We start from the raw sequence: 113,031 nt of genomic DNA, 5'->3' as shown, positions 1-113,031 counted from the left end.
GATGGATGGGATTTTCAGTAGAGCGCAGGCGATAGCTATCCTCTGTTTCTGGCCCCCAGACACGGTAACTCCTCTCTCCCCCAGAATGGTACTGTAGCCATCAGGGAACTGTCGGATAAAACTGTCAGCATTGGCCAGCCCAGCAGCCTCGTACACCTGTGACAAAGATTAATTAAATTAGTAATACCAAACTAGTGACAGGTAATACAAACAAAGTAACATAGAATCAAACCAGCTACCTTCTGATTACAAGGCGAGTACAGCAGTACTATAATCACTCAACCACCAAGCTGACATAAAAACTTTTACTCATACCAGTACTCATAACGTTTTTAATGTGTTACATTTTAACAAGTTACCTTTAAGCATGTTACATTTTAAAAGGTTACAATTTTACATGTTACATTTTTACATGTTACATTTTAATATGTTACATTTTAACACGTTACATTTAAGCATGTTACATTTTAAAATGTTACATTTTAACACGTTACATTTTAACATGTTACATTTTAACTTCTTATATTTCCACATGTTACATTTTTACATGTTACATTTTAACATGTTTTACAATCAAGTCATTCCCTTGCAACTAACCTGGTAGCCTCGTCTAGTATGAGGATGGATGGGATTTTCAGTAGAGCGCGGGCGATAGCTATCCTCTGTTTCTGGCCCCCAGACACGGTAACTCCTCTCTCCCCCAGAATGGTACTGTAGCCATCAGGGAACTGTCGGATAAAACTGTCAGCATTGGCCAGCCCAGCAGCCTCGTACACCTGTGACAAAGATTAATTAAATTAGTAATACCAAACTAGTGACAGGTAATACAAACAAAGTAACATAGAATCAAACCAGCTACCTTCTGATTACAAGGCGAGTACAGCAGTACTATAATCACTCAACCACCAAGCTGACATAAAAACTTTTACTCATACCAGTACGGTACTCATAACGTTTTTAATGTGTTACATTTTAACAAGTTACCTTTAAGCATGTTACATTTTAAAAGGTTACAATTTTACATGTTACATTTTTACATGTTACATTTTAATATGTTACATTTTAACACGTTACATTTAAGCATGTTACATTTTAAAATGTTACATTTTAACACGTTACATTTTAACATGTTACATTTTAACTTCTTATATTTCCACATGTTACATTTTTACATGTTACATTTTAACATGTTTTACAATCAAGTCATTCCCTTGCAACTAACCTGGTAGCCTCGTCTAGTATGAGGATGGATGGGATTTTCAGTAGAGCGCAGGCGATAGCTATCCTCTGTTTCTGGCCCCCAGACACGGTAACTCCTCTCTCCCCCAGAATGGTACTGTAGCCATCAGGGAACTGTCGGATAAAACTGTCAGCATTGGCCAGCCCAGCAGCCTCGTACACCTGTGACAAAGATTAATTAAATTAGTAATACCAAACTAGTGACAGGTAATACAAACAAAGTAACATAGAATCAAACCAGCTACCTTCTGATTACAAGGCGAGTACAGCAGTACTATAATCACTCAACCACCAAGCTGACATAAAAACTTTTACTCATACCAGTACTCATAACGTTTTTAATGTGTTACATTTTAACAAGTTACCTTTAAGCATGTTACATTTTAAAAGGTTACAATTTTACATGTTACATTTTTACATGTTACATTTTAATATGTTACATTTTAACACGTTACATTTAAGCATGTTACATTTTAAAATGTTACATTTTAACACGTTACATTTTAACATGTTACATTTTAACTTCTTATATTTCCACATGTTACATTTTTACATGTTACATTTTAACATGTTTTACAATCAAGTCATTCCCTTGCAACTAACCTGGTAGCCTCGTCTAGTATGAGGATGGATGGGATTTTCAGTAGAGCGCGGGCGATAGCTATCCTCTGTTTCTGGCCCCCAGACACGGTAACTCCTCTCTCCCCCAGAATGGTACTGTAGCCATCAGGGAACTGTCGGATAAAACTGTCAGCATTGGCCAGCCCAGCAGCCTCGTACACCTGTGACAAAGATTAATTAAATTAGTAATACCAAACTAGTGACAGGTAATACAAACAAAGTAACATAGAATCAAACCAGCTACCTTCTGATTACAAGGCGAGTACAGCAGTACTATAATCACTCAACCACCAAGCTGACATAAAAACTTTTACTCATACCAGTACTCATAACGTTTTAATGTGTTACATTTTAACAAGTTACCTTTAAGCATGTTACATTTTAAAAGGTTACAATTTTACATGTTACATTTTTACATGTTACATTTTAATATGTTACATTTTAACACGTTACATTTAAGCATGTTACATTTTAAAATGTTACATTTTAACACGTTACATTTTAACATGTTACATTTTAACTTCTTATATTTCCACATGTTACATTTTTACATGTTACATTTTAACATGTTTTACAATCAAGTCATTCCCTTGCAACTAACCTGGTAGCCTCGTCTAGTATGAGGATGGATGGGATTTTCAGTAGAGCGCAGGCGATAGCTATCCTCTGTTTCTGGCCCCCAGACACGGTAACTCCTCTCTCCCCCAGAATGGTACTGTAGCCATCAGGGAACTGTCGGATAAAACTGTCAGCATTGGCCAGCCCAGCAGCCTCGTACACCTGTGACAAAGATTAATTAAATTAGTAATACCAAACTAGTGACAGGTAATACAAACAAAGTAACATAGAATCAAACCAGCTACCTTCTGATTACAAGGCGAGTACAGCAGTACTATAATCACTCAACCACCAAGCTGACATAAAAACTTTTACTCATACCAGTACTCATAACGTTTTTAATGTGTTACATTTTAACAAGTTACCTTTAAGCATGTTACATTTTAAAAGGTTACAATTTTACATGTTACATTTTTACATGTTACATTTTAATATGTTACATTTTAACACGTTACATTTAAGCATGTTACATTTTAAAATGTTACATTTTAACACGTTACATTTTAACATGTTACATTTTAACTTCTTATATATTTTAAAAGGTTACAATTTTACATGTTACATTTTTACATGTTACATTTTAATATGTTACATTTTAACACGTTACATTTAAGCATGTTACATTTTAAAATGTTACATTTTAACACGTTACATTTTAACATGTTACATTTTAACTTCTTATATTTCCACATGTTACATTTTTACATGTTACATTTTAACATGTTTTACAATCAAGTCATTCCCTTGCAACTAACCTGGTAGCCTCGTCTAGTATGAGGATGGATGGGATTTTCAGTAGAGCGCAGGCGATAGCTATCCTCTGTTTCTGGCCCCCAGACACGGTAACTCCTCTCTCCCCCAGAATGGTACTGTAGCCATCAGGGAACTGTCGGATAAAACTGTCAGCATTGGCCAGCCCAGCAGCCTCGTACACCTGTGACAAAGATTAATTAAATTAGTAATACCAAACTAGTGACAGGTAATACAAACAAAGTAACATAGAATCAAACCAGCTACCTTCTGATTACAAGGCGAGTACAGCAGTACTATAATCACTCAACCACCAAGCTGACATAAAAACTTTTACTCATACCAGTACTCATAACGTTTTTAATGTGTTACATTTTAACAAGTTACCTTTAAGCATGTTACATTTTAAAAGGTTACAATTTTACATGTTACATTTTTACATGTTACATTTTAATATGTTTCATTTTAACACGTTACATTTAAGCATGTTACATTTTAAAATGTTACATTTTAACACGTTACATTTTAACATGTTACATTTTAACTTCTTATATTTCCACATGTTACATTTTTACATGTTACATTTTAACATGTTTTACAATCAAGTCATTCCCTTGCAACTAACCTGGTAGCCTCGTCTAGTATGAGGATGGATGGGATTTTCAGTAGAGCGCGGGCGATAGCTATCCTCTGTTTCTGGCCCCCAGACACGGTAACTCCTCTCTCCCCCAGAATGGTACTGTAGCCATCAGGGAACTGTCGGATAAAACTGTCAGCATTGGCCAGCCCAGCAGCCTCGTACACCTGTGACAAAGATTAATTAAATTAGTAATACCAAACTAGTGACAGGTAATACAAACAAAGTAACATAGAATCAAACCAGCTACCTTCTGATTACAAGGCGAGTACAGCAGTACTATAATCACTCAACCACCAAGCTGACATAAAAACTTTTACTCATACCAGTACTCATAACGTTTTTAATGTGTTACATTTTAACAAGTTACCTTTAAGCATGTTACATTTTAAAAGGTTACAATTTTACATGTTACATTTTTACATGTTACATTTTAATATGTTACATTTTAACACGTTACATTTAAGCATGTTACATTTTAAAATGTTACATTTTAACACGTTACATTTTAACATGTTACATTTTAACTTCTTATATTTCCACATGTTACATTTTTACATGTTACATTTTAACATGTTTTACAATCAAGTCATTCCCTTGCAACTAACCTGGTAGCCTCGTCTAGTATGAGGATGGATGGGATTTTCAGTAGAGCGCAGGCGATAGCTATCCTCTGTTTCTGGCCCCCAGACACGGTAACTCCTCTCTCCCCAGAATGGTACTGTAGCCATCAGGGAACTGTCGGATAAAACTGTCAGCATTGGCCAGCCCAGCAGCCTCGTACACCTGTGACAAAGATTAATTACATTAGTAATACCAAACTAGTGACAGGTAATACAAACAAAGTAACATAGAATCAAACCAGCTACCTTCTGATTACAAGGCGAGTACAGCAGTACTATAATCACTCAACCACCAAGCTGACATAAAAACTTTTACTCATACCAGTACTCATAACGTTTTTAATGTGTTACATTTTAACAAGTTACCTTTAAGCATGTTACATTTTAAAAGGTTACAATTTTACATGTTACATTTTTACATGTTACATTTTAATATGTTACATTTTAACACGTTACATTTAAGCATGTTACATTTTAAAATGTTACATTTTAACACGTTACATTTTAACATGTTACATTTTAACTTCTTATATATTTTAAAAGGTTACAATTTTACATGTTACATTTTTACATGTTACATTTTAATATGTTACATTTTAACACGTTACATTTAAGCATGTTACATTTTAAAATGTTACATTTTAACACGTTACATTTTAACATGTTACATTTTAACTTCTTATATTTCCACATGTTACATTTTTACATGTTACATTTTAACATGTTTTACAATCAAGTCATTCCCTTGCAACTAACCTGGTAGCCTCGTCTAGTATGAGGATGGATGGGATTTTCAGTAGAGCGCAGGCGATAGCTATCCTCTGTTTCTGGCCCCCAGACACGGTAACTCCTCTCTCCCCCAGAATGGTACTGTAGCCATCAGGGAACTGTCGGATAAAACTGTCAGCATTGGCCAGCCCAGCAGCCTCGTACACCTGTGACAAAGATTAATTAAATTAGTAATACCAAACTAGTGACAGGTAATACAAACAAAGTAACATAGAATCAAACCAGCTACCTTCTGATTACAAGGCGAGTACAGCAGTACTATAATCACTCAACCACCAAGCTGACATAAAAACTTTTACTCATACCAGTACTCATAACGTTTTTAATGTGTTACATTTTAACAAGTTACCTTTAAGCATGTTACATTTTAAAAGGTTACAATTTTACATGTTACATTTTTACATGTTACATTTTAATATGTTACATTTTAACACGTTACATTTAAGCATGTTACATTTTAAAATGTTACATTTTAACACGTTACATTTTAACATGTTACATTTTAACTTCTTATATTTCCACATGTTACATTTTTACATGTTACATTTTAACATGTTTTACAATCAAGTCATTCCCTTGCAACTAACCTGGTAGCCTCGTCTAGTATGAGGATGGATGGGATTTTCAGTAGAGCGCGGGCGATAGCTATCCTCTGTTTCTGGCCCCCAGACACGGTAACTCCTCTCTCCCCCAGAATGGTACTGTAGCCATCAGGGAACTGTCGGATAAAACTGTCAGCATTGGCCAGCCCAGCAGCCTCGTACACCTGTGACAAAGATTAATTAAATTAGTAATACCAAACTAGTGACAGGTAATACAAACAAAGTAACATAGAATCAAACCAGCTACCTTCTGATTACAAGGCGAGTACAGCAGTACTATAATCACTCAACCACCAAGCTGACATAAAAACTTTTACTCATACCAGTACTCATAACGTTTTTAATGTGTTACATTTTAACAAGTTACCTTTAAGCATGTTACATTTTAAAAGGTTACAATTTTACATGTTACATTTTTACATGTTACATTTTAATATGTTACATTTTAACACGTTACATTTAAGCATGTTACATTTTAAAATGTTACATTTTAACACGTTACATTTTAACATGTTACATTTTAACTTCTTATATTTCCACATGTTACATTTTTACATGTTACATTTTAACATGTTTTACAATCAAGTCATTCCCTTGCAACTAACCTGGTAGCCTCGTCTAGTATGAGGATGGATGGGATTTTCAGTAGAGCGCAGGCGATAGCTATCCTCTGTTTCTGGCCCCCAGACACGGTAACTCCTCTCTCCCCCAGAATGGTACTGTAGCCATCAGGGAACTGTCGGATAAAACTGTCAGCATTGGCCAGCCCAGCAGCCTCGTACACCTGTGACAAAGATTAATTACATTAGTAATACCAAACTAGTGACAGGTAATACAAACAAAGTAACATAGAATCAAACCAGCTACCTTCTGATTACAAGGCGAGTACAGCAGTACTATAATCACTCAACCACCAAGCTGACATAAAAACTTTTACTCATACCAGTACTCATAACGTTTTTAATGTGTTACATTTTAACAAGTTACCTTTAAGCATGTTACATTTTAAAAGGTTACAATTTTACATGTTACATTTTTACATGTTACATTTTAATATGTTACATTTTAACACGTTACATTTAAGCATGTTACATTTTAAAATGTTACATTTTAACACGTTACATTTTAACATGTTACATTTTAACTTCTTATATTTCCACATGTTACATTTTTACATGTTACATTTTAACATGTTTTACAATCAAGTCATTCCCTTGCAACTAACCTGGTAGCCTCGTCTAGTATGAGGATGGATGGGATTTTCAGTAGAGCGCGGGCGATAGCTATCCTCTGTTTCTGGCCCCCAGACACGGTAACTCCTCTCTCCCCCAGAATGGTACTGTAGCCATCAGGGAACTGTCGGATAAAACTGTCAGCATTGGCCAGCCCAGCAGCCTCGTACACCTGTGACAAAGATTAATTAAATTAGTAATACCAAACTAGTGACAGGTAATACAAACAAAGTAACATAGAATCAAACCAGCTACCTTCTGATTACAAGGCGAGTACAGCAGTACTATAATCACTCAACCACCAAGCTGACATAAAAACTTTTACTCATACCAGTACTCATAACGTTTTTAATGTGTTACATTTTAACAAGTTACCTTTAAGCATGTTACATTTTAAAAGGTTACAATTTTACATGTTACATTTTTACATGTTACATTTTAATATGTTACATTTTAACACGTTACATTTAAGCATGTTACATTTTAAAATGTTACATTTTAACACGTTACATTTTAACATGTTACATTTTAACTTCTTATATTTCCACATGTTACATTTTTACATGTTACATTTTAACATGTTTTACAATCAAGTCATTCCCTTGCAACTAACCTGGTAGCCTCGTCTAGTATGAGGATGGATGGGATTTTCAGTAGAGCGCAGGCGATAGCTATCCTCTGTTTCTGGCCCCCAGACACGGTAACTCCTCTCTCCCCCAGAATGGTACTGTAGCCATCAGGGAACTGTCGGATAAAACTGTCAGCATTGGCCAGCCCAGCAGCCTCGTACACCTGTGACAAAGATTAATTAAATTAGTAATACCAAACTAGTGACAGGTAATACAAACAAAGTAACATAGAATCAAACCAGCTACCTTCTGATTACAAGGCGAGTACAGCAGTACTATAATCACTCAACCACCAAGCTGACATAAAAACTTTTACTCATACCAGTACTCATAACGTTTTTAATGTGTTACATTTTAACAAGTTACCTTTAAGCATGTTACATTTTAAAAGGTTACAATTTTACATGTTACATTTTTACATGTTACATTTTAATATGTTACATTTTAACACGTTACATTTAAGCATGTTACATTTTAAAATGTTACATTTTAACACGTTACATTTTAACATGTTACATTTTAACTTCTTATATTTCCACATGTTACATTTTTACATGTTACATTTTAACATGTTTTACAATCAAGTCATTCCCTTGCAACTAACCTGGTAGCCTCGTCTAGTATGAGGATGGATGGGATTTTCAGTAGAGCGCGGGCGATAGCTATCCTCTGTTTCTGGCCCCCAGACACGGTAACTCCTCTCTCCCCCAGAATGGTACTGTAGCCATCAGGGAACTGTCGGATAAAACTGTCAGCATTGGCCAGCCCAGCAGCCTCGTACACCTGTGACAAAGATTAATTAAATTAGTAATACCAAACTAGTGACAGGTAATACAAACAAAGTAACATAGAATCAAACCAGCTACCTTCTGATTACAAGGCGAGTACAGCAGTACTATAATCACTCAACCACCAAGCTGACATAAAAACTTTTACTCATACCAGTACGGTACTCATAACGTTTTTAATGTGTTACATTTTAACAAGTTACCTTTAAGCATGTTACATTTTAAAAGGTTACAATTTTACATGTTACATTTTTACATGTTACATTTTAATATGTTACATTTTAACACGTTACATTTAAGCATGTTACATTTTAAAATGTTACATTTTAACACGTTACATTTTAACATGTTACATTTTAACTTCTTATATTTCCACATGTTACATTTTTACATGTTACATTTTAACATGTTTTACAATCAAGTCATTCCCTTGCAACTAACCTGGTAGCCTCGTCTAGTATGAGGATGGATGGGATTTTCAGTAGAGCGCAGGCGATAGCTATCCTCTGTTTCTGGCCCCCAGACACGGTAACTCCTCTCTCCCCCAGAATGGTACTGTAGCCATCAGGGAACTGTCGGATAAAACTGTCAGCATTGGCCAGCCCAGCAGCCTCGTACACCTGTGACAAAGATTAATTAAATTAGTAATACCAAACTAGTGACAGGTAATACAAACAAAGTAACATAGAATCAAACCAGCTACCTTCTGATTACAAGGCGAGTACAGCAGTACTATAATCACTCAACCACCAAGCTGACATAAAAACTTTTACTCATACCAGTACTCATAACGTTTTTAATGTGTTACATTTTAACAAGTTACCTTTAAGCATGTTACATTTTAAAAGGTTACAATTTTACATGTTACATTTTTACATGTTACATTTTAATATGTTACATTTTAACACGTTACATTTAAGCATGTTACATTTTAAAATGTTACATTTTAACACGTTACATTTTAACATGTTACATTTTAACTTCTTATATTTCCACATGTTACATTTTTACATGTTACATTTTAACATGTTTTACAATCAAGTCATTCCCTTGCAACTAACCTGGTAGCCTCGTCTAGTATGAGGATGGATGGGATTTTCAGTAGAGCGCGGGCGATAGCTATCCTCTGTTTCTGGCCCCCAGACACGGTAACTCCTCTCTCCCCCAGAATGGTACTGTAGCCATCAGGGAACTGTCGGATAAAACTGTCAGCATTGGCCAGCCCAGCAGCCTCGTACACCTGTGACAAAGATTAATTAAATTAGTAATACCAAACTAGTGACAGGTAATACAAACAAAGTAACATAGAATCAAACCAGCTACCTTCTGATTACAAGGCGAGTACAGCAGTACTATAATCACTCAACCACCAAGCTGACATAAAAACTTTTACTCATACCAGTACTCATAACGTTTTTAATGTGTTACATTTTAACAAGTTACCTTTAAGCATGTTACATTTTAAAAGGTTACAATTTTACATGTTACATTTTTACATGTTACATTTTAATATGTTACATTTTAACACGTTACATTTAAGCATGTTACATTTTAAAATGTTACATTTTAACACGTTACATTTTAACATGTTACATTTTAACTTCTTATATTTCCACATGTTACATTTTTACATGTTACATTTTAACATGTTTTACAATCAAGTCATTCCCTTGCAACTAACCTGGTAGCCTCGTCTAGTATGAGGATGGATGGGATTTTCAGTAGAGCGCAGGCGATAGCTATCCTCTGTTTCTGGCCCCCAGACACGGTAACTCCTCTCTCCCCCAGAATGGTACTGTAGCCATCAGGGAACTGTCGGATAAAACTGTCAGCATTGGCCAGCCCAGCAGCCTCGTACACCTGTGACAAAGATTAATTAAATTAGTAATACCAAACTAGTGACAGGTAATACAAACAAAGTAACATAGAATCAAACCAGCTACCTTCTGATTACAAGGCGAGTACAGCAGTACTATAATCACTCAACCACCAAGCTGACATAAAAACTTTTACTCATACCAGTACTCATAACGTTTTTAATGTGTTACATTTTAACAAGTTACCTTTAAGCATGTTACATTTTAAAAGGTTACAATTTTACATGTTACATTTTTACATGTTACATTTTAATATGTTACATTTTAACACGTTACATTTAAGCATGTTACATTTTAAAATGTTACATTTTAACACGTTACATTTTAACATGTTACATTTTAACTTCTTATATATTTTAAAAGGTTACAATTTTACATGTTACATTTTTACATGTTACATTTTAATATGTTACATTTTAACACGTTACATTTAAGCATGTTACATTTTAAAATGTTACATTTTAACACGTTACATTTTAACATGTTACATTTTAACTTCTTATATTTCCACATGTTACATTTTTACATGTTACATTTTAACATGTTTTACAATCAAGTCATTCCCTTGCAACTAACCTGGTAGCCTCGTCTAGTATGAGGATGGATGGGATTTTCAGTAGAGCGCAGGCGATAGCTATCCTCTGTTTCTGGCCCCCAGACACGGTAACTCCTCTCTCCCCCAGAATGGTACTGTAGCCATCAGGGAACTGTCGGATAAAACTGTCAGCATTGGCCAGCCCAGCAGCCTCGTACACCTGTGACAAAGATTAATTAAATTAGTAATACCAAACTAGTGACAGGTAATACAAACAAAGTAACATAGAATCAAACCAGCTACCTTCTGATTACAAGGCGAGTACAGCAGTACTATAATCACTCAACCACCAAGCTGACATAAAAACTTTTACTCATACCAGTACTCATAACGTTTTTAATGTGTTACATTTTAACAAGTTACCTTTAAGCATGTTACATTTTAAAAGGTTACAATTTTACATGTTACATTTTTACATGTTACATTTTAATATGTTACATTTTAACACGTTACATTTAAGCATGTTACATTTTAAAATGTTACATTTTAACACGTTACATTTTAACATGTTACATTTTAACTTCTTATATTTCCACATGTTACATTTTTACATGTTACATTTTAACATGTTTTACAATCAAGTCATTCCCTTGCAACTAACCTGGTAGCCTCGTCTAGTATGAGGATGGATGGGATTTTCAGTAGAGCGCGGGCGATAGCTATCCTCTGTTTCTGGCCCCCAGACACGGTAACTCCTCTCTCCCCCAGAATGGTACTGTAGCCATCAGGGAACTGTCGGATAAAACTGTCAGCATTGGCCAGCCCAGCAGCCTCGTACACCTGTGACAAAGATTAATTAAATTAGTAATACCAAACTAGTGACAGGTAATACAAACAAAGTAACATAGAATCAAACCAGCTACCTTCTGATTACAAGGCGAGTACAGCAGTACTATAATCACTCAACCACCAAGCTGACATAAAAACTTTTACTCATACCAGTACTCATAACGTTTTTAATGTGTTACATTTTAACAAGTTACCTTTAAGCATGTTACATTTTAAAAGGTTACAATTTTACATGTTACATTTTTACATGTTACATTTTAATATGTTACATTTTAACACGTTACATTTAAGCATGTTACATTTTAAAATGTTACATTTTAACACGTTACATTTTAACATGTTACATTTTAACTTCTTATATTTCCACATGTTACATTTTTACATGTTACATTTTAACATGTTTTACAATCAAGTCATTCCCTTGCAACTAACCTGGTAGCCTCGTCTAGTATGAGGATGGATGGGATTTTCAGTAGAGCGCAGGCGATAGCTATCCTCTGTTTCTGGCCCCCAGACACGGTAACTCCTCTCTCCCCCAGAATGGTACTGTAGCCATCAGGGAACTGTCGGATAAAACTGTCAGCATTGGCCAGCCCAGCAGCCTCGTACACCTGTGACAAAGATTAATTACATTAGTAATACCAAACTAGTGACAGGTAATACAAACAAAGTAACATATAATCAAACCAGCTACCTTCTGATTACAAGGCGAGTACAGCAGTACTATAATCACTCAACCACCAAGCTGACATAAAAACTTTTACTCATACCAGTACTCATAACGTTTTTAATGTGTTACATTTTAACAAGTTACCTTTAAGCATGTTACATTTTAAAAGGTTACAATTTTACATGTTACATTTTTACATGTTACATTTTAATATGTTACATTTTAACACGTTACATTTAAGCATGTTACATTTTAAAATGTTACATTTTAACACGTTACATTTTAACATGTTACATTTTAACTTCTTATATTTCCACATGTTACATTTTTACATGTTACATTTTAACATGTTTTACAATCAAGTCATTCCCTTGCAACTAACCTGGTAGCCTCGTCTAGTATGAGGATGGATGGGATTTTCAGTAGAGCGCGGGCGATAGCTATCCTCTGTTTCTGGCCCCCAGACACGGTAACTCCTCTCTCCCCCAGAATGGTACTGTAGCCATCAGGGAACTGTCGGATAAAACTGTCAGCATTGGCCAGCCCAGCAGCCTCGTACACCTGTGACAAAGATTAATTAAATTAGTAATACCAAACTAGTGACAGGTAATACAAACAAAGTAACATAGAATCAAACCAGCTACCTTCTGATTACAAGGCGAGTACAGCAGTACTATAATCACTCAACCACCAAGCTGACATAAAAACTTTTACTCATACCAGTACTCATAACGTTTTTAATGTGTTACATTTTAACAAGTTACCTTTAAGCATGTTACATTTTAAAAGGTTACAATTTTACATGTTACATTTTTACATGTTACATTTTAATATGTTACATTTTAACACGTTACATTTAAGCATGTTACATTTTAAAATGTTACATTTTAACACGTTACATTTTAACATGTTACATTTTAACTTCTTATATTTCCACATGTTACATTTTTACATGTTACATTTTAACATGTTTTACAATCAAGTCATTCCCTTGCAACTAACCTGGTAGCCTCGTCTAGTATGAGGATGGATGGGATTTTCAGTAGAGCGCAGGCGATAGCTATCCTCTGTTTCTGGCCCCCAGACACGGTAACTCCTCTCTCCCCCAGAATGGTACTGTAGCCATCAGGGAACTGTCGGATAAAACTGTCAGCATTGGCCAGCCCAGCAGCCTCGTACACCTGTGACAAAGATTAATTAAATTAGTAATACCAAACTAGTGACAGGTAATACAAACAAAGTAACATAGAATCAAACCAGCTACCTTCTGATTACAAGGCGAGTACAGCAGTACTATAATCACTCAACCACCAAGCTGACATAAAAACTTTTACTCATACCAGTACTCATAACGTTTTTAATGTGTTACATTTTAACAAGTTACCTTTAAGCATGTTACATTTTAAAAGGTTACAATTTTACATGTTACATTTTTACATGTTACATTTTAATATGTTACATTTTAACACGTTACATTTAAGCATGTTACATTTTAAAATGTTACATTTTAACACGTTACATTTTAACATGTTACATTTTAACTTCTTATATTTCCACATGTTACATTTTTACATGTTACATTTTAACATGTTTTACAATCAAGTCATTCCCTTGCAACTAACCTGGTAGCCTCGTCTAGTATGAGGATGGATGGGATTTTCAGTAGAGCGCGGGCGATAGCTATCCTCTGTTTCTGGCCCCCAGACACGGTAACTCCTCTCTCCCCCAGAATGGTACTGTAGCCATCAGGGAACTGTCGGATAAAACTGTCAGCATTGGCCAGCCCAGCAGCCTCGTACACCTGTGACAAAGATTAATTAAATTAGTAATACCAAACTAGTGACAGGTAATACAAACAAAGTAACATAGAATCAAACCAGCTACCTTCTGATTACAAGGCGAGTACAGCAGTACTATAATCACTCAACCACCAAGCTGACATAAAAACTTTTACTCATACCAGTACGGTACTCATAACGTTTTTAATGTGTTACATTTTAACAAGTTACCTTTAAGCATGTTACATTTTAAAAGGTTACAATTTTACATGTTACATTTTTACATGTTACATTTTAATATGTTACATTTTAACACGTTACATTTAAGCATGTTACATTTTAAAATGTTACATTTTAACACGTTACATTTTAACATGTTACATTTTAACTTCTTATATTTCCACATGTTACATTTTTACATGTTACATTTTAACATGTTTTACAATCAAGTCATTCCCTTGCAACTAACCTGGTAGCCTCGTCTAGTATGAGGATGGATGGGATTTTCAGTAGAGCGCAGGCGATAGCTATCCTCTGTTTCTGGCCCCCAGACACGGTAACTCCTCTCTCCCCCAGAATGGTACTGTAGCCATCAGGGAACTGTCGGATAAAACTGTCAGCATTGGCCAGCCCAGCAGCCTCGTACACCTGTGACAAAGATTAATTAAATTAGTAATACCAAACTAGTGACAGGTAATACAAACAAAGTAACATAGAATCAAACCAGCTACCTTCTGATTACAAGGCGAGTACAGCAGTACTATAATCACTCAACCACCAAGCTGACATAAAAACTTTTACTCATACCAGTACTCATAACGTTTTTAATGTGTTACATTTTAACAAGTTACCTTTAAGCATGTTACATTTTAAAAGGTTACAATTTTACATGTTACATTTTTACATGTTACATTTTAATATGTTACATTTTAACACGTTACATTTAAGCATGTTACATTTTAAAATGTTACATTTTAACACGTTACATTTTAACATGTTACATTTTAACTTCTTATATTTCCACATGTTACATTTTTACATGTTACATTTTAACATGTTTTACAATCAAGTCATTCCCTTGCAACTAACCTGGTAGCCTCGTCTAGTATGAGGATGGATGGGATTTTCAGTAGAGCGCGGGCGATAGCTATCCTCTGTTTCTGGCCCCCAGACACGGTAACTCCTCTCTCCCCCAGAATGGTACTGTAGCCATCAGGGAACTGTCGGATAAAACTGTCAGCATTGGCCAGCCCAGCAGCCTCGTACACCTGTGACAAAGATTAATTAAATTAGTAATACCAAACTAGTGACAGGTAATACAAACAAAGTAACATAGAATCAAACCAGCTACCTTCTGATTACAAGGCGAGTACAGCAGTACTATAATCACTCAACCACCAAGCTGACATAAAAACTTTTACTCATACCAGTACGGTACTCATAACGTTTTTAATGTGTTACATTTTAACAAGTTACCTTTAAGCATGTTACATTTTAAAAGGTTACAATTTTACATGTTACATTTTTACATGTTACATTTTAATATGTTACATTTTAACACGTTACATTTAAGCATGTTACATTTTAAAATGTTACATTTTAACACGTTACATTTTAACATGTTACATTTTAACTTCTTATATTTCCACATGTTACATTTTTACATGTTACATTTTAACATGTTTTACAATCAAGTCATTCCCTTGCAACTAACCTGGTAGCCTCGTCTAGTATGAGGATGGATGGGATTTTCAGTAGAGCGCAGGCGATAGCTATCCTCTGTTTCTGGCCCCCAGACACGGTAACTCCTCTCTCCCCCAGAATGGTACTGTAGCCATCAGGGAACTGTCGGATAAAACTGTCAGCATTGGCCAGCCCAGCAGCCTCGTACACCTGTGACAAAGATTAATTAAATTAGTAATACCAAACTAGTGACAGGTAATACAAACAAAGTAACATAGAATCAAACCAGCTACCTTCTGATTACAAGGCGAGTACAGCAGTACTATAATCACTCAACCACCAAGCTGACATAAAAACTTTTACTCATACCAGTACTCATAACGTTTTTAATGTGTTACATTTTAACAAGTTACCTTTAAGCATGTTACATTTTAAAAGGTTACAATTTTACATGTTACATTTTTACATGTTACATTTTAATATGTTACATTTTAACACGTTACATTTAAGCATGTTACATTTTAAAATGTTACATTTTAACACGTTACATTTTAACATGTTACATTTTAACTTCTTATATTTCCACATGTTACATTTTTACATGTTACATTTTAACATGTTTTACAATCAAGTCATTCCCTTGCAACTAACCTGGTAGCCTCGTCTAGTATGAGGATGGATGGGATTTTCAGTAGAGCGCGGGCGATAGCTATCCTCTGTTTCTGGCCCCCAGACACGGTAACTCCTCTCTCCCCCAGAATGGTACTGTAGCCATCAGGGAACTGTCGGATAAAACTGTCAGCATTGGCCAGCCCAGCAGCCTCGTACACCTGTGACAAAGATTAATTAAATTAGTAATACCAAACTAGTGACAGGTAATACAAACAAAGTAACATAGAATCAAACCAGCTACCTTCTGATTACAAGGCGAGTACAGCAGTACTATAATCACTCAACCACCAAGCTGACATAAAAACTTTTACTCATACCAGTACTCATAACGTTTTTAATGTGTTACATTTTAACAAGTTACCTTTAAGCATGTTACATTTTAAAAGGTTACAATTTTACATGTTACATTTTTACATGTTACATTTTAATATGTTACATTTTAACACGTTACATTTAAGCATGTTACATTTTAAAATGTTACATTTTAACACGTTACATTTTAACATGTTACATTTTAACTTCTTATATTTCCACATGTTACATTTTTACATGTTACATTTTAACATGTTTTACAATCAAGTCATTCCCTTGCAACTAACCTGGTAGCCTCGTCTAGTATGAGGATGGATGGGATTTTCAGTAGAGCGCAGGCGATAGCTATCCTCTGTTTCTGGCCCCCAGACACGGTAACTCCTCTCTCCCCCAGAATGGTACTGTAGCCATCAGGGAACTGTCGGATAAAACTGTCAGCATTGGCCAGCCCAGCAGCCTCGTACACCTGTGACAAAGATTAATTAAATTAGTAATACCAAACTAGTGACAGGTAATACAAACAAAGTAACATAGAATCAAACCAGCTACCTTCTGATTACAAGGCGAGTACAGCAGTACTATAATCACTCAACCACCAAGCTGACATAAAAACTTTTACTCATACCAGTACTCATAACGTTTTTAATGTGTTACATTTTAACAAGTTACCTTTAAGCATGTTACATTTTAAAAGGTTACAATTTTACATGTTACATTTTTACATGTTACATTTTAATATGTTACATTTTAACACGTTACATTTAAGCATGTTACATTTTAAAATGTTACATTTTAACACGTTACATTTTAACATGTTACATTTTAACTTCTTATATTTCCACATGTTACATTTTTACATGTTACATTTTAACATGTTTTACAATCAAGTCATTCCCTTGCAACTAACCTGGTAGCCTCGTCTAGTATGAGGATGGATGGGATTTTCAGTAGAGCGCGGGCGATAGCTATCCTCTGTTTCTGGCCCCCAGACACGGTAACTCCTCTCTCCCCCAGAATGGTACTGTAGCCATCAGGGAACTGTCGGATAAAACTGTCAGCATTGGCCAGCCCAGCAGCCTCGTACACCTGTGACAAAGATTAATTAAATTAGTAATACCAAACTAGTGACAGGTAATACAAACAAAGTAACATAGAATCAAACCAGCTACCTTCTGATTACAAGGCGAGTACAGCAGTACTATAATCACTCAACCACCAAGCTGACATAAAAACTTTTACTCATACCAGTACGGTACTCATAACGTTTTTAATGTGTTACATTTTAACAAGTTACCTTTAAGCATGTTACATTTTAAAAGGTTACAATTTTACATGTTACATTTTTACATGTTACATTTTAATATGTTACATTTTAACACGTTACATTTAAGCATGTTACATTTTAAAATGTTACATTTTAACACGTTACATTTTAACATGTTACATTTTAACTTCTTATATTTCCACATGTTACATTTTTACATGTTACATTTTAACATGTTTTACAATCAAGTCATTCCCTTGCAACTAACCTGGTAGCCTCGTCTAGTATGAGGATGGATGGGATTTTCAGTAGAGCGCAGGCGATAGCTATCCTCTGTTTCTGGCCCCCAGACACGGTAACTCCTCTCTCCCCCAGAATGGTACTGTAGCCATCAGGGAACTGTCGGATAAAACTGTCAGCATTGGCCAGCCCAGCAGCCTCGTACACCTGTGACAAAGATTAATTAAATTAGTAATACCAAACTAGTGACAGGTAATACAAACAAAGTAACATAGAATCAAACCAGCTACCTTCTGATTACAAGGCGAGTACAGCAGTACTATAATCACTCAACCACCAAGCTGACATAAAAACTTTTACTCATACCAGTACTCATAACGTTTTTAATGTGTTACATTTTAACAAGTTACCTTTAAGCATGTTACATTTTAAAAGGTTACAATTTTACATGTTACATTTTTACATGTTACATTTTAATATGTTACATTTTAACACGTTACATTTAAGCATGTTACATTTTAAAATGTTACATTTTAACACGTTACATTTTAACATGTTACATTTTAACTTCTTATATTTCCACATGTTACATTTTTACATGTTACATTTTAACATGTTTTACAATCAAGTCATTCCCTTGCAACTAACCTGGTAGCCTCGTCTAGTATGAGGATGGATGGGATTTTCAGTAGAGCGCGGGCGATAGCTATCCTCTGTTTCTGGCCCCCAGACACGGTAACTCCTCTCTCCCCCAGAATGGTACTGTAGCCATCAGGGAACTGTCGGATAAAACTGTCAGCATTGGCCAGCCCAGCAGCCTCGTACACCTGTGACAAAGATTAATTAAATTAGTAATACCAAACTAGTGACAGGTAATACAAACAAAGTAACATAGAATCAAACCAGCTACCTTCTGATTACAAGGCGAGTACAGCAGTACTATAATCACTCAACCACCAAGCTGACATAAAAACTTTTACTCATACCAGTACTCATAACGTTTTTAATGTGTTACATTTTAACAAGTTACCTTTAAGCATGTTACATTTTAAAAGGTTACAATTTTACATGTTACATTTTTACATGTTACATTTTAATATGTTACATTTTAACACGTTACATTTAAGCATGTTACATTTTAAAATGTTACATTTTAACACGTTACATTTTAACATGTTACATTTTAACTTCTTATATTTCCACATGTTACATTTTTACATGTTACATTTTAACATGTTTTACAATCAAGTCATTCCCTTGCAACTAACCTGGTAGCCTCGTCTAGTATGAGGATGGATGGGATTTTCAGTAGAGCGCAGGCGATAGCTATCCTCTGTTTCTGGCCCCCAGACACGGTAACTCCTCTCTCCCCCAGAATGGTACTGTAGCCATCAGGGAACTGTCGGATAAAACTGTCAGCATTGGCCAGCCCAGCAGCCTCGTACACCTGTGACAAAGATTAATTAAATTAGTAATACCAAACTAGTGACAGGTAATACAAACAAAGTAACATAGAATCAAACCAGCTACCTTCTGATTACAAGGCGAGTACAGCAGTACTATAATCACTCAACCACCAAGCTGACATAAAAACTTTTACTCATACCAGTACTCATAACGTTTTTAATGTGTTACATTTTAACAAGTTACCTTTAAGCATGTTACATTTTAAAAGGTTACAATTTTACATGTTACATTTTTACATGTTACATTTTAATATGTTACATTTTAACACGTTACATTTAAGCATGTTACATTTTAAAATGTTACATTTTAACACGTTACATTTTAACATGTTACATTTTAACTTCTTATATTTCCACATGTTACATTTTTACATGTTACATTTTAACATGTTTTACAATCAAGTCATTCCCTTGCAACTAACCTGGTAGCCTCGTCTAGTATGAGGATGGATGGGATTTTCAGTAGAGCGCGGGCGATAGCTATCCTCTGTTTCTGGCCCCCAGACACGGTAACTCCTCTCTCCCCCAGAATGGTACTGTAGCCATCAGGGAACTGTCGGATAAAACTGTCAGCATTGGCCAGCCCAGCAGCCTCGTACACCTGTGACAAAGATTAATTAAATTAGTAATACCAAACTAGTGACAGGTAATACAAACAAAGTAACATAGAATCAAACCAGCTACCTTCTGATTACAAGGCGAGTACAGCAGTACTATAATCACTCAACCACCAAGCTGACATAAAAACTTTTACTCATACCAGTACTCATAACGTTTTTAATGTGTTACATTTTAACAAGTTACCTTTAAGCATGTTACATTTTAAAAGGTTACAATTTTACATGTTACATTTTTACATGTTACATTTTAATATGTTACATTTTAACACGTTACATTTAAGCATGTTACATTTTAAAATGTTACATTTTAACACGTTACATTTTAACATGTTACATTTTAACTTCTTATATTTCCACATGTTACATTTTTACATGTTACATTTTAACATGTTTTACAATCAAGTCATTCCCTTGCAACTAACCTGGTAGCCTCGTCTAGTATGAGGATGGATGGGATTTTCAGTAGAGCGCAGGCGATAGCTATCCTCTGTTTCTGGCCCCCAGACACGGTAACTCCTCTCTCCCCCAGAATGGTACTGTAGCCATCAGGGAACTGTCGGATAAAACTGTCAGCATTGGCCAGCCCAGCAGCCTCGTACACCTGTGACAAAGATTAATTAAATTAGTAATACCAAACTAGTGACAGGTAATACAAACAAAGTAACATAGAATCAAACCAGCTACCTTCTGATTACAAGGCGAGTACAGCAGTACTATAATCACTCAACCACCAAGCTGACATAAAAACTTTTACTCATACCAGTACTCATAACGTTTTTAATGTGTTACATTTTAACAAGTTACCTTTAAGCATGTTACATTTTAAAAGGTTACAATTTTACATGTTACATTTTTACATGTTACATTTTAATATGTTACATTTTAACACGTTACATTTAAGCATGTTACATTTTAAAATGTTACATTTTAACACGTTACATTTTAACATGTTACATTTTAACTTCTTATATTTCCACATGTTACATTTTTACATGTTACATTTTAACATGTTTTACAATCAAGTCATTCCCTTGCAACTAACCTGGTAGCCTCGTCTAGTATGAGGATGGATGGGATTTTCAGTAGAGCGCGGGCGATAGCTATCCTCTGTTTCTGGCCCCCAGACACGGTAACTCCTCTCTCCCCCAGAATGGTACTGTAGCCATCAGGTAACTGTCGGATAAAACTGTCAGCATTGGCCAGCCCAGCAGCCTCGTACACCTGTGACAAAGATTAATTAAATTAGTAATACCAAACTAGTGACAGGTAATACAAACAAAGTAACATAGAATCAAACCAGCTACCTTCTGATTACAAGGCGAGTACAGCAGTACTATAATCACTCAACCACCAAGCTGACATAAAAACTTTTACTCATACCAGTACTCATAACGTTTTTAATGTGTTACATTTTAACAAGTTACCTTTAAGCATGTTACATTTTAAAAGGTTACAATTTTACATGTTACATTTTTACATGTTACATTTTAATATGTTACATTTTAACACGTTACATTTAAGCATGTTACATTTTAAAATGTTACATTTTAACACGTTACATTTTAACATGTTACATTTTAACTTCTTATATTTCCACATGTTACATTTTTACATGTTACATTTTAACATGTTTTACAATCAAGTCATTCCCTTGCAACTAACCTGGTAGCCTCGTCTAGTATGAGGATGGATGGGATTTTCAGTAGAGCGCAGGCGATAGCTATCCTCTGTTTCTGGCCCCCAGACACGGTAACTCCTCTCTCCCCCAGAATGGTACTGTAGCCATCAGGGAACTGTCGGATAAAACTGTCAGCATTGGCCAGCCCAGCAGCCTCGTACACCTGTGACAAAGATTAATTAAATTAGTAATACCAAACTAGTGACAGGTAATACAAACAAAGTAACATAGAATCAAACCAGCTACCTTCTGATTACAAGGCGAGTACAGCAGTACTATAATCACTCAACCACCAAGCTGACATAAAAACTTTTACTCATACCAGTACTCATAACGTTTTTAATGTGTTACATTTTAACAAGTTACCTTTAAGCATGTTACATTTTAAAAGGTTACAATTTTACATGTTACATTTTTACATGTTACATTTTAATATGTTACATTTTAACACGTTACATTTAAGCATGTTACATTTTAAAATGTTACATTTTAACACGTTACATTTTAACATGTTACATTTTAACTTCTTATATTTCCACATGTTACATTTTTACATGTTACATTTTAACATGTTTTACAATCAAGTCATTCCCTTGCAACTAACCTGGTAGCCTCGTCTAGTATGAGGATGGATGGGATTTCCAGTAGAGCGCGGGCGATAGCTATCCTCTGTTTCTGGCCCCCAGACACGGTAACTCCTCTCTCCCCCAGAATGGTACTGTAGCCATCAGGTAACTGTCGGATAAAACTGTCAGCATTGGCCAGCCCAGCAGCCTCGTACACCTGTGACAAAGATTAATTAAATTAGTAATACCAAACTAGTGACAGGTAATACAAACAAAGTAACATAGAATCAAACCAGCTACCTTCTGATTACAAGGCGAGTACAGCAGTACTATAATCACTCAACCACCAAGCTGACATAAAAACCGTCGTCGTCGTCGTCGTCGTCGTCGTCGTCGTCGTCGTCGTCGTCGTCGTCGTCGTCGTCGTCGTCGTCGTCGTCGTCGCCGTCGTCGTCGTCGTCGTCGTCGTCGTCGTCGTCGTCGTCGTCGTCGACCTCTAGTTTTTGACGATATTCTTTTAAACTAATGGCCATTAAAATGAGGTGTCATAATAGGGCTTTACATTCAAAATGTTTGAGTTGTCCCCAAAATAACCCATTTTGGGTTTTCGGACGAAATTGGGATACCAACAAAAAAATTGCACTTTTATGCCGTATAGAGGTGTGCAGAGTTTGGTTTTCCCGGTGTAACCCATTAAAAAGTTGATAGTGTCCATACTTTTTCCAACCCTAATAGTCTTACTTCTTGACTAATTGCAGTTTGTGCTCCTGCGCTGAGATGTAGTCCTTGAGGGTGTGCAGCAGCGCAGATTCCGACTCCAGCAACTCCTCCAAGTCTACCAGAGCTGTGTAGAGCTCAGCAGAACACACAGTAATAGACACTGCAAGGAGCAGCAGTCGTCCAGCCATGCTCATGTCTGCAACATCAAGAATTAATTGTTTGTGTCGCATAGTATGTAGAAACAAAGCCTCAGATTTGAGTAACCTTTCCAGGTCCACTGTAAGGTTAGAATTATGTAACTAACCCCTCCAACTGTGATGGGGAACAAAGTAAATGGACAGAAAATTAATTTTTTCCTGAGAAAATCAAGAACCACAACAGAGCATACGTAAAAAAAATACTTGCAATCATAATTTTAAGAAATGCAGTTGATATAGTACACACGTTTAATTTAGGGCAATGCTATATTCATGGCATTATTTACTTAGAATCCAACAGCTGGTACAGTTTCCAATTAATTGATTGTTCTCAAGCTACACAATAGAACACTATTAATCTTTAAAAATAAGTTTTGCAATCATGTCTAAGAAAATAGAACAAAAAAATAATGTTAAAAGCAGAGTGATGAGTAAAAACCTAGAGAAGAATACACCAACCTCAAGCTTACCAAAGAATAAAAAGTCAAAGCTTGAAAGTTCAACTGATTCAAAATTACCCGTTTTCTGCCATGCAAGAAAGACTCATAACTGCTGTGTTGATCAACCAGGTCCTGGATTAAAGAAGCATCTCTCAACACTTGGAAGAAAATCTGGCTCTCTTGTCGATCTAACACCAAACACTCAGAAAATTAAAGTCAAATCAAGAAGGAAAAATGAGATTGACACAAATCTGGAAGTGGAATCACAACTGCAAATTTCATTCATAACCAATAAGGAGTCGGAGTTGGCAAAAACTGCTTGCAAGATGTTCATTCTGAATGCTTGGAGGCATCGTATTAAGCAAACATCTTCTCTTCAAACCCAACTAACGACGCTGAGAAATGAAGTGGACAATCTGAAAATCCAAAAGACTGTTTTATATGAATTGTTTGCTAAAGGACATGATAGACTTCAAATATCTAGAAGAGAAGTGAATAATCTGAAATCTTGCCTTCAGAACGGACAGAAAGAAAATGTTCAGTTGCAAAATGAAAATAACAATCTGAAAACTGAGAAAATAATATGGCAAAACAAAGAGGAGGAAATGATATGCAAAATGAAAACTATGAAGGATGAGTTGATTTTGACATCAGAGCAAAACAAGTATCTTAGGAGAGATTGTGACGATTTGGCGAAAACTCTTTCAGAATGCAAGCAAGATAACATAGAACTCCAAGACCGTCTAAGTAATGTTTCAGTTTGTCTCGAAGAAAAGGAGAAAAGTTTGAAAGAGATTCAAATTGAAAATTCAAATTTAATCTCCAAAACATCACAGTTAGAAAAGACAAATGATAAACTTATGGAAGAAATCAAAAATAAAGAAATGAAGATTGATAATCTGAAAAAGACAAAAGCGAATTTGAATGTATTGCTGAAAGTTTTTCAGATCATATGCACCGTTCAGAACGAAAGCATTTCAAACTTAAAGCGGAATTTATCTGAACAGGGGAAACATCTGAAGAAACAGACTAAATCCTTTGAAAACTTGAGGAATATGGTTGAAAAGTCTGCAGCTGAAAAGGAAGAGCACATTAAAAACTGTACACAAGAGAGAAACAGAGTGACCTTTGAAGCAATTAAAAATTCATCAGTATATTTATCATTTAACAACCCTAATCCTGAGAGACAAATTAATCCGTTCTTTTTGTGATATGTTAAGTTATTGTAATTAATTGTTATAAATTACTCTCATTTATTAAGCCTATATTCCTGGCATTTCTAAAGATTATATAAGTCTTTTAGGAACTTGTATAGCTTTAGTGAGTGTAATCATTAAAAATGTAATTTAAACTATTAACCTAAAAGTTTTTTTTTTTAATAGCAACATTATTAAGTTAACACAGTTAGTTTTTTATTGGTTAAAAAAAAAAATATTTTTTGATAAAACCAAACTAATTTTGGAACATAACTGAGTCAACTTGTCTGTAGTTGAGACAATTTACCTCAAGATTCAACTAAACGCAGTTAAATAATTTTATCCTACTGTAAATGAAGATAAGTTTTATATAGTTTCGGCACACCCATGTGACTGGATCTGCTAAATAAGATGTCAAATACAATACATAAATACCCCCGCCGCAGCAAACCTGCAGACTAAGCGAATTTCCATTTGACTGATTGGATTTACACTGAAATGTCTACTTAAAAATATAACATTAATTCCCTATTTAAATAGAATTAGTTTAACATATACTTAGGTTTGCTGCATCAGGGAGGGTAAAACTGTTTTTTTTTTTTTTTGTAAAATGTTAATAGTTAGTAAGAAATAAAAACATTTTCCAAATTTGATCAAAATATGTTCATAAACAAGCAAACTACAACAGTTTACTTAGGCCGTCGACACACGGGAAGACTGTTTTCCAACTGAAATCGGCAACCAGTTGGACAAACTAGTCGCCTACGTCCCGACCAATGTAGTTAAGTGGGACAGTGCACACGGTGCGACTGCGATGCAACCAGTTGAGGACCAGTCGGCGATCCGCTAGGTGATTTCAGTCGCCTGGTTTGAACAACTTTTCGCATATTTGTATTGCGCTTTTCAAGGATCAGGTATACCAACTGCGATAACTCTTCGTAAGCACTTTTGACATCCTGTACATAGACTGAAATTTTGCGTCTGTTTCTTGTAATGCAGCAACAGCTACAAAGAGCCTACATTAAATATTTGTTTTAACATAAGGATGTACCCAACACCTTCTACTCTACGCTTTCTTGATTGTTTATAAAACACTAGGTCTTTTTCATCTCTATTACTCATTTCAAACACCATACACAGTAGGCCTACACAGTATCGTTATAACAAAATTAGAACTCATTCACTGTCTCAACTCAATTATAGTCGCGCCCGTGTGCGGATGTAACCAACGCAACTGCAACCGTAATCGCGTCACAAAACAGTTGGTTCAACTTTAGTTGGGTTTCAGTCTTCCCGTGTGTCGACCGCCTTATTCTCCATAAGAATAACATGGGAATTTTAAATTTACAATTTTTTGGAATTTTCTCCGTAACCATTACGCGCATAATAACGCTTCAATATACTAAATTATTTGTTTTTTAAGCTCTACAAAGTGGTTTGGAAAGAAATTGCTAAATTTTATGTTTTTAGGGTCGAAAATGGGAAAAACCTATTTTTACCCCATAAAACCCCCCGTAAACCCCCGTTCCCATGGTCCGATCAAGCTGGATCGCAAACTCGTTCGAATAAACGTAGGTTTACACGTTTGTACCAAATTTCATCAAAATCGGATCATTTTTGCTCGAGTTATCGTGCTAACGGACATATATATATGAATTTGAACGGATGGTGTTTTTGGCCTCTAGGGACCTCAAAACAAAAAAAAAATCGGTCCCGCGTCCAGGTCTTACCATGAGTACTACGGTAATAGCTTATTCCCTATATGGGAAATTCGCTAAAAGTACACCGGCTATTATTGTTTGTGATTGGCTCTTCTCAACTCTACCAAAACTCTACTTTCAACATTAACCTATTACGCTACTGCCCAGCCGTCATAAAGATAAACACAATTTCCTGGTAGTTCATAAACCACTCTTCACTAGAGCGTTCAATTGTGCAAGTGTTAATTCTAAAGGGTTAATGGAAATGGACTCAGATCGCAAATTCAGATTACTAGTATGTAACTGTGGTTAGCGTAACACGGGAAGCGACGGTTTTGGTAACCGGTGGCGGTCGTGTTGCACGGTGCAGACCACGATGTTTTGTCAGAGTTTCAGGCATTGATCATATACCACGCTGTAAATTGTATTATCATCGCATGATGTACTTTTCGTACCGATTGGTGACTTATTCCCAAGATTTAGTGTACAAAGTATACGTATTTTTAGGTTATAGCCTCATGAATATTACAACAGAAACGGTTATAATACACATATAAACAAATTATGTCACTGACCCAAAGGGCCATACTAATAGCCGTAATAGCTGGTATGGATGTTTTTTGACAAACTCCATTTTAATATTAATACAAATATGCTTTCGGGCCAGTGACATAATTTGTATTTATGATCCATACAGTTTCTGTTTTACTGTTCGTGTGTAGCCTACGTTCCGTAACGTGAACTTATGAGATTCAGTGATGACTGAAGCTGAAATTCACTTTAAAATAGGCTTAGAAACACTTAGTGGACATTTTTTCAGTCAAACGGGTATAAAACCCACGCAAAATTAGCTTCAGATTGAGATTTTACATGAGAAGTTTGTGGCCAAATCCAAATCAATTGTGCTACCATGGTAAAACATGATTTTGCTACACACGCCTTCACTCATAAACATATATAGCACAAAATATTCCTTTCTCTCATACGTATTTTGATTGCGTGCCACACGACATTCTGCTTAGCAAGCTAAAATCATATGGGGTTGAAGGCACCACGCTACAAACAATCTCCAGTTATTTAACTAATAGGAGGCAAATTGTATCCCTGGAGGGAGCGAATTCGGCCAGTAAAGAAATCTCCTATGGTGTTCCCCAGGGCTCTGTCCTAGGGCATCTCCTTTTCCTGATATTAATTAATGACCTAGGAATAGACGGACAGGCATTACTATTTGCTGATGACACAACATTGGTGACGGAAGGCAGATGTATTGAACGGGTTAAGAGGGAAGCAAGTACATTGCTGGAGACAACAATGGAGTGGTTCGCTTCAAATAAGTTAAAATTAAACGAGGACAAGACCCAACTCCTGATCTGCACTCTTGGGAGACAAATTGCTGCTGAAGAGAATCAACCAGTAAAGTTGCTTGGTTTCTGGCTTGACCAGAAATTAAACTGGGATCACCATATAGCCCAGATCTGCACCAAATTGTCTCGAGTGATCTTCCTCCTCAGAAAGCTACGTCATGTGGTCACTGAGCAGTACCTTGTTACTGTTTATTTCTCGCTGTTCCACAGCCATATCTTGTATGGTATACTCCTTTGGGGTCATGCTCCCGCATGCAGTAGATTGTTGATACTCCAAAAGGAGGCGTTGAGAGTGATAACCTACACTGAAATAACAGGCAAAGATTTTACTCATAGGCCTATCTTTCAACGTCTCGGCATCCTGACTGTTTATGGACAATATGTCCTCAATTGTCTGATACACGTACGCCAGAACATCTCTAAGTATGGAAGAAGACAAGATATACATCAGCATAACACCAGGAATGCTAGAAACCTCGACACCCCTCAATGCAGACTGTCCAAATCCCTGAATAGCTTCCCAGTGACCGCAATTAAACTCTACAATAGTCTGCCTGAAGAAGTCAGAAGTATGGATGTGGCTGGGTTTAAAACCTCAGTGAAGGAAAAACTTCAAAATAGGCCTATTTACACATTTAAAGAATTAGATGACGTGCCACTTTTTTAACTCGCCGCCATCTCAGTTTACTTTTTAAATTAAATTTGACGCAGTCCATCCGGAATCCCGGTCAGAGACGAAGCCTTCAAGTATTCAAGTAAGAATATGTGATAAACATTGGGAGAAAACTTTACAAAAAATCGCACAAAATTGGGTTTTTAAACGTCCGTCATTTTATTTACAAAGTATTGACGACATATTTTAATGGCTAAAGACAATCTCGCCCATCCAGTGAATACATTAAAATGATTTGAAACTTGATAGGTACTCTCGTTTTTCAGGAGAAGGCCGCGTAAAATGGCTCTTGGGCCGTGACAGACAGGAAGACAGACAGACAGAAATTTAGATGAGACTTGTTTCAGTTTCTTTAATGTATAAAACGTAAAAATAACCTAAACCTAAAAGTTTATGATTCTGAGAAATGTACAGACAAAACTCTAATTTTATTTATATAGACTAGTTGTTTCCAGTTAATGATATTAACTATACAGTATTTAAAAATCATTAAACAATTTTAATTACCCTTAAATTTATCAATACGAAAAAAAGGAAGGACTTTTAAGCGTTTAACTTTTAATTAACCATAAATAGAAATCTTAAACTCAATACTGTTTTAATAAAGGTTTTAAGGGTGCGTTCACATAGAAAGCTGGTTACAAGCGCTTGTTGGCAAGCGCTTGCAAGCTCGAACCGGCGTGAGAAAAGTCAACATAGTATCAAGCGTGTGCGTTCACAGACAAAGCTTGTGCCGGCTAGCAAGCGCTTGTTACAAGCTCTGACAAGCACGCAAGAACGTTTCGTACTTGTTTTCCGGCGCTTGTTGACCGAACCACTGAACCAGTCAGTTACAAACTACTAACGGTGCAGTATGGATAGCGATGAGTTGGTAGCTCAAGTAGGCCTACAGTATTTAGAGCTTCCAATTTCCAAATAAAATATATTGCTCACGTATTGTGTTTTCCCCCAAGAATGTTTAATAACGTAACCAATAGGACAAACATAGCATATATGTATTAAGATGATAGACAAACGCATTTAATTAAATATATTAATTAAGTGTTGGATATTTTATGGGTGAAACTTGTATACTTTTACATTATTTACCTAGAAAATTAAAACATCTGAATATATCTCACAATATTATTTGGATCATAATTAATCAGCTACATAGGGTGTTTAAAACTCAGTTCGAGTAATTTTAGGTTAGGAAATGGCGGAGGAGTTCAACCGACAAATTTTCATGTGGCGTAATAATTATATAGATATATATATATACCATAATACCATATTACCACACTACAAATTTAATTCTACAATATACGGTACGTAGTTTTATCCAAACACACGATCGAAAACCCCGAATGATATTGTTATTTGATTCAATAGTCAATGCACATAAGCGAGTCCTATCTTTCAAAGCAGATTAAATAATACAAAGGCGGAGGAATGCGCGAGAACGAGGTCACGTCACGGTTGCTATAGAAACGACGAAACTATCCATTAGAATTGCGCGCCAACGTCAACTAAACGCCAGACTGTATAAACACGCCCCGTGTGTAGTGTTTGACGGAGCTAGGCTACTTTCAGTTGGCAATACTGGATTCTAGCCTCAAGCGACGTGGTTCGACCATGGGAAGCGCATCAAACTCCTGGGTAATCCCGGTTAGCTCCTCCCACTCTGTCCCCTATCCCCACCTAAAAGACGAGCAAGTTATAAGTCGGCCGGGTCGATTGCCGAGCAGTTTGTTTCTCGCATATAATAATTTAGTTTTACAGGCCGGTCAACTGGTCTGACGACGAAATAACTTGTCAATGCACTGGTTTTCAGTATTTATCTATTTATTTAAAAAAGACGGTCTAGTGGCCAGACGACCAAGTATCTTGTCGGTCTAATGGTAGGCTCCCAATATAACGGCTGTGATCTCGGGTGATATTCATGATGACATTATAATAAATTATAAATCCACACTAAGACAAATTTATTTCTACTGAAGCTAATGGTTACCCGTCTCAGGTAGGCTAATCTGTTAGATATTATATAAGTTAGGTTATTTCATTTACTGTTACCTATGTCTATTGAGCTATTATGAATGTTTAGTCTATGTTTAACATTAGACAACAATGTAGCAATGAGTTTAATAGATCACCACTAGTGATATGGGTAGCTATTATTAACTAATTAATTAGGCCTAAATAAAACTTTTTTTTAATAAAAAACAATTTTGAATTACACTTTTAATTAGCCTGCAAGCTGTAAATAATTAAAATGCAATTGAATTTTTTTTATTCAAATTTTTAGTTCAATTGGTTAATACCGTAATAGTTACCCAGATCAAACAATTGATTTTTCCGTTCCCTTCAAACAATTGTAAAAAACAAGATTGCATCTATATTACATCGAAATTCAAACAAGTTTATGCATTTCAACTCACTCTTTCATTTAGGCTGAGACCAATAATTGGCAAAGCCATGTAGGTACGGATGTAATTTCATTAAACTTACCAACATTTGCATTTGCATTTGTTTGGTTTAGCCTTGCTCGGTCCCAATATTTTTTTCTGAATGGAAAAATGTTGTAGCAATTAGTTCAACCACCATCCTCCTAGTTACTAGTTACATCTACTGTAGATGTACTGTTGTAGAAATCTTTCACCCATGCTGCTCAGCAATCCAACCTGGTAAAACATATAAATGAGTTAGATGATCTCTACTACATACATTGACATCCAGACAAGTTTTTTTTTTATAATTTAACTCTCCCCGCAAGTAAAAAAATGCCGATTTTGGATGTTTAAAAAAATTAATTATAAATAAACGGGAAAAGATAAAAATAAACAAAAACCAGTTTTCTGTTTGTATTTGTTAGAACTATAAGCATACCAAATTTCAAAGTAATCCAAGATGGTCAGGTTGAAAACTGATTTTTATTTGTTGATTTGATATGGAATGGCCCCTTGGCGGCCTCTTTTATCCACAAAGACTACAGATCTGGCTGTGAAACGTATCTAGCAAAGCAAGGGGTGAACCGGTACAGTACGAAGGTGAACTGTACTGATAAATTTTAGTGGCAGTAACCAGGATCCGGACCCACGACATCGCTGCCTTAGGCCCGAAGTCCGGACGCTACCAACTGATCCACCGACTCACCAAAGACTGTTGATACTGAACAATGAAAAATTATTGTAGTTGTCAATTTGAAGTGACCTTAAGTTAAATAACGGAAATGTAGCATAAAAGATGGACAGAATGCAAATCAGTATAGGTACTTAAAAAATATCTTTAAGAAATCGACATGAACCGACAATATCATACTAGTTGGGATCTGTTGTTGTTATTTGATGAATTAAAAATACCAGACATTATCTGTGTCAGTGAACACTGGTTGACACACCCGGAATCTTTAACAAATATAACTTTGGGTGATAAGGTCTTGGTATCAGCCTATTGTAGAACTGTTAAGAAGAATGGTGGAGTAGCCATATTTGTAAATAGTAATTTTAAGTGTACAAAACTGAAATTGGAACAATTCTGTATAGAGCAAATATTCAAAGTGACTGGAATTGAACTTGTTGACGAGTCATTCTTTATTCTTGTGGTTTACCGCTCCCCAGGGGGAAGCATTGATGGTTTCTTAAAACAGCTCGACCTGTGTCTGGATTTTGTCACCAAAGTGCACAAGCGTATTATCATTGGAGGTGACTTAAATGTACACCTAAACTCTGGATCATCCGATGAATTTGAACTGATTAATCTGCTGAGGTCGTATGGCTTCTACCTGACTAATTTCCAACCCACGAGGGGGATTGCTTGTCTCGATAGTGCTGCGATAAACTTTGACCCTGAGGACTGTGTGACTTCTGTGGAGGTGGTGGCAGATCACTGTGCTGTAACGTTGCAAATTACTTCTACTCCTGTAAGTACCTCACCTCAACCTATTTGGCATGACAAATACACATTTGCATACAGAGTAATTAACGATGATTCTCAGCTGCTCTTTTTGAATAGATTAAGAAATATTTCCTGGGATCCGATAATGACCATACATAATGCAGATGAACTTTTTGATAATTTCTTTGATAGATTTTACAGTGAATTTGAAAACTGCTTTCCTTTGAAAACCCGTCGGAAAAACTCAGGTCATCCCAATGTGAACAATAACTCTAAAGTAAAGGCTCGGTCCGGCCCTCCTGCACTTAGGAACTGTTATTCACCTCAACTTCATAAGCTCAGGGAGTTTGTAATTATCTTACATGATAGAGTAAAGCATTCGACTACGCCCGATCAAAGGCAGGTAAACTATAATGAGTATTTACGTGTTAAGAGGTGTTACAGGCGCATGGTGAAGAATGCAAAGAAGGCAGCAAATGAAAAGTTCATAAGGGAGTCGCCCAACCAGTGCAAAAGCAGCCTGGAGTATCGCTAACAAACTTTGTAGGAAACCTGTGGATCTTGCTTGTGTGAGTAGCCCGGATGAAATAGACGACTACTTTGTAAGTGTGGTTGGTAATATTGCGAGTGAGCTAACTCCTGCAGATGGCCATTTTGTATTAGATCCAAAGCCCAATGTGACAATTAAAACCCGCTTGACAAGGTGGAAAAACGTTACTCCGGCAGAAGTATTATCACTTGTTGCTAAATTTCACCCTAAAGCAAGCAAAGATGTATTTGGTATCAGTGTAAACATAGTCAAAAATACGATTAAGGATTTCGTAGGTCCGCTGACTCATGTGATAAATTCTTGTCTTGATCAGGGTTGTTTTCCGGATAGGCTGAAAGTTGCCAGGGTTGTCCCTGTGTATAAAAAAGGGGATCGTGAACAGGCCAACTAGTCCTACTAGACCTGAGCAAAGCGTTTGATGTGGTGTCTCACGAAGTTCTTCTGCCAAACTTGAAGCCTATGGAGTGGAAGGTACTGTGCTTGCTACATTTTCTTCTTACCTTAGGAATCGAAGACAGGTGGTTGCAATTGATGGGGCTCTTTCGGGAGAACGCAGGGTGGAACACGGTGTCCCGCAGGGCTCGCTACTTGGACCTCTCCTGTTCCTGCTAATGGTGAACGACTTTAAGTGTGGTGACGAGGCTCTCATGTATGCGGACTATACCACCCTTGTATTAGGTGGATGCTCGGTGACGGAAATTGAGAGAAAGATGGCCTTGGAGCTGACCTCCGCCGAGAAATGGTTCAAGACCAATAGACTTCAGCTAAATGTCAACAAGACCCAAACACTCATCTGCACCTTGGGCAGAACTCCGCCTGCGAACATCGTACCTCAAGTAAAACTTCTTGGATTTTTTATTGATACACGGCTTAACTGGCAGAGTCATACGGAAGAGATGTCAAAAAACCTCTCAAGGGTAGTATCTCTACTTCGCAAATTGAAGAACAGCCTGACTGAATCCTATCTCTTGACCATCTACTACGGCCTTTTCCACAGCCATTTGAGTTACGGCATACTGCTCTGGGGCCACTCCTCAAGCTGTAAGGCAGTGCTGAGGTTGCAGAAGGCGGCCATCCGAGTCATCACTTCTAGTGACCGGCGTGAGCACAGCAAACCCATCTTTAGGAGATTAGGCGTGCCCACAGTCTACTCGATGTATATCTTATCCTCATTGGTACATGTCAAGAAGAACTTGAACGCGCTTACAACCAGAGGCGATGTCCACTACCACGCCACACGTGGCTCTACTAAGTTAGATATACCGAGAACACGCCTAATAAGCACACAACGCCGTTTCCCTGCCATGGCAATGAAGCTGTTCAACAAGCTGCCGGAGAACTTGAGAAACCTTGAGACCAAGAAGTTTGAAAGAAAAATGAAAGACCAACTTATTCAGTCGGCCTATTTCTCCATCAAGGATTTCCTTGAGGATAATCTAGCGAGTAACTGACTCAAAACCCTACTTCAACCACCAAGTTTGTGAGTTGACATATTTGTACATAATATTATTTTTTTTCTTTTGAAAATGACAAGAACATTTTATTTGCTATTTGATATAATATTAAGAAAACTGACGCAGTTAATCCAGTAAACCTGGTCAAAAACGAAGAGATGGTATTAAGATGGTAGCCTAGTTACATTAGACTATAACTTACTAAAATATTTGCTAACTTATAACCTACCAGAGAGTCGAAGAAATACAATTTAGGCTTCACAAGTGAGTCTTAATTTAGTCTTGCAAATAGCCATTTTAGTTATACGTAAGTTATTTAAGATCCACTACTAACCAATAGCCTACATGCCTGTTAACTTAATTCCCTAAGCATTAAATGATCATGGTAGACTAAATAGGTTATCAGTTAGATGTCCACAGTGAAGCCTAGCCTAGGCCCTCTCTGATACTACCTTGTCTGGACAAAAATTTAGAGAAACTAACTATGTAATGCTTCTATAGGCTATGTCTAACCCACGAATACAGTACTAACTTAACCCTAGCAGTGGCCAATGGTCCCGGCGGGACCATTTCACCGTGCACCCTTAGAATGGCCATGGTCCTGCCGGGACCATTTATGTCCAAACATTTTTAACGTTAAAAACTAATTGATAATTATCTTTAAAGTGGATAATTCATATACCATTCGAAAGATGACATTCTAAACTTTCATTTTATTATATAAACGAACCTTCTAGCGTCAATATGTCAACGTAATTGCAATTTAAGTTTGAATGAAAATTTCCGCGCGAATCTACTTCCACTTGTAGGGTTGCGTAACCGCTAAACACATAAAGTTTAGAAAATCATAGCGAGGTTAGTTTTTTCCCTATCTGGATGCGAGTTATACCACTAGATAGCAGTAGAGTTGCTGAATATTTTGGCATAGATTATTTTATCAATACATTGATAGCAAAGAACATATGATATTTAGAAAACACGTAATTTTACAAAAATTAACAAATGGCAAATGGTCCCGCCAGGACCATTTCTAAAGTCGAAATATATATATAATGGAATATTTATAACTATTCAAATATAATATCCTTTTGTAGTGTAGGAAACGTAGAATAATTTAGTGTTGAGAAATGGCAGCCCTGATCACTGTATAATTTCTGTGTTCTGTCAGCAACAAAAGAAAATTGCCATCTGACCAAGTTACAGTACTCTGCTTGTTTTGTGCGGATCAGCTGACTTACGTTTTGAAAGTAAATATTGTTCAGCGAATATCTTGGGAATCATTCTAATTTCGGATTTTGTACTTATGTAGTGTTTTTTGTTAGTAATGTTTTTGTGTTTTAGGACTAACAGTAATCTTTATGCATGAGTATAAGCCTACTGGAAAGTCTAATATCTGAATTTCTTTTTACATAAACGGCAAATCTTTAGTTTTTTTGTATCATAAACGGGTAATCAAAAATTTTTTACTGCCTACAATGTGACATATTTGTATTCCTTAGTTTATAACTTACAAGAATATGTGTACTATATTACTATCACTAATTACCTTACATGAGCTATCTCCGAGTTACTAATTATTCGTCTTACGTGACAAACCTTGCGATTTTTTGTATTTTCTTACATAACACATGTAAATAAAAATATTTTCCCCATGTGTTATACATTTCTATAAAGAGAATTGAATGTACTATAACATTTTTATAATATGTTTGGCCTACAAAAATCTGTACAAAAATTTTTTACAAAAATGTCTTTGAATTTTTTTCTATGTAAACTGTAAATTTTTAGTTTTTTGTATCATAAACGGGTAATCAAAATTTTTTTACTGCCTACAATGTGACATATTTGTATTCCTTAGTTTATAACCTACAAGAATATGTGTACTATATTATTATCACTAATTACCTTACATGAGTTATCTCCGAGTTACTAATTATTCGTCTTATGCGACAAAATTTGAATTTTCTTCATTTTCTTACATAACATTTGTAAAAAAAAATATTTCTCCCATGTGTTATACATTTCTATGTAGGGAATTGAATTTACTACAAAATGTATATAATGGTTTTGGTCTGAAAATTATACTGTAGTAATAACAAGACTTTACTTTTGAAATTTCAATCAAATTTTTTGAATTTTTTTATTTTTCAAAAAAGTTACCAACTCAGATTCAATTTTTATTTATATATTCCGATTCTCCTGCTTTTTCTGAATAAAATGAATACAAACATTGATAGGTTGAGTCCATATTTGTAATTTTGACAGATTTTTAAAAAAAGGTCTGCAAAATTGCCAAAATGGGTTGGCCATTCCCCACTTCTAACATTGGCCACTGCTAGGGTTAACTTAGAACAGGAACAGGCCAATGGTAGGCTTTAAACGAACAGACACGATATGGATCATAAACTTAATGTCTATGATAATGCTGTTAAGTTAAGACAATAGGCCAGTAGCACGAATACTTTCGTGAGGGTCATTTTGTTGTTCAATTATTACTTTAAAAAATACATTTAAATTTATCTGTGTTCAACTTTATGAAGGGATTAATTGACGCAATCTTTATGTCTGTTACTTTCAGATCTATGTTGGCTAAATTTATAAAGACAATGCCTAGATCAAACTACAAAATAGGCTTACTTAATAAGTTAATAAATACGTGGGCAATTTGACAATAAGATTAGAACGGAAATCTGAGCTGGTTCTTTAATCTGTAGTTTTTAGTTTTTGTTACCAAAATCAAACTTACGTATTGTTTCTGATAAAACTCGATTCTTCAAATGATTTACAGAAATAATAATTAACTTAGCATATTTTGTGTCTACTGTACAAGTGGAACAACAGACTACTTGATTACACATTACACAACAGTACTTAACTTACTTGAGGTCTGCACTCTGCATTCTGCAAGTGCAAAGTGTATTAAAACTGATTAAAAGTGCGTGTCGGATGTCGGCGTCGGCTGCTTCCAATCCAAACAAAATGTAAACAACACAGTCACGTGACACAGCACCACTTGCGACGTTGCCAGTTCGATGGCCGCGGCCTGTAGTTAAAGGCGGCCGTGGCTATAACACGACCACATTTAAATCCAGGCCGCGGCCTGGGAGAATTGGCAACGTCGCAAGTAGTGTTGTTTGGCACCAGATGTTCCATTAGATAACATGGCAGACAGGTGCTATGGGGATTAAACATCAAGGAACGCTCGAGTTTCGTTGAAGCCAGCCACGGCCACCTTTAACTACAGGCCGCGGCCTGGTGGAATTGGCAACGTCGCAAGTCACCGCAAGTGGTGTTGTTTAGTTTTGTGTTGTTGTTGAAGGCCGCGGCCTGGAGTTAAAGGTGACTATGAGCCAGCCCGCCGGTATCGGCTATCGGGATATTGCGATACGATATGTATTGGACACGACATCCGACATCTTCATCATAAAAAACAGCTTCATTCATTCATACACCACCAGCAGCATCAGCACCAGAGTTGTTCACAAGAAAAAAACAATTCTACCCAAACTAATACAAAACAAATACGAAACGGACGAAGTACACTTTGACTGTAAGTGTAAACTAAACTAAAGCCAAGCATCAAAATGGCGAAAGCGTTCAACTCAGTTGTTGTTTCACGTGTTGGAAATGATGGGGATTTATCGCCAAAATTTGAATTCCCAGTGACAGTGATAGTGGAATACGACCCTCAAGGACTTAGTGTTAAATTAAAAAGAGGTAACACTAAATTCATTATTTTTTGACGTATGACATGTGTTGGCTGTTCATGTTGTCGCTGTTAAGAGCCATAACTTGCAAGCTTTAAGTGCAACTAAAATGTTAATTTTTGTCAATTGGTTTGAGCTTTACCGACGCAAATTTTTATAAAATTGTCTTTAGGCCTAGTTGTCAAGTATTCAGTTTTTACTGGACAATATTTTTCATCATATTCCATGCTAACCTAGCAACCCTTTGTGAACGTTAAAGTTCGCTAGTTTTTACTAATAAATTAGAAGATTAGATCTTCTAAGTGTTGATACTGTTAATGAAGTAAAGTGTTAGAGAGGTCATATGCCTCTCCTTATTTTGATAACAATTTGAAGAGCTAGGCTAATTGCATATAAAACCCCAAGGCTAGCCTAGTAGCAAATAGGCTTCACGCCTAGCCTACTCAAATCTCAACCAATTGGTGGAACCCTTAACAATTTTCATGCTCTTTGAAAAGTAACAACTTTGATGGCCATCACTAATACAATTGTGGTTGAGTTAAAATAAGTCAGATAACATATTTTTAATTTTCAATAGAAATGGATTGTATTGTAACTTAACTTAAATTAGGAATAGGGCCTAAATAAAATGATTTTTGTTTACATTTTGTAATTTTTAGGTGAACGGGCCTAACTTGGTGTGTAAGGTATTAAGTAAGCACCTATGTATTTTATTTTTTATAGATGATTCTGGCTGATTACCCCAGATCAAGCTCATTAACCCCTCCCGTAGGCCTACGTGTGATCGATATAGGCCTATCCGCTTAGGCCTAAGTCTTTGGCGATAAAGGACAGGTGGCGGCGATATATCCGCTTATAGTTTTTGATGTTCCGGAAGGGAAGCGGATATATCTGCCTTCTCCTCAGACAGACTGGCAGGTGCTTGAGCAGTAACCAGATGTTTTGCGGTACCAAGGCGCCACTTTCCTGCTCTCTCCATGGCTGCGCTCTCTCTCGCACTCCCCCCTCTCTCACGTGCCTACCCTCTCCCGCTCCTCACCCTCTCCCCTCGCACCACCCACCTCTCCTACGCTCCCCCCTTGACGTTTCGCACTCAACACCACGTTGTCTTTAGGCCTATTTATTGTTTACATAACTTATTGTTCTTTATTTATTGCCTAACGTTGTCATGGTAATAACTTCAAAGACGGGTGGGGGATATATCCGCTGCTTTTCTACTCATCCGGGAACGGGTAGCGGATAAAAATAGGGGGTAAAAATAGAGGGGGGGGGGGTTTTAACTAGGTCCGCCTAGTTAAAAACGAGTAAAAAATTTTTTTGACAGTATGAAGTGTTTAGCCTATATTTGTTTAACAAAACAGATAGGCTATAAGGATAATTATTTTTATTTTTTCCTATCATTTATTCCGTTCTATGGCACGAACGCCTGTCCGGGAAGGGTTTAGTTAAGGTAAACCCTCTAGTAGTTGACACTTCAAGGATGGAAATATAATCATAAAGTTCTCAAATCAAAATTATCAATGGAATCTAGACAAAAATGTGTGATAAATAAACATTAGATTTTGTGTATTACACTAATGCGTAAATTTTTACCTACCGGTATTGAATTAAATGGACAAAATGATGATTTTAGCGAATTTCCCTATAGGGAAGTAGCTATTACCGTAGGTCTCATGGTAAGACTTAGGCCCGGGACCGATTTACTTTTTCATTTTGATGTCCCCAGAGGCCAAAAACACCATTCGTTCAAATTTTTATATATGTATATATATATATATATAGATTTATATATATATGTGTCCGTGAACACGATAACTTGAGTAGCTAATTTTTATCCGATTTTGATGAAATTTGGTTTGAAGGTGTAAGGCGGGATAAACTTGAATGAGTTCGCGATCCAGCATGATCGGACCATGGGAACAGGATTTTATGGGGGGTTTTATGGGGTAAAAATTGGTTTTTCTCACTTTTGATCCTCAAAACACAACATTTTCCAATTTTTCTCTAAACCTTCTTAAAGCGCTTAAAAAAACAAACAATTCAGTATATCAAAGTGTTTTTGTACGGTTATTGGTTACGGAGAAAACTAAACAAAATTTAAATTTAAAATTCCCATGTTATTCTTATGGAGAATATTGTAAAATGTTGTAGTTTGCTTGTTTATGGATATCTTTTGATCAAACTTGGCAAATATATTCATTTTATACTAAGCAATAATTATTTTACTTAAAACACACTATTTATTAGTTTCCTTGTAGCAGCAAACCTAGGTACTCGTTAACCCTCCGAGTGTCCATAGTTTAGGCCTTAATGTCCACCTATTTTTGGCCCCTTTGCAAGGTTTTATTAAAACGGATCTGAGAAGCTTAAAACAATGTTAATTCTAATGTTCTATATACCATTTTGTTTGGAAAATCATGGGCTTCAATATTATATATAAAACATAAGGAACATTTAAAAAAAAAAAAAATTTTTAGCTAAAAAAAAATATAATTTCAAAAATTTTCAAAAAAAAAATAAGTTCGCGCTCAATGAAATTGTATAAATTATAGGCCTATAAATATTTGAAAATAGCCACTTTGTTCTAAATTTAATGAGGATTACAAATATATAATCATATAGCGAGGTAAGTTATCAAATAAATAAGTTATGAGCGAAAAACGGATTTCAGTACATAGCGTTTAGCTAAGAATGCATAGCCTAACCATAGCTAGGAATCTGGCTGATAATTTACATCAATATCACTACCTACTTCTTCAGGATCATCAACCAGCACTTCAAAACCACTTAAATCTTCTTATAATGCACCACGTATATCACTACTTTTGATTTTTAACACTAAAACAATGATAAACGTAATAAAACACATCAGTCATCGGTCCGGGGGAACCTAGCTGTTTACAAATACACGCACGTCAGCTGTCTGCTACAATATTTTCGGAACTAAAATGAATAGCGCTTAGAGACAGACCTCTGGAGAAAGCTTAGAATATTACGGAAAGAACGATACCTAACTCGATCCAGTTCAATCCGATTCAGTCAGTCATAGAGCCTTCGCCGTAAACGATGTTTGTGCGTCTTAAAAGCGACGCGTGACCCTACACAAAGTGTGTTGTGCGTCGTTTTTATGACGCGTGACACTCGGAGGGTTAGACCTAATGTTATTTAAATAGATCAATTGAAAATCAATTCAGCCAAATGGAAATTTGCTTAGACGGCAGGTTTGCTGTGGCGGGGGTATTTAATTAGGTAACTTAATAATTCATTTATTTATACAAACGGCAAACGCCAATTTCCAAAAACATGCTTAACATTTTAGATAGGCCTATTTGTAATACTAAGAGACTAACTTAATGTTCAAATCAATAGTTAAATTTGAAATAGGCTACAACAGCAGTGATAATGACTTAGGTAAGTTTGATACAAAAGAACAAAAATGACCAATAAGAACAACACATTGATTAAATTATAACTAGAATCATTGTGTTTTAAAAATGAAAACTGTGACAATATTAATGTCTAAGAAAAATTAAAATTGAGAATTTACTAACAGTTTAAGCACATGTACTGTACCAGTTGTAGGTAGTTGACACATTAATTTTTGTATTTTACCAATAGCCTAGTTAACACCCAGCGTACCAGTAGGCCTAGTTGACACTTTGATTCTTTAAACCATTCTTATGACAGGCTACAATATATTTTCAGATTAGTAATAAATACAGAAACCATAACATTTAAAATTTATTATAAAGTATAAGTTAATAATCTGATTTGGCTTTGCGGCACTAGCCACTAATAATTTCCCTACTGTCACGTCTTCAACGGCCTTCTGTAATTTGATATTGGCTATAGAACGATATACTCCCCTTTGTAGGTGGCATTTTATCTTGTTAAATCATAAAACTGTGTAATGGGTTACGAATAATAGCCTATAGCCTAAGTTAGATCTTTTGGGTTTAGTTTAATCGTTAAATTATATGCCATTAAATGTCAAAAATAGCTTTAGGGCTAATATGAAAATAAGAGTTCAGGTCAACGCACCAAAAGTTGACAGGGTACATGTTCCAGTAGTCGACACTGCTGCTTACTCTAAAAAAAAGGAACTCTGGCTTATGTGTACCAAAAGTTGACAGGGTATGTTCCAGTAGTCGACACTGCTGTCAACTACTGGTCTGAAGCTTCTTAGGTTAAAACATTATAGGCTAACTGTTTAGGGTACTAAAATATCACATATATTCCTAAAGGTAATAGTGTTATCTATTATTACAAAACAATCTTTACACTGACTGCGCCAAAAGATGACACCCCTGAAATCTTCTGGAACAAGCTTGTGTTAGCTGTACCAATGGATGAAAGGCCTGGAAATCATTACCCATTAATCTTAAAAGTTAAAAAAGTAAGTTCTATTTTAGTAGTGGTAGTAAGCATCTAGATATTAATAATTATATATTATAAATCAACTAAGGAGGATTTATAAATAAAAATGGAGATGTCCGTTGGAAATAAATAATTGAAATAAATAAATAAGGAGGCTGAAATTAAGTAAATTATGTTTCAAATAAAGTTTTTATCAACCCTGTACCTTGTCCAAAGCCATAAGAAATCATAAGATGAGAGGCTTCAACGGACGGGTAGAGTGAACTTTGTAGCTCCAGCACCACATTTCAAACACATAGCTAACTTATTGTATATTGCAATACAAATGAAGGAAAATATCTGAGGTTTTTTTAAAGATATTGAACATAAAGGAACTTTAACTTGAACTCTTATTATTAGAGTTAGATTGGTAAAGTGTCAACTAGGCCTACTGCCTCGGTGTCAACTACTGTAACATTTACCATTTGAAGTGAAGGAGCTCGAGACAAGTAAAGTAGACATCGCCGGGGATGGCGGGAGGGGGCCGTGACTAGCGGCACGCACGTCTGACACGGCCGGCCCTCGACGAAGTGTCTAGCTGTAATGTTAGCTTCCGTCTGTGGCCCACTCTTTGTTGAATCTTCAGTCCATCAATACAGTCATTGTTATACAGTGCAACTAGCTCGCTACTACTAAGTTTGATAATGGGTCTTAAGGTAGCCGCTGAGATGCAATGTTCTAGCGTGAGTGGGTGATAACGGGACCATGCACAAGCCAAGTAGGCCCTACTACAAAGCAAAAGCGGAACCTGCAATCAAGAGAAATCAATCAATTTTACGTAAAATGCTGAGGAAACTATGCTAGCTAGACACAAAATGTACAGCAAATTGAATACTAGAAAAAGGAAAGGTTAACCATTGTGATTATTTATGATTAGACAACTGAGTGGATTTCATTTTTGCGTTAATCGCGCACCTAAGGCTCATGGAGTGCCTTTAAATCTTTAACATGAGAAGTTTGCTTTTTCCTGGAACTGGACAATTGAACCTCATACATATTGTAACCCACTTTACGGGTAATGACAAACGGCCTTTCTTATTTTGGCGACAATTTCGTTGCCACGGCGTTAGCTTTGGACGTTAAAATGTGAGTCCGTTTTAAGACTTGCTGGCCAAACGCATATTGTACATCCCGGCGTCGCAGATGATAATACTTTGCTTGAGATGAAAACACGTTTCGCAAGTTTCTCTGAGTTGCTTGGTATAGAGCCCAAGAAACGTTGCATTTGCTCGTGATGTAATTCATCAGGAGTTATTTCACCCCCGTCATTAGCAACCTCAAAAAACTGACCACGTATTACCTCAGGCACCCTTAACTCCCGACCATAACACAACATGGTGGGTGTGTACTTGGTAGACTCGTGCACAATTACTTTCAAATTACCGTCCCAGGTTTGTTGCGCCACCAGGGTTTTAATCACCAGGTTGCGTCTCTCAATAGGGTTGGACTGGGGACTGTAGCCTATGGGGCTCTGATTTCCAAACTTCAATTTTAGTTCATAAAAAGCTGCTGACAAACAAGCATCAATATCTGAATACCAAGTTGGTAAAGATCTGAGGTTTGTGAGCTCAGTACTTGCCAGGAAGGCTTGTTGCAGTTACCACGGGTCAGAATTGAGATGGGGAAAAAGGCCTTTTCCTACTATGGACCCTAGGTTTACAATACTGCCAATAAGAGTAAAAAAAATAAAAGGAAGAGTTTCAAAGTGTTTTGGTGTTGTGTATTGAGCTAGGGCAGATGCACGGTTGAAGATGAAATGTCACATAGACTGACTAGGCCTACATTGTTTTCAGTTTTTGGAGATTAATTTTCTGTCAATTGTATTTTTCGTACAATTGCAAAATTATTTTTGCTATGTTGTAGGGAGATTAATTAAGCACTACATATGCCTATTATACAGTAAATTAGTATGAAGGCTATACTGCTGGTCTAAGTGGAACGATATATTGGAATGGGAATGTGTTGGAGCCAGAAAAGACCCTACAAGTATTTCTATGATGATTCCGATCTTTAGTCTATTATAAAAATAAGAGAGTTTTAAACACTTTAATTTTCTGTAACGAACTACTGTACTATTTTTTTTTCAGACTCAAATAATGGTAGAAGTGACGATGTGTATGAGTTTCCTGTGCATAGACTGTCTGAATGTGCTCGGATAGGAACCAAGTCATATATATTCAATAATGAAAGTGAAAGTCTGTGCCTCAGGTTTCGAGAAGTACCAGGTAAGCCTTAAATCTTCAAATTGTTCAGATATTGGTTCATCTATGAGTGGGGAATTGTTGTTCAGGGCTAAGGCTATTTATTAATTTATAAATTATAAATTAATTAAGCGTAGTGTAATTAAGGCTATTTATAAGGGGTTAACGTATACATTTTATATAGGCCATCAAAAGTGTATAACCTTGTCTGTCTCTTGTAGCTATTAAATGTATTTTTACAACATGCGAGAATGCATTACCTTATATAGGCCTACTAATGAAAAAGCATTAAATTATTAAACATTTATCTTAGTCTGTCAAAAAAATTAGTAGAATATTTTCAATTAAATTGAATATTTAAATGGTTTTCAGGATCCCAACCAAAACAAAACAAATTTCTTTTTGGACACACCTCCAAAGGGATTATTGTATAAAATTGTCAATTTAACTGTCAATGAAATTTTTACTATTCAAGATTATATACTTGACAATGTATATTACATTTCTGTCTCTAATTGCAATAAAGGATTATTATTCTTATCTAAGCCAATGTATATTTTATTGGCTTTATCCTGTTTAGTGCCTAACGGTGTGTCTAGAGTGCAAGCCGATTAAGATTCTCTGCCGCAGGAATGGCATTTACATTTAAACAGAATGGGCCATAAGTGGCTGCCGGTAGCCGAGCCCACAAGCAGGCACCTGCTTACTGGAATGAGTTCTTCATTCTGGTTTCAGATTCAGATAGTTCTCGTACGCATACTACTTAATTAAATACAATTGGTTTTTATAGTAAAATATTTATTTTGTCATCCTTACCTTAGGGTTACCACTAAACGCTCTTTGGGAAAAATGCTTTGCTTATGTAGGTCGTTTATTGAGGATTTTTTAAATAGGCCTAATCGCAATTTAAAACTAAATGAAAATAAAACTAAATGTGTCACATTCAAAACAAAACAAAAACAATTCCATTCTAATATTGAAGTAAAAAACCAACCAATTGAAATAACAGAACCGTAAATAATAACCGTAAGGTTCCTTGACCTGACATTCTACAGTAACTTGTGTTTGGACCAACATTCTAAACTTGTTTTAAATGAAATAACCTCCGGTCTCTTTTTGGATTTTAAAAATGTCTAAACTATGCAGTATTGAAGTTTTAAAAATGATTTAATTTTCCCATATTCAATCTCATACATCTTATGGCATATGTGTATATGGAGCCACCTCAAAATCAAATCTAGACAAAACTTTGACGATACAGAAGAATTTGATCAGAGCTTTGTTAAAAATGAACAACGATGATTCTGCAAAAGAACACTAAACATTTAAGAACCCTCTCTGTTTATGGTTTATATGTTCTTGACTGTATTATGTTTGTAAAAAAGAATTCAATCCACCAATTAAATAAAACAAGCATAACTACAATACATGTAACAAAAAATAACTTGGAAAATGGAATTGCAAATAATAAATTATGGCTCTTAAAAAAAAGACTGTCAATGCAGGATATGAATTTTTTAGTAAATTCCTTTACAAAATTAAAATAACAAAAACCCAAAATTTTTAAAAAACGCCTTAAGAAATATTTGATGTAAGTTGCCTCTCGTTATACTCTGTAGATGAATTGAAAATGGCTTTATCTTAGTATCAAAAACATTAGTTTTTAATTGATTTGACACTATTCATGTACAACCATGTATACTTATGAATACTCAGTTCAGATCCACCCTGAAGACCTGGTTAAAAACAAAAAAATTTTTTTCTATAGAATGTTATTTAAATTTATTCAGCATTGCCTCCAGGATTGATTTAAGACAATATAAAATAGGTTACGTACCTTTACGTCGTCAATCCTAGGTTAGTCTTTTTAGCAGCGACTAGTTTCGAAACTGACGTTTCATTTTCAAGCCTTGTCAAACATAAAATTACTTGAACTTGAATTACTTGAATTTGTGTACTTTGACGACGACATTATGTTCAAGTAATTTTATGTTTGACAAGGCTTGAAAATGAAACGTCAGTTTCGAAACTAGTCGCTGCTAAAAAGACTAACCTAGGATTGACGACGTAAAGGTACGTAACCTATTTTATATTGTTATTTAAATAGGGACGTTAAGTTAGATTAATAATTTAGTAAGACATTTTTTGTTATTTCTTAGTTTTAGTATATCCTGTATATGACTTTATGTCCTGTCAAAAAATGATGTAATGACATGTAGTAAATAAATAAATAAATAAATAAATAAATAAATAAATAAATAGGTACAGATTCTTGACTATGACTAGTTTCTTAGAATACGATGTTCAATTTTAGTAATCAGTTTTGGGCTCCATTCAAATATACAAATAACTGTGCTCAATCAATTTTAGCTATGGTAAAAGAGATATATAGGCCTAATATCATGAACACCATTTTTCACTGGTTGTAACCCCACAACAGTTTCAGATAGTTGTATGTGTTAATTCCTATTCCTAGTCAGTATCAGGCTAACTGAGTCAGTACTGACGGCATATTTCCTACCTCCACTGTGGCTACCAACAACATATCTGACTCGGGTAACCATGTGCTGAAAATCTGAACCTGGATTGGCGTGCATTTTGGATGTACCGCTAGTCTACAAGCAGATGTGGGGAAATATGTTCTTAATCTGCTTCAGTGATTGCAAACTATAATGAGACTTTAAACTTAATCCAGGAGTTTTGGATATATATTTGACTATTTGTTGTAGATGCAAACCGTTTTCATTCTCTTATTAGTGAAACTAAACTTGGGAAGAATTCTGTTTTTTCCGAAAGAACTGATGATTCTTCTGCCGTCCAGTATTTCCAGGTATTTAAACTTTCTTGTTTACATCTAAACCCTTCAGCTGCTAACAAATGTGCCACTTTCTAAACAAGTACACCCAAGTAAAATAACTGCATGCGTGAAACGTCGTTTAAATGGTACCTACATGGTAATGTACAAAACAATCACCCGTTACCTTAACTTTCCTGTTAGGCCTATTTTACTTCTTCCAGGTAATCCTAAAAGAAGGGGTGTGCTAGTAACTTATTTATGGGTCGAGGGTCAAGTCGAGTTTACAAAAAACTCATGATTTTAATTTTTTTTTTTTGTAGTGTACCTATTTGTATGGTGAAGTGACATGCATTATTGCTTCATATTGCTTGAAAATATCAAAATATATCGCCCCAAAACGATAAAATAGGCACTTTATGGTAGGTATGTACAAAACAATTCCAAATAAAGCTAACAATAAACGTTAGTTTCATGTACCGTACAAATATTTGTACTTAGGTACACTTATAGACATTTGGCATACATATTGAATGCTGTTTACATTTATGCTTTAAAACTGCATTAGCATAAATTAATTCAATCAAAAAATGTGTTGTAGTTATTAGTCTTAACCTTTAAACCACATTCTTATAAATCTAAAACAGTATATATTTTATATTAGCCTATTTTATATTAGCCCATACATCCCCTGATTATAGTGCAATGTTTGTTATTAGTGATGCCTGATTCTACTCTCGTACTCTACCCTAGCTGCTGTCTTCACTCAAACATAAAATTTTGCAATATTCTACGTATGAACAAAAGCACGGGATTATTGTTTGACTTAACAAACTTATTTTCCGATGCTGTAAAAGGAACTGTTTGTTGGCTAAGTCTACTATTTAACCAAACAAAATTGATCCATGTCGTTTTTTTTTTTTGGAAAGTAAAACAGTCTACAGTATCCCTGTATCTCAAAAAACAATATCTCTGTTTTGTTTACTTTATGTTTGTTTATACAGTATGTTGTTACTACTTTTCACAATGGCAACAGCAAATAAATTATATTGCGCAGACCAAAAAACTGTTCCACGTCCTAACCTCAAAAATATGCTTTTGTCATTTATTTCTCTCTTCATTTACATTTGAGTCTAGCAGAGTATTTAAATACTCGCTCGAAAACACTTGAGTACTCGCACACCCCTTCCTAAAAGTATTATGAACAGCATTTATTTGGTGTCAATTAGTAATGATTAGGGAGAAATACCTGAAATACTATTTTAATATTTATGCATTTTATCCATAGTATTAGGAACTCTATCCTTATTTTGGAATTTATATCTTGACCTACGATTCATTGAAAAGTATTGCTGTTTCAGGATTGATGAATAATTCTTATGTTATGGTAAAAAAAAATCAAAATCAAACGTTGCTCAATAGATATGAAAAAATAACTGTACAGGAACTTATTTTCTATTTTATTTATTGCTTCTTTTTTAAGTAGGCCTAATCCATAATTTATAAATCTCAGGAACACAATATGCCAAATATGTTTACTTGCAGATGATTAGTTTACACCTCAAATAGAAAGTAATATAGTACTCCCGATCTAAAAGTTTACATTTAGATGTGACAAAGAGATACACCTATGAGAGAGTGTACAACTTGAACTGCACCTAGCTAGATTGAGGCTGCCATATACCTTACTTTCCTGCCTTGCACCTGACTTTTTGATGATTTTTGAAAACAGATTTTATGATTGATTTTTTATGATTCGCAATGAGGGAAATATTATTGTTTTAGTTCTCATTATGATTCATCTTTAGTACAGAATTTGTTATTGTAGCGGCTGCAGGATCCGCACAGTGGGTTGTTTTTGTTTGTTTTGTTTTTCTCGGAAAATAATAAATCTCATACTTTTTTTTTACCTACAATTCGCATACAATTATTTTACTTTTACTTCATGGAGGATATTAATGTCTTTAGCGACAGCTACAGGCACATTGAGTGTACAACAATAGAATACTTAAATGACATAGGATTAGCTTTTAGCAAAGATAAAAGCTTTTTAAACATTTTCTACATGAATATTCGAAGTTACAATAAAAACTTTGAGTTACTTCTTATCTTGCTTCAATCAGTAGTTTTAAAGTTTGATATTATTGCGCTGGGGGAAACGTGGTATGGGGGTGTTGGGGAGGGGATGCATTTAGAGGGGTATAAAATGTTTCGCACTACTAAAGGGAAAAATCAAAATGATGGGGTTTTGATGTATGTGAGTGAGAGAGTGAATGTGTGTGAATGTAATGAACTGGAGCTGGGCGACGTGTACGGGTTGACCTTAGACTATGTTTATCAAGATAAGCGGTGTAATCTGCTATCTGTGTACAGGACTCACGACAGTGACTTGGACAATTTTACTTACGCTCTCGAAAAATACTACGAAAACAAAAACAATCAAAAAACCTATTTTTTAATAGGTGACATCAATGCGAATCTGCTGGAAACTGACAACAAGACAGAGCGTTATTTGGATGTCTTGTATGAATATGGTTTTATGAATGGTATAAATGTACCGACTAGAGAGGTAGGCGATAGTAAGACATCCATTGACCATATTTTTATAAGTCACCACGACTTTACTGCACTACGAACTGCTGTTGCGAGGACTGAGATAACTGACCATTACAGTGTTTGTCTACAGATTAACTTCTCCAACAAAACAGAACATACATTACAGGAACTTCACACCTACATAAACAAAACGGAACTGAGTGCACACATAAAAGAATGCGACTGGACAGACATTGTACAGGCAAATGACACAAATACATGTTCAAATATCATGATTTCAAAAATTCAAGATCTTGTTAGCATGTCAACAAAAACTATTAAAAAACCAAACTCTAAACTCAGGAAATTAAAGCCATGGATCACACATGACCTGGTTATTAAAATTAGAGAAAGAGATAAACTTAGTAAACAGATCAAAAAACAACCTTTTAATACAGTTTTGATTGATAATTTCAAAAGATTAAAAAATGAACTAAATAAAAATATTAGGGAAACCAAAAATAATTATTATAGGGAAAAAATTTTGGGGTATAAAGATAATCCGAAAAAGTTTTGGGGGGTTTTGAATGAATTGGCGGGTAGAAGCACTAAACATGACATTTTCCCACTTTCTCAATTCACATTAAACAAACCATACGCAAACACTGACGACGATTTGAGACCACTGGTGGCCAACGAATTCAACGCCTATTTTACCCAAGTTGGTTCAAACATGGCAGCTAGAATTGATTCGAGTGGTCCACCTGTGGTACACGACTCTGACTATGCTGTTGACTCCGTCCTCACACTGCACACTGTTACTGAACTTGAACTGTACGGCTACGTCACCAGACTGAGAGGAGGCTCAGCTCCAGGGTATGATTGTGTATCAGCTGATTTACTCAAGGACAACTGGGATTCAATAAAACAGCCACTTTTACACATCACTAACATGAGTATCCGGAGGGGAGTTTACCCCGACGCCTACAAAATCGCTAAGGTTGTTCCTCTATTCAAGTCAGGAGACTGCTCTAAGACTTCGAACTTTAGGCCGATCTCATTGCTGAGTGTATTTACCAAGGTTTTGGAAAAAATAATTAAAGACCAGTTAACTAATTACCTTAATCATTATAACATTTTAACTTCACGTCAATTTGGATTTAGGAAATCGAAGAATATCTCTGACGCCTTGTTTGAAGTTAACAAAGATATTAATTTAGCTGTCAATAAAGGAAACAAGGTCGTGCTGGTATTTTTTGATTTAGCTAAAGCCTTCGACTCTGTCGACAGATCAATACTATTAAAGAAAATGGAGTTAATTGGAATAAAAAACATTTCATTAGCATGGTTTAAATCATATTTTTTAGATAGAAAACAATTTGTAGTCATAAATGGAGTTCAGAGCAATTTAGCTGAAGTAGACTATGGTGTAGTTCAAGGAAGTACCCTTGGTCCTTTATTATTTCTAATATATATAAATAATCTAGTTAAAATCGACATTGAAGGGAAGTTTTATCTCTTCGCAGATGACACTCTAGTATTATTTGAAGGTAAAGACTGGGAAACAGTTTTCAACCTCGCAGAAAGAGGTATTTCAAAAATTAAAAAATGGTTTGATCAAAATGTTTTGACACTCAATGTAGATAAAACTAAATTCATGCCAATCGCTTTTAGTCATCGTGGTGACACACTCATCAATGAGTTAAAAATTCATTCTTGTCCAAATTTTGATCCGGCTTGTGACTGTCCAGTGATAGATAGAGTGCAAAAATATAAATACCTTGGCGTAATTATTGATTATAAACTTTCATGGGCAGATCACGTATCATATCTAAATAATAAACTAAGAAAATATATCTATGCTTTTAACCAGTTACAGCAGATTTTGGAGTTTGAAGAAATCAGAATTGCATATTTTGCTTACGTGCAGTCCCTACTTGACGGAGGAATAATAGCCTGGGGCTGTGCATATGGTTATATTTTAAAGCCATTAATTATCACCCAAAAAGCGATAATAAAAGCAGCCTTAGGCAGGAATCGGCGCTACCCTTCGGATGCTCTCTTCAATGAAATGAACGTTCTTGACATCAGACAATTATTTATTCGAACCATGACTATTTACATATTCAAACACTCGAATGAAATTTTTGAAAGAGTAACACACGAATACAGAACCAGACATGCACTAGGTGGAGGAATTTATTTACCGAGACTAAATAGAACTTACTCTACAACAAATTGCTACTATGTTGCTCACATTATCTACAACAATCTGCCCTACAACTTACGCGAAAACTATTTTGGACCACTGGTCAAATACAAAAAACAAATTACCCTATGGCTACAAAGCATTGGGAGATCAACTGCTCAAAATTTACTGATCTCAACCTACAGACAATGAACAACCTACAGGCAACAAATTTACACTCACATCAGCTGATAGAGTGAAAGAACGATTGTATGCAAGCACGTATGTGAGCTGTTCCCGATTCTGCGCCACAGGGACAGAGCATTGACAGCCCTAGGGCTACCAGCCGCCTGTTGGTGTCGGAGTGAGTGCAGCAGTGTGGTGAGTGTGCGTGTGCCTGTGTGTGTGTGTGTGTGTGTGTGTGTGTGTGGGTGTGCGCGCGCGTGTTCGGTGTGCTTGGGAAGTACAGTAGCAGGTTATCTTTTGGGGGTAGGGTAGGGGGGAGGTGGGGGGGCACCATTCGCTCAGTCCTCCAGCGCAACTTTCAACTTTTAACTTGTTCAAATTTCCTTTTTTCATAATTTAAAAAAAAAATCTCTAATAATATAACGACTCTCTCCCACTCACAGGATTAAATTATCTTTTGTGGGGGATAATTTCGCTTGATTTTAAAAAGCTTTTATAGAAAATTAAATATAACCTAGAAAAATAAATAATATTGTAAATATTTTTGTACAGGGATCATAATATTATGTTATGTCTGTTTTTTGCGAAATAAATGATATTTTGATTTTGATTTTGATTTTTTTGACTTTCTCTATGCATCTATTCAGCACTCATCCAAATACTGTACCCTCAACTTGATCATATCCTTTCTCAGCCTCAAATTTTAAATATTTTTAATATTAGGGAATGAATCAACTAAGCCTGTCAATAAATAATATGTTTATAGTTTTTTAATTCAAATAAACTTATTGCACTAAGCTACCAGTACTCATTATTTAAGTACTCTGCTAACCAAGCTGCATTATGATTTCAGTTTTATGGATATCTATCACAACAACAGAACATGTTACAAGATTACGTCCGAACTAGCACGTACCAGAGGGCAGTACTCGCCAACTCGGACGACTTTAGGGATAAGGTAGTCTTAGATGTCGGGGCAGGTTCAGGCATCCTGTCCTTCTTTGCTGTGCAAGCAGGAGCCAAGAGGGTATATGCTGTGGAGGCAAGCTCAATGGCTCTTCATGCAGAGGTAATAGCTGTTTGATATTACAAAAAGAGAACAATTAATTAGTTTTTTTTTTTTACCGAATTTCCCTATAAGGAAGTAGTTGTTACCGTACGTGGCACGGTAAGACCAAGTTCCAGAACCGATTTACTTTTTCATTTTGATGTCCCCAGAGACCAACAATCATATTTTCAAATTCATATGTTTATATATACAGTGTGGTTGAAAAGTCCCGGAACTGTGTAATATATTTTTTACCAATATAGATAAAGTAATCAATAATAGTATCAATAATAGTTGGTATATCAATAATAGTCATAATTTTGTACTCTTTTAAGCTATTATCACTTTTTTATCCTTTTAGGGGACTGTGACTGCCTATTTTATATAATGTTAACTATTTGCTATATATATAGAGAGAACTATAAAAGATAGAGCCTTATTTTTTTATTTATTTTAAAGGTCAAATGTTTGTCTAGTTCCTCATAGGAGGTTTTAAAAATATATTTACTTTAAGTGTTCTTTTTGGAACTTTAAAAGATTAACTATTTTTTTCATAGAAAATTTGTAATTAAAAATTGTTTATAAAAACTTGTGGGTTGCATCAATCAAAATATTTCTGGTAGGAACTAGGCCAGTATGTTATGTATAAAATATGTGGTAAAAATTTGGATACTCTAAGTCTAAAGATAGGTGAGAAAAGTAACATCAAAGTTATGGAAAACTAACATTCATAGTGAATGATTAAAAGTAGTCCCAGTCGTACTGTAATCCACTGAATTTTTTTCAAATTTTATATAATTTTTTCAGTCACAGTCCCCTTAAGGGGGACAGCCCATGCGGAGTCAGACAAAATTCTTAAATAGCAGCATAGGTCGAGTTTGGTTGCAAATTAAAGTTCTTTATTAGTAGTTCTAATTAACAACTGGGTAAAAATGGCAATCGTTCAAAGATTATAATGGCAGATTCAAGAAATAATTTGAACAGCTGCCATTTTTGACTCGGTTGTCTGTTTGAGTCCAGATTTGCGGCAATGTATTTTACTAAATAAGACCTGGCAAAAGGAAAGTTGCTTAGTCTGCAGATTTGCTGCGGTGGAGGTAAATGATGTTTTATGAATAATTGGTGTATGCAATAAACTTGGTGTACCGTGGTCCCTTGGTAATCTGGTAGGTAAGGGGCCAGTTGGATGTTTTATCATCCATATTTTTTTTTCTTTTAATGCAGTTGACCAAGTTAACATATCACAATTATTTTATAATGCTGTCAATATTACCAGGCATTTGGGGCAGTACAACATCACAATATCAAAAAGTACATTTAGTTCAAAACTATGCTACACAGTGACGCTACTTACAAGATGCAAGATTCAAAGCATAGATTGACAAAACATTGTATTTACTATGTTGTCAATAATTTTGTTCTTGTGGAGTAAACCATTACCAGCTCCTCGTCAAACGAGGTTTACTTGAATCTTGTCTGCATTTGTGTTGTAAGCAGATGTGTCGGTACCTCAATAAGAAGATCCTCAATAACAAGTGGTGCTAGAAAGCAAGTTTCATTTTCAAATACCCTTGATTTTATATTGCCCTTAAATGCATGTAACTGCAAACCTCTATAAAGAGTCAACCTTGCTTGATAACAAGTCATATTTCATCATCCCCATAAGAGTCTTCTTATCAAGGTTATACTGTATTATCAACACAAACATAAGATTCAACTGGATGATAGTAAATTTAATTATGTGCACACACTTAAGTGGGCTCGGGACCGCAGCGACATTGTCCGCTACTTATCAGATTATAAAAGAATTTAAAAGAAATAAGGAAGGAATGTTTAGTAAAATAAATGTAAACATAGTTATACCAGATGCTCAAGATTTATATTCCTATGCGAGGGAAGTACAGAGTAAATATCTGCCATTGTAGGACAAACTTCAACTTCACTTGTCTATGGCAAATGATGATTAAAATTGTACAAAAATCTTTATTCGATCCTTACTAATATATACAATTTTCTCTTTTAATTTGGCATTCTTAAGTCCCGCCTGTGGCAACATTATCATAGAAATGACCCGTTGGGGAAGCAAGCTGGTCTAGTGGTAGAGTGCAGGACATCGGTCCCCGAGGTCTCGAGTTAAGAACAATCTGACCTAAGTAATAATGTTGTGACCCTCTAGGACTAGCCTGAAGTTATCTTCAGGCTATTCCTAGAGGGTCACAACATCATTACTTTACACATTAGTCATCGTTTTAATCATCGTTTTACACATTAGTATTAGTGTAAAACGGTCTTAGAGTAAAGCCTAGGGTTTCTAGGATATGAATGTGAGACAGAAATAAACATCTAAGTAAAGCATATACACATAGCCTAATGCAAAAATTAGTCTAATGTTATTTTAGAAAATATTATTTACTTGTAATTTCTTAAATATGTTATGTCAATGGATATAATATAACCTGATTTATGTTAAATAAAACCAAAGTATTCATTAAAAAAATTAAATAAAGCATTTCTGTGATTTATTAAAATAACATTTGCATTCTAAGGTACTCTCTTTTTTACAATAATTAGCCTATCTCTTTAAAACTGTGAAGAACTGTTACAGTATTTCTTGACTAAATATACAGTACTTTTTTTAAAACTTGCCGCTCATATCACTTTAATGACCTACCATTACTTTAAGATTACAATTCTTAGTTACTAAAAAAGTTACTAAAAAAAGTTTTTTGTTGTGGCAGCTGACTGTTGGATATTACAGGTTTTATAGTCCACCAAAAGAAGTTGCCATTTGTTAAGTATTTTCTGGCATTTATGTGTTTTGAGAGCCTATCTAATTGTATAAAGTGTTTTTATTAAATAATGTAAATGTAACTATCTAATTATTAAATTAACTATCTAATTGATAAATATAAAACTAATAGATTAGGTAAAAAAGATAACCATTTGCCATTTGCCATTTCAAGGGGATAAAATCATAGTGTAGTTTCTCTTGATATACATTGGCTTAATGTGTAATTTATGTACACACTCAAACCCATTACCTACTTATTTACTCGAATTTGATAAAATTGGGATTGTTATAAATTGCCATTCAGCTAACTGTTATTGATGTAGTTTTTATCGAAAGTTGATTTATATTACTTAGGTAGTGTTAAAAATATTTACCAAAGTGATATTTATAGGTTGGTGCCACTTGGTAAGACATCAAGGAAATATGTTAATAACATTATTTGTATGTGTATTTTTTAGAGGTTGGTCATGCTCACTGAAGTAAACAAATGATCTTTAACTCTCTTAAAATTGTGTGTCTACAATATTGACAGGGAGTGATGATATAAAAATCAATAGCTCTTTACACCCTTTGTCTTGTTTTTGGGGTGGTACCATCCATTCAAATTCATATATATATATATATGTCCGTTAGCACAAAAACTCAAGCAAAAATTATCGGATTTTGATGAAATTTGGTGTAAACCTACATTTATTTGAACAACCAGCATGATTGGACTATAGGAATGCGGGTTTATAAGGGATTTTATGGGGTAGAAATGGGGTTTTCCTATTTTTTACCCTAAAACATACAATTTTGCAATTTGTTTCCTAACCATTTTGTAGAGCTCAGAAAAACAAATAATTAATTTAGTATGATGAAGCGTTATTGTATGACTAATGGTAAAAAAAAAATTACAAAAAAGTATTAATTTTAAATTTAAATTCAAATTCAAAATAAAACACCTTAATTATTATCTTCAATGTAGCAGCAAACCTAAGTACTCATTAAAATTAATTATATTTAAATAGGAATTAAATCTGACAATTTTAAGGGAATAACTTAGTTGAATTCCAGCCAAGTAAATGGAAATTAGTCTTCTTATTCCTTTTTTCAGTTTGCCATTTCCCCCAAATTTAAGGTCCAATTTTAGAGTTGTAGTCCAGTGGATTAAAAGAAGGCACAGTTTTTTGATTTAGCAGAATTTCAGAGCTAGGGTCTTCATTCATAGGTTTGGAGCCAATCAGCTGTCCTAGGATGATCAGTAGGTTTGCTTTGGTTTTGAAAAATATTCACACAATTTAAACAGTTTTTTTAGGACTCCCGCAAAAGAGGCGACTTATTACCGACATTTATTTGTAGTTTGAAATTTCAAGTTTTTAAAATCGAGAAGTGTGGTTGGAGGCTACTTCAGATTCTGAACTACTGTTACCATAGTGGTAGTGCCATTCTGCCAGTTTGCCTTCTTGTTTATTGCCATTCTACTTGCCTAAGACAGTATTTTTTTCTCTTACAGTTATGGCAGTGTACACACTGGTGTTTTATATTTCATGTCTTTAGACATTTGTCTTGTCATCTGAAATTCAATGAGACACTTTTGCTCAATAACTCTTATCCCTACCATCTTGTGTCTGATGATACTGTAGTCAGTTTAGTGCAATAACGGAGCATGACAATTTATTGTTATTGCTTTTGCTAGTATTATTTACTATAACAAAATTGCGGACAATTATGGTGGAAAATTGCCTCTTGCACTCATGTCAGCTTGCCTCCAAGTATATTAGCGCCAAGGTGCCACCACATCGACCGATTCAGATCGTGGTGTTAACTGAATGATACCTTGATGCATTATCAAAGTGATCACTTTTTATACTCTTAAATGATAGCTTAGGGTGTATGTTGTATAAGATTTATGGTAAAATTTCATTGACTAGTATTTTAATTTTAACACTAATACCGAAACCCCGGTCTGATAGGCCCACGGGAATTTTCAAAAACGCATGTTGGCAACACTGTTTACTTGGGAAATTCCATTCCCCCAATACCTTCCCCCCTTTTCCTCCCCTACCTATTGATATATTGTTTGTTCATTTTGCATGGGTACCGTGACCTTGACAGGTTGTTTGTTCATAACATGCCCGTCTCAGAAGCCCATCGTCAGTATATTTTAAAGCGGGATCTCACAGGCCGAGGGTTTCGGTTTGTGTGTGTCTAAGCGGGGTCCATTATTTTTCAAACGTGGTCTCACAGACCGGGGGTTTCGGTTAACGTCAGCCTAGGTAGGATTTTGGTATTAGTGTTAACGATCTTTATTTCTATTAAACTTTATAAGTGTAATAAGTATGCATAACCTTATCATTATTGTCATAAATTAATCTATTTTACTTTTTTTCACTTACAGACGTTAGTGGCGTCCAACAACTTAAAAGACAAAATTCATGTGATAGCGGGTAAAATCGAGGAAGTGGAATTACCAGAAATGGTTGATGTCATAATTTCAGAACCAATGGGGTACATGTTGTACAACGAAAGGATGTTAGAAACATACTTACATGCAAAGAAATGGCTCAAACCTAATGGTAAGTTCCTGTCTTTATTTGGACTGTACAGCTCTGTTGCACTAATATACATATTGGAGCTTAGAACTTAGACTTAAATCAGAATACAGTACTAAGATAGGAATTATAATTGCATGACTGTTATAGTTGGGCGCCTAGGCAATATTTTGTACTAGGGATGTGTCGATTCTCAATACCGATTGTTGATACCACCGATACTTTGGTATCATTATTTACATTGGTATCGTTAATTGACAATCGATCGTCAAAAGTTGATACCTAAACCCAACTTGTCTGCAAAGATCACACGCTCGGAAATTTACTGCTATTGCTTCGATTGCGCAAGACGACGATAATCGTGGCCAAATCCTGAATATCACTCTGCGGTAACGGAAACACCATCATCGTCTTCCGTGGTCACAGATATATTATCAACAACCCCAACGATCACTGCAAAATCACGAATATCCCTCACGTTCATGTAGACATTATAATCGTCTTAAGCGATAGCGGCAAAATTCTGATCATCTCCGGCGCTCGTGTGGACATCATTGTCATCTTCACGGTGGTTCTGTGACTGCGGGAGACAGTGATGATGTCTACATATCCACGTGAGTTGATCAGAAATTATTTGAGATTATCAGAATGGTATCGGTATCTAAAATCGATACATTTTGGTATCAAAACATCACTATCTTTTTAGATAATACTATAGGTTAGCTTAACTTTAGGTATAATAATAATATTAAATGTATTTTTTCTCAAATATCATATTTCTTCCTTCTATCATATGAAATTATTCGGTGGCTCAGTCGGTAGTTGGGACGGACAACAAATCCATGGTAGGGATGTCATGGGTTTGCCTCATGGTTTCTGCCACTAATATTCATCAGTTCAATTCCCCCTAGTACTGTACCAGCTCAACCTTGCTTTGCTGGACATGTTCCACGCACAGGCCCGAGGGCTATGTGGACTAAGTGGACAGGAAAATTCAAGGTTAAATGTAAGTTTAAGGCTGCCAACCTCTTGGAAAATACCAGTTATAAATAAAAGTAGCTAGAGATTTGGTATTAATATTTGAGGCCTTAACAACATTTTCCAATTCACTGTTAAGTTTCATTCATACATCTACAATCATGAATGGCTTATCTTTAACTTATGTCATAATATTTTTATGTAGTCCAGTCAGAATTAATATCTATGTCCAATGGTTAAATGCTGGGGTACTCATGATTTCGACAAATCATATTGCATTTGATCTGTAACCACTGTGACAAATGGCAACACTGCCATTGCGCAAGACTACTATTTCAAATTTAAAGTTAACGGGTAACATTTAATTGGCTTATTTATTGATGGATGAGACTACATGGCTACACGACAAACAGCCAAGCCTTCATTCAGTAAACCAAAAAAGGTATTTTATTTGATATTGTTTGTATGTTCGGTGGTTCGTACTTAATTTTGTTTTTGTCTTTCTCTTACTCCAACGAGGTGAGAAAGTTTTAATGTAGCTAAGCATTGTCCGTCGTCTGTCTAGATTCTTCAAAATTGAAGAATGGGCCGGGCCTTTTTTTGTCAGATTTCTTAAATAAAATTTACATTTTGATGTGAATAATTAAACTTCTTTTGTCTGTAAAATTGAAAGTGGATTAGTTTATTACAAGACTGTAGAAGTAGGCCTACCTAACTTAAGTTGTTTTTATAGACTAATTTGTGATAAATTCTTGATGATGGCTTCCCAAGTTTGGAAGTATTTTAAAACTGATAAAGCAAACAACAGATTTGCAAAATAACGCCCCACAATACCGGTACAGGCACTAGGCCTACAAAAAAACCATCACAGTCACGAAACTAAGCCTTTTTTAAATTTTTTTTTAACAAGCCTGCAACATAAACTGTAACCTCAAATGAATATGTACTTAGGCCTATTTTCGAAAAAGTTATCTTTAAAACGACCTTTCCTTTTGTTCTAAATATAAATATCTCTTAATAATGGAGTTTAAAATTAACTTCATGCAGGCTATATTAGGTACAAAATGACTTCTAAAATATTTATCTAGAACTTAACAGACAGTTAACTTAGTTTAACACATTTCCAGAGCCCCTTCTTTCCAAGGTTAGTAGCCTAAGTAAAATTTATTGGTTTATCAGTGAATCATTTCCAGTGTTGGGAAGTAGCGCGCTACAAGTAGCGACGCTACAGTAGCGCGCTACTTTTTTTGTAGCGTTAGCTGTAGCTACGCTACTTTTAAGATTTTGTAGCTTTAGCTGTAGCTAGCTACATTTTTAAAGTAGTTGTAGCGGAATTTTAGTTACTTTTCTCGCTACATTAACATTGTTTGAGATAGTGATTTTTATCATAACCTCAACCTTACGTGAAACAACCTCTTTCAATATCAAACTGAGATTTTCAAAAAATTAGGCCTACTTTCTTGGCTTCATACAGCTGGTTGCAGCCTTCATTCCCTATTACAACGTTGTGTGGACATGGAGGCCATTAAATGAGTGTTATCTGAATTTTTGGCTCTCATTTCCAATTTACTACTCTATGATTACTGTCAGATAAAATAAAACCGCTAGATGCAGACGACGTTTAAACGTTACCGGTGACAAGAGAAGCTATTGAATGCTTGCAAGTGGTTGGCAGGGAAATTAGTAATCAATTTAGTTTCTTTATTATATCGATAGTGTTTTAACTTGGGTTTTAATGGACACCAACACTAAACCTTAAAATAATGAGAAAGCTGGTCTATCAACCTTTGATTCAGCTGTTGATTGTGGTTCATCATCACAAGCCCTTCCTTGGTTAGATTACGAATATTTTTCAAATGTTTACTAAATTAACAAAGAGGAAATTACCTGATGAGATTTAAGATATGCCTAGACTACATGATAATTGTAACAAAAAAAATCTCCATATAACATGAAACTTACATTGAAAAAATAGCATAGTTTGCTCCTGCTAACAGCTCTTGTATCTAGGACTATTCCTAGGCTATGCTATGTTTTAAGACGAATACAAAGTTCCAAGTTCAATTATTAGGAATATATCTGTTTAGTCCTTGCAAGAACAAGCCTACTATAGCCAACTTGTTACATAGCCAAGTAGGCCTACATGTTATTTTTACTTTACAAAATTGTCAACATGTTTAAATTAAAAGCCGATTTCAGGATAAGTTGCTGAATACTGTTTTCTGCACCAACTAGGTTGAAGCACAATTTGCCCTATGCATAATGACAATAAAGGACGATTTCTTGACATAGAAAAGTGTTATTCATAGAACAAGTAACTTATCACTATGGTTAAAAGTTACAACAATGTCGTTTTTAACATTAAAAATAAAGAAATGCGATAAACTCCAATTTCAGTAGGCTAGGCTCTGTAGCACAAAAAAAGTATTTTAAATAATCGTTTTACAGTTTTATTGGTCTTAATTGTTGATTATGAGTTGGAAATAACCTTTTTATGTCATGTTGGATTAACTGTGGTTATCAGTTATCTGTGGTCTGTTCAAAATACAGTTTTACTACGTTTTTATGTCAATAAACACGGTCCTCTGGTAATCCGACCTTTTTGCTGTTCTGACCATGCTCCCCGTCCCGTGGGTGACGGATTAGCAAGGTTCTGCTGTACCATCTAAAGTAAGTGTCAACAACAATTTAAAAGAATATAAAAGGAAAAAAAAATTTGAATTAATCTTAATTAATCTTTATAGGTATAATGTTCCCCAGTAGAGGAGATTTACACATAGCTCCTTTCATGGACGACTCCTTGTTTATGGAACAGACTAACAAAGCTAACTTTTGGTAAGTTCATTAGTTTATTCTTTGTTTGAAGTTCATTGTTGGTGATGGTGAGTTAATGTTGTTCAAAGGTTTATTGCAGATATTTTCCATCACGAATGTAAAAAACAATACACAACGTTTCGGGATCTGGAATTTGATCCCCTCTGTACCTGCTACCCTCTGTAGTGTATTCCAACTTAGGTCGGGTGTTTGTGTATTGTTAGTTGTAATGTGTTAGTTAAGTTTTTTTCACCTGAGGACGGGATCAGATTCCAGATCCCGAAACGTTGTGTATTGTTTTTTACATTCGTGATGGAAAATGTCCGCAATAAACCTTTGAACACAACATTAGTTTATATTTGGTCGAGTGTGAGAGAGCGATGACGAGGTCTTTGTGTAAGACAAGCGATGACAGCGCGATATCGAGACCAGTACTTGCTTCTTGACCTTGACCGTGGTGGCAGGACATTGCTGACTGATAAGGCTGACATTGGACTTGTGTCGAGGCTCATTAAGGCTAGAGCTCAGTTGATTGATTTAAATTATAAACCATGGAACGATGGAAGTGGGCTTTGCTCCCTTTGTAATTTAAATAAAGCTGAAACAGTATTTCATTTTGTGGCAGGATGTCCAATTTTTTTAAAACATTAATTAGATTTAAATGGTTAGGTAGACATTTCTTGGCTCAAGCTGAGTTTATTTCATATTTAAATGGGGAGGATTGGAGTTTTTTTTTTTTTTTTGGTAAATTTTTAATGGAGGCTTGGTATTATAGATGGGATTTAATCCAAAAATTTAATTTTGAATAGGACTCTCTGCAATGTAGATACCATAGTTAGACGTTACTTTATTTAATTGCTTTTTCCTTTAAAAAATTGTTTTTGTAAATGAGGTTAAAAGTGTAAATGATTTTGTCTTTGTTATTTTACATTACTGTATAGTTAGAATTGTTTTGTTAATGAGAATGTATTTATGTTGCCAATCAAACAGACGGTCAACATTGACCATTGTTTAATAAGTGTTAGGTTTTGTTTAGCAGTATGTTATTTTTATTTTTATGTTAACTTTAGTGTTGTGTATGTGGTACATATGGAGGTCTACTATTATGTAATTTGAACAATAAAGCACTTTTTTCATTTCATTAGTTTATACCAATGTATTTTTTTTATATTAATTAATCAACTTATTTATCGAGCCATCAACAAACAAACAGCAACAAGCAGAAGCAAACAAACAAGCAGAATATACAAGATAAGCCTAGTCATGAGAAAAGTTATATTGCTAGTGGAAGTCTTTTATAATTATAACATTTTTACAACAAGGGTTGTCTTACTAGTAAATGCTCATTTTCTTCTGAAAGAGATTTTCTGGAAGGATTTTAAAAAACACTGTTAACTATTGAACATATTTTAACCACTCACCAAAACGGTTTAGAGACTTATTATGAATAATTTTTATCATTAATAATTAATAATAGTTTTGTAGTTGGTAAAACACTTTGTTTTAAATAGGGAACATACCTGATGCCATGAAGGATTATTTCTGCCAGCCCATTGTTAACACTTAAGTTAATGTTTGACAGTGTACAGATGTGTTTCCATGGAGTAGATCTTAGTTCTACATGAGGGTTGCTGCCATGAAGGAGTATCTCCACCAGCCCATTGTTAACACTTACACAATGTTTGACAGGGTACAGACCTGTTTCCATGGAGTAGATCTCAGTTCTATGAGGGATGCTGCCATGAAGGAGTATTTCCGCCAGCCCATTGTTGACACTTTTGACATGCGAATATGCATGGCAAAGTCTGTAAGACACAGTGTTGACTTTAGTGATGCCCACGAATCCGATCTCCATAGAATAGGTAAGAGTAAAGTGGCATACAAAATAGGCTATTGTAACACCTATATAATTATTGGACCTACTTCCTTGTTGATAGGAAAGGAACCATGACACTCTTACTCTTAAATAATGGTTCAGCATTTTAACTCTTGATTTGTTATCATTTTATAATCACGATTAGTGAAAGCAAGTTTTCATAGCATTTTGGATAAGAAAATCTGATAATTTTATGATAATAGCTAATCTCACTTTGCAGAAATCCCTCTTGAATTCTACATGTTGGAGTCAGGCACAGTTCATGGACTAGCTTTCTGGTTTGATGTTGCATTCTCTGGAAGTAGTCAGACCATCTGGCTGTCTACTGCTCCTACAGAGTCATTGACCCACTGGTATCAAGTACGATGTCTGCTGGAGAATCCCATCTTTGCCAAGGCGGGTCAACTCCTTACAGGAAAAGTTATTCTTCAAGCTAACCAGAGGTCGAGTATCAGAAAACAATTAAATTATGATTTCCTTTAGACCTAGGTACAACATTGCTAAGTTAAACCCTGCACATAGCTTGATGTATAGCTGGGTACCTACCAAAAACATAATTCCTTATGAAATGAGCATTTGCACGGCCATTTTTTAACTCCCTAGCCTATTTTTGCGCTTCAACTCTATCTTTGCATCAGGGTCATAATCTCCAGTCATCTGGTGATGAATGTCAGCTTCAGATATGTTTCTTGTAATCAAAAAACATATCACTGACCTAACCTCGAACGTGGCGGGAGATTTGATTACAGTTCAAACAGTTTTAAAAACACCCGGCGAAAATAAACACTTACATCAATGGATTTTTTTCATTTGTTACTTTTAAAATATACCGTAACGTTTAACGTTCTCTGCTCTCTGTTTATCACAAAATAAAAAGATAAAAAACTCATCAAGTTTGATTCCAGTTGCTAAGCCATTTTAGTCCTGCTCGACAGGAACTGCTTTCTCTAGCTTATCGTCTCAAGAGCCATCAAAGAACAGTAGTCATTTTGGTCAAATATTGATTGTTTTATACTTTTACCTGGTCCTTCAGATACCTGATAGATTGTGCACCATATCAACTAAAGTAGTGATTAAGTTAAGCCCAATACTATGTGTGAACTGAATAAATTGACAACAAGGTGATACTGCTAAAGCAGTGAATCTGACATTGGATATGATACAAAATTTAAAATGTGTTTTTTATTGCAGACAGAGTTACGATGTGACAATGGATCTCTGTATTGAGGGGAATGAACAGACTCGATCAGTAAACACTCTAGACTTAAAGAATCCGTACTTTAGATATACTGGGCAGCCTGTAGCACCTCCTCCTGGTATGAGTACGACCTCACCATCCGAGGCCTACTGGACACAGCTGGATGCACAAGGTGCTCGACAAGGTACCTCTTCCACCTGGTTAAAAAATATTTGGGATGGATAGGATTGTATTATTGGTTACGTGCCAAGACAGAATTTTATTCTCAGGATAGTAATCCTCCTGACTTTTCTTCCTTTGTAAAAAAGAAAAAAAAACTCTTATGTTTGCTTTAAAAATCTTGAGTAAAATTTCTTGAAAATGGCATCAATGACAAACAAATTTATATTTAATCTTTATAGCACTGTTCTTTGTCATTTTGACTAATCCGTGATTGCAGCAATTTCATTATTATTTCTCCTAGAGCAGAAACATCATCATCGTCATCCTTAATAGCGGGAGTTTGCGGAGAACACATCAGCATGACTCGCGATCACTGTGAAATTCCTGACAGTCGGAGCATATGTGAAATTCCTGACAGTCGGAGCATATAACGTCTTGAGAAAATCCTGTATTGATTGTAATCCCGCCCTAAGATCGAGAATAAATTTGCCCTATAAATTTATCAAAATTTCAGGACTTGTTCATCCTAAAAAAAAACTAGTGCGGATATCCGAAAAATCGGGTCGGATTCCGTTCGGTTCGGATATCCGTATCCGAACCGAGCCCAAATTTGATATCCGACACTATTTGTTATATATCTGACTTTTTCGGATAGACAACATATTTTGACGTTTTGAACAGAAAACTAAATCTTCATAACCATCATTAGTTTCTCAGGACAAAATTACAGCGACGACAAAGAAGCCGTATGATGCAATACCGATATCTAGTTTAGTCGTTATCAGCTGTTTTGCTTTACGATTAGATTCATCTGGAACGAACAGACATAAAGCAGAAAAGAACTACAATGGTCAAAAATTAAAGCCAACTCGTGCTTGTCTCCTGATACTAGGGGCGCTGGTAATAGTTTTTTTACAGTACTGTTTTAAAGTATAAAAATCTAGCCTACTTCTGTGCTGTTACGTAAACAATAGATTTAATGTTTCCAGAAAAAAAGTCAGAATAGAAACAATAGAAAGGCAACACAATAGAAGGGTGTGAGGGGTTGGGCAATGACCTCGAAAGGAGCGCGAGTAGCAACAGTGAGTCGAGTAGGACGGGAGGGAGGAAGGGGTGTGTACGACCTTGAAGCTATATAATTATAGACTTGCACTACTTCTCTAAACCTAAAGGACTGGCGAATGGTAATCCAATCACAGGACAAGATACGTTGTTTTTTGGGAATTCATTGCCCGATTTGACTTTGGATTGTCTTATTGTGTAGAAACTTTGGATAATCAAAAATTAAATTAGAACTAACCACGATTATTTAGCATTGATTGTGTAATGAATGATTAAATGATAGGGACCAGGGAAAACATACAAACTTTTGTCATTATTTGAATTTCAACATCAAAATACAATATTGCACAATCATGATATTCTAGGCCATTGACCTTTAATAAACCTATAAACAAAATCATAAAATCTTACATAAAGATAATAACAATAACAGCAATTGTAAAAAGGGTATAAAGTTAACAACGTCATTATACTTTCTCTTCGTTCTTCTATTTCTTGGGGTTTCCTTCATCACGCATTCAACAAGTTGCCTAGTTGCCATAGATAAAGATAAAGATATAGATAAGATAAGATAAGAAGATAAGAAAGATAAAGATAAGATAAAATAGAACCATTCTTTTCTAATGCAGTATTAATAACTTAATAACATAAAACTGAAAACTTCATAACTGATGCTGAATTTGGGGACAGCATAAAAAGACATGGTGACAAAAAGTGCCAAAGAGTACTTATTTGTAGGCCACACAATGACGATACAAACATTGCTGTCTAATAAGACAAGTTACAAACTCCAGGAAATGTTATTTTTTAGTAAAGAGTACATAAAGAGCACTAACAAATGCAACCATTTAATATATTTCATGTGGCTAACACTAGTTTTTTATCCTTAATTTATTAGCTATATGGGCTAAGAAAGTAAGGTACTGTGCTCATATCCAATAATCTGGACTTATATTTAAATGTTAAAGGTTGAATTTAACATGTGTTGATATTTACAGCTGTCAATATGGTCAATGGCATATCAGTCAATGGCTTAGGCGAAGTTCAAATGGAAGCTACTCAGAACCATACCAACCTCGTAGGCCTAGGTAATCTCAAGCTAGTTATGGATAATAGTTTATTTGGTGATGTTTCTTAATATTCTTATGTGGGTGAAAAAATTTTACTTTGTTATTTAATGTTAAACTACCAAAAATTGACATCTAATCATTATAGTGTACGTATGAATTAAATAGTCCCAGTAACTAAAATTACCACACCATAGGTTGTAGTCCAGTGCAATTAACATTTGAGTATGAAAATTTAAAACAAGTTGAAACCTGTTGGAAGTAATTCATTAAGGTCTCCTGAACCCACAGAAGAAAGTCCCAGAAAATCCCATGGGGACTTTTCCGCCATTTTGAAAAAGTCGACTATTTTGGATCTATGCTAGCGTTTACGGAAATGGGTGTTACTACTTGTAAACTAGTTGACTTAAAAACCTCCTTTTTGTATAAAAATGTCTTGTAAACTCCAGGATGAATATTAAATATAAAAAAATGTGTTCCTTGATTTTGTTTTAAATTTTCCTTACTAATTTAAAACTTAATTGACATAATTGTTACTTATGATTTGATTAGCATTTTTCACCAATCATCCTTTTGGTATGCTGTTATAAGGAAAACTTTTAATAACAATTGTATAGCATAAAATCTTCTTTCAAATGTACTAAAAATGTTAACCTAAATATAACTATCCTACTCAAGAACCAATAGAAGCGTTAGATACATTTCCGCTCGGCGGTCCAGCCGTTTTCGTCACAGTCGCCAAAACTGCTGCCAGTTCTTTGTTGTTTTCAATTCAAACACTGACCTATCTTGAAAATATACTAAAAAATACAATACATAGCTTTTTAGTTTTTACTAGGGACGGGTCGATTCCTCTTTTTTCAATTCCGATTCCAATACCGATTCTTGCAAATCGATTAATTCCTAATAAGTAAAAAAAAATCCTAATGAGTAAAATACCATAGAAGTAGCCTAATTGAAGCAAGCCCATTCAAGGTATATGTTATATATTTAATGGCAATAAACAATTCTGATTCTGATACTTAGTCATCAATTGATCGTTGTTGTAATTATTGCCTAGGAGCTGTTTGTGTGCCCGTCAGTCAGCCTAACATCCATCCAGGGTCCATCAGCAGTACTGGAAGGCAAAGGGCAGGTCCAGGGCCCGGAACCGCCACTTCTACAGGTGCCGCACAGCTCATTGGTGGCGGAATTTCTCCAACCCTCTTCACATCCCCTGTGAGTTAATCCAATTCAAGTTCAATATTTTCAAGGTCTTTGAGGTCTCCTTGTGTTAATTTGGAATTTGGTGATTTTGCCTGTGTTTGGGTTTACTTATGTGCTCCTGATATACCTGCGACCGGTGCTCTCATCTCAGTGAATACAAATATCTTCTTTATCACTTAGCTGGAGATTAGCCTCTTTGTCTGGTAGACCCTAGGAGAGTATCTTTTGACACGACTGTTTCATCGTCGATACATAGATGAAACAATAAACAGATATAAAATGGCTGATTAAAAGGAAATGGCTGTTGAGACAAAGTTTGGTAAGGCAGAAACCAGTCAAGTTAAACAATGTGAAACATTGCTTATGGAATGATGTGAGTATTGCTGTCGAAAGTAAGTAAATTGCCCTAATAATATCCAATGTCTTGAGTTATTGCGGAAGTAAAACCAAACATCTCGTAGGATTTTGTAAAATAAGTTACTTACAACCTCTACAAAAGTTTACAACTCTACTAGCTTATTATTTGGAAAAAAAACATTTTTATAATTTTGAAAAGGTTATAACAATTTCTCATAGTGATGTGTCAATTCCTAAAGACTGTTCTTGGTTCCATCGGTTATTGGGGAAATAACCGGGACTTTTACCGGGAATTTTACCCCTATATAGCTAAAATAATAAAATATATAAATAAATCAAATATACAATAATAAAACTCATAAAAATGCAGTTTTTGTTGTATTATAAGTGATGATAAAAGCTCGGGTGATAACGACATAATGCTTAGTAGTCTCTAATGGGGTGATTAGTAACCATGGCAACCTGTTAAATGCGTGGATGAAGGGAGACCCAAGAGAGAATGGAAGAACAAAGCAAAAAATAATGGCATTTTTATGTGGTTATCTTTATGAGTTATCGAATGTTTTATAGCTTTACCTTTACAAAATAATAGTTTTAAAATACGGGAACATCAATAATTTATTAATATCGAGTGCTTCTCTTCTGAAACAGCACTACCGCGTAATTAAGGTCAATGACCCAAATTCATGATTGCGCAATGTTGTATTTTGATGTAAAACTGCAAATCATTGCATTAATTTGAATTTAAATATTTCTCCTGGTCCCTGGCATTTCATATAAAATCAAATAATTGTGGTTAATTCAAATTATATTTTTGATGATTCAAAGTTTCTTCGTGGTAAAAGACAATCAAAAGTCGAACCGGGTAAGGAATTCCCGAAAAACAACTTTGTATCATTGTCCTGTGATTGGAATCCTCCCGTCCCAGCCCATTAGGGAAGTGCAGTAGACTCTCTCTTATCCAGACACCTTTTAACCGGACATCGGTTTAACCAGACTAAACTCGGCGGAAATTACATCTCTAGCCGGACAATTTTTATCAGCACATTGGTTTAACCGGACTAGATCGGCAGGAAGTGGGTGGTACTGAAACAACTGTTCTCGATGGAAAGATTTAAGACCAGTGATCACGTGTCTAAATACAATGCTCTCCTAAATTTAAGTCGAATATCACTGTAAACAGTGCGTTTTAACGAGTTTTTGGGGACGTCGGTTAACCGGAAAAACCGTTATCCGGACTGGCCTCGGTCCCGAGGAGTTTGGATAAGAGGGAGGCTACTTTAGTATATGTCTATATATATCTTCAAGGTGTCACCCACCCCTTCCCGCCGCCTTGACTCACTGTGGCCCGCACTCATTTCCAGGTCATTGCCCAACTCCTCTCACCCTTCTATTGTTTTGCCTTTCTAGTATTTATATTCTAACTTTTAACGTTAAATCTATTGCTTACATAACAGCTCAGTAGTAGATTTTTCTACTGCAAACAGTACTTTAAAACCAAAACACCACTAGCTATCCAAGTGGCCGGAGGCGGAACTATTGAATGAATTAATTAATTATATCTTTATTCCAACAAAGTATGTACAAAATTTTACACAAATATTTAATGGAAAAAATTTAAAATTAAAAGAATAAATTAAATTAACCTTTGCATGAAATTTATGTTTAACAGAACGTACTTATTTTTAGGGAATAAGCCGACATGGGCAGCAAGCCTGTCGTTGACTGTAGTTGTGTCCAAACACATCAATATTTGATCAAATAGAAAGAAAAAAATAAAGTAAATGGAGATAGGTATAAATAACTATGGGAAAAAATAGTAGGTGGTATGATCAAGTTTAAAAAATAACAATATTAGCGACAGTAGAAAATATTTCCTTTATATATACAATGGCTGTAAACTATTATGGTGAGCACAAGTTGACTTTCATTTGACCTCGCAATTGTTTTCTGCTTTATGTCTTCATTCCAGATTAATCGAATCGTAAAGCAAAAAAGCCGATAACCACTAAACAAGATAGTATTTCATCATACGGCTTTACCTTCGAGCTCAAAATATTTTAGGCTAGGCAAAAGAAAACTCAATATCAAAGGATGGAAGTACTGCTATCAACAGAAGCATTTGTAATTTTAAAATAAACCCAAGTGTTCAAAATAGAGATGGACGAGACTAGATTTTAAGTTCGAGATGATACCATATATTATTATAGATAATTTGTGCAGTTTTACAATGGTTGACAAATAACAATAAAGCAGTATTAAAACAACAACTAAAGTAAATAACTAATTATTTATTACAAAGGTTGATACAAAGAGAGTGTACAAAATAACAAAAGCTTACAGGAACTTAAATAGTTATGATAATCTTGAATTAGAAAACAATTTAAAATTAAATAAGCCATCACATCTAGTACAAATGTATGCATGCACACCAAAACTAACTGCACTCAACTCCAGATTAACCGGGATAAATTAGGGTTGAGGCTTCCTGGATACTTAAAATCGTGGTTAATCCCTAAAATACTATCGAATAGGAAAGGGTATTAAAATACAAGACAGTATTAAATTATGATAATTAAATTACGAGATATAAAATTTCCCGATAATTTCCTGAAATTTCGAGACCCAAAAACCTAGGTGAATGTTGTATTTGACAGGAATCACAATGACACACTTATATATAGGCCTACAAGATCTACAGTCTTTAAGATCAAACAAAATATTTACAAGACACAAAGTACCTTAAATTAATTTATTTGAAAATAATATGTACATTAGCAGTTTTCTGTTTTTGAACAAAGAAATATCTCTTTTTGACTTCACTTTCATGTTTCGTAACACAATTTTGTCTGCACTTTGAGCATTGTATTGCAGTCGTGGTAAGAGGGGAGGGTCTATGACCTTGAGTGGGCCCTGGCCTGGCTGGTGACAGTGATTTATGGTTTGTTTACGTCCTACTGCCCTTCCATCCGAGAAAAAGACACTGCAGATTCAAAAACATTGACTTACAGTTTAAAAATATTGACTTGTTTGGGTAATTAAAACCGTCCCTCTAAATTTAATTTTACTTATTTTCCTGGAACGCGTTGGTTAAGATGCAACTGATTACGGTTAATCGGGAGTTGAGTAGTATCACAATAAAAACAATCTATAAGAAACGAAAGAAAATTGTAGTAGCTGGTAGGTGTTATTTCTGATATCAGTTTGTTTATAATGATATGATATTCAGTAAAACCAAGTATATACGGTATAGATAGGACCAGGTTCATAACGGATAAACGAATTACCGGATAAACCAATTTTTGAGATGTACACAGTAAAAAAACGCCTTCAGAAAGTCTCTGCAATACCCGCAATACAGGAGCACGTTTTGTTGAATTTCCTTTGCGAAGGCGTTCCTAGTTTTTTCCCCGAACCGAAATCCGCTTTCGGCCAAGAACCGAGTCGGAACCGAACCTTTAAAAAATGGAACTGACTCATCACTAATTTCTCATAATATTTTTAGACCACTTTTATAGGCGTCGAAGGTTATGCCATGAGCCTCCTTTTCTACATGCTCAAAGAGTTCTTACCCTCAAAATAAAAATCTATATATTTCTTAACCCATTCCCGCCAAAAGACTAGTAAAAAGACTAGCGCCCGTCCTAGCACGCCAGGTTACGAAAGACTAAAGACGGGCAGCACCCGTCCTCACGCATCTTGTTCTCATAACTAAAAACGGTCAATAACCATCCACTATGTTTTATTCATTATTATACTTTGTTTTTATACTCTATGCGTTGTTTGCTGGTAGCCTGTAATTTTTTTGGTTGTATTATTGATTTGTTGTCATGACGCTGTATCCTAACCTTAGTTGTGCAACAGCAGTTCGTTTCGTTGTTGCTATGGCGTTTCGTCGCGATGATTTATTCTTACAAAGTGATCGTTTTGCTCAGTTTGTTGATGATATTTTGGCGGAAAGTGGTTGTGAAGTGAGTGGTGATGAATAGGACAAACGAATTATCAGTGATGAAGATGTAAGTGTTCCAAGTGTGTCTAGTCTACCAAGTTGTAGTTCGGCTAACCTAGCAACCTTGAATCCTACTCTTGATTAATATGAAGTTGATTTACCGAATGTTGAAGAAAGTACAACGTAAACATTCCAAATAATGTAAATATTGAAAATCGAGCTCTGAATCCTGGTCATAATAGGCATAGACCTAGGAGTGAGCCTATTCGCAGACGAAACCGTAATGAACCTGTTCGTAGGCCTAGGCCTCGAATACGCATAACAAAACCAAAGCCCTGGGACTGGTTTGAGGGTGAAAATGAGGTAGAAAATATTCCTTTTACCAGAAAACATGGGATAAATCCTGTTATATCTAGACAACTGACAGACAAGAGCAATGAACTGGATGTGCTAGACCAGTTTTTGGGAAATCATTTTTGGGAACAGGTATGTGACGAAACAAACAGGAATGCTCACAAATACCTAGATGAGGGCATGCCTAATGTGAAATGGGTAGATTTGACCATTGATAAACTAAAAGCCTATTTTGCTTTAGTGGTACTAATGACAAAATGTGAAAGCTAATATCCATGACAACTGGTCAAGGAGAAGGGTTTTGCATCAGCCTATTTTTGGCGAAACTATGGCACGAGACCGATTCAAAATTATTTCTCGTTTTTTACATTTCTCATCTTCTGTAGACCCTAATGACAAACTAAGAAAAATTAGGCCTATTATTGACAATTTGATTGCATCCTATAAGAAAGTATTTACTCCTCAGAAAGAAATTTGTGTTGACGAAAGTCTAATAAAATTTTGAGGCAGACTGAGCTATATACAGTTTAACCCATCAAAACGAGCCAGGTTTGGTATAAAAATATACAAATTGAATGACTCTAAAACTGGCTACTGTTATAACTTCATAATTTATGTTGACAAAGAGACAGATACACAGACCCAAGAAGAAAATGAGGAGAATACAGATGATCCTGACAATGCAGAAAATCTTGAGGTTGGTGAAAATCAGACAGAAAATGCTGCAACCCCGGAGAATAGTTTTTTACTCAGTGAAAAAATAGTATTAGAAATTTGTGCAGATCTGTTGGATGAAGGCCGGGTTTTATATTTAGACAACTGGTATAGTTCACCTAAACTCTTTTTAGAGCTATTAAACAGACATACGTACGCTGTAGGAGTTGTGAGGTCTGACAGAACCGATTTCCCAAAAGAAATAAAAAAGAGACAGCTTGAATTAGGTGAACTTACCTTTTTGCACACTAAGAAAATCTTAGCCCTGAAGTGGAAGGACAGAAAGGATGTAGCCATGCTATCAACCATCCATACCAGACCTGAATATGAGGAAGTCATTCCACAACGAGAGAGAAGACGTCCTAATCCACCACCACAACTAAAACCAAATGTTGTAATAAACTACAACAACAACATGAACGGGGTGGACAAACAAGACCAACGACTCTCATGCTTCCCAGTGATGTGCAAGTGTATGAAAGGGTACAAGAAATTGTTTTATCTCTTTGATGTTACATTGAACAATGCCAGGATAATTCATGAGATTGTGACAAAGAAAAAGTCAACAATGTCAAAATTTAGGATAAATTTGGCTGAACAGATTTTGGAAAGTGTCAATCTAACTAACAGACCAGTAGGGGAAGGCCATGGGTTGCAGCTGAATCACCACTGCGGTTACAGGCCAGGCATTGGGGTCATTTAATAAGGAAGATTTTGCCCACTTCTAAGCAAAGGCCTTCAAGGAAGTGTAGAGTGTGTAGTGCTCAAGGCAGGAGAAGTGAAACCGTGTACGAGTGCAGGAAGTGCCTTGTGCCTTTGCACTTAGAAACATGTTTCGAGGTGTTTCACACCCAAACATACTTTTGAAACCGAGGAAAAGGATGTAAATAGAGTGTAAATAGTGTAAAACTGTATATAATATTGTGGCAGAAAGGTCTGGAGCTCACAAAAAAAGTAAGTTACCAATCTTATATTTATTATATTAGGCTATAAGGTTTTCTTTAGTATTCGAGTATGAAATAAGACGAATCACGTTTTTGGTTATAACATGCTTGGTAATTGTCCGGTGGTAAGAATAATTATAATATAATCATATTGAGAATGAAAACCACAACATTTTGAGTACCCACAATGATATACTGTATTTGGAATGAAACTTGTTTTCCCTGAAATGCTGTGAAATTTCCCTGAAATTTCCCTGACGACTACTTTGATCCATTTTATAGTTAAAAATTAATATAATCATGCTAAGAATATAATTTACCATTTATTTCAATACTCACAACACCATAACTTAGTACACATGCAATTTTTGTGGAAAGTTTCTATTAGGCCTATTCAGGCCTATTTTGTTGTTTTGCAGAGCTTTACAAAAACAGCTATAAAATGAAGGATTTTATATACAAACAAACCAAATAATTTTTTTTATCTAAGGAATTGAATACTATTTATGAATTTTATCAAGAAATTGATTGAAAAAATTTTTGTAGGTATGCTTTCATAAAATATTTTTTTTATACTGTATAAATATATATAAAATCCATATATGTATTTAAAATTGTGATGAAATATTTTTGATTGAAAATTAGTGTCACATAAAAGGAAATTTGTAGGCGTTTATTTCATAAATTACATTTTTTATGAGTTTTTTACTAAAACACTGCACATTGGCCCATTTTAACTCAGTTCTAACTGCATGATACAAATAACTCAGTCAGGAATGGGTTAAATGTAATTCCTAAACAAAACTGTGGTTATTTTCCCAACTGATTGTGTGATATAACATCATGTGGAACAGTTTGTCTGATGTACGTTTTGTTTTTTGTTTGCAGCAGACACATCAGCTGGTGCTTGGCAACACTGCTCACTTCCCTGTCAACAACAGTCTCATGATCGGAGACTACGTCACACCCACTAGTGGAATGTTGAGTGTGCAGGGCTACAGACAATAATCTTTCTTCTCCACATCTCCTTCTCAAATTAGAATAGTTGTTGGTCAATTTTTTACCCTCTAGTCTGGCTGAGTTAGTGCTCCTCAATTGTTTTTAACGGAATCATTGTTTTTGCTGGTACCGTATCAAAAGAAATCATAAACTCTAGGTAAATTAAAAATTTAATTGTTTGGATGGATTTTAGTTTTAAGGAAATTTGTTGGAAACTGCTTAAAAACTGTCATTGATGGCATCACATTATGATCATCCTCGAAGGATAAAATCATTAAAATGATGTTTGTATTGTAGACAATTAGAAGCAAAGCCTCTTAAAGATGACTAGCAAAGTTGAATGATTTTGTCTTGTATGATTTGACTTGATTTTAATTGTAAATTATTGTTTGATCATATATTGTGTAGTTTTTAGATTTTAACTTGCTATCACTGTTTAAAATCTGATCAGTTTCTATTTCTTTTTAGTTTTTTTTATTTGTATATATTTATAAAGTGATTATTAATCGTAAGTGTACTATTTATTTTGTTGTCTTCAATATACAAATCAGAAATCAATTGCAAAAGCATACATAATAGCATGAATTAATCTGTGATTATTTGTTTCAGTTATCAATTGTTTATTTAAATATTTTATTTTGATACATATTGGTGGATTATGCCCAATATTATTTATTGCACGAATTTTAAAATAAAGATACTTGACTGTGTGAATGTGTACAACTATTTATTTTAATTCAGGTACAAAATATGGAAGTTTGATGCTCTAAATCATTCTAAGATAATACACAGTGATTGTCATGTTTTGAACGGTAGCTCATTGGTTAGTTTGTACTCGCTAGACATAATATTTTAGACGATTGACATGTAAATTATTGTTATAATTAGAAATACAATCATACTTTTTTAACATATAGATATATTTTTTGTGGAATGCTGTTAGATTGTAAATTGTCTTTCTGTTTTATGTCATAATATTTGTTCCACCATCAGTTTTAGCTTAAATTTCTATTTTTCCAATTTTAACCCTCGTTCAATTTTTATTTTATTTTATTTATGATAATTGTATATTATAATCTGATCATAATTATATTTTAATTTGCCTGCATGAATTTTAACTGTTGTATTTTCATCTGGATGAAAAATAGGCTTTAATTATTTCAAATAATTGTTATTTTAATCCCACTGAATAATTATGGACTTTGTTCACTAAGTGAAATGTTTAATTTTAATCTCTATTTTATTATTTTAAATGTATATTAAGTTAGTCTGCAATTATTTTAATTGGAAACATAATGTTATATTTTTAACACATAATGATACATTATCGTATAAAACAAGGATTGTGATTTTTGTGATTAAGATTAGGCCTACTTCTACTTTTAGTAAGTGTAAGTTTCTAAATTATATTGTAGAAAAAACAAATGTGCATGATTTTTAGGGCATGAAACACTAAATAAAACTGTAAGGCTGAGTAGCTGAATGGTTATAGTATTTTCCAGGTAATCGGAGAAAAGTCAATAGCTTCTTGATGATTTGAAATTGGACTCAGCTGTTCCTCATCATTGGACTATAAAATGATTTTGACTTAAGAAGCAGCTGGTCTTAGCCAGTAACAAAGCATCTCACTCTATTCTATTCTCATCCTTCACTCGTATTTTGGTTTAAATATGCCTGGTTGCGTCCACATCGTAATTGGTTATATGGTAATAAAAATATGTTAATAAATGGATTTTGTGAAATTTGATCAAGTCTTATTGTGTCCAAAACATATTAAAATACTTAAGGGTGTAGCATAGAGCACAAGGGCCTAGATTTTTTAGGATTTTTTGAGAGTTTAGCAGGCTTACCTGAATGGGAAAGAGTCCAAACTGGCACAGGAAACACAAAACAAAACTTTACACTATATACACAAAACATTAGAATATTTCACTGTCACTGATAGTATTTTCAACTAAGGAAGAGAGATTTTTGTGTACAAACAACAAGTAGTTTGTACATAAAGTACAAACTCTCTCTTCCTTAGTTGAAAATGCTGTCAGTGACAGTGAAATATTCTAATGTTTTGTGTATATAGTGTAAAGTTTTGTTTTGTGTTTCCTGTGCCAGTTTGGACTCTTTCCCATTCAGGTAAGCCTGCTATCCTCTCAAAAAATCCTAAAAAATATTAAAATACTTAGTATTTAGTATTGATGCTCGAATTTAGGATTTCAAATCCTGGGTTTTGTTCCAAATTGCAAAATTCCAAAAATCGATTCTCTAATCAATCTCAAATTTAAGTACAATATTTATACAGTAAAACCTCACTAACTCCACGCCCGGAAAATGCAATTTGAAAGTGTGTGTAATTTGACAGTCAACAGAAAACAGGGCAAAAAAAATTTCAGAACATTTATTATTAATTGCTTAATATTTCAAATTTGTTTGAAGATTCTTTACTCAATATGCAAAAATATTCATTAAATGTGCTTTGTGTCGAAAATGTGTGAACTTTATGTGTCGACATGTGTTTGTACCTCATAACGAAGACTTCTGTCGGATTTTGGACCAATCAATTTGATGAAAATGGGTTTGAAAATGGGTCATTTCTGACCCGAAACTAGTCACCCTTTAGGATATTAGGACTGGAGACGGAATAAAAAAGGTACGTAACCTATCATATCAAAAATATTCATGTAAGTAATAAATTTATGTGTAAAAATAAGTCTGTTATGTATTAATTTATTAAAGCACATTAAAAAATATAAATATAAATGTTCTGGATAACTCAACGACCCAAAACTTGACAACCTCTGGGTCGACAAATTGTTGGTTAGTGAGGTTTTATTATACTACACAATACAGAGTATACTGTGAAAACAGGTTTTCCCTGCTATTAACTCTTTCTTCATGAATCCTAAAATTTATAATAGAGCTTTAAAAAATATTGATACCCTAATCATTATATCTTTAACTAGTGTATTAATGATTATTTTATAATTAATTACCTAATATCTGCATATTAGGCTGCCCTTAGACACAAGGCAATTAAAGTAAGGATATAAACAGAAATGTTACGAATCGGTTAAATTAAAGTTGTCCTTTAGGTAAACTGTTAAAAGAGTTCAGCTTCTCGTCTGCCCCTTATAGCCCAGGCAAATTAGACATATGCTCCCCAAAAAATCGTCTAAAGCTGGAAAGTGTTTTAATACCTTTTGGGGGTCCCAAATAAGACTCCTGTGAGTTTGCGACGGATTCTGACGTCTGCTTAAGTTTTGGGAGTCGAAAAACTATGAAAATTTTGCACTTTTTTCAGTTTTTCGCTTATAACTCCTAAATAACGAATCCTAAGGAAAATGTTGTTCAAAGGTGTCTTTTAGTGCATTAAATTACGCGTCGATTGATGTTAAATACGTCAAAATCGGCCGAGCCATTTAGCCGCTGTAGCTTTTCAAAGTTCGGATATTTTCATCAACATGGCCAAAAGGTTGATTATTTGACCAGTTTTCGACTTACAACTCCTAAACGACGCATGCTATACAAAAATGCGCCTGTAGTTAGTTTGGAAAACACAAAATTCGGCGTAGAATTATGATTATGAATGACTAGATAGTGGTTTATTTCATGGTTATCATCCAGAGGTTTATCCAAGAATGTGTGAAGGGAAGGGGACCCTATGCAATTTTAAATCTAATATTGTTGAGGGGGTTACAAAAATTCTACGATTCGTTCTAAGCTCCCATTTATACGATTCCATCACTGGACACTCCCGAATGATGTTAAGCGATTCTAATATATAATAAGATATTACAACGAGAAAGATTTTATTAAATATAGCAAAAATGCTATTTTTTAGCTTAATAAACGAAAGATGATAATGGGACGGATGTACATAGTTTTACTATGTATTTAGCCTATTAAAAAAAATTGGGATTTTTCGTAGATTTTACCATATAACTTTTCTACTTCTCATCATTGGAATCTTAAGAATAAGGATTCATTCTTTGCTCTTATTGGTCTTGCCACAAATGGTGACATTCGGTAACATCTTTTTCGTCAGATATCGAATTGAGATAATCGTGCCCCTTGCAAGTCTTTCAGACAGTAGTTCATTATATCCCTGCATTTCATATGGAGCGAGAAAATGTAAACCTTTTTAACATGTACACGATGGTCGAGATAGGTAGACGGAGTTGAGAAGTTCTTGTCGAACCGGTGGATTAGCCGTAGTGATGGGAGTTAACCCATTGACGTTAATTTTCCATACCTATCTCTCTGAATTAAGTACAATTTTAAATGAGCTCTAAAGGATTGGTGGATGAGCAGCCCCTTTTGTAAGAATCAAAGTCAAAATTAGTTGAAAGTGTCCTCTAGAAGAGACCAACCCTCACTTGATTTGGATATTTTCTGCTCCCAACCATGTATAGAGCCAACCTGCTTCTGCAACTTCGCCAAGCGTTGTAACCCGTCAGAACACAGTGAGATCCACATTGATTGGAGTAAACAGCATGAGTAGTTAGGCTACATGAATAGTTAGATTTTCGACTCTTCTACATCACGCTTTCTTCATCAAACTGCGCTAGTGGGTACGGACCTATTTTCAATCCAAAGTATGATTCAAATTGAGGCTTGGATTTAATGAGGAATATCACGTGTTGACTGAGGGGGCAGATTCTTCTTTAACCTTTGCTGTTGCCATCACAGCTCGCGATTAATGTCACCACTTCCTTTTATTCTGCACAGTTTATGGCCATTATAGGCTTGCCTATTTACGATTTTCTTGCAAGCTGTGCCTTTCCATTATGATTTATACATATCTCGCGTTGATGCTATCATATGGGATAACTGCTGAGCTGATTGACATTAGCGAACAATTTTCAGTAAATGGGTCGTGACACTGGAACCATTTGATGAATTTCTTTTTGATCCCACCGTATCCGTGGAGTTTATATTGTCAACTTGCTGATTATATGTTGAAGAGGTGATCCCACAATATACCTTAACTTGATGGGTAGCATTCACTGCGATGGGCCTGCCAGCGAACCATCGGGCTAGATCCACATCATTGATTCCCTTATCTCGGAAAAAGCTCTCCACAGTAAGATATTGCTCTCATGAGCACTTACTTGTTCATAGGCCATGCTGCACGATCCATGACGTCACACTAGTGGATAGATTCACTGCCATATCCCCTATGTTTTTTGTAATTAGGCTGGTTGTTTGCCAGATTTCAATGGTAAGATTTTAAACTTGACAAGCATCAGATCTAGTGTTAACAATCAATAGCGGTTAAATGGTAAAGCCGATCTTAATGAATTGGAAAACATTCTACGCAGACGTTTATGCTCTTCAAACTAACAACAGGAACATTTTTTCTATAGCATGCGTTAGAAGATGTAATCCAAAAACTGAAAGATGAATACAGGGATAAATCGTATATAATGGGTGGTTGGGATGAATCCTAGGATTTTCGGACAACAATATTAGACTTAAAATTATATAGGGTGTCTTACTCTCATCACACCTTATTAGATAAACCTCTAGATGACCATCATGGAATAAACCACTATCTAATAATTCATAATCCATTTAAGGACAGGATCTATGTTGTTACCAATTTTATTAAAATTTCCCAACTTTAACTTTAATACTTTTTTTCAATGAAATGGCGTCCATACAAAGTAGGTAACAATCAATTGCCGTTATTGATTAATAAAAAAAAACATTATACGCAGAATTTTGTGTTTTCCAAACTAACTACAGGTGCATTTTTGTATAGCATGCGTCGTTTATGAGTTTTAAGCCGAAAACTGGTCAAATAATCAACCTTTTGGCCATGTTGATGAAAATATCCCAACTTTGAAAAGCTACAGCGACTAAACGGCTAAGCCGATTTTGACATATTTAACATCAATCGACGCGGAATTTAATGCACTAAAAGACACCTTTGAACAACATTTTCCTTAGGATTCGTTATTTAGGAGTTATAAGTGAAAAACTGAAAAAAGTGCAAAATTTTCATAGTTTTTCGACTCCCAAAACTTAAGCAGACGTCAGAATCCGTCGCAAACTCATAGGAGTCTTATTTGGGACCCCCAAAAGGTATTAAAACACTTTCCAGCTTTAGACGATTTTTTGGGGAGCACACCCTATATTTGATCTAATTTGCCTGGACTATTAATCTGGTTCAAAATTTTTTGTCAGTGAATACATGGGTTGTGGTGGACCAGATTAAGAACAAGTGTATGAGATTCAGTTCTCCAATTTTTGATGATTTGTTGGATTTGATATTCAGTTTTCACACATCACTAGAATTTAGCTTATTTTTAGCTAGTGGCTTGATTAGGTTGTAAGGTACCAAATTTTAAGGGGGGTAAAAACGTACTGCGAATAAATGAACACCAGAACTTACCCGATTTTTATCCACAATAGCCTACTCCTAGGCCTATGTGTTGGCCATAGCTTGGACTATGGGCCAAAGAACGTAGGCCTATTTTTATTCACAGGAAAGTACACAAACACATCCACAACTACATATTTATTCATAATAGCGCTTCGTTTCACATAATAAAGTTAAACCGGCCGATTTTACAGATATTTAACGCAGCCGACGACATAACCCCAAACTGGTGTTTATTTGTTGACAGACGACAGACGAAACTAGACCAGCTCAACAAGTGAATTTGCGATCAGCTGTTGTCTAGTAGTACTAAAGTTCGCCGCTTGAGCGCGTAAGCCTCGAGCGGGCAGGAACGAAGGATTTTACTCCAGGAGAGGATTATTCGTTCACACGCCGTCTACGAAGTAACATCATCGTTACAAGACTACTTACGCATTCCCGCCGATCGCCGATATTACGAAGGTTAGCTATTCTAATAGTTAGACCATTTCTACGTTTTACTTTATTTTCGTTTAACGCACGCATTCTCGTTTTACGACTATTTTCGTTTCAGAACTCAATTTTAAACCTCTAAATTTAATAACTTAAATTTCGCCGACTTGATTTTTAGACCCGCCAGTTCCTGCCTGCCAGTGACTAGCAGTGATTATCGTTTGGTTTGATTTAGATCAACTGGTTTCAAAATTACGATTTATACGAATGATTATTACGTCCGTTTATTCTAATTAATTCGCCGATTTAATACCCCGAGACTTGTCGTCTGAGTTCTAAACCCCGTCTTTGGCGGGCGAGAGAACCTAGTCTTGGGAGTAGGCTGATTTGAACAATCAGCCACGAATATTAGTATTAAATTTATTTTAAACGATACATTCTCCGTCCAATTATATTAATTAGGCCCCCGACGACTCCGTAGGAATTGCTCTTTTACATTATATTCGGTTTTATATTATTATCTACCACCGTCTTTAGCCAGATAGTTTACAGTTTATTACGAGTATTTAAATCACATTGGCTTAAGATTGGATACTCGTCGGCCCTACAGAGACAATCCAAAAGTTAGGCAAAATTTACCAAAACACTTTTACGAAGGCTGGGATGATATACAGTAGAACCTCTTTAATCCGAACTAATTGGGACCGGGGGTAGTTCGGACTATTGAATAGTTCGGATTACAGAAAATATTGTTGTTTTTACATCAATAGCTAGGGAAAAATGAAAAATGCTTTATAAAGTAAAATACAGTGTTTATTTAATACAGTAGTAAACATAGGGAATAAACAGTACTGTACATTACAATTAAAATAATTACAGTGTGTATATCAATAAATACAGTAAACAATAAAGAACTACTGTACTGTGTATAGAGTACAGCAATGAGGCGTTCAGATTAGTGGACGTTCGGATTACAGGGGTTCGGATTAAAGAGGTTCTACTGTAGCTCCAACTGAGCGTCTGCAGGATTTCCTGAGCGCTTCTAAGCTCTGAGCCTTCGATTAAATTTTAAATAAATTGATCAGTCAAAGCCGTGACAACTTCGTATCGACCCCTGAATTTTTCTCGGCTCCTTCTGAGCACTCCGGGGAAGAAATTTGAGTGTGGCTGGTTCTAGGGGTAGGCCTAGCCTGACTTGGTGAATACTAGTTTATTCCCCCCCTAGAATTTTGCGTCACAAGGTATATGGTAAAACAGCTCTTGAATTGTGAGAAAATTTCAAATTTTTATCTTCCAAACCAAGTATATGGTATCTTAGAGCACAAAAAAATAGGACTACGGGACAAAGATCCATATTTTCTTAAAGCATGACTAAATGGACCAACAAAATCCATATTATTAATTCTAAGTGAACTAGTATATTTTTGTTATTCAAAATATCTATCAGCCTCGGACTTTGGCTACTCCAAAACAAATCAGGGTACCAACAGTAGGGTTCTGGCCCCATAAGCTGTTCTTCTGCACCACTCCTGGCCAGTGCATCAGCTTTCTCATGCCCAAGTGTTCAAGGACTCCAGCGATTTTAACTGCTTCTATTTTGAGAGTGTTTTTACACGCCTTAACTGTTTGTGACACTGTCACACAAGACCCCAACGACTTTATTGCGACTTTGAGTGTTTCTTCCATACATGAGGTATGTTCCTTCGGAAATTGTTTATGTCAGACGTATGTGAAACAGCGTCTTTACTCCTGGACAATTTTTACGTGTCCCTTAGCTTTCACACATTCATCTGTTCGTTCAGATATTGAATTTTCAGATAACATTCTTCTATCATAAACATCTTTACTTACGTCGGTTACCTCTGAATTTTTCTTTTACCGACGTTTCTTTATTTCTGTCCCTTATCAGACTCTTGGACACTGAAGCAGATCCTCGAGACAAGGAACATTGCTGAGTTGGAGGTGAACGAGACTACATTGGGCCCTTTTCAAGGCCACGTTTCGAATGTGAACATAGCTCGAAAAAGCTACCTTCAGACAGATTATTACTACTGTGATTCTCAACAGAGTTTCCTTTACTATGAGAGCTAAGAACACAGTCATCTTTCCTGGTACAATGAATAGTGTGGCTTTTATCAAGGTGAAGATTTATCGGAGCCTGACATTTTTTACATTTAAGTATTTTAACGGATTTACCTCTAAATTACAAAATAGCTGAACTGTTCATACCAACAAAATAGAGCACTGTTATCTTCTCAAAGGTAACGACCGCAGGGGCGAGGGCATGGAAAACGTTTCTTCAAACGTAGAATCCAAATCATCTACCATTGACCCCATCATCAGCTGCCTCATAATCACTTGATCCAGAGGGTCATTGAAGGCATGCTTCTTCTTGAAGATTAGAGAATTATATTTTCAGATCTATCTAGTTCCTCATGTGCTTCCATGTTTTCATTGGTATTATGGTAAGCGCAACTATTTCCAAAACTGTAACGCCTTCGGTTATTATTTATGTCAGACGTATGTGAATCAGCGTCTTTACTCCTGGACTTGCTTCCAGTGCACCTGTCCAGCAGGATATCATGGTCCTAGTGTTTCCTGGAAAATGGGTGTTCAGGAGGACTTTGAGTGTTTCTTCCATACATGAGGTATGTTCCTTCGGAAATTGTTTATGTCAGACATATATGAACCAGCAACTTTACTCCTGGACAGTTTTTACGTGTCCCTTAGCTTTCACACATTCATCTGTTCGTTCAGATATTGCATTTTCAGATAACATTCTTCTATCATACACATCTTTACTTAGATCACCTCTGAGTTTTTCTTTTACCGACATTTCTTTATTTCCGTCCCTTATCAGACTCTTGGACACTGAAGCAGATCCTCGAGACGAGGAACATTGCTGAGTTGGAGGTGAACGAGACCGCATTGGGCTCTTTTTAAGGCCACGTTTCGAATGTGTACGTAGTTCAAAAAAGCTATCTTCAGACATATTATTAATACTGTGATCCTCAACAGAGTTCCTTTCCCGTGGGAGCTAAGAACATATCTTTCTTGGTACAATGAATAGTGTGGCTTTTTATAGTTGAGATCTATCGGAGCCTGACATTTTTTACATTCAAGTATTTTAACGGATTTACCACTTAGTTACAAAATAACTGAACTATTCATACCAACAAGATAGAGCACTGTTACTTCTCAAAGGTAACAACCGCAGGGGCGAGGGCATGGAAAGTGTTTCTTCAAACGTAGAATCCAAATCATCTACCCTTGACCCTTCATCGTCAGCTGCCTCGTAATCACTTGATCCAGAGGGTGATTGAAGGCATGCTTCTTCTTGAAGATTAGAGAATTTTGGTATTACATTTTCAGATCTATCTAGTTCCTCATGTGCTTTAAAGTTTTCATTGGTATTTTGGTGAGCGCAACTATTTCCAAATCTCTTATAACGCCTTCAGCTATTGTTTATGTCAGACATATGTGAACCAGCGTCTTTACTCCTGGACAGTTTTTACGTGTCCCTTAGCTTTCACACATTCATCTGTTCGTTCAGATATTGCATTTTCAGATAACAATCTTCTATCATACACATCTTTACTTAGATCACCTCTGAGTTTTCCTTATACCGACATTTCTTTATTTCCGTCCCTTATCAGATTCTTGGACACTGAAGCAGATCCTAAAGACAAGGAAAATTGCTGAGTTGGAGGTGAACGAGACCGCATTGGGCTCTTTTTAATGGATTTACCACTTAATTACAAAACAACTGAACTGTTCATACCAACAAAATAGAGCACTGTTACTTCTCAAAGGTAACGACCGCAGGGGCGAGGGCATGGAAAGTGTTTCTTCAAACGTAGAATCCAAATCATCTACCCTTGACCCTTCATCATCAGCTGCCTCGTAATCACTTGATCCAGAGGGTGATTGAAGGCATGCTTCTTCTTGAAGATTAGAGAATTTTAGTAATACATTTTCAGATCTATCTAGTTCCTCATGTGCTTCAAAGTTTTCATTGGTATTTTGGTGAGCGCAACTATTTCCAAATCTCTTGTAACGCCTTCGGCTATTGTTTATGTCAGACATATGTGAACCAGCGTCTTTACTCCTGGACAGTTTTTACGTGTTCTGAGCCGACCCCTCGCACCGTGTCCAGACGAACAACTATTGGAAACGACCGCCCCACTACTATTGGGGAACTATTGGGGAGACCGCCCCATAGTGACAGTGCGAGTGGCCGCCCCACATCCCTAACAAAAGTGAAAGGCCGTGGGTGAATATCAAAACAAAAACAAATAGTGAACAAAAGCCTATATTTTAATCAAAAATTCAACAACTAACAAACAACAAATTCCATCCGTCCAAAGAATCTCATTTAAATAATCTCTTTCTCAAAAATTTTAAAGCAAAAGAATTTATTTCTACCCTCCTGAACTTACAAACTGGTACCAGTAAATAAAAAATTGACCTAATAAAATTTAAATTGGACGGTAACTGTGACTGAAAAACTAGGCCTAACTATGAATAATTTAAAAAATGGTAACTGTAAATACTGTTTTAAACTTTAAATAAATCAACAATCTAATAAATTACTAGAAATAAATAACAGATAATAAATAATTTAGGGGCCCCCTTTTTAAATATAAATCTTTAAAAATCTTAATCAGTCCAAAACACTTGCGGTTCTTGGCGGCACAATACACAGTAGTCCTTGTTGGTGGCAGGCGGTGGTGGTATAGGGCGGATGGTGGCCTAATGTTCCCCGGAGGAGCTGGGCCATTGGCAACCCGAGGAGGAAGAGTGTAGTATGTTCCCCCGGGCGACTTTCTCCGAAGACAGCAGCTGAAACAAGCCTCCCATCCGGGACCCTTTGAACACATTCCAGGCCTAACTAATAAAAGTCCATATAAACTTGATAACATTAGGCCTACCAAGCTTTTCAAGAAATGATTCCAAAAAACAATTTCCGTACCACTCGTTCACTGACCAAAACTATTACAAATGAGATTTTTATTAAAAATATTTTTCTTTTAATAGGCTTTCCTTTATAAAACTGTCTTTAATAGTTACAATGAGAAAAATGACTAGACAAAATTAATTCAGATGAATAAAGCTTTAAAAACATAACAATAAATAGACCTTTAAATATTACTAACTTTAACAACACATTCTGACAGTAAAATTTTATAAAGATTGGAGTTAACAATAAAAAATATGAATTATCTGGTCCAGAAGGGTAAAACACATTAAACACATTTTAGCTTTCACACATTCATCTGTTCGTTCAGATATTGCATTTTCAGATAACATTCTTCTATCATCACATCTTTACTTAGATCACCTCTGAGTTTTTCTTTTACCGACATTTCTTTATTTCTGTCTCTTATCAGACTTTTGGACACTGAAGCAGATCTTTGAGACGAGGAATATTGCTGAGTTGGAGGGGAACGAGACCGCATTGGGCTCTTTTCAAGGCCACATTTCGAATGTGTACGTAGTTCAAAAAAGCTACCTTCAGACATATTATTACTACTGCGATTCTCAACAGAGTTTCCTTTACCGTGGGAGCTAAGAACATATCTTTCCCGGTACAATGAATAGTGTGGCTTTTTTATAGTTGAGATCTATCGGAGCCTGACATTTTTTACATTCAAGTATTTTAACGGATTTACCACTTAGTTACAAAATAACTGAACTGTTCATACCAACAAAATAGAGCACTGTTATCTTCTCAAAGGTAACAACCGCAGGAGTGAGGGCATGGAAAGTGTTTCTTCAAACTTAGAATCCAAATCATCTACCCTTGACCCTTCATCATCAGCTGCCTCGTAATCACTTGATCCAGAGGGTGATTGAAGGCATGCTTCTTCTTAAAGATTAGAGAATTTTAGTATTACATTTACAGATCTATCTAGTTCCTCATGTTTTTCAAAGTTTTCATTGGTATTTTGGTGAGCGCAACTATTTCCAAATCTCTTGTAACGCCTTCGGCTATTGTTTATGTCAGACATATGTGAACCAGCGTCTTTACTCCTGGACAGTTTTTATGTGTCCCTTAGCTTTCACACATTCATCTGTTTGTTCCTAGATATTGCATTTTCAGATGACATTCTTCTATCATACACATCTTAACTTAGATCACCTCTGAGTTTTTCTTTTACCGACATTTCTTTATTTCCGTCCTTATCAGACTCTTGGACATTGAAGCAGATCCTCGAGACGAGGAACATTGCTGAGTTGGATGTGAACGAGACCGCATTGGGCTCTTTTCAAGGCTACGTTTCGAATGTGTACGTAGCTCAGAAAAGCTACCTTTAGACAAATTATTACTACTGCGATTCTCAACAGAGTTTCCTGTACCATGGGAGCTAAGAACATATCTTTCCTGGTACAATGAATAGTGTGGCTTTTATCTTGGTGGAGATCTATAGGAGCCTGACATTTTTTACATTCAAGTATTTTAACGGATTTACCACTTAATTACAAAATAACTGAACTGTTCATACTATTAAAATAGAGCACTGTTATCTTCTCAAAGGTAACGACCACAGGGGCGATGGCATGGAAAATGTTTCTTCAAACGTAGAATCCAAATCATCTACCCTTGACCCTTCATCATCAGCTGCCTCGTAATCACTTGATCCAGAGGGTGATTGAAGGCATGCTTCTTCTTGAAGATTAGAGAATATTGGTATTACATTTCAGATCTATCTAGTTCCTCATGTGCTTCCAAGTTTTCATTGGTATTTTGGTGAGCGCAATTATTTCCAAATCTCTTGTAACGCCTTCGGCTATTGTTTATGTCAGACATATGTGAACCAGCGTCTTTACTCCTGGACAGTTTTTACGTGTCCCTTAGCTTTCACACATTCATCTGTTCGTTCCTAGATATTGCATTTTCAGATGACATTCTTCTATCATACACATCTTTACTTAGGTCACCTCTGAGTTTTCCTTATACTGACATTTCTTTATTTCCGTCCCTTATCAGATTCTTGGACACTGAAGCAAATCCTAAAGACGAGAAACATTGCTGAGTTGGAGGTGAACGAGGCCGCAATGGGCTCTTTTAAGGCCACGTTTCGAATGTGTACGTTGTTCAAAAATGCTACCTTCAGACATAATATTATTACCACTGCGATTCTCAACAGAGTTTCCTTTACCGTGGGAGCTAAGAACATATCTTTCCTGGTACAATGAATAGTGTGGCTTTTATCTAGATGGAGATCTGTCGGAGCCTGACATTTTTTACATTTAAGTATTTTAACAGATTTACCACTCAATTACAAAATAACTAAACTGTTCCTACCAACAAAATAGAGCACTGTTATCTTCTCAAAGGTAATGTAGGAATGTAGTACATAATGATCATCTGAATCGATTCCCATTCTACAGAAGTAGAGTTAACAACCATAGGGGTGATTGCAAGGAAAGCGCTTCTTCAAACGTATTATCCAAATCATCTACCGTTGACCGTTCATCATCAGCTGCCTCGTAATCACTTGATCCAGAGGGTGATTGAATGAAAGCTTCTTCTTAAAGATTAGAGAATATTGGTATTACATTTTCAGATCTATCTAGTTCCTCATGTGCTTCCATGTTTTCATTGGTATTTTATCGAGCGCAACTATTTCCAAAACTCTTGTAACGCCTTCGGTTTTTGTTTATGTCAGACGTATGTGAACCAGCGTCTTTACTCCTGGTTTTTAGGTGTCCCTTAGCTTTCACACATTCATCTGTTCGTTCAGATATTGCATTTTCAGATAACATTCTTCTATCATACACATCTTTACTTAGATCGCCTCTGAGTTGATCTTTTACCGACATTCCTTTATTTCCGTCCCTTATCAGATTCTTGGACACTGAAGCAGATCCTCGAGACGAAGAACATTGCTGAGTTGGAGGTGAACGAGACCGCATTGGGCTCTTTTCAAGGCCACGTTTCGAATATGTAAGTAGTTCAAAAAAGCTGCCTTCAGACATATTATTACTATTTTTTTCTTTACCATGGGAGCTAAGAACATATCTTTCCCGGTACCATGAATAGTGTGTCTTTTTTATAGTTGAGATCTATCGGAGCCTGACATTTTTTACATTCAAGTATTTTAACGGATTTACCACTTAGTTACAAAATAACTGAACTGTTTATACCAACAAAATAGAGTGTTGTTATCTTCTCAAAGGTAACTAAGGAATGCCGTATGTCGTTATCATCTGCATCTATTCCCATTCTACAGAAGTAGATTTAACGACCGCAGGGGCGAGGGCATGGCAAGCGCTTCATCATCAGCTGCCTCGTAATCACTTGATCCAGAGGGTGATTGAAGGCATGCTTCTTCTTGAAGATTAGAGAATATTAGTGTTACATTTTCTAACCTATCTAGTTCCTCATGTTCTTCCAAGTTTTCATTGGTATTCATTGGCAAGCGCAGGCTACTTGAGCAGTGTACTCGGTGAAGGCGGAGCCTGGGGGGTACCCACCGGAGCCCCATCTTTACCTGAACCTCAACTTTACCTGAGCCTTTACCTGAACTTCTTTTAAAACCTCTGAAGAACGGTTGTCAACGGTTTAACGTTAGCTGTCCAATCAGTTGTAATTTAAATTAGTTCCAAATACAGACTTTGGGATATAAGCTGATCCTATTACATTTTTTGTTGTTGTAGATCTAGTTACTGTACACAAACTGCTGAAAGTGACAGTCACTACAGGAGCAAACTGCTTAATATAGCTTTGAACTAAGTAAACGATCCCCTCCATCAAGGTAACCAGATAGGCTTAATCATGAAAGGACAGATACAAACCTGTAAAGGATAGTTTAGTTACCCCAAGCACTAGACCATCCATGCCCCCTTAAAAAAATATTTTTACCTCTATTTTATCTTATTCTTATTAGCTTCAGTTCCAGCTATCTCCAGTTGTTAAACTCGCTATGTGATAATTTGAATATCTGTATATAATCAAGTCCTCTGTTATTTGTAAAGAATGATCGTTCTGTAAATGTAGTTTCTTTAGTTTTAAGGTAAGCTTATGTTCTTTTTACTTTATAAATTTGTGAATGAGAATCATAGCCGACATAACATTCAAGTAGACAAGGAATGCTGGATAAAAAAGTTGGGAAAGCTTGTTTCTTTTTTGTATTGGTGTATTTTTGTAATATTTAATTGATTTTTCGAGGCCCAAAAACTACATGTTAATACTTCGTAAAGAATGTTTTGTAGTTATTCTGCAAAATGTTTTAATTTTAAAACAACTTGTATTATACACTTTGTGATTAAATTTTTACTAAAAGGGGCAACATTTTTCTATAATTGTTCTTTTGGTACTTTAGTTTCAGTCAAATCAAAAATATTCTGTACACTTAATTACTTCGAGTTCTGAAGTTTTGTCTACATCTAAAACTATATTTGGGATTGTTTACTTTAGTATTCAAATAAAACATCAATGAAATATCAATGTTGATTCTTTTGTCCCCTCGTATGTGTAATACTGGAGCTAGCTGTTTTGTGTTCAATGCGCGATAAATGCTTGTGCAGGTCGCTATCTGTCTGGCCGACCTATATCATTAAGTTTTAAATGCAACAACGACTTGCTCTCAATCCTGCTAGGCTATCTATGTCCTAGTAATCAGCAAACTGAGCAGCAAAAGTGATCCCCCAATCCCTTATCTCGTTTCTTCCCCAGTTACTATTGGATATTCTTAAGTCGAAGACTCTCTTTCTCTGGCTTATTGCCAAATCCATATATCTTTATTTTCTCTCTACGGCGTTGCCAATTTCAAATATTATTAGTGAAAAAGTATTTTCATTATACACATTGTCTAGATTAGTTGTTTTAGTTTTCTAAAGAGAGCAACATAGTTCCCTACGCCCTAAAAACGTGTGTGTGATTATGTCGTGAAAGACTGAACCTGGTTAACTTATCTGGTGTGAGCAGGAGTATCCAATTCTACTGAGGGCTAGGAACCTGGGTACCCAGGTAATCGCATAACACAGCAGCAAATTGTGAGTGACTTATTTTATTTCTACTGGTAGAATATCTGGTGTAATGTTATCCTCCGCTCCCTCACATGTCGCTGGTTAGAAGATAGGAATAGGACCGCTATTTAAAATAAAATTTTAATATTACTGTAGACCTAATAACATTACAGTACCTTGTCCATAAGCCACAACGGCCTATTATTATCTCTTATTTTCTGCCTAGAATAACTTTCACATTTCATTTCCTCAATTGGCAAAACAGTCAACTTTGATATCAAAGGATTGTCAGCGGGGATTTACACCCTCACACTTTCTAAAACAAATAGAAGAAATATTTTCCCCCTCACTAAACATACAAATATATACATCATGAACCCAAAATTAATGACCTGAAGATTGCATAAATATATATCCTAAAATATTTTATTTTCTCATTATTATGTTGTTCAATCTTTTGACAAGTTTATACATTTGGAAAAACGATCGCTTTTCTGCTGGCAAATAGATTTTAAATAAAATTAGATGTTTGGCAAATTTTAATTTCTTAAATGCATTGTATATGGAGTTAAAATAAGTGTATATGTGAATAAAGAAAGGTTTTAAGTTCCAACAATGAATCAAAATCATGGTGTATTGCTAGTGTAATGGTTGGTATTTCCGACTTCTTTGTAAGAGGGATCGATCCTCACAAAAAATTTATTGGCTCGGACTGCTTTCCCTTAAAAAAGTTTGTGATTCCTCAATTGATTCCCGTGATTGATGCCTCTGGCACACATAGTAACAGAGGAGGAAATGAGTACAAAAGTATGTCTAGAGCTGAGAGGTTTAGCTACCACTAACCAGCCAAATTCTAGTTCAAGATTGTGTTTGATTAGCAGCAACTATCCTAAAAAATCATTACTCTTCTTTCACACCTATAAATATATTTGAAACGGTTACCTCTGCCATAGGTAAAAGTGTCAATGGTCAGCTTAACAACTGATGTTGATCGTGAGATTGCTGTAATATTTAGTTCTTGCAAATTTTATATTGAGAGTTTGGTATTCTTTGCAGGAAAAATATTTTTTTAATTCTTTATTCCTATTTACAATTAGTTTGTTTGACTCGGTCAAACAATATTTTGAAGTTCAGGTAATATCCAGGATGAGGAATGAGATTTTGTAAGGAAACAAATAAAAAAATTTAAATGTTTAAATTAATTTACTTGATAACTAACAGTAAATTAACTGATAATGATAATAATGTGTTAACATAATTGAGGGTTAATGTTTTATCTTCACAGTCCATGGTCGGGTCCAAAATCCATAAAAAGCTACGCAAGGTTTATACACGATCGGTCTTCTTTGGAACTGTTCTGTCTAGATGTTTGATAGTTACATCGACTACAGCCATGTTTGGAGTGATGAACTCTTGCAGTGTGTTGACACCGTCACGAGGCAGACGGTCGAAGGGGTAGCCCATAGACCTCTTGTCTGGGTACTTGCTATCACGCAGACCGCAGAAACTAGCGGCGTCGTCTGTACACTGCTTGCCTCCAGTGTTGGTTCTTTCAACCTGGTAAAAAAGTATTATGGTTCACAATTTGCATGAGAAACTGTGGATTTTAATTGAAAGTGGTGTAAGTACCTATTTAGATAATCTGCGGATTGTAATCAGCAATGACGAGGTGTAATCACGTTTATCTAAAGTCTATACTCAATCAACCGTTCTGCTGGGTTTACGTCTTAATAAATCAGCTGGCTATTAATATTTACGAAGTTGTATCATGCGTTAAGCAGAAGATAGCAAACAAAAACATAATTGTATGTCCTAGTAGAGCATGATTATGGCTCCTCTTTGGTGTTCAAACTTAAACTTCAATTTTTAGCAGGAATATTGGTGGTTTTATCCTGTCATGAAAATTCAAACTGCCTTTTGGACAAGATGCTTTACAAAATCAGAAATTGGCATAATCTTTTTTTCTGTTAACCCAGATAAATCAGTTTTGACATTTATTATCATAAAACAAAACTTTTTACATTTGCTAGTTTAATCAAATGGAACCATTAATCTGTAGATATTCTACTAATATTATTTTTATTTTGATGTTTTATGGTCATCCAATTCTTTAATTCTGATGGTAGAGAGCACTTCGAAGTTATGAGGGATTTTATGCTGATGAAGGATAGTGTGTGTCTTAATTCTTCTTATCAGTTAACTCTGATAATATTAATCTTATTTGTCCATCCAAGAATTAAACTACTTACTCTGTCATCCTCATAGTTGGAGATCATAACAAACAGCTGACATGGCATTCCCTGAGGTGTTCCACGGGGCACTAACATGTGTTCTGGCCAACCACAGCCGCAGAAGTTGAAATCCTCCAAAACTGTTCCTGCTGCTGGTCTTCCTGCCTCTAGGTTACGGAAAGTTCTTTCGAATGGGATGGTGACTGATGAATCCTTTGATTTGCGCTCAATAACATTGGTTCTAGGCTTCACTGAAATATAAATTTGTGATTTATTACAATTCTCAAATTTAACTTAACCCTTCGCCTCCCGAACTATAGGTGGATATACCCGCTATCATTTTGCGCATAGCGGACGGTAGGCGGATATATCTGCCTATCTATTTTGGCTCCATGGAAGGTTGGCGGATATATCCACCAATCATTACGACATCTATTGTTTTAGTTGATTATATATAACAACAATAATTTTTGTAAAAACGGGTTTTCATTCAGGTATATCTTTAAACCATGTACTAGGAATGTTTTTCTAAAAGAATTTTAAAAAAACTAACAAAACAATATTAAAAAAATTGGACAAAAGTAGGCCTACTTGCATAGGTCAACTATTTACAACATTCTATAAATTACAGATGTGAAAAAAATATTAATTATTTTTTATTAATTTTGCTGTCTGTATACATATTATAGGCCGTCCGGGAAGTGTTAATTTTTTTTTGTGTTGTTTATTTTCTTCAACATTTAATGATGATTAATTATATTTTCAATTTTTATTTTATGATATGAGTTGTTTTTACTTTTGATGCTCTGATGATTTATTTATTATTTATATAAAATACGAAACATTGGAAAGACCTTTGTGAACCAGGTCAATTAAGACCCCTAAGGCAGTTCATTTATAAATGTTTAAGTTTGATGGTTAAACAAATTAATTTATTTTAGAGGCTGGTATTATCTGTATTTAACTTGCAGATAAATACTATATCAGAGAGTTACTTACATGTAACAGTAAACTTGTCCATTTCTATGAATAATCCCTTTTGGTCTCTGAACAGGAATGGCAGGCCTCGCTCATCAAACTTGGGGGCCAAAAATATTCTACAGGTGCCCATTCTCTGTTGGCCACTGTTTTCAACCTGGAGGAGTATGAATTTATTTAATGATAATCACATCTACAAGTAAAAATTATAAAAGATTCCCCAAATATTCAAATGATTGATGTAATTAATATGCCGGGGTACTTTAAAGCATAAAATAAAATTCAAATTCACCTAAACCAAAATGCTGAAATGCTTGGAAAACAACAGTGTTTTAGCTGTATTCATCAAGGAAACTAAAGGAGTCAATTTTGTTATCATAATTTGAAGAAGTGGAGAAAAATTAATGATTTAAGAACAAATCAATTTGTTATACTAGGTAACTTATACTTTGCACAACATGTTTTGTTAGTCTTAGATCATTATAATCATACATAAATCCTTTCACATAATTACTAGTGTTTATAGTACATATTGTTACATTGCAAACAAAAATTTTAAGTTACCGTAATCCTGTATGTGAAAGGTATGTGTTGGAGATGAGTAAACCGGGCATAGATGTTTCCACGAGGAGTGAAGTCGAGCCCTCGAGAGAGATCCAGATCACTTTGTTGCCAAAGAGTCACTAGCAGATTGTCCGGAGAACCTTGAACCTTTATTTGAGCGGATGTCACTTGCACACCTGCATAGTTCAACTGAAACAACAATCACCGTTACAGATCCACACAGAAACAGAGCCTTCATTGAAAGGTTGGCAATAAATTACTGATTGATAAGTGAAACTCTATTTTTGGTGAGAAGATCTGTGGTAAATATTATTAAAAAATATACAATGAGCGGTAAGGTGGACTTATGTTAGTTTTAAACAACGACTAAATAAAAGTTAGTAATCAAAATCATAATAAAGGGCTCTAGGACAGAATTTTTTTAAATTTTGTTTTTAAAGGATAAACAGGCTTACCTGTACATTGTACATAGGGTGAGTCTTCTCATTATTACACTCATTCATATACATTAATCACATACAAAATTGAAATATTTAATGGTCATAGACCACTTCTGTCAACCAAAAGGAAATGAAGAATGTAATGGTAGGGTTGCTACAGTATAAATGGGTTGCAGTAGTACAAATCATTCAGGTTGGCAACTCAAAGATTCACTACCAATGTTGTCATTCAGAAGAAAAATTGTTTCTTTGTTTGTTATTGGAAAAGTGGTCAGTGATCATGAAATATTTTAGTTTTGTTTTTGAATTTTTCATGGACTTGAAAGATAGTCACCACTGACTTAAGATTAATAGTGTAATAAGTAAAAAAAAGAGAAAAAACAAAAAAACAAATAAAATCAGAAAGGTTAGAGTGTTTGTAAGGTTAAAAATTCAACAGATATTTTGATCAATTAATACATGTATTTTCAACACAATGATTTTCATACTTTTAGGTTAGATTCTTAAACTGCCATTGTTTATTCACTTAATTTAAAAGTACTAACAATTAATTGCCAGGGTAGCCATTGTAAAGCTAGTCTTGAAATCTAAAAGTTTCTGGTTCAATCTCAAGCAGAGTGACAATTGATAAGACCAGGGTTTGGACCGTTTTCTAAAAACGTAAAACGGCGCAAAAGAACCAAAAGTACAAACACTTTACCCTGTCAGTGTTGTAGCGCGGCAGCAGGTTCTTGTGCTCCTGGAAGACATCGTCTACGAAGGCGTGCCAGCGGTAGAAAGCCGGGTCTCTCATGGCCGTTGCGGGGTCACCCATCACTCCGAAAGTTTCCTTAAAAAAATTGTGATTCTTTTAAAGAAATATGGTCAAACAGCACTGACTTTGTATTCCGAAATAACTAATGAAACTAAAAGTAGCCTATCCATTTATCCTATAAATCATCACTAAAGAAAGACTAGGGTCTCAGGCCAAAATCGAGCCGGGCCAATGTAATTAATTAACTTATTTCTCTTTTGTCTTAACTTCTATCCGTGTCTATAATATTAAATGAAAATAAAATATGAATAAATATTGTATTTATGTATTTTGTATTATTTCATATTTTATTTACAGCTTGGGAACAACCCAACACCAACTCAACCTCAACTGCAAGAAACAAGAAAATATTTTGTTATTAAGGCATTCTTTTCCATGCTGATAACTTTTTAATTAACTAAATAGTTAAATGACTACAAGTTTTCTATAGAATTTACTTAATGTAAAAAGATGATCAAAAATTCAGTTAACATTTCACAATTTTAGGGCCTGAACACAATTTTAATGGTTGATTGGCCAAGACTGCAAGCAAGAAGAAAATTCTATGTTTCCATGCAATTTGTATCATATTCATTTCCCTGCCTCCTAAGTAAAAAACCTCACACTTGCAATAGCATTATTAGCTACATCATCATAAATACATTTAATGTATCTATTATTGGCATTAGTACCATTTTACATAAGAATTATTAACGACTGTAAAAATTACATATCATGTCATACAGTAGTATAGATAGACCTAGTGCAAGAGATAAAAATCTAAAAACAACTGATCTTAATAACTAATAAATTTAAAGAGTTTATTATAAATCTATAAACTCTAGTCAAACAATGTAACAATTAAATGTTGTCAGTACTACAGTCAGTAGATGACTGACTGGCTCTGGCTAGTGGCAGTGAGGCAATTGCTCTGCTGTGTCTTTATTCTTAAACATCGTGAACATATTTGATATTTAATTCGAATCTGAGAAATTTAATTCCTCTGCATTAATAGATAATATAAAAGTGCTTCTTTGAAAATAAATTATAGTTATTTTTTGGCCCGAACAAATCTCTGATCTGATCCAGTTTCTCGGGCCTTCTGTTGGCCTGACCCACCACCCGAAAAATTCAGTGACCCGCAGACCAAAAATGTATGGGTTTTATGTCTAATTACTTTCATCAGTCTAAATCTAAATGAAAGAAAAACTTTGATATTGAGCTAAGGCACCTCTGCCAGTTGCTAGTGGAACACTTACCAAGTGACGACTGTCAGGATCATGAGACAGAGCGATGGCGACGTGACCGATGTTGTGAAGATCTCCGTACAAGAATCTGTTGACTGACAAGATACTAGACTCCATCATGTCACCCAAAATGTCAATGCCTTTTTCCTCGTCCAACATTTGAGTTCTTCCGTCCGCCTTTACAAAACTTAATGTTAACTTGAATTCTTGTATGGTATCTTCAAAATAATTGTGCAAAGAAGTAAACAAATAGGAAGAATATTCTCAGAGTATTACATTAGGAAGCAAGTAATGTTCAGCAACTTGACAAAAGTTATGAGATTTACTTTTTTAGTCTCTGATACAAATTCCTTATTTAAGTACTGTATCTTTCTATAGAGAATAATATACATATATATAGCATATGTAGTTTGCTATTAGAAAACCCGCTAGAAGTCATAACACTACAGAATTGGCAACAAACATTGAAATGTAACCCAAGTTATTCTTGGGGAGACTTTCCATCTCAATTAGAAAACAAACAAAGACGCTAATGCTTTTCATGTCTGTAATAATCCCTTAAAAACGCCATATTCATCACCAAAAACAAACTTTAAACATAAAAATTGAGACAGATGCAAGAAAATGTGGCAAGAAAATATAAACTGATAATCCATTCATGCTAGAGATTACTGTTCTCTGTTGTAGTAGACCAAAGCATTTTAGTTAATTTATTTTAATTGAATGTGTTAATCTCTTGTTTTGTGACCTGACTATTAATAATTAGACTTACAGTGATGACAGATCCAGTGTGGATAGCTTGATAGAACCGATCCCGCCAACGCTCCATATCTTGGATATCAAACTTAATCTGGTCAACTTCACGATTAACATCCTGAAATTAAAAATAGGATAGACATAAATTCTTATATATATTTTATGATGAAACACACTTACAGTACCTAATTAAAAATGATTGATTTTCCGTTTCTGTAAATGTATATATGATTGATGAGTTAAAGCTTATTTATTTTAATGGATCATTTTTGAAACATAAAACATTTAATTTGTAAAATAAAACAATAATTTATTGTCGTCAATTTCAATTTGCCTGATTCTGATTGGATTCTCACTAAAATAAATTCTTTTAAAATGTCACAAAATTAGGTTTAATGAATAGTTTTGCTGCTACAGGGTAGCTAATCATGTGTGTTGTTTGGTAACATCGTAATAGCTAAGTATTAAATAAATAAATACATCAAATTTTATCAAAATGTATCCATAAACAAGTAAACTACAACAGTTTACAAATTTTGAAATTTACTATTTTTTCAATTTCTTTTTAAGCGCCCAGCAACGCTTCAGTGTATTATATTGTTTTTTTTTAGTTTTACAAATTGGTTTGGGAAAAATTGTAAACATTTTATATGATGATAAAAAATTAGGAAAAGCCCATTCTTACCCCATAAATCCCCATTCCCATAGTCTGATCATGCTGGTTTGCAAACTCCTTTAAAGAAATGTAGGTTTACATTTTTTTTACCAAATTTCATAAAATCGGATGTCTTTTACGAGTTATTGTGCTAACGCACATATACTTATGAATTTAATGGATACTTTTGGCATCTGGGGATCTCAAAACGAAAGAACAATTCCGTCTTGGTATTACCATGGGCCCTATTTCCTATATAGGAAATTCACTAAAATACTCATATGTGTTTGAAAATACAATACAAATTACAGTAATTTAATTTCTTTATAGAATTCTGGCAGTATTTATTTGTTAAAGTATGCTTATTAATTTAAAATCTTGATTTGTGAGCAATAAGTCACATAGAAGACAACAGTGAGGTAAATTTTAATAAAATTGTATATATAGTTCAGTAACAGATTTCACAACTTAACTGTGAACATATAATTCATTTCAAACTAAGAATAGCTTTTTGGCAGTTTAAACTTACAGAGAGAATGGTGTTGGAGGTGCGAGGAGGCCAGACACGACTTGACACAAGACTATCAAGTTTGGGGAAATATCCCTCCGGAATTGGGTCCCTCCAGTTGAGAAGACGCTTGGTTCGGGCAAGATTGACACTGAATCTTTCAAAGTTGTATCTGTGGAATTTCATTGTGTGTCAGTAAATTTGAAATACAAATTATTAAAATACTGAGTCTTCATCAGGTATGTCATAATCTAAAAGGTAAATAAAATTAAAACCATAAACGTTAATTTTTTTACATTTATTATTACAATACTACCCTTATTAAGTGACATTACAATTGCATTAAAGAGATCAATACATGCATTTAACCTCTTCCCCTCTTCTCAACGGCTAACACATCAGTGGCGGTTCCAAGGAGGAGCTACAAGAGCTAAAGCCCTCCCCCCCATTAGCATTGGAACAATAAAATTGTACATACATTTGTCCTAAAAACGTAACAGAGATTTTTTGATACAGTACAGTAGAAATTAAAAATGGCTTTACAAAGCCACCAAATTTTCTGGGGGGCTGTCCCAAACCCCCTGTTAGCCCCACCTTTGCCAAGGACCTAGAACCGCCATTGGGCTAACAATCAGTTTTATTCAAAATAACACTATGTTAATTGCATACTTCACATATGGCAAAGGTATCGGTATATATTACTAGAAGAATATTTTTTATCAAAATTAGATAAAGGATTAATTTCAGGTTATGAGTTTCATAAACACCAGGTAGCAATATTGCTATTAAGCTTAAAGGTTTAATAATTTAGACAAACTAAGCAAATTTCTACCACAACCCTCCTTTGTTAAGATGGTTGCTTAAAAAGATACCACAACTTACCTAGCCATGATCTGTTGGTGCATGTAGTAGAACAGTTCCCCTCGACGATCTTTGGCAACAATTTCACGAGCAGCCTCAAAGGGGTACACAAGATGCCAATGCCAGTGATGCAAGTTTATTCCAATGTCCTCACGGAAGTAAGCAACCCTGTGTTCTTCATCAAGATCTGATGCAGTATAATCCCGAGGAATCACCAGAGGCATCTGACAAATCAATTATTACATTTTACTCTCACGGCTTTAAAAAAAATAATAGTTTAATAATTAGGGGGCCCAATGTGAATATTTCCCCCACAAGCTATTTTAGCCCCGCAACATATTTATTGAGAACATCAGCCGTTTTTGTTGCAGACGGGAAAATACTGTAATCTCAGTCTTCCGGTAGGGGCCCCATCAACCGGAAGACCATAAGATTTCAGTGATGACACCGGCCGCTTAAGCCTACAAATGGTCACAGGAATAAAAAAGAATGGTTTAGTTGTCTTGTAATCCTGAACTATGTTTTAACCCTTCACGGACGGGTGACGGATATATACGCCTAAGTCTTTGGCGATAAAGGACGGGTGACGGATATATCCGCTTATGGTTTTTAATGTTCCGGACGGGAAGCGGTTATATCCGCCTTCTCTTCAGACAGACTGGCAGGCGCTTGAGCAGTAACCGGGTGTTTTGCGGTACCAAGGCGCCACTTTCCTGCTCTCTCCATGGCTGCGCTCTCCCCCGCATACCCCCCTCGCTCGCGGGCCAACCCCTCTTCTGCGCCACCCCCTAGGCCTCATGTTTTTTTGCTAATTTTGTTGCTCAGCAATTTTCTCAATAACAAAACTAAAACAATCTGTTTTACTTTGAAAAAGACACATATAATATATATAAGTGTGTGTGAGTTTGAAAGGATGGTGTTTTTAGCCTCTGGGGACCTCAAAACAAAAAAGTCCCGGTTCCAGGTCTTACCATGAGACCTACGGTAATAGCTTATTCCCTATATGGGAAATTCACTAATAGAGAAAGTAAAACAGTACCCACCCTACTTCCACCATCTTGCACAATATTGGACTCTTCTCTAGCTCTTGAGAACACACCAGAATCCATATACTTCTCTGGGAACACCTCTGCGAATGAAGGCACAGGAAAGTTCTTGGTGTCCTTTCTATGAAGAAGAGCAACGGACAACGCATAGAAGTAGAGGAAAGAGTTGATTCGGTCACGAGCGTAAACGGACAAAGAAAGGAAATCTTCAAGGGTTGGTTGACCTGTTAAAAAGAAAGAAATTGTTTGATACGGTTGAAAAAGAACAAAATACAATTAAATATGTTACAGCAAAGAAAGGTATTATTTCTATATTTAAAACATTTTTGAATATGTATATTACATGTATTATTTACATTCAATGTGTATATCCAATATATATTATACTTAAATCAATCATAAACAGGTTATTCCAAATTTGCTATTTGACAGTTATTAGATTTAACCTACACTAGACTCATATTTTGTTTCCCTTTTAGTAGGAAGCTAAATTTAAACAATGGAAATGCTAACTCATGATGACATTGATTTAAATGGAAAGTGAAGGATTTTACAGTGTGTAGAAAGATAACTTTTTTTGTTTTATTCAACAACAATAAAACAACTATCAAACTACTGGTACCATTATCACCAATTATATTAGAATAACTTATTAGAAATTTTGGATAAAAAATCTGAATTTTAAATCATATTCAGGACACAAATTCCCAGATACAGTAAGTACTTTTGCCACTGAGCTGATATTTTCTAACTAAAATAAATTAATAAATCTTATTTGAGTATTTTATTATCAATGGAAAGGGAAACACTGATAACTGTCTCCTAGTTTAATTTTATATAGGGTTAAATTACTTCTCATTTCATGTAGTAATATTTGTCATCTATCAGTATCAAAATAATTAGCTACTGTACCTTAATTACTGATAATATGGGAAAAATTCAAATGCTTTAATAGTTTCCACTTACTCATGAAGGCATCAATGAGGGCAGCAGCCATCCGACGATGGTAAGGAATGAAGAGAGAGAAGTTGTCCTGGCGACCAAGAGACTGGGGTAAGGAAAGATCAGGAATGTTGATTTTCTTAATCTGAATCCTTTCCTTTGTTTCCTCTCCAAAACGGTTGTTGAGTTCATCTTGCAACGGCTTGTATCTATCAATCTGTCAAAAGAGTTTTATTTGTTCTTAATCTTAACAAATTCCCCTCTACCATGCAACTAATAGGTCTCAATGTGGGAGATGAGGAAGCAAATTTGTTAATAATTTGGAATAAAAGCAAATTATACATTTTTTGTTGGTTTTATTACATATGCTGTACAATGAATGATTGAACTGGTGTGATTTTAATGTTGTTTACAAAAACAGGTAAGTTAACATAGGTAGGTCTACTTAATATATCTATTAACAAAGAGAAACAAATTATGTTAATTAAAATCTAGCTTTAAACCTCAGGTAAAAATATTATAGCATAAAAATTAAGGGGAAATATTTTTAAATGATGATTGCAAATAAAATAACCAATTGAATGAAAATTAATAGTTTCTTTATTAGTATAAGTTTCATACACTACATTGTAAGTTTATTTTTTTTATTTTTACAGCGTTAAGTAACATTTTACATAAAACTTGAGTATTATCCAGTTTGGTTAGTCCACAAGAAAAATTTAATGATTCATAGAACACAGCAAGTTCTTATAAGGATTTCAAAGTAATAATGTTTTTTTTTTATAAACAGCTATTGACTTTATGAGGATCAATTTGCAAAAAACACACACAGATAATTTCATATTAAATAACAGTATAAATATGGAAAGTATAACAGTATAAATCAAGCTTTTTAGAATAACAAACTTTGTTACAAAATATTGGGAGTGTGTGCAATACCTTGCCGGCACATACTACTCAGTATCATTTTATGACCTCACAGTTTCAGTTTCTTACTCTTTACATTTATATTAAATATAAACTATAATAAATTGTGTTGTTGGAGTTACTTTTTAATTTTTATCAGGTAAGCTTTAGTCCTGTGTGTCTCTTCTACACCCTATGCATTTAAGAAACTTTTATGTTTGCTATTACCATATAAATCTTTAAATTACAGTATGAGAGAGCCACACTTTGTAAGGTTTTTATTTTAAGTTTAATGTATAACTAAATGTATACATTATAAAAAAATATATCAGTTTACCTCTTTTGAGTTAATATAAATTGGTTAGAGAGCAGTTACAGCGGTCTTATAGAGTACATAGTAAGAATGTTACATAGAATCTAGCTGAACATTGCCAGCTTAAAATCTTGATTTAGGGTTATGTTAATCAAAGCTTTACAGAATGATTCTATTTTACTTCAAATACTTACAAGGTATTCCTGAGGTATATCAAACACTGCCTGTTGAGCACCCTTGGGCATGAACGTGGGCTCGGTGGGACGCTCAAACAGCAACAGAAGATGTTCTTTGATTTTGTCTGCGGAACTCATGTTGACAGCAGTAGAAGCCTGGAAAACAACACAACATTACGGTATTTGAATATACAAAGCTAACACATAACAGAGTAATTACAAAAGTTATTTTTAAGCTAGCTGGTACAACCATAGATATTGTCACGTCTTGGCGCAGTTATTGGCACTTATAAAGTAGTCTGCTGTTCTATAAATATATCTTACACAAAATTCTCCTAATTGGTTATGCTGATAAATCAAACAGACCTAAAAAAGGATTATTGGCTTAGTTTGTCTCTATCATGCAGTTTGATAACTTCAATGCAGTACTTCAAATTTCAAACAAATTTCCAAAATAAAAATGAGTTTTTTAGAATTATGACTTTTATTAGCCATTATAAATTATGTTAATGCGTATTAAATTATTACCTAGACAAGACTCTCAAATCCAGTGAAAAATTAGTTATTTTTAGTAAGTGGGAGAAAACTTAGACTTAAAAATATATATAAATCAATTTAAAAAAACAAGTTATTAATTGCTTTAAGGTCTATCATCTATATCCATTCTTTAAAAATGTTATACTTTTGATTAATTTTGTCCCTAATTTAACTTCTCATTTTAGTTTTTAGTCTACCTAGAATAAGAATAAGAGTAAGAATCCTTTATTGTCATTAGACCTAGTTGTGCAATAGACATTTTCAAAGCTATAAACTAAAATACCCCCGCCGCAGCAAACCTGCAGACTAAGCGAATTTCAACTCGTCTCATTACATTTTTGCTCAAATATTTCCATAAATAAGACATATTTTTATTCCCTGTTTAAATAACATTAGATTTAACGAGTGCTTAGGTTTGCTGCTACGGGGAAGGTAAAAAGTGTTTTTTGACTATACGTCAATAGTATAGGATGAAATAAATAAATTTGCCAAATTTTATCAATATATATCCATAAACAAGTAAACTACAACAATTTTCATTTTCTCCATAAGAATAACATGGGAATTTTAAATTACACTATTTTTTAATTTTCTCCGTGACCGTTAGGCATACAACAGCGCTTCAATATACTAAATTATTTCTTTTTTTAAGCTCTACAAAACGGTCTAAAAATAAATTGCAAAATTTTTTATTTATAGGGTCAAAAATGGGAAAACCCCATTTTTACCCCATAAAACCCCCCATAAACCCCCGTTCCCATAGTCCGATCATGCTGGTTCGCGAACTCGTTTGAATAAACGTAGGTTTACACGTTTATACCAAATTCCATCGAAATCGGATCATTTTTGCTCGAGTTATCGCGCTAACGGACACATATATAAATATATATATATGAATTTGAACGATTTGTGTTTTTGGCCTCTGGGGACATAAAAATGAAAAAGTAAATCGGTCCCGCGCCCAGTTCTTACCATGAGACCTACGGTTATAGCTACTTCCCTATAGGGAAATTCGCTAAAATGTAACAGAGTCATGAACATTTATCACAGTGGACCTTATGTAACATAGATGTAAAACTTAGCCTATATCACAGATGAGATCACAGTTTTGAATTAAGAATAAATATCATAAAATAAAAATAGTTGAATAACAATGCATGTTACTTAATTAAAATCTATAAAATCAGTAGCACTCAAATGTAAAATATGATTAACAGAATAAAGTTGGTGCTTTAGAAGACCATTTGTTGCTTCAGTTTTAAAATTAGCAAAGGATTCTATATTTCTGACATGATGAGGTAGTATATTGTACAGTTTAAGCCCTATAACTTTAGAGCTTTTGGCTGCTTTGGTCAATCTACAAAAGGGAATGTCAATTCATGCTTGAGCCTTGTGTTGTGTTGTGGCATTACATTACATAACATTACATTTAGCCGTTTCAACAAGAATACAGATCATTTTTTTACTAAACTTTACATACCTCGTCTTGCAGTTCAAATATAGTGTTTGATGTCCACTACAGATGTTTCGCCACAAATTGGATAAAATGTTTCTGAAACCACTTGAGAATGCCATATATGGCGAAACATATGTAGTGGACACCAAACACTATATTTGAACTGCAAGACGAGGTATGTAAAGTTTAGTCTATACTACGCAGTTCAGGGGCTACAAAATGGAATTTAATATTTTTTTCCATCTAGTAGAACATAAAAAAACATATCAACTAAAGACAGTTAACACTTTTTCAGTGTCCTATAATCCGTAACAGTTTAATTGCATATATCAACGTTATTTTCAAATAAAAATGTCATGTTAAACTACTCATGAGTTAAGCTCTTGTGTAAGTTTCATCTTAAATCTAAGTGAGAATCGATCTTTTCAACTAGTCTCACCATGTATTAGGTACTACAATATTTAAACTATATTTGCTGCCAAAAAATATTGTATGTGTGTTATAATTGAGTAGTTTTTATGCGTGTTATATAGGAAATAAAGTCTTGATAAATATGTATATGAACTATAAAAACTCTAGTAAAAATATCCAAATATCCATTTCATACTGTGCCAACTCAATAATACAGATGAAGAAATATACCTTTTGTTAGATTAAATATATTGAAATAAATTTTTTTATTACTTACCTGAGCAATAAGAGTAGAAGACGGACTGAAGACAGCAGTTCAGGCTCTTGGTTTATATACCAATTCACAGGATGTGTCTTAACCACAGGATTGATAACACACATTGAAACATTCACGTAGGCCTATTTATTTTTGTCATTAAGGAAATCTTGTTTATCAATATTAATGAGTAATGCTTAATGTTAAATTCATCAAAAACAAATATTAAAACCTATATCCATAGATAAACACATAAAGATATACAAAAAACAAGATTTATAGAATACATTTTAACAGGAGAATAACTAAATAAATATAGTAAAACTAACATAAAGCTTACAAAAAAAATAAATAAAAAAAATAAAACTTAAGTCCTTTTAATAAAGCTCTGTAGGACTACAGTATATTTAACTGTGTACATCCGTACATGTTAATAAGGAGTTGTAATCAACATATGATTTCTTAACACACATGGTTTATGTTATTGTTTTTAATGTTTATGTTTATGTTTATATATTTTTCATTCAGTTAAAATGGTTGAATAAAATGGGTTGTACAGTTCCTTGTATCTTGTTATTATATAATTTAAGGACGTGATAACTGGCGACGAGGAAAACCAAAATGGAGTCAACTGACATTACATCACATTTAAACAGTTACAAAAGGATAAGAACGTCAATCAAGGCACAATTGACTAAATTAACAAACAAGCTGAACAATCATGAAATTGATCCTAGGCAAGTTGACGAACGTCTAGAACTTCTGGACTCAACATGGACTAAATTTCTTGAAGTACAAGATTCGCTTCTCAATCTCTCACTGCAAGTGAGAAAAAGTACAGTCAGATAGACAAAGAGGCACTGGCAATTTACTGGGGATTGAAAAAGTTCTACCAGTATTGTTATGGCAGAAAGTTTATCCTTGTAACAGATCATAAGCCACTTGTTTCAATCTTTGACCCATACAGAACCTTACCTACTATGACTGCCACACGTATTTTCAATTACGCTCACTTCCTCTCTGGCTTCGATTATACTATTGAATATAGGAACACCAAATCACATGGTAATGCAGACTACATGTCTCGCTTTCCTAATGAGCATCCACCGACAAATCAAATCGATCAACACGAAGCCTTTTTCATTAATCAAATTGAATCAATGCCTGTAACACATGAAAATATTGCAAATGAAACATCTAACGACAATGACCTAAAACCTCTTTTGAAAGCACTTCAAGATGGCACGGATTTAGAACATATTGGCTTGAAGAATAATGAGTATTCACTTCATGATGGCTGCATTTTTCGTGGTTCCAGAGTAGTAATTCCTGAAAAACTACAAGGAAAAGTACTCAATGAACTTCATTTAGGACACTTAGGAGTTGTGAAAATGAAAAATCTTGCAAGAAGTTTTTGTTACTGGAAACACATTGACCGTAACATAGAAGATCTAGCAAAGTCTTGTCGTCCATGCTGTTTGAAGCAGAATCTTCCTGAAAAAGTAGATGTCCATCCTTGGCTGGTTCCATCAGGACCTTGGCAACGAATACACATCGACTTCGCAGGTCCAATTTATGGGCAATACCTTTTTGTTATCGTTGACGCCTATTCAAAGTGGGTTGAAGTCATACCAACCAAAACTACAACATCTAATTGGTGCATTCAACAGCTCAGGAAACTCTTCTCTACCTTCGGTTACCCGTTCACGTTAGTCTCTGACAATGGCCCTAACTTCACATCATCTATTTTCAACCAATTTCTACAAGCTTGTGGCGTTACACACAAATTCTCTGCCCCCTATCACCCTGCAACCAACGGACAAGCAGAGAGATTTGTTCAGACTGTAAAGAAACAGTTAATAGCAATGGAAAATGATGGAGGAGATTTGCACTTCAAAATAAATCACATCCTAATGTCACTAAGGAATGCCACAAATGCTACAGGGTCCTCGGCATATGAACTTATGTTTGGGAGACGAATAAGGACAAGGCTGGATCTTATGAAGAGACCCCAAGATCACACAGAAATGCCCGACGGATGTACTAAAATCAAAAGAGAGTTTCGGGTGGGGGACAGAGTTCAGGTGCGCAATTTCGGAAAAGACGGAAAGTGGAAATTTGGAAACGTAAGAAGGAGAGAAGGATTGGTGCATTATCAAATCGAGATGGACAATGGGCAGGTTTGGAGAAGGCACATTAACCACATTCGGCCGTGTAAATTTGAGGGGGAGGATTAATAAGGAGTTGTAATCAACATATGATTTCTTAACACACATGGTTTATGTTATTGTTTTTAATGTTTATGTTTATGTTTATATATTTTTCATTCAGTTAAAATGGTTGAATAAAATGGGTTGTACAGTTCCTTGTATCTTGTTATTATATAATTTAAGGACGTGATACATGTAATGATAGTTAGTAAAAAAAAGCTTCATTATTACATTAAATTTGGGATTAGAAAATCATCCCTTTTTACTTTCTACTCCAATACATATACTTAAAAAAAATGTGTTGTTTTGGTTAACATTTTGGAGTTTGGGCAGAAATATCCGTTTTTTGTCCCCCTGAACCCAAAAAATAAGTGGTTCCTGAAGTGATGTCTGTGAGTGGGTGTGTAAGCTACAGACAACACCCGTGGTCCGATTTTGATGAAATTTGGTAGAGTTTGTGTGTTTCCTGGGGAAGCCTGGGGGTAGATAGTGAAAGTGGCTCTGAACTGGTTTTGTAGGGGTATGCAAAAAATCAGCACTCTCAACCTGTCCGAGCAGCATTGTGGTAAGTTTAGAGAGAAAATGGATGGAGTAAATAAGTCTTAAAATTGCATCTACATTCTAAAAACGCCATAAAATACTTAGTTTTCTCATTTTAAAATTCTCTGCCATTTTGGAAATGGAATCAATTTTTTATGTCTTTTTAGAATTTAGATGCAATTTTAAGACTTATTTACTCTTGGCATTTTCTCTCTAAACTTACTCGTATAGGAGCTACATGGTGCAGAATGTACACCGCAAATAATTTTTCTTGGTTTTAACACGCTGTAACTCCTATATGAGTTGCTTTAGAGAAAAAAATCCAACGTTTTTAAACTACATATACTTTCATGACATATAATATGGGATCTTCCACAAGTAAAATCAAAGTTGGTGGCCATATTGGAAAAATGGCGGTTAAAATTATTTTTTCAACTTGACCAAACTTTTTAAAATAAAAATCCAAGGCAGTTACAATTTAAAATTTTTTGATGTTCTTATAACTTCCAAATAAAACAGCTGGCACACCGCCAGCTGGTGTACTGGGTCGCCGGAATTTCATCCCCCTGGAATTTTACCCCCTGGCCAAAGCTGACGTCACTATGACGTAGTAGCCTGAGTGGCCAAAAGTTTGTCCCCGGCCGGAATTTTGCCCCCCCGGATTTGGAAGTCTAATGAAAATAGCCAGAGCGTGATTAATTAGATTAGCGATAAAAACCGGAATTTTACCCCCTGTCCATATAACTAGCGTTTATACAACTGAAGACAACAGTTGGCTTCAAAGATCGAATCCTGATACTCAAATTTTAAAATTAAAATCAAAAACCTGTTCGATTAGTTTATGTAACAAATAAATTAAGATAGGCTACTTAATAATAAAATGTTTACTATTAAATTAAAACAGAATTAAGATAATTAATCATTCTCACTAATTTATATATCCAGGGGGTAAAATTCCTGGGGTAAAAATCCGGGGGTAAAAATCCTGGCCGTATACTCTAGGTGTTTATAATTTGATGTGTTCTGATTAAATTCACAACCGTGAAAATATATGTTTAATTCCGCGTTTAATCCATCGAGCTGATGTCGCAAAACTCAAAAGTTCGCGGCTGGAATTTTACCCCCTGGTTTGTGACGTCACTTTTGCCCAGGGGGTAAAATTCCAGGGGGATAAAAATCCGCTACCCCTTATATCAATCACCATACAGGGTGTTCAAAAGAGATGAGGACATAATTTACCTACTGAGAGTATCCAAGACACCGTCCGACACTATCTGAAAAGACACCACAATTTATGGGGAGGAAACTCTACAATACACTACCCATAGAGTTAAAGGAAATAATAGAGGAAAACGGTTTTAGAAAAAGTTAAACGATTTTTTGATTTAAAAAATGTATTATTCAGTTAACACATTTTTAAATTATAAGTTTTAT

At 35.1% G+C, this 113,031-nt stretch overlaps 3 protein-coding genes and 1 long non-coding RNA gene across 5 annotated transcripts; 2 read left to right on the top strand and 2 right to left on the bottom strand.

Annotated features, from left to right (window-relative positions):
* Positions 1–23,514: 23,514 nt before the first annotated feature.
* Positions 23,515–37,735, bottom strand: LOC128998318 (uncharacterized). The gene is made up of 3 exons (XR_008491191.1): positions 37,652–37,735; positions 31,516–31,688; positions 23,515–23,654 (listed from the first exon to the last, which is right to left on the bottom strand). It is a non-coding gene; the product is annotated as an uncharacterized LOC128998318 (long non-coding RNA).
* A 619-nt stretch (positions 37,736–38,354) lies between these two features.
* On the top strand, positions 38,355–78,732 carry LOC128997947 (histone-arginine methyltransferase CARMER). Of its 2 annotated transcripts, none has more exons than XM_054423796.1 (12): positions 38,355–38,622; positions 45,116–45,253; positions 47,959–48,059; positions 53,786–54,001; positions 59,152–59,329; positions 63,028–63,118; positions 64,787–64,959; positions 65,194–65,416; positions 66,165–66,343; positions 68,394–68,483; positions 69,523–69,680; positions 76,875–78,732. In XM_054423796.1, the coding sequence occupies exons 1-12, from the start codon at positions 38,490–38,492 to the stop codon at positions 76,992–76,994; spliced, it is 1,800 nt and encodes a 599-aa protein (XP_054279771.1). In that variant the 5' UTR covers positions 38,355–38,489; the 3' UTR covers positions 76,995–78,732. The 2 variants fall into 2 exon arrangements, with proteins under 2 accessions (XP_054279771.1, XP_054279770.1); XM_054423795.1 differs by having other exon boundaries at positions 38,359–38,622; positions 66,165–66,355.
* Positions 78,733–94,955: 16,223 nt separating this feature from the next.
* Positions 94,956–108,947, bottom strand: LOC128997766 (phenoloxidase 2-like). The gene is made up of 13 exons (XM_054423440.1): positions 108,869–108,947; positions 106,206–106,343; positions 104,817–105,009; positions 103,848–104,074; positions 102,826–103,028; positions 101,965–102,115; positions 100,797–100,898; positions 100,037–100,201; positions 98,685–98,813; positions 97,545–97,733; positions 97,002–97,137; positions 96,021–96,253; positions 94,956–95,328 (listed from the first exon to the last, which is right to left on the bottom strand). The coding sequence occupies exons 2-13, from the start codon at positions 106,323–106,325 to the stop codon at positions 95,098–95,100; spliced, it is 2,079 nt and encodes a 692-aa protein (XP_054279415.1). The 5' UTR covers positions 106,326–106,343; positions 108,869–108,947; the 3' UTR covers positions 94,956–95,097.
* An 880-nt stretch (positions 108,948–109,827) lies between these two features.
* Positions 109,828–111,084, top strand: LOC128999056 (uncharacterized protein K02A2.6-like). Its single transcript, XM_054425412.1, has one exon. It carries the CDS (start codon positions 109,828–109,830, stop codon positions 111,082–111,084), a length of 1,257 nt encoding a protein of 418 aa, XP_054281387.1.
* Positions 111,085–113,031: the final 1,947 nt, after the last annotated feature.

The sequence above is a fragment of the Macrosteles quadrilineatus genome, unplaced genomic scaffold (genome assembly GCF_028750875.1).
Source record: "Macrosteles quadrilineatus isolate MER2022 unplaced genomic scaffold, UCM_ALF_1.0 Scaffold_7__1_contigs__length_78375512, whole genome shotgun sequence".
In the NCBI taxonomy this organism is placed as follows: Eukaryota; Metazoa; Arthropoda; class Insecta; order Hemiptera; family Cicadellidae; genus Macrosteles; species Macrosteles quadrilineatus.
The sequence above is the reverse complement of the archived record's forward strand: the minus strand, read 5'-3'. Positions and strand labels throughout refer to the sequence as shown.

Excerpts from the sequence above, each read along its gene's own strand:
- LOC128997766 (XM_054423440.1), bottom strand. The coding sequence starts at position 106,325 with ATGAGTTCCGCAGACAAAATCAAAGAACATCTTCTGTTGCTGTTTGAG. Across the intron at positions 104,075-104,816 it reads CCTCATTGATGCCTTCATGA|GTCAACCAACCCTTGAAGAT; the intron begins GTAAGTGGAAAC and ends TCTTTTTAACAG. Across the intron at positions 100,899-101,964 it reads CCTCCAACACCATTCTCTCT|GATGTTAATCGTGAAGTTGA; the intron begins GTAAGTTTAAAC and ends TTTTAATTTCAG.
- LOC128999056 (XM_054425412.1), top strand. The coding sequence starts at position 109,828 with ATGACTGCCACACGTATTTTCAATTACGCTCACTTCCTCTCTGGCTTC.
- LOC128997947 (XM_054423795.1), top strand. The coding sequence starts at position 38,490 with ATGGCGAAAGCGTTCAACTCAGTTGTTGTTTCACGTGTTGGAAATGAT. Across the intron at positions 45,254-47,958 it reads CAGGTTTCGAGAAGTACCAG|ATGCAAACCGTTTTCATTCT; the intron begins GTAAGCCTTAAA and ends TATTTGTTGTAG. Across the intron at positions 66,356-68,393 it reads TGCACAAGGTGCTCGACAAG|CTGTCAATATGGTCAATGGC; the intron begins GTACCTCTTCCA and ends TGATATTTACAG.